Source organism: Pogona vitticeps, chromosome 5 (genome assembly GCF_051106095.1).
Source record: "Pogona vitticeps strain Pit_001003342236 chromosome 5, PviZW2.1, whole genome shotgun sequence".
In the NCBI taxonomy this organism is placed as follows: domain Eukaryota; kingdom Metazoa; phylum Chordata; class Lepidosauria; order Squamata; family Agamidae; genus Pogona; species Pogona vitticeps.
The window spans coordinates 30,652,161-30,774,056 of NC_135787.1; the positions used below are offsets into that span (position 1 = coordinate 30,652,161).

Below are 121,896 nucleotides of genomic sequence, written 5' to 3' on the forward strand. Positions count from 1 at the left end.
AAGCAGACAGTGGGAAGATAAAGGGAATGGAGAAAGGGAGTCAGTTAATGACTTAAGTTCATCAGCAAATTTAACACATTGCTTTTAAAGATCCCCTTAGCATGACACAGTACAGCCTGGCATTTATTCCTGTGTTACCAAACCCCATGGACTGGAAACTCCTTTAAAGTTAATGTCCTGCATATGCAAAGCGCAGGGAGTGTATTAAATGCATCATTAAAAAAGGCGGTGGTGGCGGGGGGATCATGTTTTTTTTTAATTGAACTTTTAAGTGGCTGTTAAATTGTCTCCATAGCCTAAAGCTGGAGACAGCCCATGCCGCCTCCTCCTACACATTTGCTGGGGCGATATGTACTGTATTTAATTTCTGGATCTTATTAAAGTACTTGCTTGGAGTGGACCACAAATGAGGGGTGTACATAGATAATTGTTGATAATAGCTTAAAAATAAAAGTTCTCTTGCCCTCTCCTGCCTTCCTCCCCACTGTCTCGCTCAGACCTATGCTGCCTGCCCCAACAGGAGAGCATGCTTAGTGATGGGTCGGAATACCTCCTTAATAACAGCTATACACTAAGTGTTTCTATTGTTGCAGCAAGCTGTATCAATGCCACTGCTGTCTGATAAGAAAATGGTGGGGAAGGGAGCCAGCAGCAAAGACGACAAATAAAAGCAATAATGATACAGGAAGATACAAAAAAGACATTGAACAACTATCCTGTTGCATTACATGACTGTGAAAAGTCAATTGCATAAGTATTTTCCCTTTGTCAACAAGCTACCCTTTGCATGCCTAGTCCCATATTGTTTGTGAGACTAGTTGTGTAATCAGTCATGTAACTGTTTGCACAACAGAGGGGCCCATTAGAATGACAAAACAATTATGTGATCATTATGTCCACTTCAGATAGGATGCAGGTCATTGTATATACAGGACAAACATATTTTGATAGTGTGGTAAGGCCTCCTTGGATGAAGATTTAGTTCATCCTTTTATACCTTTCCCAGAAATCTTCACCAAGTTCATCACTACACACACTGGGGGGTGCGGGGTGGGGGGTGGGGTGGCATTTGCCCTTTTTGATGCTTCCTGACTGTCTTTGTTTCTGGAGTCACCACTGTAGGAACATGGAATCTCTTCTTTAGGGAGGTATAACCACTGACATGTGGAAAGTAAGTCATGGCAACTGGACCTCTTTCTTACTAGGCTGAAACATTTCACTACTCATCACGAGGAGAATTGGTAGCAGACCCCTGATATATCCCCCACGTTGGTTTCACTTCCCCCTGGTCTGAACAGGCTCATTAGATGGGCAAAGGAGGGGGGTGAGTGAAAATCCCACTTCTGCAGTCCATCTCCACCCATTGTCATGGGTTGTTAACAGTTGTTAACAGTTGTCTTTCTGGTGGATATGGTCCTGATCTTTCCAGTGATTGATAAAATGGCAGCATGATAAATAGGAGACAGAAACATCCCCACCTTCAAAGAAGCCAAGAAGAAGGAAGACGGACATCTGAAGATAGCCCTGAAGGCCTGTGGATATCCAAAATGTGCCTTTAACAAGGCAATGCCCTGACCCAGCAGGGCAATGGAATAGCCTGAGACCCAGAGCCAAGAGAAGATCCTGGCCATTCCTTACATTGCTGATGTATCTGAAAAGCTCAAAAGGATTTTTGGTAAACACCATGTACCCGTGCACTTCAAACCCTAGAGTGGTCGAAATGACCAGATAGGCGGGGTATAAATAGAATAAATAAATTAAATAAATAAATAAACCCACAACCACACTAAGGCAGAGATTCATCCACCCAAAAGCCCGGACACCAAAAGACAATAGTATATAGTATATGCAGTCCAATGCAAAGAGAAGTGTTTGGAGCGCTACATTGGAGTAACCAAAAAGGCACTAAACAGGAGAATGGCCAGCACAGGAGGGGCAACAGCCCAGGATCACAACCAGCAATGTTCCTTCATTTGAAAGACAAAGGACACTCATTTGATGACCAAGACATACTCATTTTGGACCGAGAAGATAGGTGGTTTGAGAGAGGGATCAGGGAAGCCATACATGTGCATATAGAAAATCCCTCACTCAACAGGGGTGGAGGCCTCAGATACAATCTGTTTTCTATTTGTAATGCTGCTCTTTCATCCATCCCCAGAAAGGACCACACCCACTAGAAAGAACACTGTTAACGAATGTTAACGTCCCATCTAATGAACCTATTCAGACCAAGGGGAAGTGAAACCAAGGTGGAGGATATATCAGGGGTCTCCTACCAACTCTCCTCGGACTGAAGGAGCTACTTGGATGAGTAGTGAAACTTTTCAATCTAATAAGAAAGAAGTCCAGTTGCCCTGACTCAGCTTCCAGGTAACCTCACCTGGATGACTGAGAAGCTTCACAGATATAACTACTGGCATAGTTATCTAAACACTGCCACATAAATATGCATGATTTTAATTTATCTTACATCTGTTGTTTGTTTGTTTATGGTTAGGAAACAGGTGGTGGGGGAAAGTTTGGGCCACAAAAATAGCCTCCAGGAGCCCAAACTTCCTCTTCTTGTTGTTAGGTGGTGCCTTCAAGTCACCTCTGACTCATAGCAACCTTATGAATGAGTGATCTCAAAATTGTCCTGTCCTCAGCAGCCCTGCTCAACTCTTGCCAACTCAAACCCGTGGGCTCTTTTAGGGAGACAGCCTATCACATTTTTTTGTCTTACTATTTTTCCTGCTGCCTTCCACCTTTCTCAGCATTATTGTCTTTTCCAGGGAATCCTGCTTTCTCATGAAGTGTCCAAAGTAGGGCAGTCTTAGTTTCAAAATTTTTGCCTCCAGAGATTGTTCAGGCTTGATTTGATCTAGGGCCTAAGCTTGACCTCCCCTATTTCCCCCCATCCCTGATATAAACAAACCAAAAGGCTGAAATAAGTTTCATGTCCCCTCCAAATAGTGCTTTTCCAAGGCTAAAGATTAGTTTTCCTTGTCAAATCCATGTGTTTCCTTGAGGACAGCTGGCTGCAAAAGCCACAACAACTTTATAAACGGAAGCTTTTAAGCACTCAGGGGCTTCTAGAGCATGCAGCCAGCCAGCTTGATCTCCTAGGTTAGCTGGCTCAGCAAGGATCAGCTTTACGCATTTGAGTTATTAAGTACTTAGAAGGGCTGCAGAGCTTTCAGATGGATAGCTTACAGAGCAATATTACCACTAAGCAATTCATAAGCTGTAAGAAGCTTTAGTCTTCCAAACAAACACAATATTTCTGGATATCTGAAGCTCATTTTATGCAACAGTCTGCTTGCATGAAATTCTAAACAAGTAAGTGCTAAGCTACACAATACTTCAGATGGATAGAGGGTGCAGGTGAGCCTTAGGTGTTTTTTACTTGCAATTAAACATGCAAAGCCTTGATCTATATCAGGATAATTTTGCAGGGACGAATGAGGTAAAACCACCCTTCCGATCTGTTTCCTTTCCTAAATTCCTCCACCTTGCTGAAGTGATGTTACAAAAGAACAGGAGGCCAATACTGGAGCCATTGGATTCCTCCTTCCCCACTTTTTAGCCAACCCAAGGGCAGACAAATTGAGAGCTAACCTATATGTTACAGTTAGCCTGTGAATACAAGAAGGAATTCCTTAACTGCTGAGGACATCCAGTGTTGCAACAGAAATTTTTTACATCTGCCATAGTTTGCGGTTTTGCTTGTTTTGTTTTGTGATTGGCAGTGGTGTCATGGTAAATATAAAAGTGCAGCTGGTCAGTGTGATGGTCTTTGTGGCCATCCCACCCTATAAAAAGAGTTCAAACATGCAGGCTGTTGGAGCAGCATATACTGTATCATCAACTGAGGAACAGATCTTTGTAAAGTTAAGAGCTCCAAATTGCCCATTCAGAACCAAACCATTCTCAAATACTTTGCATTCTATCAGAGATGGCTTGCAAGTTGCAACAGTATGCTGTTTCTGAGTAAACCCATTTCTGTCCAAGCTACTGAGAGAATACAGCTGAACTGTATAGGAACAGCAAGCTTGGATGGGGAGGGATATTATTGCATAATTTCTGGTATGCAGACAGCCCTGGAACTCTAAACTTGTAAGCTATGGCTCTATTATATCACAAGTGATTGATTTTTCTGATGTAAACACAAGCAAGTATGACTGCTGCATCAAGAAGCAATGCCCAGCTCCTAGAACATTGATAGACTTCCAGTTTCTGATGATCTGTGCCATAATCTTTAATCCTAAAATAAGCAAGTAGTTGGGGAGTAAGTTATCCTCACCTGCTCCAGCACAGCTTTCTCAGTACAGAGTGGCCACATCCACCTGGGTGAAAGTAAAAGAGAGAGGGGAGGGAAACCCTCATTTCTTTCTGTGTAGTGAATATATTGTGTAGTTTAGCTGTCAGCCTCATCTATTTACATGAAGTCATAGAAGGGTTCAAAACTGTATAAAATACACATGATATAGTCCTCCTTTGTAGTATACTTTCTGTGTAGTGCACTACTCTATGGAACTGGTGTCCAGTATTTGTTTCAATCATTTAGACTGCCTAGTTGGATTTCAAATTGAGATAATATGCCCATACCTGGGATACATCAACAATCCCTATACTTAATGATTTAAGAAATAGGGGTAATAGAGAGGTGGTATATGGAAACACCATTCAAAATATGAGTGAAGCATGTATGAAATACGTATATTGTTGGACAAAAGTGGGTCTTTTGAGCTTGTCCACCTGCCAGGTTTCTCTTTGAATATGCTGTTGTAAAAGGCATATGAGAACTAAATAGAATTGCAGATATAGTATCTGGTTTTATCCTAATTCCATCTTCATCTTCTAAACAGGGCTTCCCAGAATATTTTTCTTTATACTTATGCAAGAATCAACTCAAGCACTCAAGCCATACATCTTTTGCCCCCTCCAGTACAGAACTCACTTCTGTACTCTCCAGGCCTACAAAGCACTGATATTATTTTTCTAAAAATAATTCAAAATGATCTGAGCAAATCCACCAGTGCTGCAGATCCGTTTACCCAGGCCAAAACCTCGTTTGCAGTGATCAGTAGCTTTATCTTTTCTGTGATGTGTGAGTTCCTTTCAACTTTAACATGTTCCGCCTTTACCCACTTGGGCCACTGGCATATTTGGAGCTTGCCAAAAACCCCAACATATAAGGCATCTGCTGAACCAGGATCCCTGGGATTTCCTGTCTATGCTGTGCCTTCTCCTCATTGATGTTGCTGCCTGTTTGCCTGCCCTCTTTGAACAATACTGACAGCTCTGAGTGACAATGGCTATCTTGAGTTTGGGGCAAAATTCCTTCCCAGCCCTATCTGGAGATCCTGGTATTACCTGATGGTCTCCCATCCAAGCACTACCCAAGCCCAAGATTGTATACTTCTGAGATCAGACAAGATTAATATGTTCAGAGTGGTACATTCATTCATTCATTCATTCATTCATTCATTCATTCATTCATTCATTCATTCATTCATTCATTCATTTATTTGTGGTGTAATATGATGCCATCACAGATTGCAAGCTGGAAATGAGGCTGAATTTGCTATGCAGTTTATAACATCAATTTTTGTCAAACGTAGTTGGAAGTAGGGTAAAATATAGTAGAGGGGGAAGATTCCAGGCAAAGGATCCTGAATGGGTCCCTTAAACTGGAAGGTGAGGCATCCAAATAAATGACCCTCCTATTTTAAGCTGCCTGATTTTCTGTGATGAGAAGTATAAAGAGTAAGTTGTGTATTGTTATAGTAGCTGCCTGACCTCACCATTCTCAAAAATGGTCCTAGCAAAGACCCATAATATGTGTTTGAGAGGCTGACTAATATATTCCCCCTATTGACCAGCTCAACCAAGGCACAGATAGAAGAATACACTCAGAAGAAAACCATTCCAAGAACATTTATATTTCTTGGGTTTTCACTAAGAGATTGAAGCAATTCTGAAATTTATATTAGATATTTTAAAGTAGCATGCTAACACTGAACACTGTGAAACAGATGCATCATATTTAGAATCCATAGCCTTGGCCACATGTACATATTGGCATTTTACAAAATAGAACTGTACACAGATCACGCACAGGGTGCTTATGAAAGTTTACTAGCTATCACAAAAAAGGACCCCATTAAACAGAAAACTCTTAAAAGTGTGTTCAGTACAGCTGTTGCCTTAACCATTTGCCTTGTGCTGCACATCTGGCGGAAACCAGTCAGGAACATACTATTGATAGTCTGGCTGTGCAGAACAATAAAACATTATTACATCAATATGGACTTCATAGACACATCAAACAAAAGAATAGCAGCATGGTAAATATAATTATGCTGTGAAGCTTTTCATTAGTCATACCAAAGTAATCTACCATCAAAATCCTCCCACTTATTTTGATCAAATAATTCTTCTGATTAAGTTTTTCAGCTGTTTTTCTTTTTATTGCCATGTCTTTTTGATGGTGGGCACTTTATAGAAAGGAGTTGTGTGAAACCTCCTAGATCCCATGAATCAAAACAATCTTTGTTCATGTTAACAAATGAGATTTTGGAGAGCCTCGTGAACCTTAGAGAGGAACAGGAGAAGAGAGGGTGAGATGGAATGCACCTGATCCTATCATAAACAGTTAGGTCTCTAACTACGGTCAATGTCAGCTGTTAAGAGGCTAAGAGAAACCTGGTATGCATCAACATGACAGATAAAGGTGTTCCAAGGCAAAAGTGTTTGCAGTCAGAATTCTTTTAAAACTCTAGTGACTTTACAGAGCAGAATTCTAATCTTGCACCCTGATGGCAGCACTTTGTCATTTGAACTTTTATATATATATAAGAGAAATGTAAAGGCGGGGGGGGGGGATCTACTGTACTTTGATAAAGCCATGCAAGGTTTCAATAAAAATGTGTTGGGACTTAGCTGAGTTTCAGAGCCTAATTTTAGAACTTGCTTGATTTTTGTATGGCAGCTTTTTGAAACCAAAAATAAACAGAAGAAAGTATGGTATAGTGTTTTCAAAGCAGCTGAAGTAGTATTCAAGATTGCAAACAGATACCCTTTTACATGGAAATAAGTCTTGCTGAAATGCACAGAACTTATTTTTCAATAGACTTGAACAGAATTAGGGACGTGGTGGCGCTGTGGGCTAAACCGCAGAAGCCTGTGCTGCAGGGTCAGAAGACCAGCAGTCGTAAGTTCGAATCCACGCGACGGAATGAGCACCCGTCGCCTGTCCCAGCTCCCGCCAACCTAGCGGTTCGAAAGCATGCAAATGCGAGTAGATAAATAGGTACCATCTTGGTGGGAAGGTAAACAGCGTTCCGTGTCTAAATCACACTGGCCATGTGACCACGGAAAGATTGTCTTCGGACAAACGCTGGCTCTGTGGCTTGAAGAGCGGGATGAGCGCCGCCCCCTAGAGTCGGACACGACTGGACAAAAATTGTCAAGGGGAACCTTTACCTTGAACAGAATTATCTTGAGAGTATTCTATATAATGCAATATAATGATTATACATTTAAGGAGTGGTTTTACCAGTTTGACACTACCAGTGAGTTTCCATGGCTGAACAGGGATTTGAATCCAGACCTCCTGAGCCCTAGTTTCTCACTCTATCCACTACACGTCACTGAGTATCCCTATATTGATATTGACTATCTTAAAATATTGGACATAGATATTATTGGCAGATGTCACTAATGTTCTGTGTATAGAAGAAAGTGATCCTTACTGTGGATCTTCTCCACTTATCCAAACCAGAGCCTAGAAAAATTACTTCTTTCAGCTACCACTCCCAGAATCTCCCAGTCAGCACAGCCAGGGAGTTGTACTCTAAAATTGCAATATTTTGAAGGCCTGGTGGGCATTATTTATTTATCTTTTAAAGTTCATATGTTGCTGTGGATCCTAGACAAGTGACTATAGTCTATGTCAGTGGTTCTTAACCTTGGGTTACTCAGGTGTTTTTGGACTGCAACTCCCAGAAGCCTTCACCACCAGCTGTGCTGGCTGGGGTTTCCGGGAGTTGCAGTTCAAAAACACCTGAGTAACCCAAGGTTAAGAACCACTGGTCTATGTCATGTGTAATGTTTTTCCTATGTAGAAGACACTTTCTTGGCTGGTACAGTAGGAATATTCTCGGTTGTAGGTCACATGGTTACATGCTTCTCTTCCCTCTTCTGAAACCCATATTCTCCCAGGTTGCTGTTAGAGACAATAACATCTGTGCAATTATCATTTAAACTATACCAGCACTTTGTTATTACATTTAATCCAAAAACACTAGGCATTTTAAACTGTGATTTGTTTGAATCAAGACCTATTTAGACAAACCATACTTTAAAGTAACCGAAGTTTCTAGTCCAAATGAAAAGACAAATTGATGCTTATTTAAAATGCAAGTAGATGCTTCCAGTATATTCCTAGTGGCCGTGCGAAGAAGAAAAGGGGGCAGGGGGAGGAAGAAGTTTGGTATATGTGATGCAAAAGATCTCAGTGTGAGAGCTATTGATTTATGGTGGGTTAGAAATCAATCCTGCCAACCTAGCAGTTTGAAAGCATGTAAAAATGTGAATAGATAAGTAGGTACCACCACAGTGGGAAGGTAACGGCATTCTGTGTCTAATTGCGCTGGCACGTGACCATGGAATCTGTCTATGGACAAACGCTGGCTCTATGGCTTGGAAATGGGGATGAGTACAACCCCCTAGTGTCAGACATGACTGGACAATATGTTTTTATTTATTTATTTATTTATTTATTTATTTATTTATTTATTTATTTGTTTGTTTGTTTATTTATTTGTTTGTTTGTTTGTTTTTGTTTGTTTGTTTGTTTGTTTTTTATTTATTTATTTATTTATTTATTTATTTATTTATTTAATATCCTTCCTATCTGGTCGGGTCAGGACCACTCTAGGCGGCTTGACACTCTATGTCAAGGGGAACCTTTACCTTTGCCATTACCTAGAAATCAATCAATTAATCTTAATCATACTTTAGCATTACAAAGCAGATTACAATTTATTCTGTCGCTTACCTAGCATAAAACAGTTGGAAATTTCTCATGGAACACATGCTTCCTTTCCAGCCCCTCGCTTTCACCATTAAGTCCCCCCTTTTGTGACTTCCTGTGTTATATTTAGTAACAGCCCTGTGCCATTTGATGTATGGTGGCTCCTTTCAGAGTTTCCTAGGCAGAGAGTACTCGGATGTGGTTCACCATTCCCTTCTTCTGGAGACATCCTGGGACCTTGCCCAAGACCACACAGGTTGGCTCTTCTCGGATGCACAGTGAGGAGTTGAATTCCAGCCTCTGGCTCCACAGCCAGATATCTTAACTCACTGAGCTATCCAGCCAGTGTGTTACATTTAACATTACAGAGTGCAGCAGCTCATTTATAGAATTTTGGAGACCTTACTTCAGAGGAATTGAGGGAGAGGACTTGCTAGGCTTTACAGTTGATCTCAGCAGCCATAGCCTGATGTAGGCCACAGACATAGCAGTCAAACTGCTATGAGTATCTGCCTACTTGTACCATAGGCAGCAGGGGCAGCAGCCGGACTACTTGGCAGACCACAGGAGAGAAAGTGTAAATTGCTCATATGTGCAGCAAACTACAGTTTAGCATTGCATTTCAATTCCTCCTACATTTGCCTCAGCCTCCCATGTGAGGGAAAAACATGAAACTTGTGTGATGTGGGAATGGTACAGGGCACTGCACATTCTGCAGTCATGCTTGGCCAAGAATTTTCTTTCCCTTGGATAAAAGCTGTTTAAAACCCAGCGCACCCTGCAGTTATTTGCACTTCGGCAAACAGACTTCAAAGCCAGCCCACAAATTAGGACTATCGCATGAAGGACATCTAAAATAGCCCTGTGTGGTTCTGACTTATGTGAAGTGGCTCACCACATGGAACACTAATTTGCTCAACGCTAGGAGGAACATTCTTTTTCGATATGCACAAAACAGTCCAGTGGCTTGCAATATAATGTAACAACTTCCTCATGGAGTCCTTTAAAGCAGACTTCACATGGTGCCATGGTACAGATGAAGATGCTTTCCATAGAGTCAAACTAGTGGTCCATCTACCTCAATATCACCTGTACTGACTACTCCTGGTTTTCAGACAGAGGTCTCACTGGATCCTGCCTATAGATGCCAGGAATTGTCCATATGGAAAGCATGCACTTGAACCTTGGGCAATGGCTAGCCCCCATCACTACAAGGCAGAATTTTCCTACTCATGACCTCTATCTGCTGCTCTCTTTCTCCCCGTGTTTAAGAAAGACTGTGAGTGGCTGAAAGAAAGCTACAGAAGGAAAAAAAAAAGAAGTCATAGCTGAAAGTCATACCTTTAGCTGTATGGGTATAACGTTGAGGTTTTTACTAAGGATTCCTTTCTCTTGGGTTAAGTTTGCACTGTTCTAGTCAAATAGCCATGATGTGCATGGCGAACCACTGAATTCCAGGAATTTATTGCCAGATAAATGCTCATTTATTTCAATTGGGAAGTTAAGTTTATTTTCTTCCAGTAAAGAGAATAGGAATAAATGGGCAGGATTGTGCTCCTGGTACTTCTAGAGAGTCCCGGGTTGTAGCATCTTTATTTTAGGAGGATACCAGGTAACTGGCTAGTTCCAAGGTCTAATTAAACCAGAAGAGGCTAGGCTAAACCTATGGAAAACAAAAGCAACACACCTTGATGGATGCATGAAGAGTGACTCTCACCAGGACACGACTCTAGCTGTATCATCTGGAAGTCATTTAATAGATGTATTCTTGAAGACTTTCACAGCCGGGATCTGATGGTTGTTGTGGGTTTTTCGGGTTCTTTGGCCATGTTCTGAAGGTTGTTCTTCCTGATGTTTCGCCAGTCTCTGTGGCCGGCATCTTCAGAGGACTGGAGTAGGAACTTTGTCCAAGCTCTGTTGCTGTTTGTTGGATAGTTGAGTATTTATAGCTGTGGGAACAGCTTTTGTCTTTTTTCAGGAGATAGGGTGATCAGTGTGTTTTTTGTTGTGATAAGGAGGGAGAGATTATCTGTTACTGTGATTGATGGGTGTCGTTAGCTGGTCTTTTTTGTGCAATGATCCCTGGTCCTTGTGGCTGGGTAGAGTTCGGTGACCTTTTACAGGCTGTATTTTTCAATATTGGGAGCCAGGCCATGTTTAGTTTTAGGCCTTCTTCCTTTTTGTTGAAATTCTGTTGATATTTATGGATTTCAATGGCTTCCCTGTGCAGTCTAACATAGTGGTTGCTGGTGTTATCCAGTATTTCAGTATTTTGAAATAGAATTTCATGTCAAGCTTGTTTTTAATTTTAACCTATATTTTACCTATGTTTTTAATTTTTACCTATAATTTTTACCTATACATCCATAATTTTAAATTGTGCAACACAATGAGGGGGGGGGGAGAATGAACTGGCTAACATTGGGGAAACATTTGCTAGAGAGTCTCTTCCAGTTAAAATCATGATGGCTGAGAAATTCTGGGCCATGTAGTCTAAAAAAAAACTAATTCTTCCAGCCCTAGTGTTCCCTAACCTGATGTGTTTTACATGTGCTGGATTTCAGCCATCATCACACAAGCTGGCATGGCTAGGTAGGGTCAGATGGGGATAGACAGTGCTGGATTAGAAAGACAGACCTTTGGTCTAGATGGGCAGGGTAGAAATCTAATAAAATAAATTGTCTGACTCAGTTCCCACGCACAGTTCAAATGTTATCTTTTCATTTCTGCACAGATCAGGAGAAGGAGAGATGCAAAAATGATTTAATATACAAATTAGTCAAAACTTGAAAATGTTCTGTATGGGGAGTGCAAATATTAGCATGGGGAACTTATAGTCCAAAACTGTGATGTAAAATTTTTCAAGCTCTATTAGCACTTGTTAATACCAAACATTGGCCATAAATCACTGCACATGAGATGTAACCACATACCCAGAATTCTTAAAGCCATTGAATGTTTTGAATGTTTTACTTGTGATTTCTGTATTCCATACTGCATTTCATTTTTCCCTTATGTCTGAAGAAGTGGACATGATCCACGAAAAGTCGAATTAAAATATAATAGTCTTTAAGGTGCCCCATGTTTTTGTCTTATCTTGTTTTGTTTCTTTGGAATTTGCCTAATATGCTTGCACAGACTAACATGGCTACCTCTTTTAAAACTCCTAATAAACGGAAATGCCATATTCAGCTAGAAACTCCTGAGTGTTCAGACAGCCAAAGAGTAATGTGCAAGCATCAAACTGCAAGATAGCAACATCATTTTCATAACTATAATCTTGAAAGTTTTCCAAAAAATAAACAGACATGATTCACAGTCAGACTAAACAAACGTTTTCTCGAATGGTTGAAAAGTAAACATTCAATGTAAGATAAAACAAAAACAAAAAAGAAAAGAAAACCATAGAATCTAAATATAACGAAGTAATTGTACTGTATTCCATAAGCTAAGCCTACGCTTTCACTCTTTCTAACACCTTTCATGTCTGATGACAAATTGTTTGGAGAGTTGCAAAGACATAAATGTTGGAAGAGTCATGCTTGTATAAGAAAACAACCATAAAGAACTTGGGAATTGAGACTGAAACAACCAATCAATAGAGAACTCCACCCTTGCTTTGCTCTCAGAAAGGAAGGCAACATTTATAAACCCCCAGGATGTGCTGCACAGCTAGAAACCCAGCTGGTGAAAGCTGGAGTAGAGAGGCCAAAATTAATTGGACCTCAGCGTTAAACTGGAGTGAGAAAAATGGTTTTCAGGTTCACGGATGAGAAAGAAAAACATTTCAACAAAAGGTGCACTTTCCACCGTTTGTTGCTTGTTATAGTAAGCATAAATATGTTCGTTCTTCAGCAGGTCCCAAAGCCGACTGTGGTAACTTGTGCAGGAGAAAATCCTAGTGTGATGGGAAAAGAGCATCAGCCCCATCAAGTTCTTTTCCATAATGTTTAGGAATACTTGCCCTTTCACGTGTCATCATATTAGTGAGATTTCCCTGCCTTTATCAGTAGCAGCCAGTTATAGAGAAAGGAAGCAGGGAAACTTGAAATTGAGTAAACTAGATGAATACAGTGGTGCCTCGCTTAGCGATTGCCTCATTTAACGATGTATTCGCTTAGCGATGCAATTTTTGGAGCGATCTTGCACTCCGTTTAGCGATGTTTCCAATGGGGAAATTTCGTATAGCAATGTTCGGGACCTTGCTTCGCTTAGCGATGACAGTTTAGGTCCCCCTGTTTTGCTTAGCGATGTCTGTTTTCGCTATTTTAAGTGTGTCTTAAAATGTTCAAAAACTGTTTTAAATGCTTGGAATTGTTAGTGCACCTTGTAAAACCTTTGCAAACTTAATTTGGCTTTGTTCTGAGTCTTCGTTAATTTTTGGTGAATAGCGAAAACGGACCTGTCAAAACCATTGAAATGCATTGAAACCTATTCAATGCATTCCAATGGGGGAACCGCGTTTCGCTTAGCGATGTTTCCTATGGCGATTTTCGCTTAAGGACAGTAATCCGTTCCCATTATTATCTGGTTTTCAATGCATTCCTATGGGAAATGGTGTTTCACTTAGCGATGTTTTCCCATAGCGATTTTTTTTGGGAACAAATTAACATCGTTAAGCAAGGCACCACTGTACTCCTAGAGGATATAGAGGAGAAGGCAATATGAAGGTGCCTGCCAGCGTTCAGGCATATGCAAATTGTGTTTAATCAACATGTAAGCAAAGGAAGCATATTCATACTACCCCTTCCCCCTTTTGTCATTGTTTCCATTGCCCTTTCTCCATGGCTACCAGCAGGGAATGATGACGGCTGCAGTTCAACCCTTCTGGAGGGGACTGCATTGGGAGATATTGAAATGTAATCTATATAAAAAATACTGCTCAAACCTTAAAATGGCCAACATTATAAGCTATTTGTGTATTCATTTATTTTAAATTTAACTGAAGCATTATAGATGGGAAGCTTTAGAAGATCAAATGTTTTGAAAATAATTTTCATCAAAGTGGAAGCAGGTTTATTTTATTTGTTTCTTCTGAAGACTAGAGACTATCACACGCCTGGATATGCATATGGATAAAAATGTTCATTAAACAAAAATCTGATGAAGTCAATTTGTATTTTTTAAAAAATTTTGCAGGTGGATAAAATTAAGCATTAAAATTAGAGATGAGGGTATTTGTATTTGTATATAAATATGAATATCCCTGCACAGCTGGACGTAGTGAAGGTCCGACCCCCTGGCGGTGGCCTCACTCATCTGCTGGTGGTGGCCTCACTCATCCTTCTAATCACTCCTGGAGCCCCACTTGGCTAGCCACTCCTGGCAATGGGAGTGATAAATAGTCTCTCTGCAAGGCTTCTGAGTTGCTAGCCAAGGAGGAAGACAGCAACGCTCCAAGAGTGATTGGAAGGAAGAGCGAGGCCACCACCACTGGCGGACATGTGACTTTTTAAAGTCCAGCTGTGCAGGGATATTTGTATTCTAATACAAATATGAATACCCCTATCTCTAATTAAAATACATTAAGATTACTATCTTCCACATACTTCCCTTGATATCAATGGGGCTTTTCTTCAGGCATAAGATTGTAGTATATACCGTATTTTTCGCTCCATAAGACGCACCTCTCCATAAGACGCACCAAATTTTTAGGCGAAGAAAACAGGAAAAAATAATCTGGGAATTTCGCTCCATAAGACGCATACACTTTTTCCCCAATGTTTTTTTTAGGAAAAAAGTGCGTCTTATGGTGCGAAAAATACAGTATATATTTTTTCTTCAAGAGAAAGACAGTGTCTGAATTACTGTGCAGGAAATTTTTCAAGGTAAAGGGAATATATCTTCCCTAGTTACATACATAATTGGTTTCTAAAAGATAACATGAGAAAACAGAAGTAGCAAGACAAGAGAGAAGTCATTAGGTGATACCTGAAGAGAAAGAAGGAGTTGGAAAAAAAATACCGGAAAAGTTGCTTAGATTTCACAATTCTATTTGTTTGTTATATTTAGATCCATCCTTTCCTGCAATGAGCTCAGGGTTATCTGCATGGCTCTCCTTTTCCCGACTTGATCTTCACAGCAATCCTGTGAAGCAATCCTGAAAAAGAGTTGACTAAGTCAACTAATGACTTTTCAATAAGTCATTTTGTGATTCAGTGAGGACTTCATCCTTAATGTTCCAAGTGTCAGTTCAACACATTAACCATTAAATCACACCAGCTTTTACATTATTTCTCAATTTTCCCCTCACTGTACATTTGCAGAATCTGGTCGCAATGTTCCTGGTTGCAAAATGTTGACTGAAGAGTGCTTTTTCTGAACTGAAAGCAAGCAGGAGTTCCCTGTTGTTCTCTGTTGAAGCCATGTGAAGCAAATGTTTTTTGAGGTTGAGGAGGGAGATGAAGCGATCCACAGTTACTACAACTCAGAAAAGGAGGAACAAACAGCTGATGTGAGAAGCCATGCTTTTCTGTAAGTGCTTGGAGATCTTGGGCCTGAAAGTAAAAATGAAGCAAAACAAAGTTAAAAATTAGAAACAAACCCTTCTCAATGAAGTAGCAACTTTGTGTGTGTGAGTGGACGCGGGCATGTGCGTGTCCCCCACATGTCCTATATTAAGTTCAGTATGGTGTGCATAATAATAATAATAATAATAATAATAATAATAATAATAATAATAATAATAATAATAATAATAATAATAATAATAATAATAATAATAATAATAATACCTACGAACAATCTGACTTACGAACAGCTCTGGATGCAAAATTTTGCTTTGACTTGCGGCCAGAGCTTTGACAAATGAACAGAAACAGGCAGGGAAAGGGGGCGGGAAATTCAAAAAACTAACCATTGGTGGCGAAGAGGCTGCTTCTTTGTAGCTCTTTCACCCCAACGGTTAGGGAAAGGGAGGCTCAGCCTCCCAGGCTTCCGGCGCCACCACCATTGCTGCATTAGGAGGCCTCCCAGGGCTTTCCCGCTGCCATGGGAGACCTCCCGGGGGTCACCCGCCACCGCCATCACTGCCTTCGGAGATCTCCCAGGGCTTCCCTACCACCATGGGAGACCTCCTGGGGGTTCCCTGCTGCCACCGATCGCTGCCTTTGGAGGTATTCCAGGGCTTCCCAGCCACCATGGGAGACCTTCCAGAGGTTTACCAGGGGAGGGCTTCCCCTGGTAGGCCTGGTCTACTCCCCGGGAAAGCCTGAAGGCGGTGATCAGTGGCAGCGGAGGACCCCCAGGAGGTCTCCCATGGTGGCAGAGAAGCCCTGGCCTGGCAGCAGTGGCTAGAGTCCCAGAGGCCTCCTGGCAGTGGCAGTGGAGGTAAGGTGCTGCTTTTTGCTTTTTGAAAACTATTTTTAAATCTTTTGCAGTGTGGGATTGGGCTGGTGGGGTTATGTTTCTGTTTATTTTGGGATTTGTTTTGTTTTTTGCAGCCCCAGGGTCTTGGAGTTTTTCATTTTTTATTTTTTGGGGCGTATTTTTTCTTCTTCAGCCGGAACGGAATAATTGGTTTTCAATGCATTCCTATGGGAAATGGTGCTTTGACTTACGAACGTTTTGACTTACGGCCACCGTTCCAATACGGATTAAGTTTGTAAGTCAAGGCACCACTGTAACATGAAGCACTGGCAACACAGTGACCATTTTTCCTTCCACCACCCCCCTTTTAAAAATGAAACCTGTGATCAGTTTCTGAATTATACACACCATCTTAATTTCTATCCACAAGGCTACAGAGAGTGTAGTCTTAATCACCTGCGATCTGGACACACAGACAAGCAAACAGAAACTTGACCACCAACAGCCCATTGAACATCTTAGAACACCTTTGGGCTTTATATGTTTCTGCAGGCAATACACTTTTAAGCAGCTGTAAAATGGAAAACCTTCACGGTTTTGATTTTTGTTTAAACAGTTTCCTTAAACATTTTAAAATGAAAGTTAGTTTATTTGTGATGCTGAACTAAGTACCATTGTGCTTCTTTCTATGAAACTATTTTGGAGTGCTCATTGAGCCTGCACTATTGCTAGATGCAGAGGTATCCTCAGCGGCTCAGAGCACATTCTGTCAGCATTAGCTGATTAATCTACCTGGACAGGAAAAGTCCTCTTCACACACTAGAGAGTGAGTAGAATACTTTCCCTGCTTATTCTTTCAAACCATTCCTCCTTTAAAAAAAAACAACCTCCTGAATAGGGTGTATGGTCTCTGTCTCTCATAGGGCACATAGCTATGTACATCTTATAGTTTATATTGCATGTCAAAATCTTATTATATAAAGCAAACAGTGTAACTTTTGGAGGTGAGATGTCTCAAGTTAAGATAGCAATATAGACTTTATCTGCTGCATGCTAATTGATATAACTCACTGTGCAAGAAATAATGACTCCGCTGATTTTTGCACTCGAGGCTATTTGCCTCCATGTATTATGCTATATGTGTCATGCTTAAAGGCATCACAAACAGGATTTTGGCCTATGTGTGCTGATGTAGATGGCATACTGTGCTTACATATTTACACCACTCAGAGAGAACTTTGCTTATGGGGCAATACAGTGGTGCCCCGTATAGCGAGGTTAATCCGTTCCAGATTAACCCTCGCTATACGGAATCATTGCTAAACGGGTAGGGGAAAGGTATTGGAATGCATTAAACTTCGTTTAATGCGTTCCAATACCTTCGTTACTTACCCGTTCAGCGAGGATTCCAGGTGCCGGCAGCCATTTTTGCGCCTTCGCTAAAGCGAGGGCAGGGCGCGAAAACGGCTGCCGGCAGCCATTTCTGGGCTTCCGGCGGCCATTTTGGAACCGCCGATCAGCTGTTCGGCGGTTCCAAAATGGCCGCCGGAAGCTCCAAAATGGCCGCCGCAATACCCGATCTTCGCAATGCAGGTTTCCCCCATTGCGAAGATCGGGTATGTTTCCGTATAGCGATCCCGTAAAAGGGATCGCTATACGGAAACATCGCTATACGGTGCACTCGTTAAGCGAGGCACCACTGTATATCAATATTGCAAGCAAACAAACAAAAATGCTAGTAATTAAAAATCAAAATGAGATTAACTGGGCTGAAGTAATATCTGAGTTGGGATGCTTCAGGACAAGGCTCGTATCCTGCCTTGTTCGTAACATCACACTCAGTTTGCAGACCTCTTGGCCAGAATCTTACTTACTGCCTGACATGATCACATAAAAGCAATCATGCAAGGGAAGGGACCTGTTTCTGGGGGTGTCCATTACATGCCCAGTCATTTCTGGATTGTAAAATAAACAGTGTGGCCACTCAGGTGACTCCAGAAAGCAAAGAAACTCCTTGCGCAATTTCTTTAGATTAACTCCCCCCTCCTTCAGTCGGGTTTGGACCTCATGTTTTCCTACTGCTTCTGTCTTTCTCCTTCCTACACAAATTTCTCACTGAAGAAAAGAAAGCATAGATATATAAATACCCTTTGATTAGTGCTAAGTGATTTTCATTTGCATGTTTAGCCTTGATAAAAAGATATTGAGGGGAGATGTGATAGCATGTTTTAAATGCAGTCATACAAAGGAGAGGCAGGATGTGTTCTCAATCATCCGAGAGTGTAGGACAAGCTACAGGAAGCCAGATTTATGATGAATATCAGGAAAATATTCTTAACTGTTACTGCAATACAACAATGAAACTAATTCCCCTGGGATGTGGTGACCACTTCAACATTAGATGCATTCAAGAGAAAATTGGACAGCCATCTGTCAGGTCTGCTTAGATCTGGATTCCTGCACTGAGCAGGGGGTTGGATTGGATGGTCTTATAGGCTCCTTCCAACTCAATTATTCTATGATTCGGAAGTATCCTTGGTTTTGGCTTACTTGAGCAAGTACATTTAAATTACTGCACACAAACCTGTTGCTTTACTTGCTTCTCGAGTAGTTCTTTCTTTTCCTGGCAGTCTTTAATCTGTGAAGCAAAGTCAAATATGAGTATATACACATATATACACTGCAAGCATGATACCTATTAAGACCCAGATAGTACATATATAGAGGAATAATTCATATTATGCCTTCTAAAATGGTAGTGCTCAATTAACTTCTGTGTCTGTTCAAAAGATAGAATTATAACTGGGTTTTTAGAAAAAAATTTACAGGCCTGCTAATCACAGTTTAATCACCATGTGTGCATGTTAGAGAAAGAACATCAGCGTGCACAGACATTGACAACTAGGGATTTCTTTACATATACCAGAGTGCTGTGAGCTCATACCAACATACAAGGATGATAACATGCCACACAGAAAAAGTGCCTGTATATCCATAAGAGAGGTTTTAAAGACACAGAGAATTCCACAATTGCTGAAATCAGACTTTTTGCACCCTCTTGTGGTAGAATGGTTGAATTAGCCAACCGAATCCTTTCAGTGGAATTATTTGTGCTCCAAATTAATCATTTGTGAAAGAAATTGTTTTGAGTTAGTTTACACAATTTAAGTTGCTTGTTTAATCTAACGTAGGGCTCAAAAAGTTACCGTTCTAAAGAAATTAAATATATAGCCCGATGCAAAAGTCACCAATTCATTACCTCAGATGTATACATGGCATACTTTGCTTTCTGCTGTTAGTCGTGTTATAATTCCTTCTTTACATTTTTTTTAAAAAAATTAAGAAAAATGACCTAAAAGCTTTACATCCTCTAGAATGCTCATCAGTGATTAAACATTTACAAATAGGCACAAGATTGTAACCTGAAAACAAGTGATATCTTTATTAAGGCTGTGGACACATCAGCGAAATGGGCTTATGTCGTCCAACAAGACCACATGACATATGCAGTATTCCAAGATCTGCATCCCTAAACGCTTTCAAAGTACTAATACCTTTATTTGCTTTTGATGTGCAGCTACACCTTAGATTCTGGGCTAATTTTCTTCTAAGTTTCTGCAGGTCCTATTGGCCCCTGCATGGAGGGAAACTCTTGTCTTACAGGACAGCTGGACAACATGCTGACTGCCCATGCCTGGAGATGTGGCACACTTCCGACCATGACAGAGGGGGTACCTGCACAGCCATCCACAGCTGCGCTCATTGGGGGGGGGGAGAGAGAGCCCCTGGCCACCACCGTCACAGCCACCAGGTTGCAGGCCAGGCACCACAACTTCCACTCTACTGTCCATGTGTCCCTCCACCCGCAACATGCACGGTCAGTTGGGAAGTGCCTGGGTGGTGACAGCAGTGGCACCTGCTAATGAGGAGCCTTGGCTGGGCTTCGCTCTGCTCTGCCCCTGGTGTAGGGCAGTCAGACCTTCCCTACCATCTGGGAAAAGTAAAAAAAATAAAATAAGAGGGCAAGGCCAGTGCCCGTCACAGTCTCAAATTGCTGCCTTTTCAAAGAAAAAAAAATCCCGGTATATACATGTACACCAGATGCCCATGACAGAGCAGTCTAGTGTTATGCCGATAACAAAAAAAGAAGGGTCCTGGCAGAAGGGAAATGCTGCAGTGGTATCATGGGTATGGAGGGAAAATTCCAGTCATGGCCGTACGTCATCTGATTACAAAATTTAATTTCAAGATCAATGGGGAACAATCGGGCAACATTTTGTAAGTGTGACCACAGCCTAAAGGTAAAGGTTCCCCTTGACATTTTTAGTCCAGTCGTGTCCGACTATAGGGGGCAGTGCTCATCCCCTTTTCCAAGCCGTAGAGCCAGCGCTTGTCCGAAGACAGTTTCCGTTGTCACGTGGCCAGTGTGTCTAGGGAGCGCTGTTTTACCTTCCCACCGAGATGGTACCTATTTATCTACTCGCATTTACATGCTTTCGAACTGCTAGGTTGGTAAGGAGCTGGGACAAAGTGACGGGAGCTCACTCCATTGCATGGATTCGATCTTACGACTGCTGGTCTTGTGACCCTGCAGCACAGGCTTCTGCGGTTTAGCCTACAGCGCCACCACATCCTAAGCTTGGCTCAAATGATCTGGTTCAGCCAGGCAAGGAATGGTGCTTCAAAAGCAGAAAGGTCAGGTAGATCACAACAGTCTGGCAACAGGGTAACATCTGCATAGTACTATCTGTATAGTAATTATTGCAAGCTCAATGTAAAGCTACTTGAGTCCAATCTGGTAAAGGAGGACAACTCCTTAACTGAGATTAAGGGGATTTGGACTTGGCTTGGTAACTTGTATCTTTCTAGTGCCAAAATTCTATACATAGTTATGTGAAAGCAAGCCCTGTGAATATGACATTGTTGAAGATTGTGTTGTAAACCTACTTGTTTAACTACAGAATCTGTTTCATGTTTACTACATGTAAAAGTAACTTCCATTGTTTGTACGGGGGTCTTATTTCCATCTCTATGATAGTTGCTATCATTCCAAATGGATGAAAACTTAGCATTTATTTTTCTTTTTTGAATTTTACTTTCCCTTATTTCTTGGTAATAATCTGGAATCTGAAAAAAGGAAAAAGAAAAAGAAAAGAAAGGAGTGGAAAAAGTTTGTAGGCTCTTTACAAAAGATCTGAAGAGCCAGTGCATTAATCACAAGTCACTGCATTTATTGGAGGAGCAGGGCAGGGGGCATGTTACTCCTCATTCCATCAGCAGCATTATTTCCAAATGATTTCATCCCAGATGGTGATCTCATCTAAAACTCTGTGTCAATTAACAGAAGCCAGAATGTCATGGGTTGCACAGCAAGTGAAAAAGTAAGAAAAAGAATAAAATGCATATGTTTTGGCAACAGTAGCTCTTTTGACACATACCTGATAATTCAGTTTGTTCAACTGAGTCTGTGATTTCTCATTAATTCTCTGCAGTGCTTCTTTCTCTGCGTTAAGCCTTTCTCTATCAGACCTTTCCTTTTTAAAGTCTTCTTCATATATTTGAACCTAGAATTAGGATTCTTTAATATATAAAATGCAGATGCAACTAAAATTCCCAAATATTCACTAATCAGACAGACAATAGAAAAAACTGTTTATTTTAATGGTGTATTTACATACACACACATGCACACACACTTTATAGCATACATCTCACCATGAGGAGTGAGTATTTCTGCAATGTTTTGAGTGCTGTGCTTCCATCAGCGGCCATCAAATACTATAAGCAGAACTTTCAGAGTGGACCTGATTGTATTTAATTATAAGTGAACAAGATCTAGTAATCACTGAAGAATTAAGGAGATTTCTGGCTTTTGGATTATTACTCTCTTACAAAAATAGTTCATAGATTTCAGTACATCCTGTAAGTAAATGTCTGTAGGACTGCACTCCAAATCTGCATTATACAGTGTAAAGAATTAGCATTTTAACTATTAAATATTTACAAAATGTACACTATAAGAGCCAATGAATACTTGTGTGTCAGGTTCCTGGACTTTCTTATTATGGTTGCCTATATGATCTGAGGTGCCAACCTTTGAGATGGTACAGGGGAAGTGGGCAAGGAGATTTCGATAGGAATAGAGGATAAAGCCTCTTTCTCGTATAGGCATGCTCTTGGAGAAGGGGAGCAGCCTTCTTCTTGGGAAAGGGGAAGGTATTTTAACTATAATTGTGGTTATTGTATTTATTTATTTTTGTGAATCACCTTCAACACCACGTATTGTAGAAAATGCAGTGTGCAAACAAACTGACTATGACATAACTGTGAACAGTTGATCCATTCTTGAAGAATGTAAGCAGTTGGACAGATGGCTGACTGCTCGAAGGGATGAAACAAGGCCAGTCCTACTGTTTTAGGCTAAATGGGGAAAGCTGGAGAAAAGGGAGAGATAAGGTCCTACATTGCAGAGGCCACATATCCAATTCTTGCCCCCCAAACTTGCCTGGTGCAGTAAGGAGACATCTGGTTGTAGAGCCAGAGGTTGGGACTTCAATTCCCCACTGTGCATCCAAGAAGAGCCAGCCTATGTGGCCTTGGACAAGCTGCACAGTTCCAGAGGTGCCCTCAGAAGAAAGGAATGGTAAACTTCTGGAAGTGCTAGTTAGCAGTTTAAATGCAGGAACAGGTGATACCTTTATTGGACCATTAAGAAAACAAAGCAAAAAATGAAGTGAGCTTTCATCTTCCTCAGGCTGTGCCCGAAGTTTCTATGTATAGCTCCAAAATTATTTTGTTGTTTAGTCATTAAGTCGTGCCCGACTCTTCGTGACCCCATGGACCAGAGCACGCCAGGCCCTCCTGTCTTCCACTGCTTCCCAGAGTTGGGTCAAATTCACATTGGTAGCTTCGATGACTATGTCCAACCATCTCAACCTCTGTCGTCCCCTTCTCCTCTTGCCATCACACTTTCCCAACATCAGGGGCTTTTCCGGGGAGTCTTCTCTTCCCATGAGATGGCCAAAGTATTGGAGCCTCAGCTTCAGGATCTGTCCTTCCAGTGAGCACTCAGGGTTGATTTCCTTTAGAATTGATAGTTTTTTTCTCCTTGCAGTCCAGGGGACTCTCAAGAGCCTCCTCCAGCACTACAATTCAAAAGCATCAATTCTTTGGTGGTCAGCCTTCTTTATGGTCCAGCTCTCACTTCCATACATTGCTACTGGAAAAACCATGGCTTTGACTATGTGGACCTTTTTAAGCAGAGACAGCAGCCATGAGACTTTGGGACTTTAATATAAAGATATAATTATGAAGCTACCCATGAATACTTGGTGCACAGCCTGAGGAAGATGAATTATCATTGAAAGCTTGCTTTTTTTGTGTCATTGTTGTTTTATTTTCTTAATGGTCCAACAAATGTTCCTACATTTGTATTGTTTTGGAACCATACAACTTTGTCCTGATTTTTTCTGAACTCAGTGAATTAGGTATCCAGTTGGGAAGCCAGGAGTTGGGAGTTTGATTCCCCGCAACACTGCCTTGAATGGAGCTGGACTCAGTGATCCATAGGATCCCTTCCAGCTCCACAATTCTAAGATGATGATGATGATAAGAAATCCAGTCAGCTTCTTAACTGGGATGGAGGCCCTCGTCTTGTCCTTTATGCACCAAAATGTATAGCGGTAGTCCCTGAGAAGGAAGAACTGAGAACAATGATGGAGGCATCTCTGTGGTTTCTTGGCCTCCATATTCCCTCCATTATTATCTCTGAAGGTCAAAGCTGATGTTAAGGGGGATATGTATTCCCTGAGATTGTGTCAGTTTCCCTCCCACAGTGGAATTCTTCAGAGAGATGTGCCTTGGCAATCAGACCTACCTATTAAGCCTATGTTCACCTTACTATACAGAAAATACAGTACGCCAAATGCAAGATATGTAGGTAAGGAAATCATGTAATATGACATACAAATGTCTTTCATCAGTGAGGGAGCACTTCTGCTAGACACATTGTCAACTAGTTTCAGTCTGAGATAACTGACAATGAATGTGGAGGGGTGACTGAGAGATTGCAGGTAGGAAGAAGAGACCACTTGTTTACATATTCTGTTTCCTAATAAGTAGCATGAAGCCTGTGTCTCTGTCGATGCTCAAAAATGGAGCTACTTTTGGAGACAGAGACAGTCATGCCTTCAATTACATCCTATCAATAGAATATGGAAAAGGAGGAAAGGAAGGAAAGGTGCATTCTGCTTTTATTATATGTACAATCTATTGCTGCAGTATCAAATTAAAAGTTTTATTTTTCTGCATATGGTTTGAATTATGTCAGAATAAAATCTGGCTCAGCCCTTCAAACGTGACAGAAACAACTATTTTAGTCCATGGGATCTTCCTGTCACACACATTAGTATTTCAACAGCTCACTTTTAAAAGTGTCTGGAATGACAGGGTTTAAATTGAAGGTTAACTGGAAAGTAACATAATTTTAAATGCATGGATTCCTAAATAGAAGGGAACAAAAACAGAAAACCGCATCTTTTTGAGGTTTAAAAGTGCAACATAGATTTAATAAGTCTTCAGTTCTACCAGCACTAGGCCTTTAAAAAAAAACTAGGGATAAAGTAAGGAGTACAAAGAGGTGGATATGGGGGAAAAAGTTAGGGGAGGAGAACACAAAATGTACTGTCATCCAATCTGTTTGTTCATGTTGTGATATCAAGTCCACTTTTTGCCTTTCTACAATTTGATTGCCTTCCAGGTTTCAACTTACAATTACAATTTAGTTTAATTCTATGTTATTCAAGCACTATCTGATGACTCAGGCCATTTATATAATAAATCCCATCATTCAGTTGCCTTTTGTATTGGACAATCTTTCAACACTTCTGATAGAATATCCATTTCTGCCGCTTCCCATATTGTCTCAACGAGTTCCTCTTATATTGGTATCTCTGATTTCTTCCAGTTCTTAGCATAAAGAATTCTGGCTGCAGTGACTATATATATAACTAGGTAGTTCTTTGTCTTATCTATATTATCTGGTATAATGCTCAGTAAAAACAATTCTGGGGTTAGTGGAACATTACAACGCAGTATTTTTTGTAACAGAGTATGTACTGCTATCCAGTACTGTTTCGCTACTCTACAAGTCCGCCACATATGGTAAAAGCTTCCCTCTTGTGCTTCACACTTCCAACAAACATTTGACACCTCTGTATAAATCTTTGACAATTTTTCCGGAGTCATATGGCACCTATAAAACATCTTATATATGTTCTCCTTGAAATTTACCCATTTTTTGAGCTTTATGTTATTTTTCCATATTTGCAACCATTGATCAATATCAGTATTAAGTCCTATATTTTGTGCTCACTTAATCATGCATTCTTTTACCATCTCATCTTGCATTTTAGTTTCAAGCAAATAATCATACATTTTCTTAATTACTTTATCATTTGAGCCGAGCAGAAGTTTATTGAATATCACATGTTCTGTGTAAAAACCCTCTATTTTATCTTTTCTATACCTAGATTCTACTTGTGCTCTGGACCACCAGTCTAGATATATGTTTTGTGGTTCTAACTCTTCTTTGAACCTTAACTCACAACCCTTTTTTAATAGATCTTGATAACCTAAAAGTTTCGCTTCAGTCATCAGGTTATGGGTGATACCCAGGCTGGTGTTTTTGGGTGAATCTGCTGGATGATATTTTTCCAAGTCCCTAGTAGGGCTCTTCTTATCATATGTGAGTTGAAACTTTTCTGCTCTTTATCTTTTTTGTACCATAGAAAAGCATGCCAACCTAACTGTAAATCATGTCCTTCCAACTTAAGTAGTCTATCATTATCTAAAGTTATCCATTCCTAATACACAGGCTCTATAATACAGTACCCAATCTGGGAGACCAAAACTTGCTCTTTGTTTGGCATCTTGCATTGCTTTAATTTTAATTCTTGGGTTTTTTTACCTTGCCACACAAATCTCATGATTATCTTGTTAAGTTCTTGAAAAAAAATGACTGTTTTAATATTATGGGAATTGTCTGAAATAAAAATAAAATTTTAGGTAGAACATTCATTTTGATGGTTGCTATTCTTCCCATTAACGATAGCTGTAATTTGTCCCGTCTCTCCAAGCTATTCTATATCTGTTTAATCAACTTCCTATAATTGTCTTTGAATAATGTACCAGTTTTCTTTGTGATTTGGATCCCTAAGTATCTGACTCTCTTCTCTTCTTGATAGTCCTTTCTATTAATTTCTGTCATTCTTGATCTCTCATATTTTTTACAAGTATTTTTGTTGTCTTTTGGCTTATTTTCATTGCTGCACTAGGCCTTCTTTGAGCCAGCTGGGGATACTCAATATACTTTTAATTACTACCGGCCCTACAATTAAGGAGAGTGAGGCAACTGCCTGAGGCAAGTGATACTGAAGATGCAATTGGTAGCTTTTAATTTATCTCTATACTTAGAACACTGAACTATTGAAAAAATGACTTTTAGAAGACTATGATTGAATGGAAATTATAAAAATGGCAAACAACTTCTTGAAAACAAACTCAGTGGCATATCATGGGTGAGTTGAAACCTACTGCAAGTAAAATTGCAGCATGAAAACAGGAATAAATTAGAGCTAAGCTGAATATAAGAGCTGAAGTAATTCCCAGATCATTAAATCTAGAAACGAAACTTTCTACTAAAAATGTTAGACTTTATTCATAATGAATCTGTGCTCCTGATGGATTGCATATAACTAAGGGCATCTGCAACACCTATTAAAAATTTTGCGTGTGCACACATCGGAGTCCACCTGAAATGACATATTCCAAATTAAATGTTACTGCACTGTTTCTATTCATGCAATCATACCTGTTGTCTGAGAACGTCTATTTGTACCTTCATTTCCTCTTCACTGCAGTTCTTCTCTGTTGCATCCACACGAGGTTCATGTGACACAGCGTGCTGATTTCTCAAAGAATTCACAAGAACCTGCACCAAGAAAGAAAGAAAACAATAAGAAGAGAAGGGGAGGGGAAAAGGAATTGCTCTTCAAATTTTCTACATAAAAATCATTTTTTTTAAAGCAGCAAAATCATTTATAAAGTACCTGATACGCACATGTAGTAACTAAGCAATATTGGTAATATTCATGGATGTGAATCCAGAAAAATCTGGATTGTGAAGTGCTTGTTATCTACCAGCTTATTTATATCAGAGGAGGACAAAGTGTCTGAGGACTTGGAAGCCAAGTTCACATCCCCAGCTCTCACCAGCAGCTGTACCAGGCTTGGAAATGGCCACAAAAAGTCATCTGAAAAAAAAATCAGACATGAAGTGTCTGGACCAGCACTTCCAATTTGTTTGGGTATGGGGTTTGGGGGATTTGGGGGGAACCCTAAAATCTTCAGGAGCTAAAAAAAATCCTCACACTATTCTTAGAGTCCTCTGGGGTCAAATTTAGCTGTTTAGGTAGGATTTTTCCCCCCTGGTCTTTTGGACTTTGGGGTGGGCATGAGAGGGCTCAAAAATGCCCCAGGGGGATGCTGCAACCTATAAGCTGCATTTTGCTCACCCCTAGTTTATATTATTGTTGGTAAAAGAACACAGTGTATATCCTGATAATAAACCTAGCCAAAAATCATGTTAAGTTGTACAGTACATAGATATGGCCAGGATATCGTACCTCTTCAAGTTGATAAACAAAATATTAAGACAGTATTAAGATACTCTACAGCCAAGCTAGTACCTAATTTCTCAACATTAAGAGTATCTCAGAAGACCAACCCAAGATGTGTCACAAATTGCCCCACCCAGACCCATTGGGGTACATGGTCAAAATGCACATGGCACATATGACAGAAAATCCTACAATTGCCTCTTTCCTTCCCTGGCTGTAAAAATACCATTATAAGAAATTAAAAAGTTAATTATTTGCTGCCCTTTCACGGCTCTCAAAAACTTCTGCTTACAAGGTCGTCTCCTCTCTTTGCCTAATGGTAATGACATAATTATATGTCATATGATCTATAAGGAAATATGACATATAATTATTGTAATTAATATCAGCAGAAGGTAAGAAGGGAATTCAAAGTAAGAAACCTACATTCTAACCAAGATAAAAGTGTCCACTATATATAAATGTTCCTTTAATTAATTCCAAATAATAACCTGGCTTCAACATGTTTTCTTAAGCAAAGACATTTGCTATGAATTTGGATGAGATCTAGTTTGGCTTTCCCTCTTACCATGTGGCTCACACCTGGGAGAATGAGAATACATTTGTGTGGTGTGCACAAAACTCTTTCGTGTTGTTGCTGTTTTCCTGATGAGATTCTTTTCCCTAAGCTCCTTCCTTCTCATATTTCCCCTGACATTTTAAATAGGGGTCTATAGCCTTCTTAAAACACAATCCTGTATATGTAGATGTGTGTGCATATACACACTATAATGAAAGGAATTTATTCCCAAGTAAGTGCACATGCCATATACATGCTTTCCTGAAAGGATATTCCACGGGTACACTTCAGAGTGAAGATGTAAAAATCCTTCTGTCTTGACTTCATTTTGTTTTTCTAAATCTCATCTGCATTCTTGCCATTTCACACCAGAATGCGACACTTTATTTGTTCCTTCTTGCAATAAGATTTATGTAGGATTCAGTAGTCGCATTTATACAGATTTTAAACCACACGCTTGAGTGAGTAGTTTCCCCCTGGATCAAAGCATGTTTTTGTCTCTCTTTTTATTTACTTATTTTAGCCATTTGCCTGTTAAAATGCAAATTTTATTTCACCGACATATTGCAAATCTTGCAAAGTGCAAATTTTGGAAGCATGGCATGCTTTGTCTTGGAATTCATTTTAGAAGACACACAATGAGGTCTAAACTGAGCAAAATTCTCTTACAGCCCTACTTCTGAGTCGACCAGCATAGGACTGAAGTGTTAATAAAACAATTGTCTTATTTAGTCTCCCATCTGCAGGTTACTGAAGAGGCCCTAACTCTATATAGGCCTTTCTGATTCTGTCTAAGTGTCTCTATCACTTGTCTAGCCAGAACAGTTACAGTGGAAGTTCACTAAAATATGCTGTCTTTCCCAACAAAGTACACTTGCATGTGCTTATCAATGCTGAACTCATTGCTCAGTCAACTTCAGCAATCCTTTGTGCCTCACAGTGCTTCAATAATAAAGTTTGCCAGCAGGGGGAACTTGAGGCCGCTTTTCTCAGCCTGGTACCATCTAGGTGTTGTGGTCTCCAGTTTTCAGAAGACCCAGCCAGCACAACCAACGGTCAATAGTAATAGTTGTTGCAGCTCAAAATATCTGGACAGCACCACATTGATGAAGGCTGAACTAGAGGGAAACAAGCAGATACAAACTGTCAGGCTGATAGAACAGCCTGTTGGGGGAGAAAGAAAACTACCTTACCATCATTAACTTTTCATTGAAAAGACAGAGCCATACTATGCCTTCCTACTTAAGTGGCAGTAAGGCTCAAAGAACTCACTTCCACCTTCTGCCTTTTTGGAGGTCTAGTTTTACACACCACTGATGGTGGTGCCTCTTCCTTGTTTGGGTCAGAAGTGATCTAATGATGCCTCTGAAGTGGAAGGATCAGCTGATGGCGCTGTTGTTGCCCAGGGGATCCCAAAATGTGTTCACAGTCCTCACATTCTTCAGGGATGCTCTTTCTGTGTCCCTGTATCACAAGAGTTGTGCTTTATAACTGGGCAATTCCATTCCAAGGGAACCTCATCTAATAGCTAAGGATGCAATCCTCTACATGTTTATGCAACAGCAAGTCCCACTGAATTTAACTGAATTTATTTCAGACTGCACCTCATATTCTTCTCCTTTCAGAGGCAGGTGAAGATTTATAATTCTCTCAAGCTCTTCAAGTTCTATTGTTTAACAGTAGCACTTTCAGCTTTTAAAACTGCAAAGTGAATGCCTATTTTATTCTTCTTGTTTGCATTTCTGATGAAGGGGGAGAGGGAGGAGTTGTTAATGACCCAAAACTAATGCATATAATACTGAACATTAAGCCACAGTTCAATGTTACGTTCCACCAGGTCAGAATGATGGCTCTACAAGATAAACGGAGAAATTTATCTGTAACTTAGGATCTTATCTTAGTTTTGTATAATTTTATTATGAAATCTGAGTATTCAGATTAGAAAGCCACAAAAGTATGATCACAGATCAAGAAGCAGGGGAGAGACTGTAAAGTGTCAACTGAACAACATTGTCTATAGCGCACACAAAGATCACCAAAGGATTGTTATTTTCATCGGCAAAATTATTGTCAGCAAGTTTGCATCCTCGAATTCTAATCCTTTATGAGTCTTGATTCAAAAATCTTGAGACTATAAACAATATTTTAAAAAATACTTTCTCTCTTATTTGTATTCTAGCTTTTAACATTTCAATTTTTTTCTCCATCTGTAGTTAGTTACAGAAGCAGAGCTAAGATTTTAATTTTACTAGCACAGACTTTTCCTGCTTGAAATTTTGTATCTTGTCTCTTACCTTCTAACTAGATAGAAAAAATTTCAAAGAAATGTGTTTCCTCAGGAAATGTTTGTGGTTTATTGGGAGACATGATTTAAACACACACACACACACAAAGAGAGCAGATGCACACAGGCAAGACAGAGAAAGCATTATGCAGCCTTTCTTAATACAAGCATGTTTCTCTTTCTCCAGTGCTGGGTTTTTATCCTTTGTTTACACTGTTAAAGAAACATGCTACATATCTGTTGTATCCAGCTAGGGAGCATTGTGCCAATAATCTTTGCAAGGATCCACAAACACAAAGGCACCATCTTATTCTTTCTCTTGAATATGAGAGGGAATTTTAGAGAACTAACTTGCAAAACTTGTGAATATAAACTACATTATCTATTAATAACAGAACGTGACTCTGGACAGTTTGTGACATTAAAAATATATGGCAAGACCTCTTTGGGGCTTTTACACTAAAGTAAGTGAAACTGCATAAGTTGTAGCAGCAAATTGCAGTGAATTAGCAATTTGTCACTTGTTTGCCTGGCTGTGTGACCAGTCACATGACTCACACATGATCAGGCAGATGACTGGAACCTCACTAATTAGTTGCAATTTACTACTGCAGACCATGTGATTTCACTTACACTGGACCACTGAGGGGCCACTGAGGATGAGGACACCAAAACAATTTGCAGTCTGTGTGATCACCTAATCTGAACAAAAGTGTCAGATAGGTTGTGAATCAAGCCACAGTGTGATTGCAGTTATAGTAATGGTGAGTCTGGGATCATGCATTGTCAGGATATATGTCACTCTGTCCTCACATTTTAGGCAGCAAGCACAAACTTGATGAAGTCATCATGCTACCATGTTAAAGAAAAGTGTTTATCTGCAAAAATGCAGTGAATATAGACTGAGACACTGCGTGCGAGTCCAGCTTCTACTTTTGTTTCTATTCTCTGTTTACAGATACTCACTTCCTTGAGATATTTAAAGTGCTCATTATATCATTCAGAATTACAGCTGCCATTTAAAGCAGGAAACAGGTAGTTATTCAGGAAATGGTCTTTCTTAAAAGTCTTCATAGAAAAAAACATAAGTAATCATTATATAGCAACCACACATTATGTTAATCACATTACATTAAACTACATACTTAAGCTGGCTACTCTGAGTGTGAATGAGGAGTATATGTGTTATGTACAGCCAAGTCAAAATTGACTTACAGTGACCCCAATAGAGCCTTCAAGGTAAATGAGATATTTAAGGAGTGCTTTATCAGTTCCACTTCCCCATGAGTCTCCATGGCCAAACAGGGATTTGAACCTGGGTCTCCTCAGTCCTAGTCCATAACTATAACCACTATGGAAGTGGTTCCCGAATGTGGGTAACCCATGTGTTCTTGAACTGCAGCTCCCAGAAACCCTGGCCAGCACAGCTGGTGGTGAAGGTTTCTGGGAATTGTAGTCCATGAAAACCTGGCTTAGGTCTCCTGGTGATGGAGACAGAAACACATTTCCTATTGAAGGTGTTGTTTACTGCAAACAATACCACTGAGGGCAGTTTGACAGGGAAAAACTAGACCACACTCTGCCACCCAGACTGAAAGAATTATTAATATGGGCATCCTGTACTTCCAAATTAAAAGTGGCCAGATACAAAACAAACAAACGAACAAAAAAACGTATGTTTTAACATAGTGGCTGAGATCCCATTATTTAGTATATAGTAAGTCATAATTAATGTAGGCCCATTTAATCAGTAGGGATTTGTCCATAAGTTCTGTTGATTGGGTGAGCCTACTCTAGTTGCAAGTTATTACGCAAAGCAATATGAATTCAGCCACTGTGTAGTTTAGATAAACATTAAAATAGCAGGTGGCATAATAGATTGTTTTCTCGCTGCTTATTAGATTGTAACCCTAGAATTGTATTTTTCTAGATGTGCAAAAGTACTGATCAAGTGAGGTGTTCAAAGATATAGAATTTCTAAATAATATTAATCCAAACCTTATTGAGGCGGCTTATTTCATATTCATAATGTATCTTTTTTGTTTTTCCCAGGGCAATTTCTTCTTTTAGTAGTCTGTTCTCTTCTTGCAGCGTTTTCTTGTCTTGCTGGAATGTAAAAACACATACATAATATTGATAAGGTACAGATGATTGCATTCTTCCCCCAGTCAGGCAGATGTGCTGAATGGTGTTTGGCTGTTTGTTGTTTCAGGCTTTGTTTTACTGTTTCAAGTAATGGTATCGAACTTCTCGGGGGGGGGGGGACCACCATCAACCTTGGGTCCTTTCTTAAGGAGAAAGGTGAGTTAAAAATATTTTAAATAAATTTAAATAAAAATAAATAAAACTGGTGGACAGCTCATCCCAGAGTCACCCTAGAGTCTGATGAAATTCTATTGATGACCTTTTCCCTTCTCTTGTGGCACATACTGGTCATACAACCAGATAATGAAACTGAGGAAATATAGTGCTTACCCTCTCCATATCTATAAATAACCACCATGAAAGCTTTGTTTTTGAAAGATGTATGTCAGAGAGGTGACAATGATCATGGTTGACACCTCAAATGGCCCCTTGGTCCACAGCCAAAGCAGAGACAACTTGTAAGAAATCATCAGGCATTGTTTTGTTGTATATCATTTTAAAATTGTTCCATCCTTCCATTTTAAGGCAGATTTTTTTTTTAAAAAAAAGGATACTTCTATTCATGATTCTAAACATTCAGTTCCAATCCCTTCTCAATGTTCTTCACCATGTTAATTTGTTGCAATTCTGCACCTACTAAATGGCTCAGCAACCCATTTAGCTTAGTTGTTTTTGTGGAGTTCCCTCATCTTGAGGACCTTTTTCGTCCTGTGGCATTGTTGATCTTCTGCAAGTCTCAGTGTTTTCCTATGTCTACTAATGCAGTGGTCCCCAACCTTGGGCCTCCAGATGTTCTTGGACTGTAACTCCCAGAAGCCTTCGCCACCACCTCTGCCAGCCAGGATTTCTGGGAGTTGAAGTCCAAGAACATCTGGAGGCCCAAGGTTGAAGACCACTGTACTAATGTATTTGTCAAATGTATTTTTAATATGGATGGCAACATTTTTTCTACATGCAAAATAGAAGTCAAGAGAAATGGGATACAATGTAAAAAACATGCAGTGACTTGGTGTATTTTCATCCAACATATAAACAGAGTGACATTCCACGTGCAACAAACAAAAGAAAATACAGTAAAACCAAAACCACCTCCAGACTTTGATGGAAGACCATACCTTATTTACAAGCTCTTCCCCCTTAGTCCGGACAGAATAATAAGAACTCTGTTGAGGGGAAGGGGAACATGTGTTTTAATTACAGTACATTGTCGTTGAGTGCTGTTAAGTTGCCTACAACATATTATAATGTTATAATCATAACATTATTTTATTTATACATGACTCTGAGCTGTCTTGAGCATGACTTCAATGAAAGGACAAGACACAAATATAATGAATAAATACATGCATTACTTTTACCCACAGATTCTCCTTATCACTTGGTACCAAGCCTTACAAATACAGATACCAAGTGCTGAACCTGCAGACTTTTACTGATGAATTATGGCCTCTTCCAGACAACTGAGATATGCTCCTTGATCCCCAATAGTGCATATACCATCTTAGCCTTTTCAGCTGCAGACTTCTCCCTTTTAAAACCATATTGTTTTCTCTCCACCCCGGTCATAGCCTAGGTTTCTAGATCTACAGAAGCCTTTCTGTCTTTGGCCTTTCTGCTACTAGAAGAATATTATTAGGGGACAGAACTAAACAGTGAGACTGCAAAAGCCTTCAGAAGAATGACTGTTAATGCATGATAGTCAAACATAAATAAATTCATTTGTTTTCTTTATATTTTTCTTGGTGAATAGCATAATTAGGGAAAGCTTTACTATTACAAAGCTCAGTCTTTTGAACTAAGAAAGCAATTCCTTAGGATTATACAGAATGACTTTTAATTATACAAACCAATTAAAACTAGAAACACCAGAAGTCCCCTACCATTTCTTGTTCTACCCTGTTCATATTCAGAATTTCCAATCTTTCGCACTCTTGCTGTATTTGGTCTCTCTCTCTTTCAAGTGTGCTGACAGTTTTTTGCATTGCTTCCAGTTTTGCTTTCATTTCTGTAACCTGCAACATGACACAATACAGAAGATTAATGTGTTCTCGACGGCTTTTCACAGCCAAGTTCCGATGGTTGTTGTGGGTTTTTTGGGCAGTTTGGCCATGTTCTGGAGGCTTTTTCTTTCTATTTTTTCACCAGTCTCTGCGGCCAGCTCCTGTCCTCTGAAGATGCTAGCCACAGAAACTGGCAAAACATTAGGAAGAAAAACCTCCAGAGCACAGCCAAACAGCCTGAAAAACCCACAACAAACATTATTTCATTTCAAAAAAATATATCCCTAGATATACTGTATGTGGAAAATATAGAGAATAACATTAGTCATAAAATGTACTTTAGTTTACAGCTAGGGAATGAAGGTTGCGGCATCAAGATTTTAAAAAGAACAGATGCTCAAAAGCCTATGGTGAGCTGTCTCACTGAGAATGACAGATTTATGCATAGCTGGTAATGTGCCAATCTGTGGTGTGTGATAGGAATATCCCTAATTCAGATCTCTCCTCAAGTAAATCATAAAATGTCTGAGGCGGACATTGTGATCAGACAGCTGCAAAGGTAGTCACCTGACTGCACCGGAAAGGGTTGTATCCGAATCCCCAAAAGTAGAAGTCATCCTACAGCTAGACCTAAAAGGCCCATCTTAGGCATGGACTGGGGTTGGGCTGGAGTGCATTTCCCTGTGTGTCGTGCAATTGCCAAGAAAGAGATTGCACTAAGACAATTTCTCAAGTGATCCAAACTGTAATGTATCTCCCCATGTGATCACACCCTGAGTTAGCTAAACCATTACCTTTTGTCTTGACCATATGTGCCACCACTTTTAGGATAAGGTTAATGCTGGCCACTCTTGCGTGGTTGTCATGATAACTAATGAAGTACAGTATGTTAAATGCTCTGAAAACTTTGCAGGCATCCTGAGACCCACACTCCACAGGAGAAGCTAATACAGAAGATCTAGTATAGAAGGTCACCACAATGTTTTTTTATTACTCAAAAATTGGTTTAACTAAATAAAGAGAATTTAAAAAAAAAGATTTAAAAGCCCACTTGTGGTATTTAGTGCTAGGGCATTTAAAACATGGCAGAACTCTCTCCTATGCTGAAGAACAAAAGGAGAATTTCTGAATAAAGACTTTTTTAATGTTGAAATTTTTGGGAGATTTCAAGACCCCAGAGGTGCTCTGATGCCACAAAACATTCCTGAAGAGAGTACATGTATCCCTCTCCTGTTCTAACCCCATCCCACTAGCTGGCATCTAGATTTTCTAAGGAAAAGAACATACTACTAGAACCAACAGAAAAAAAGACTACTTTCCTTCCATGTGGCAGTCTTTCCTATTAGGCATCAGCCTCCAGTATGGGCTATAAATGGAATGAATGAATGAATGAATGAATGAATGAATGAATGAATGAATGAATGAAATGGACCTCTCCACTGAAAATAACCATGAATGGCAAGGTTTTACCTTTTTTTCATACTGTTGTTTCATCTTCCTGAACTGTAGATCCCACTGATTGTTGACTGCCAAAAGCTGAAATGATTATTCAATTATTTTAGGTTTGCTGGTTACTTTTAAAACCTTACAATTGTTTCAGTGCTTAATCTTTGAGCTGCCAGATTATATTGGACCTTAAATCTTCCCTACTTCCTAATCTGAAGAACAACCTTTATAAAAAGTCTATATTGTAAATTATAATTTATAGTAAGCTTAAGCTAAAATAAAACTAAAAATATAAATTGTTCAATGAAAGCTACCAAATTGTTCTCCAGGAAAGGGAGGCTTTATGTTATTTGCAGAAGATATTAAGGGCAGAGTTTGGATCAGAGCTTGGAAACACTGGGATTAAAATTTTCAGAGTTGCAGAGGATGCATGGCTGAGAAGTTCAGAAAACTGCAATCCAATAAAGTAACATTTCCAAGCACTGCTTTTTTCCATAGGGTGAACAATTAAGAGGACCAGGAGCCATGCATGGTCATTATTCCTGGACCTTGGTACTAAACTATGGAAACCACTTGCCTGTTAGGGCTTATGGGTCTGTTTTCAATCTCTTTGTTAGGTTGTTTGTTATGCTCCTTTGCATTACGGTCTAGAAGGCTGATAAACCCATTTCTCCTTCTCTGCAGTGCAGGAAAGAAGCCAGTTAGAGAGTGGCAGATGACTCAGTGTTATTATTGTACCAGTGCATATGTTCAACACAAAACTCCCGCACAGGATTTCTAAAATGTATATATTTCCCTTTTAGCTCTGCAGAGGTCTGATCTCCCTGCACAGAGCACCAAAATCCAAATTTCTGGTGCAAGACCTCTTTCTGGCAGTTACCACCTGCCCATGGCGATGCCTATTCCTGCCAACATCATGGGTCCATCACATTCCTTACCACTCATCTTTCCCCAAGCCTGACCAATACAGTAAAATAAAAAAAAAACAAAGTGTGCATAAGTTGCACCCAAGTGACACACACACACCACAAGCTTGACTAGCAACACACCCCTAGTACAGTTAGCCAAGCCTACCCTGGCAGCAGAGCCAGCAACTAAATCTGGCCATGCAGTGCCTGCCTACCAGCCAAGTACCCACCCAGACTATGGGGGGGGGAGGGTAAAGAATTAAAAAGAATTCCAATCCGAGAAGACAACAATGCAACAAATGTGCAGATAGGCTAGACCTGGCCTAGCCATTTTGGTCTCTCTCTATTCTAGGCCAAATCTCAAAGCAACAAGAGCAGCAACAACAACGGTCAGGACAAGGATTCTTAATTCTGATACCTGAACATGTCCCTAGCAATCCTACAGTATTTTATGGACCTCTAGGGAAAAATCAGAAGCTTGTGTTTGTCACAGCTGCCATTTATCTCCAAAATTCCAAAATGAAACCAAACTATTATTTCCAATCAGATCAAAATTCATCTGAGTATTAATGTATGTCTTTAAATTGTTGCAATAATTCTAGGGAACATCAGCTTGTCTAATTCTACCAGCTTTATTTGTCTACATTGCTTCTGTATTCCATATGGACAAAATCACTTCGTAAATATTGAAAATACTGTACCTAAAAGTATTACAGCTATGGAACAGTGTAAGTAGAATTGTTTAAAAAAATATGAAAACTGAATGTAAGTTGCAGGCTAATACTTAAGACAGAATTCAGTCCAAACATACAATAAAATATATTTTTAAGAGTAATAAAAGAGCAATATGGAAACAACCCTTCACCACAGAAACAATTTCAACCAGAAGAATCAATTAGTATGCCATTTAAGTAATTTAGCAGATAAAAAGAACCCTAAATTATAGAAAGAAGAAAAAAGGTACACAGCAAAGATAGACATGCAGTGAGATTCTAAGACGAATACAATACTGGGCAAAATCCTCTTGTGTAAATTTACACCACCGAAGTCAGACAATAGCATCATCTGGACCAATAAATTTAATTTAAATTATCTGAAAACTTCCCTTTTGAGTTCTTAAAGTTCCCCAGGGCTCCCATTTGCCCTGGGGAAGTCTTTGGGAATTTCAGGATGTAGGGGAAAGGAGCCTTCAATAGTCAAAAATCACCACCATGTCACCACTATTTGGATTGGGACCATCAATTTTTGATCTGTTAAAGACTCCCACCACCCCATCCAGATTCATTTGCCTTCCACAATAAAAGCTATGCCAGTAGGATTTTGGCTTATACTGTATATCCTAATAACATACAGAAAAGCTGTGTACCCACCACCCACGCAGAGGGGGACGAGGATCAAAAGAAAAAGAAAAAACACAGAATCCTCTCCAAATCAGAAATCAGAAGATCAGAAATGAAAATGCAAAACAGATCAGGAAATACAGTCAAATCACTTCCTCTCAACCCTAACCTCTAGAATACAGGATTTTACTATGCCCTGCTACTTTGATGTCTCCTTACTTCAGCAGCAAGATATCCAGAACAAGCCAACAGGCAACCTATGGCAGGGGAATGTGGGGTGGAGGTGGCGGAGTAATAGGATAAATTTCCCCACAAAAAATAAAACAGGCCAGAAATGAAAGAACCGAAAAGGACTAAATATGAAGGGATAAAATCCAATTCTAGACTGAAAGCAAGGCAGAACAGACCAAGCAGAGAAAGGAAAAAGAGGGGAAAGGATAAAAATTTAAATTAAAAAATGAATATTGTAAACCAAGATAGAGAAGAGAGACAGTTGTGACAGTTGATCCAAATCCAATTCAAAATGGAGGAAGTTGCATAGCCAAGAATCTCAGAGCACAGCTACGGTAAATCCACAGGAAACAACCAGCACCAAAGAACAAGCATTACTGATGCCAGGATCTTTTAAAGATTTGAAATTTCCCTTCCTCTCTTCCAAAACATTCTGTTTGGCAGCTGACAATATGTTGCTAGACTCATGACACTATTTGTTCAAATAGTAAATGAGGTGACTACATATGGTGGCTGAAATGAAGATAATACAGTAAACAAAAGAAACAAGGATGAAGGTGGGGAGCTGTGTCCCTCTAATTCATAAAAATGGATTATAAGTACCGGTATTTCTAAAACTCTAATTCAGAACATAATGTAAGAAACCAAAAATAAATACAAGACCCTCCTCATTGTTTGTTTTCATTTCATCCTAACCAACCCTAATGGCTGCATAGGAGCTAATAGTTGTTCCCAGGCAATGATTCTAGACTCATCCTGTTGGATTGCATGCTCCTTCCCCTGGCGTCCATAGAAATACTGCTGTCTTAATCAACAGCCTAGCTTGCTTGTATCATTACAATGTGTAGAAGTAGCATCCATAGAAGGTCTGCATGTGACACAAAGATATTCCTCATGCAAAAATCTCCCTTGGGATGATTCCTAATCCCTACAGAAAGGTGAGGGTAATCCATGGCCCTCTAGTTGTTCAACTGCAATTCTTGTCATCCCCCACCATTGTTATGGTGGCTAAGGCTAATGGGTATTGCAGTCTAACAATATCGTCCAAAATTTGTCCACTCCTTGCTCTATAAACAAGAACATCAACTCAGCTTGAAAGTTTTTTTAAAGGGTATTTAAAATTACCTCTTGCTTCTGCTTTTCCAGTGAGATAATCTGTTGTTCCAGCATATCTGTTGCTAACTTCTTTCCCAATTTATGCTACAAAACCAAAAATTATTTCATTTGAACATAAAATATTTATTTACTTATTTGACTGTGCACACATTCACACAAAAATGAGTGAATGATGTACTCAAGATAGTATAAGGTTACCAAGTGGTCACTTAAAATATAATGCATACATGGGGTATATAATAACTGTTCCATCAAATACGTTATTAAAATGGGAGGGGGAAATGAGGTAGCCATGTTGATCCTTCATGAAAATTTTTTTGAAAAGCCTCAACATCTTTATATATTTAACACCGAGGAACAGTCATTATTATGTTCCACTTCATTTGTTCCTTATTAAGGTTTTACTCTTCTTTGACGATGGTGATGATGATAAAGATGATATTTTATTAAAGTAAAATACTGGCTAAACCATAATCCACACAGTACTTGGAATTAAAACATTTTAATTTGACTTCATTCAAAGGAAGAACCCTGTAAATGAAACGTACTGAAATATCTAAATATACTCCTATATCACATGTATGAAATACAATGAAGGGATTTTTTTTCATTTGAGAAGCATAACGTGTAATACAAGACTATACTATCAACATGATTTTTAAGGCAGCACTTCTTTAATAATAATAATAATAGACCTTTTTAGTAGGTTCCTCTCTATAGCAATGAATTACAAATACATTAATAAGGAAGCAATGAATTACAAATACATTAATAAGGATTTAAATATGTAAAATTTAAAAATACAATAAAATGTTTGAAATAAAATTAATAAGTATATTAACACACTAATATATATATTAGTATATATATAGAAAGAAAAGACCAGTTGCCACTGCCACCACCCTGCCAGCATGCCCCTCTAGCAAGTAAGCTCGCTTACCTCCAATTGGCTGTCTGAAGCTTTCTTGAACTCAGTGCTGGACTCCATCTGCTCAGAACAGCCTAGAAGGCTGCATTTGCCAAAGGCCTTCAAACCAGACAAAGAGAAATAAATCACAGGTATTGTGAGAGAAAAATGTGTTGAATTAGCCCAGTAAGTCACAGGCACATGGAAGTTCACAGCAAAGGCTTCCAACTCTTTTTGTTTGTGGAATACAGGAGGCAATGGTACTTATATTTGAATCATTCATATAAGGGGCTTCCCGGAATGTCTCAAGCTTATAGCTGTGATTAATGTGGAAAGACAGCCACCTGTTTGATGTGGCATGTAAACTGCAGTTTCTCTATTGTCGCCCAGTTCTCCTCTGGGAAGGCAAGCTGCACAGATAAGAAAATGAGAGTAAGCTTATTCCCGAACATCACAGCCACTGAAAACCATTTCCTACTGGATTCTTCTCTCCTGCTCTTTATTTACGCACACAGGGAACTTTTCTAACGGGTTGTTTAGACATACTGTATATTTACTCATGACTGGGAAATAAGTGAGTCATGCTTCCTGCTCATTGAGAATGCTTGTGAAAATAATGGGGAAGGAAATATACAGCAGAAGGGACAATATGTACCATACAGAGTGTGAGTATCTTACAAAAACAAGTGAGGAATTTTTCTCCCAACGACAGCGAAATACTCCTGCCTAGATAGAGATTTTGCCTCTGTGATCATTATTTCCTGAATTGAACCACCTGATGTTTGCAAGAAAAGATAAGGAAGTGTGTGCTTGTGTATATGTTTGATCCTTGCAGAATAATTATTTGTTAATAACAGTAAGAAGAAAAACATGATAGGGATTGGTAATTTATGTATTTAGTTACATTGATAGCTGATGTTGTTCATCGATTTTGTGCCCCTCAGAACAGATATGTTTTCCAATTCTTATCCTTCAGTCACCCTTTCTAGGTGATTTACCACAATAACTGAGAATTTACCTTAACCTTTGATAACACTGAGGGCTGAACTGCATGCTCAGTTAAATATATCAGTGGTTCTTAACATGGGCGATAATGCCCCCCAGGGGGCGATTTCATTTTTCAGGGGGGTGGTACAACAAAAAGGGGCGGCATGGGGGTGCTGGAGCAGAAGGGGGGCGGTAGGGGGGCGCTGGAGAAGCCAAACCTGTGAAGATGGCTGCAGCCTTTTACAGTGTGCATGAATATATATTTACCTCCAATTTTAATTTAGTTTCAGACTTTTTGCTTGAAATTTTTAATTCCAGCATTTGTTTTTATGCTCTTTTTATATTTCTTTTTGCGTCTTAAAATTCACTTGCAACTAAATAATTAAATGTTACTTTTTGGGGGGCATTTCATTTTCTTGGAATTTAATTTTGTTTTTAGGGGTCATTGGATTTAAGTGTCTTAAATAAATAAATAAATAAATAAATAAATAAATAAATAAATAAATAAATAAATAAATAAATAAATAAATAAATAAGATATCATCACCGCGGGGAGGGGGGCGATGATAACTTCCTCAATGGCTCAAGGGGGCGTTTCTTTCAAAAAGGTTAAGAACCACTGAAATATATAATGGATGATCAAGCATTTTTGTTCTTTTTCTTTTCTTCTTCTTTTAATTCCAGGTAAACACACAGGGGCATCATCCAGGATGGGATCACTATGACCAAGAAAGAGAAGTTTAATCTTCTCCTATCCCTGCCATTTTTTACTTTAATAAACTGAATTCCAGCGCAGAAGCTTTAAAAAGGGAAATTAAGCCCTCTACTGGTGACAGTGACTTTTTCTCTTGATATAAACTGAACAGGCAAATGCAAGGAAGGAACACGGCAATGGACAGAAGGTTTAAAAACCATCCCTTTCTGTGTGCAGATGTGATGAACTGGACCAGATCCCCATGTACTTACAGTGATGCTCAGTTATATGCATCTTGTGCAATTAATCTAGCATGCAAATTAACCTTGAGAAACAAATCAAAATTGTTCCTCTGAAAACCTACAGGAATGATTGGGATTTGAATAACCACATGAGCGAATGCAGTCCAATTATTGTGCACTACACCTTAGATGAAATCTGACTGCACTATTAACTATTTAAAATGTGCTCTTAAAATAAAGAATATCCTGGAAGATAGAAACAACATTCAAAAAGATCTTGATAGGCTCAAACACTGGGCTGAAAACAACAGAAATGAAATTCAACAGGGAGAAATGCAAAATTCTTAACTTAGAGGATAAAACCAAATGCACAGTTACAAGATGGGGAATACTTGGTTCAGTGACACTATATGTGAGAAAAATCTTGGAATTGTTGTCGATTGCAAGCGGAATAAGAGCCAACAGTGTAATCTGCCTATTAAAAATACAAATACTACTTTAGGATGCATGAACAGAAGTATAGTTTCCAAATCCTGTGAAGTACTAGTTTCCCTCTATTCAACACTAGTTAGGCCTCATCTTGAGTATTCATCTAGTTCTGGAAACTTACTGCACTTTTTAAAGGATTCAGACAAACTGGAACAAAATCACAGGCACTGAAAATAGGACAATCAGGGCACTGAAAACCAAGCTTTATGAGGAAAGATTCGAAGAATTTAGCATATTTAGCCTTGAGAAAAGAAGACTGAGGGGAGACATGGCAGCACTTTTCAAATACTTGAAAGATTGTCATACAGAGGAGGGGCAGGATCTGTACTTGATCATCCCAGAGTACAGGCCATATAATAATGGGCTCAAGTTACAGGAAGCCATATTTCAGTTGAATATCAGGAAAAACGTCCTGTTAAACCAGTACAACAATGGACCCAATTACCTTGGAAGGTGGTGAGCACTCCAACATTGTAGGCATTCAAGAGAAAATTGGACAGCCATCTATCAGATGTATTGATTTGGATTCCTGCAATAAGCAGGAGGTTGGACTTGATGGCTTTATGTATAGGCATCTTCCAACTCCATTATTCTATGATTCTATGAAAATATATACAGTGGACCCTCGACTTACAGATGGCTCGACTTACAGACTTTCGAGTTACAGACTTCTCTGGCTGCAAAATTTGGATTCGACTTGCAGCCGGAGAATCGACTTACAGACCAGAAAAAAACCAAAATGGAACAAAAATAGAATAAAAACTGCCAGTTATGGGATTAATCGGTTTTCAATGCATTGTAGTTCAATGGAGATTCGACCTACAGACTTTTCAACTTGCAGCCACTGCTCCAATACGGATTAATTCCGTAAATAGAGGGTCCACTGTACAGTAGAAAGAAAAACAGCTCTTCTGTGAGCATGATCAGCGTTGAGGGGTAACTCCCAATGGAACTGTCCCAAGGGGACAGCCCACTCCCAATTTGCAACCTGATGAAGATACCTAATGAAGATACCACTCCTGACTTCATTTTTAAAAATGCAACACATTTTTTTCTTTTCGCCATTATTCTCTCATCTCTCATGGTGTGTTTTTTGTTTTTTGTTTTTTGTATGTGGCTGACTGTCTTCTCTCAGTTCCACCTGCGCTCCTAAATTTGGATTCGACTTGCAGCCGGAGAATCGACTTACAGACCAGAAAAAAACCAAAATGGAACAAAAATAGAATAAAAACTGCCAGTTATGGGATTAATCGGTTTTCAATGCAATAACTACTTCAGTGATCATAAGCATATATGGGCTGCAACCCAATATGTACAAATTGTACAAATCTATGCCATGTATTTTTTTCCAAGTGATAATCTCCAAGCAGTTAAAATTTTTGCCATGCTAATCTTAACTTGTTGCCAATTTCCAATTCATCCACCCCCAAAAGTTACCTGTTTTGTCTGATCTTACTGTTTACCTTTCCCATCATTTAGAACTAATTAGTACAAGCTGACCTAGGCCACCATTTTGTTCACAGAACCAGATGCCCAGGAGAACCCACAAGCACAACACAGTGTCAGTGCCTTTTTCTTTTTGTTACTACTCAAGTATGCTTAATGAACAGGAAATTGAAAAGACAGAATATAGATAAAGAAAGCTGTGGTGATGCTTGCCTTATATGTGAGACTAAGCATGGAAATCCCCTATGTGAATGTGGTGGAGTGCAAAGTATATATATAGTTATTCACACTTAACATTTTTCACATTGCTGAAAGTGGGTGGATTTACAGAAGCCACAAGTCAGTATCGGGTGCAAGAGGCTTAAAGCCACACTGAATTCATTGAAGAGTGATGCAGTGGATTATGCTTCTGGTCTCATCTTCTTTTGCAAAAGATGGCTATAAATGTATTTGAGGAATCCAGACCATATCTGCCTTTATCTTCTTCTGCAAGAATATGTAGAACTATGCAGCCAAATGAAATGGTGTTCTTGCATGTCAAAGAGCAATAACTATTTGAAAATGTCATTTCCAGCCTAGTAAAATCATATAATTAGACCTTTCACCTCTGCAAGTGGTGAAACCTACTAGAGGTTGAAATATTACTTTTAAAAAGGAACTTTTTGTTTCATTACTTATTGTTTTGCTCAGGCCAGTGAGGCATTATTATTATCATTGCTCAAGTCTAGGAAAGTAACTTTGTCACATGGATGCATAACAATTAGTATTACCGTTGCCCATTGAAAATGCAAGAAAGTGTTCTCTGGTTCCCCCAAGAAAATCCCCCAAGCACTCTCCAGATATTTACACATGGCATATTAATAAGATGAGCAAATTAATAATTTATTTACAGTCATGGCACTTAAAATCTGCTGATTTGAGGTGAGGAAGGAATGCCTACTTCTGTTCACTAGCAAATTTCAGCATCATATTTTACACAAATTTTACACAGAAAATTAATTAAGAATATAATGGGTGGTTTTAAAATTGGATTGGTGGAAAATGTATGAACCAACTAAATGTACTTCACAAAGCAACTTTATGTGCCTGTTCTCCATCCTCCCTAGTCCACCCAGAAGTAAATCCGATTGAATTCAGCAAGACTATGAATTACACTCCTGGCATGCATGGTAGAATTAATTATAACCTTAAATACTCTCTGCCCCTTCTATATGTATGTTTAGGAGTTAACAAGTTGGCATGCTATCTTTTTGTGATCTGCTCTGCAGTACATTGTGATATTTCCCTCCTTATTTCTAAATTTACAAAGTAATTTTTCAGTCAAGTCAAATTAATATTCAGGGTACTCAGGTACAGTATATGCTCAGCAATTTTTAACTGGGGAGTGACATGAAATAGAAGCCTCCATGTAGTGTAATATATGTGGGGAAAATGTCAGTGAATGACCCATTTGCAGAGTGAATGGACATCCCCACCCTCTCCGACTAAATTCACATGAAACACAAACAGCCACATCAAAGTGTTCAATGAATGTATGTTAGAATTTATGTTTCCTTTCAAGATTTCTTTCTGAAGCCTACATTATGTTCCAAACAGAACCCACAGTTTTCAGAGGCTTTTGGGATGTGAGCCCAAGTTTTTCCTTCTCTCCTTTCGTCTCTGCATTTCGACTCTGCCTTTCATTATCATTTTTGTGCCGCATCCATTCCTTCTATTTCTAGCATCTGCAACTCTTTTACTCTCTACTGTAATAACTCCATCCCCAATAATCTTTGCTCCCTTTTCTCAAGTAGAATCTGCATTTTTATGACTGACTCTGCCTTGCATTCTAAAGCGATGCTGAATTCAGGGAAACCAGAGCTGAACGCAACTAGCTACTGAAAATTCCCTATGCTATTTGGGAGCAGAGAAACTTCAAGGATTATACCAACAATTTTTTCAGAAGTAGAAGTGATCAGAATTATTTTTATGCTGCAATGGCTCCCGATCTTGGGCTCCAAGATGTTCTTGGACTTCAATGCCCAAAAGCCTTCACCACTGGGTATGCTGGCAAGGGCTTCTGGGAGTTGCAGTCCAAGAATATCTGGGGACCAAGGTTGGAAACCACCAAACTACAATATCCTGGAGGAGGTAGGATCCTGCTAGAAAGAAATGTTTGACATAACATCCTGAACAAACTTGATATTGTTCCATTTTGGAAGCTAAACAGAGTCAGGTCTGCTTAGTACTTGGATAGCAGACTACTAGTGAATGCCAAGGACCCCTGAGTAGGTTAAGAAAGGATCTAGCTTGAAATATTGGAGAACATTTGCCAGTGTAAGTTGACAGTAATGGTTAGATGCAACAATACTGCTTCCTAAACAGTAGGGACTAATTGAAATGAATTCTGCAAGAAGAGGAGAAAAAAGAAGGAAAACTCAAAAAATTTTGTCAGGAAAAAAAGTCTTCTAAGAAATTCAGAAGGCTTCTTAACCTAACTTAAAGCAGTGATGACCCAATTGTGGTTCACAAATCACATCTAATTTTCTGAAGGGAGAAGCAATCACTAAGGCTAAAACCAACATACTACTGAGCTGCTGTTTCACTTTTCATCTGCTCAGCTCCAAATTCAGCCAAACAACATCTAGGACTTTTCATTCCGACTCTATGATTGATTAGACCTTTATTTACATAGTACGGGCAAGATCCAGTCATGCATTTCAGAATCGAAATGTAGATGAAATTAAGACTCTCTTCTCCTCCTGCTCTAGCCATTCATGGTGCCAAAAAAACCTCTGCTCCATGGGGTTATCTAACCATTTTGTAGGCACACAAGACCCTCATATGATGGAGGCACTGAATTCAGCAGAAGCACAGCATTGGGTCCTCACATGTGGACACACAACAGCCAGAAGAAACCTTGACCTAGTATGTCAGGAGTCAAGCATCACATGGACATAAACATTCTCTTTTATTAGAGGCCACATGGTCATATATCCTTTGCTCGTGGACCAGTGGGCATATTTATTGAGAGATTCTCGGTGTTTTGATCCAAAGGGTAACATTTCCTATCTCTGCTTGTGGCCTTCTTAGGGAAGAAAATTTCAGCTGTCAAGTATCTTTTGCTAAGGATGAAAAATTATATTCAGTCCTTTTGCTGACATGGAGAGACTGAAATAAGGATAATGAAGATCACTGTATTTCAAGAAATGACTTTACTAGCCCAATACACTGTAATGAAAAAAATATTGCAGATGCAGTTGCTGGTGCATGAAGCAGATGTTCACAGTCCTGTTAGGCTCTCACAGAGAATCATAGTCATGTGGTATCTTTTAAGTCTAGTTTTATTTTTGCCTATAAAGATCTCCTGGTTTGTATAAAAGAGGTGGGGGGAAGGAAGAAAAGGGAATTTGTTTACACATACATCTGAAAAACAATATTTCAAGAGCCTTTAGGTTATAAGATGTTAGTTTACAAGACATCATTTGAATTCTCTGATTTAGAAACCATAAACATTCTCAAAAGGCATGCAGACCCACCATGCTCCCCAATGGGCTTTTGGAGAAGACACATGTTCTACACGGCCTGAGAAGAAACACTCAAAATATGCAGCAAATAATATTCACCTGTCTCCATATGTTTCTCCCAACTATTTTTGTCTTAGTTGTGCATTATAAGACATAAACTTAGTTCAGTGTAATTTTTTCCCATCAAAAACTTTAATTTACGTTTTCCTATAATATCTGAAGAGTGCAAGAAATGTTCATTTTTAACTAGTTCATTCTTTTATTGCATTTTACCTTCTTCCCAAACATAAACGTATATGTATTATGAAAAGAGGTTGGAAAAGTTACTTTTTTAGACTAGAAATTCCAAAGCTGGGTCTGGGTTCGGAAAGCTGTAGTCTCAAAGTAACTTTTCCAGTCTCTGATTATAAATAATCTCATTTCTCTTTAGCTTTGTGTTATGTTTCCTCTCTCTTATTCTATGCTTCTAACAGATTTCAATGGAAAATATCTGAAAGTCTCCACGTTCGGTTCCAGCTTTCTGCAGACTCCCCACGAGAGACTTATAGACTTGTGTTTTGCACAGAACTGGCAAGGAATATATTTGAAGTCTCAGAAAATTTTGCACACTTTTTTATATTAACTCAATTCTTTCTCCTGAAAATCCCCCTGATAACTTTAATGAATTCAATATTAAGAAATAAATATTTTCTGAAATTTTTTTAGCAAGCGAGCATGTACATTAAGAAGCTTAAAGTTTCAGGCATATACCTATTTGTTTAAAGTATATAAGAAATGGATGAGTATATATTTCAAAACCTACAGTGTTCTTATACAAAACTTCAGCTCATGTATATAGGCAGTATTCGGTCTAAAATGAATAACTGTGTATAGCTTAAAAACCTAAACTTCATATTCAAAGGACACAATGCCTAAAGATACATTCTTGATGTCTAAAAAAGAGAAATACACAAACTCTCATACAAGTCACTTTAAACTGTTACTTAAAATCTATTTTGTGAAAGTATTTTCAAATATAAAGCATCGCATAAGAGCATTAGGCATTTTAAATAAATCATAACTTATTGCGTAATTCTTACCCACTCCTGACAGAGATTTTCCCCCCACTCAGTGAAAACAAAACATGTGTCTTTCTTAGTGCCAAAACAGAGTGTAATCCTCCTGATTTTAGATACCACATCCTGGGCATAGTTAAAACAAAATCTTCAGCAAAGCCTGGACTTCTCAGCTTCTGAGAAAATCGGAAATTGAAGGTTGCAGAATCCAGTAACATCAGATTTTACTTAGTCCAGGCCCTTGCCTTCTAAAAATCTGGCAATCTCAAGGTCTGGGCTAAAATTCCCCCTCCCTTGAGGAGTACTGACCAGTATAATGCAATATACTGTAAATACATACTACAGAATATACAGTATACAATTTTATATCCTCTTATTTATTTATTTATTTATTTACTTATTTACTTATTTGTTTGTTTGTTTGTTTGATTGATTGTTTGATTGATTGATTGATTGATTTTACCCCGCCCCTCTAGACCATGTCTACTCTTCTTTTAATAAAATTGCTTCCATCTATAAAGCATGTTATTTTCACCCACCATACCTTTTATTAAAATCAGAATTTAATATTCCTTTTTAAAAAATCTCCATGGACAGAATGCATAGAGCTTCTACTAGGATTTAAAAGCAATATATTTCTGATTGCCAGTGTAACAAGCAAGCAACCAGCCAACAATAAACTATTGCCTAGTCAGAATAGCACAGTGAATACTCTTTAATCCAAAAAGAACTCTGAGCCATATTTGTATCTTCCCTTCTTGAAACTCTAACACAGAACGAAATGAAAGGCATAGCACAGATATTTCATATCTCAAGAACAAAGGTGCTGTAATTAACAGCCCTCCTCAAGCCCTAGTTTCCTTTATTGACTTAATCCATCTAATGTTTAGTTCTTCCTCTGTTTCTACTGCTTCCTACTTTTCCCATCATAATTGTCTTTTTCCATGAGTCTTGCCTTCTCATGATATTCCAAAAGTACAGTAGTCTCTTGTCCTAAGTACAAATTGTGCATTAGGGCAACCAAATGTTATGATATGCCATTTTCTCTTAGAATTATCCATAGCTTTTCATGATTCACATAGTCAAAGACTTGGCTGTAATCTACAAAGCACAAACTCAAATCCTTTGGTACACTCCAGTAGGCAACATATATTACAATATGATTTTTGGTGTCTCTTCCTTTTCCAAATTGAATTTGAACATCTGGTATTTCTCCTTCTATATTCTATTCTTATAAAATCTTGATAATTCTATAGTGAGCTCCAGTCTTTGGTGACTCCTGTCTTTCAAATTGAAACATATAATATATTGAATATCATATAACAGAGTGAATATATAATACTATATTGAATCTGTAGGCCATTGTTTTGTTTTCTGTGCTTGTTGGCATATTCTTGTTAGGATTTTGATAAATTCAATGCAGTTGCTTTCCTTCCCCCACCCCAAGAAAAACCGCCATTGTGACTGTCTCTTGAAGTGATGAAGAGGGGCAAGTCATTTCATGCAAGCATTTTTCCTAAAATCAGGGAGCTACTGCAAATCTGTTAGAACAAGAGGGCATTGGAGCATTTGTTCCATCAGTTAAGAAATAATGGAAGTTTGTATAAAACCACAGATGGCAAGTACAACTGATATTAAACAGCTTGTAAAGAATGACTAAGTGAAAATATGTTTGCTTACATTCAGGATACAAGAACTGCTCTCTGTCTTCTTACAGGATTTTGAGGCACTGTTCTTCCCAATCAGAATCCTGATTTCATCATCAAGCTCTCTGCTGTCACATCTAGTTGGGGAAAAGGGGGAAAAAGCCTTATATTCTAAACCATGTGTGTTGATTTTAGAAATACCACTCTTTGCTAATAACTGAAAGGTCAAGATCCAATAGTGTACTTTAGTATCCAAGGAACTTCCTTTCCCAGCTGTTGTAGTGCAGCATGATGACAATAAAAAATAAAAAAAGAAGAAAGAAAAAAATAAAATAAAATAAAAAGAAAACCAAACTGCAAGGATGTATAGAAGGGAAGGAGGTTGTCAGTCTTGGAGGAAACAAAGAATCTGTCCACACCGAGCATTTGTTCAACTTCCCCTGCACTCATAATACTGATAGTAAAGCTCAGGCCCCATACTATGCAGGGCTAGAACTAGCATCACCAAAGTTTTTTACATCACTGAGCTGTTGTGTATTTTTGTTCTTCTTTGCTTTAATTTGTTCCAGTGTGGGATCTGCTTGTGTAGACCTCAATATCAAGTTATTTGTCTGTCTGTCTGTCTGTTCATTCATTCATTCATTCATTCATTCATTCATTCATTCATTCATTCATTCATTCATTCATTCATTCGCCTATTGCCTTTCCTCCAAAAACGTTCCAAATTGATTTACAGCATTAAAAAGAAACCATATTAAAAGCTAAAAGAGTAAATCACTACACCACAGTATTTAAAAATATTGATGCATGCAGATTTGTGTATTTTGTGGGTATATGTCATTTGCTGATGTTTCTTGTGGCAATTTGTTTGTTTGCTTGTTTGCTGGTCTTTCTTTACCCCCAGTGAATGAGTTGAACATGGAAGAAAGAGGAGAGAGTGAAGTTGGCAGGGAGAAGGTGTACAAGACAGACAAAAATTGGGGGTCAGCAGAAGGACCCAAGGTGGCATACATCACTAAAACAGTATTTAAAAGCTAAAACAGTAAGTATAAAAATATTCAAAAAAAGAATTAAACAAGTATTATATTATATTATATATCTGTTTTGAGAGTGATCTGTCAGGGAGCTATTTGTGATGTAAGTGTACAGGAAGTACCACAATGAGAGTTCCTTATAAAATTAAAGATATGACCCTTAGCAGATATATGTAAAATTAAGTATGGACGTACTAGCATAAATGTACAAGTATGAATGCAAAAAAAAAAATTCACTGAATACACTGAATTTTTACTGAATACCTGTGGGATTTGTAAGCAAGTTGGATAAGAATGCAAAATTGTTTTAGTGCTGGAGAGAAGCACTTAACTCTTCCAATTCTGAATCTTTGGCCATTTGCAAATATGCACAGCAGCTTTCCAGGTGCATGGGAATCAGCTTCCCATTATGCAAAGTAATTTGCTATAAAGAGATTGTTAGGGAGACAACTAGGCTTGTATACCTGGTGCTGGGAAATTCATTCCCTCAGGGTAATATGATAAATCTTCACCCAGAAGCAACAGACCGGAAACATCGGCATTATGAATTAAAAGAGGGAATTTAGAAAACAAACAGGTTTTAACCTGTTCCCAATTTTTTTTTAAAAAGTGCTCAGAAAGTTCATAATTACCACACCAAATTTGAATCAAGCCAAAGCAAAGGTTTCTGTCATTACTAATTTCCTTCTTTTGAAATATAGGTCTAACCATTATGATCTAAAAGCAAGTGATGTAACCTTCAGAAAACTTTGAAATCATTAAATTTCCTTCTGTTTATCAGACATATTTAGAAAGTAATGTCCTGATCTATACACCTGAGGTGGGCAACCTGAGGCACAGTTGTAGCCCTTATATCAGCACATTGAATTGCTAGATACAGGTCCTTTGGCCTGTGATAGACAGCTAATAATAATCATCATGTGCCAAGAAGTCAGTTCTGACTTATGGCAACCCTTTTCAGGGCTTTCCCTGGTAGAGAGTATTCAGAAGTGGTTTACCTTTCCCTTCTTCTAGGGCTGCCCTGGTGACTACAAACAGCCTGGCTCTACTCACAGGTAGCACAAGTGGGGAATTCAACTCCCAAACTCTGGCTCTGCAGCTAGATACCTAAACCACAGAGCTACCTAGCCAGGGCCCTCCACAGTTTTTTTCACCTATAACCCACCATACCAAACCCGATGGTGAGGGATTATGGAAGCTGCAGTCCAAAACCATTTAGAGAGCCACAATTTCCCACCCTGTCATAGATCAAGCAAGCACTGCTCTGGCACTCTTTTACTAGAGATACAAATCCTCACTTGTTATTCTCATGCATAAAAATGGCATAGACCAAATTTTTCTCCTTATCTCTGAAGCATTTTTTTTTCTGGTGAGCATTCTAGTATTTGCAGGAAAGTATTTTGTAACATTGCAAAGCTGGACAGAACTGACTTTTAACAATGAGACACCGTTGAATGGCTCATTTGCATCCTTTGGTTTAATCAGCCCAATAGTCCTATTGTGCTTGCCATGTGGATTCACTCTGAAAATGTCTGCATTTTCAAAACCAGGAAAGACACTTTTCATAAACTGCAGAAACATCAGTGACTCCCAGCTACTTTTTTGCTGGATGTGAAAAATCTCATGGGGCCCAGTGATGTCTCAACAGCCTTTCGCAATTTGTTCAGAGAGTCTGTCTCAGCAGAATGAACATTTTCAAGCAAACTTGTCATATCACCTTCCTGCAGTCTGCTCATGAGGGTTAAAAGCATGATGATGGTGATGGAGGGAACCTCCACAGAAACAATATTTCATTGGTTTATAATTGAATGTATCATATATAAATAAGGTTTAAGTGAGAGAAATGCAGCTGGCCATTTCAAAGTCTTACTACTGGTTTGCTGTTATTTATTTATTTATTTATTTATTTATTTATTTATTTATTTATTTATGCATCCATCCATCCATCCATCCATCCATCCATCCATCCATCCATACATACATACATACATACATACATACCCCACCCATTTAGTGAACATACCACTACTCTGGGTGGCTTACAAAATATTATTAAAACCATATAAAATATATAAAACATATTAAAAGAAAACAAACAAACCCTACAGCCCCCATTAAATCACCCGTTATTGTTGCTATATTACAGAGCAAATGAATTACTCTGCAATGTGATCTGCCAGATATGACCATGTTAGTTTCTCCATGTGGGGCTTAAAGTTAATCTCCTTAAAAAAAACTGGTTACAGATACAGCCCCATCTTTCCTCCAGCTCCATTTACATTTCTGGGTTGGTTGGTTGGTTTAATTTGATAAACTTAAATACAGATTCTGCTCCAGGTTATGTTGTTAGCAAATAGTCATAGTTAATAAATGGCGGCCACAGATAGAGTTAATAAATGGCGGCCACAGATAGAGACACATTTATCAACATTCACACCCTAAAGGTGTATCTAATCAGTACAACTGAAGGGAATCCAGATGTGCAAGTGCCTCATCTGGATTCCTTTGCCTCAAAAGCATCTGCAGAAGACTGCTTGCATCTGAGATATGCAGTATGCAACCAATAGGGTGCAGGTAGCTCCCCGCAAAAGGACTGAAACACTATCCCTCAGCACCCCACACCCATTAGTTTTTAGCACATAAAGACCTCTTGTAACCTTTAGAGGAGAGGAGGGCAATTTTGCCATCCTTTGAGGGTCCCCCAGCAAACTCATACCAGGCCTGCATATGCTAAATTTTAAAAATTGTTATAAATTTGGCCCCTAGAAAGCACAGTGAGGGTGTTTTTTCAGATTTCACACACACACACACACACACACACACACACACACACACACACACACACACACACACAATGTGTAGAAGAAGAAAAAATCAAGGGCTGGGTGTCTTGGGAGCAGCCCTCCAAGGTTAAGGGATGACTGTGGGCAGCATCCAAGTTCTCAGGGAGAGACCGCCCCTGGTTTTCCTGAATAAATCTAATTTGGCGGACTGGAACACTAAGGTTACAGCATTACTGGCTATGTCTACTGGGGTATTCTTCTTGTAATCCAAAAATGTAACTTTTCCAAGTTCTGGTTTTAGGTATGGTCAAACCTTATGCCTCGAGTTGATAACCGTTAATAATTTCACTGGCCCAACTAGTAAAACCACATTCTGGCAATCAACCATTTACAGGGTCTGAAAAGCAGAGTGGGACCAAAGCAATTGTTCCATCAACAGTGATTGTTGTACACCTGAAAGTTTGAGTAAACTGACTCGCGCAGCGCCACACAGTAAAATTCAGAAAAGAGAGAAATTTTCAGCTTGGGCACCTTGCAGCCAATATTCCATTTATTGTCTTCCATATACGCTGGCAGTAGTGTTCCTGTCATCATGAATGCTATCTGTATGGTGAAAAATAAGTAACTCACTCTCAAAGATAGTATTATTCCCCTTTTTGAAAAAAAAATTATCATGACTAATTAAATTGTCTGCTTGGAACACTGTTAAAACCACCAGCAACAGCAACTTACAAGTTTGAACTTCAGAGACATGTGTTTTTAAGTTCCTAGAGGGTATTTCTTTTATAGCACCCTTTTAAATTCATTAATTAGGATTTTTGCGTGGCATTAAGCATGCATCAGGAGTACAATCATCACCCCTTCTGTCTCATCTCTGTCCTAGCAAGAGCATGTGGTTTGACTTCAGACAGTTTGTCAGCATGCCGTAATACACAGAATATATTCCTGCTGAACAATATAATTTACTGTACTGAATTAAGTGAGCTTGGTGACATTTGGAAGCACTTAAAGGCTAAGATATGGAAGCAGCCACTTAACTGAGCATGAACTTTAGCGCACATTACTTACAGAATGGGTGAGGATAATTGGTGGACGGCACCTTAATACTAAACACATGTTCTTGTAAGTGAGCCCTGCTGATTGGAAAGCTTGAAGAGGGGCATATGGAAGCTGGTGTGTGGTCATGCATCTAAGAGTAGTCACAGAAATGTGTCTGCTTTCACACTTTTGCCTCAGCCTTTGCAGTATAACAAACTAAGAGCCCAGAATCTTTGAGTTTAAATCCTCACTATTACGCTCATTGGATGCCCTTTAGCTGCTCCCTCTGTCTCAGGGTCAAATCAAATGAGAACTATTAAAAGATGGTAGAGATTTGTCAGAGATTTGTACCTGATTAATCAGAATTCCAATGAAACTCACATTTACCTCCTGGTGACCAATCACAAAACAAAACAAGGTCATTTTCAAGATAAAGAAGATGGGAAAAGCTTATACAATGACAATTGGGTGTCTTTTACTCCTTAAGACTTTTCATAATCTGCTGTTAGATATGTACACTGTCTCGTGATAAATGTGGGGAAATGGACTGTATTGCAACTGTTTGTGTAATTTGAAGGCAGATAAAGGTAAAGGTAAAGGTTCCCCTTGACAATTTGTCCAGTCGTGTCCAACTCTAGGTAGTGGTGCTCATCTCTGTTTCCAACACATAGAGCTAGTGTTTGTCCACAGACAATCCACGTGAAACAAAAAGTCATTTTTCAGTCCTGGAGTGGGACAAATGGATCCTTTGTATGCCAGGAGGGCAACATTTGGCCCTCCAGGTGTTTCAGACTACAAGTTCCACCATCCTATACCCTTGGACATACTGGATGTGACTTATTAGAACTGTAGGCCTAAGCATATGAAGGGCCAAAGACTGCCAGTCCTTGAATGATAGAAAGGTGCCAGTGAAGCAAAACCAGCAGCTTGAATGGTACAACAACTGTGCTGATATTTCATAAAAGTAACAAGAATAAACACAGGTAATCTTGGAGGTTTGAGGAAAGGCATATGTACTGCATGAATACAATAGAAGGGATTTTCATAAGAGTGACATGGAGGGGAAGAGGCTTTGAGATAAAACATAACATTTTGAGATTAGTGGGGTATCTGGAGAAAGGAACTGACAAATAATTTTCCTGAAGGGAAAACCCAGACCATTGTTAATAAAATATCCTGGAGACTAACTCATAGGTGACATTTCCTTAACATCTGATGATGTTATTTAATGTGTAAATCAGGAAAACCATATATTGCTCCATAAAAGAGCTGATTAGGTAACATCTCCTTAACCAGGAAATGTACCTTTCTTCAGGTAATATTTCAAGGATTTTTTTTTTTACTCAGCAAATATAAATGTCATGCAGTTCCTTTACCCTTATTTGGTGTCTCAACCTCAGATAGTCCCAAAGCTTTCAGGCAATGTTAGATTACTCTCACCTTTCAGAACCAGGATCTAAACAAATGGAAGGTTTTGTGGGTGAGTGGGTAGCACTGGAATCTTCTGAATAATTACAAAGCTGGACATAGACCCCACCATCACCATACTGATGTAATTTGATGGAGGAACAGCAACACTTGTTTTGAAAGCAAATTGAATGGGTCGCTCACTAAACCTGTTCTAAAAGATACGAATAGGGGGAGCTTCAATACAGATCCCCATCCTAGACTAAAAATAAGAAAAGTCCTACCAACCTTGGCAGTACATAAAATAGATTTACAGAAGGATGGGCTAAGAGACCACAATTTCGAAAAAAGGAGTAAGGCAGTCTTTTATGATACTGTATTGCATTCAGCCTAATTCCTTTTAAATGATAAGTGACTAGGAAAATATAAATTTCTACTGCTTTATTTTTTTATTTGAAGACAATAAGGTCATCAGATGTAATACATGTTTGGGAACTATGATGTGTTTCCATACATTTAAGCAAAATTAAACTCTTAACATGGTTTAAAGCTTCTGTTTTGCTGTTTGCTGTCAGATAAAATAGTAGGTTGCATTCATTACTAAAATGCAATCAAACAAACGAGTCAGCAAGAAACATTTGCCCTAGAAAACAGTTTCAGGCTTCATGTGGGGTTTTCTCACATGACCTACTCACTGGCATCCTCCCCCGCATCACACTCTTTTTTTTCTATTGCTTGCTCAACTGGTGAACCAGTAGCAACCACAACAACTGTCGCTATAGAACCAGGAGGTTCTAGAAATGAGAAATCTGCCCTCTACCAGGACATGGGCCTTGGAGGATGCCCAGCTTTGTTGACCTTTGATTTTAGCCCTCACCAAGAGTGCAACTACATGGTCAAATACCACAGAATTTGCTCAACTTATAAAACAAGAGAATTCAAAGAAATGTTTTACTGACCACATAATGCAATTGAATTGTTTCAGCCCTTTTTGCTGTTAAAGTAACTTTTTTTCCTCTTCCATGGGTGGGTGTGTGTCTACTTTTTCAAACTGGAATGAGTCGAACAGAGTTTTCGCTGTGTGGTAGTTATGACATGTTATTGTAAAGATGAGGGGCATACCTGAAGGTGGTGTTTTGGTGAGGTAGGCATCTGGAGCATGGTGTTCATGATGGAGATGAGGGGAGACATGCAAAAGCAAAGCACCATGATTATGGTTTCTGTGAAGCCACTTTCTCATATAAGGCTCCAGATTATTACATTTCTAGAAGACTTTTCTATAGAAAAATAACATAGAAAGGTACTTCACAGTCTCAGAATACAGAACACCAAAAGTCTGAACAGTAATTTTGCAAAATACATCATGATTCACTACTCAGAATGATTTCATATGGGTTCACTACCTTTCATCACCCATCAGTTACTCCTTTCCCTTACTTTCAAGTAACACATGAAGGAATTACTCATCTCCTGTAACATGGTTTTAACTATATGGGAACAAATGATATGATAAGTTACTGCCTTCTCTTCCAGCTAATATGGCACCAATTAACAAACTGTACAGTATAGATGTGTAGATATGGGTGAGTGAATGCAAAAAGTCCTAAGTGATTTAAAACCAGTAGATCTTTTGAGAGTTTAGAGAAATCTTTTAGGGGAGCCACTGGATATAAAAAAATTGAAGCTACTTTTCTTTTTCATACAGTCCTCCCTCTCTCCCTCTACTCTTTTTTCCCTTTGTCCTTTGTCCCACTCGGACAATGACCCCTGGCTTTTCTGACGACCTGCGGAAAATAGATGATGTGCGCAAGACAGCTGTCATCAACAGGGAACTGAGTAGGCTGCAGATGGACATTGTTGCCCTGCAAGAGACAAGATCCCAGACTTGGGATCTGTGAAAGAAAATGATTTCTTGTTCTTCTGGCAGGGAAAACCATTGACTGAGACCAGGGAATATGATGTTGCCTTTGCGGTTAGAAATATTCTGCTGAGTTCCATTTTTTCATCTATTGCGGGGACTGAAAGAATCCTGTCGCTGCAGCTCCACTCATCAGCAGGACTGGTCACCCTCATTAGTGCGTATGCACCAGCACTGTCATCTACAACAGAAGTCAAAGGCAAATTCTATGACGATCTGGCAGCTACTATCAAAAAAGTCCTGAGAGAGAGCCGCTGTTCATTCTCAGAGACTTTAACGCTAGAGTTGGTGCTGATCACAATTCTTGGCCCACTTGTCTAGGTTGTTTTGGCATTGGGAAGATGAACGAAAATGGCCAACGCTTGCTGGAGTTTTGCTGTTATTATTGTCTTTGTGTCAGCAACACGTTCTTTAATACGAAGCTACAACACAGAGTCTCTTGGACACATCCAAGACTGAAGCATTCCTTCAACTCGATTTGATTCTCACTAGATGCTGTAGCCTTCCTAGTATTATGATCACACACAGTTATCAGGGTGCTCATTGCAATACTGATCACTCCCTGGTGCGTAGCAGAGTAAAACTGTGGAAAAAGAGATTGTATCACACAAAAAAGGAAGGAAGACCATATATTGACATCAGCAAGACTCACAATCTGAAAAAAGTGGAGGAATTTGCCCAAGTGGAGCAAATTCCAGGCTCGGCTGATGCAAATGCACCTGAATGGTGGGAACATTTCAAGAATGCTGTTTATGACTCCGCCTTGTCCACATTTCACAAGAAGATAAAAAATATGGTAGACTGGTTTGAAGCCCATACAGAGGAGTTGATGGCAGCCATTGAGGAAAAGAGGAGAGCTCTAGCAGCATACAAAGCCTTCCTAGTGAGTACAAATTGCAGGCTCTTCGAGTTGCTCGTAGCAAAGTCCAACAGACTGCCAGGAGATATTCCAATAATTATTGGCTTCAGTTATGCTCTCAGATACAGATAGCAGCAGACACAGGTAACATCAAGGGAATGTATGACGGTATCAAGCAGGCGTTAGGTCCTTTACAGAAGAAATCTACTCCTTTGAAGTCTGCAACAGGTGTGATCATCCAGAACCGAGCACAGCAGATGGACTGCTGGGTGCAGCACAACTCTGAGCTATATTCCAGAGAAAATGTAGTAACTGAAGAGGAATTAAATAACATTGAGTGCCTGCCTGTCTTGGAATAGTTAGCAAAAATAAAAGCGGCCTTGGATTCCCTCGCCTCCAGCAAGACACCTGGGGAGGATAACATCCCTGTTAAGGTGCCGAAGTGCTGCTGTAAAGATATCATCACCACTGAGCTGTATGGAATCTTTTGTCTTTGCTGGAGGGAAGGTGGAGTACCACAGAACATGAAGGATGCAAACATTGTCATATTATATAAGAACAAAACAAAAACTACTATGGCATCTCTCTTCTCAGAGTTGTAGGGAAGTGACTTGCCCGTGTTGTGCTGAAGAGACTCCAGGTGCTTGCAAACAGAGTCTATCCAGAATCACAGTGTGGATTTTGAGCTAATAGATCCATCACTGACATTATATTCTCCCTCAGACAGTTGCAGGAGAAATGTAGGGAACAACGACAGCCACTCTTTGTGGCCTTCATAGATCTTACAAAGGCCTTTGATTTGGTTAGCAGAGATTCAGACTCAGTTATCAGATTTCAGTGCCAGGTCTTAACCCTAGAATACTTCATGTAAGAGCAGAAAAGTAAGCTATGAACAGACTTAATATTTTCTTTTTATATTCCCCCCTCTCCCTCAGGATCAAACTATAAGTTATGGATAGCCTGTCATTAAAGGCAGAAATTTGTTAGTGCTTGTTGCGAGCGCGCTGAAGCCTCTATTATCTCAGGCCTTCAGGAGGTGCTCACACTTCTTCTTTAGTTGCTGCCACCAATACCAATTCAGTACCAATTATTTACTGAGACATGTGTTGCTTTGAAACTTAAACTTGTTTATTTGATCAGTAATATATAATGTAAATCAAAAGTTGCTAATCAATTTCTCTCACTCACTGAACTCACTGACACACAGAACCCTACTCTCACTGACTTTGTGGCTCACTCTCTCACAGACTCACAGATCTCTCTAAAACTCCATCTCATACTCAATACCCTTTATATCCCAGCATCTCCCCCTTTAGCACCACCTTCCGTTCCCTCATTGGCTCCTTTTCCACTGCTCAGCTGTGATGGACAGGTGAGGGCAGGGCTGAACGCTCCAGTGCTCCAGTGACATGATTCAATTATACTTGCAATCAAAGCCTGTGCTTACCTCGCAATGACCAATCACAGAACAATGCAAGTTAATTTGCAAACTAAAGGAGTAGAAAATTCCTGCTGTGACAATCACATATTTTCATCATTTAAGGAATTTCCTCTCATAATGATGGGCTATCTATAACACACACTAGACCCTGAGTAACTTAAAAGAATTACTATTGACAGCTATGACAGAAGCTCACTCTACTGTTTGGAGGTGAGACACTCATGCTTAGGCGATAGCTACCCCTTACTTTATATAAGGATGTAAATCACCACTTGCTTCATCCATGCAGGCAAGAAGAAGAAACTACAAAATTATTTTCATTCTGTGAGAAAACTAGATATTTTACCACAGTCTTTACAAGGAAGAGGATGAAAGGAATTTTTATTTTTAATATTATATGTGTTTAATTCTTTTTAAATTTTGTAATAATTTAGAGTTTTTAGCTTTTGACATTGCTTCTTATTTTAAGACTGTAAAATGCCATAGGTCTTCTCTCTTTTTTTAGGGTAAAGGGAGGATTAGAGAGGGGCATGAATAGCCACTTTGGTGGTTCGTGCTGGTTCGTTTTTCAGCTGAACAAGTGTTTGGCGTTTCCCAACCCCGCCTCCTCCAGCAGCCACCCTCTCAGAGCAACTAGGGGAGGCAGGGGAGGGAAGCCAAGTGCTGCCTCTGAGTGGGTACCCACTGGAAGAGGTGGGGCTAGGTAACACCAGACATCTGTTTGGTCAAAAAAACAAACAAACCACCACGAACCACTTAACTGGTTCATGCCCATCTCTAGGCAGGATATAAATATTGTAGTATTTTAAATAAAATAAATAAATGTCTGTATTAAAACCCATTGTTTTGTGTTCGCTACATATGCAGATGTGTATGCGTGGACTTTGCTTCTCAGATGGAAAAGGCACTAATTTTCCAGAATGTTTACACAAGTTATAGGAACATTAAAAAGAAAAAATAACACTCCTTGTTTTGGCTGTTGCCTGGAAACTAGAAAACTCACTGAACATGAATATCTCTAACTCAAGATACCTGTAGTTTAAATGGACAAAAACAAAGAATTCAGCAATTGTTCTTTCATCTCTACCCTTAATAATATTGATTTAATAATTAGGAGATGTCAAGTTGATTCTGACTGAGAGTTTCTCAGAGGTTTCTAGGTATAAAGTATTCAGAAATAGTTTACCATTCCCTTTTTCTGGAGGTGCTGTGGGCCTGTGTATTTTGCCCAAGGCCACACAGGCTGGCTGTCCTCCCAAAGGACACAGTGGGGAATCATATTCATGACCCCTAGTCATGCAGCAAGGTATTCCAACTGACTGAGCTTTCCAGCCACCTCTCCCTAGTCTCACACATCTGAAATTGTAAGGAAGAGTTTCTAGATGAGTATGAGATGTTTCTTGGGGCAGATATGTTCCCTTCTAATTACAAATATGTCCACTAACTAAAGCTTGCATGGATACCACTCAGTACAAGTTTACAAAATAAAAAAAGGTTATTGATGTGCATTATCCCATGCTGGTGATGAATGAAGCGTGTGAATTATGATGGCAATTAATTAATTAATTAATTAATTAATTAATTAATTAATTAATTAATTAATTAATTAATTAATTAACGTATATGCCGCCCACTCTACCCAAAGGTCTCTGGGCAGCTTACAACAATTAAAATTCAATTCAAATACAATAAAAGATTAAATGATTAAAATGCAATTAAAATTGCCATCAGGATCCACAGTTGATGTTATTTCAATTAAAAGCCTTCTGGAACAGGAAGATTTTGAAATGGCGCCAAAATGTCATCAATGTCGGTGCCAGATGAATTTCAGTCGGGAGGGCATTCCATAGTCTGGGGGCAGCTGCTGAAAAGGCCCTTTGTCTACAAGCCATCCCTCTTACCTCCTTGAGGGACGGCTTTATCAAAAAGGCCCCCTGGCTAGATCTTAACTGCCAGGTAGGCTCATATGGAAGGCGGCGGTCCTTCAGGTATCCAGGGCCCAAGCCGTTTAGGGCTTTATATGCCAAAACAAGCACTTTGAATTGGGCCCGAGCAGCAACTGGTAACCAATGTAACTTAAACAGAATTTAATTGTGAATAAGGGGTTTTAGGGGGATATAATGCCCCACCCATTGTAGCTGTGTCTTACTTTGAGAGGAAATTAATGCCAGAAACAAGGAGTTAAACATATGCTTGCTTCATCTTCATGAATATGTATTTGAGGCAAAAGATTCCTGAAGCTGTTGCAGACTCAGGATTGTGGGCATACAGAACAGAATTAAATCCAGAGGGAGTAACAGTCATTCCAGATCAGAGGTTCTGCACTTTATTGTGCCAAACACATCTGATGCATATATTACAATGTTTTCTGCAGCAAACATCTGAAATAGGGTCATGTCTGATACTGTGTGCAGGGTTTGGGAGTGAGGTTTCATTGGTACTTGCCCCAGTCAAGTTGGCCATGAGCCTCATGGCGCAGTGGTTAAAACGCTGTATTGCAGCTAAAACTGTGCTCACGACCTGGGGTTCAAATCCCAGGTAGCCGGCTCAAGGTTGACTCAGCCTTCCATCCTTCCGAGGTCGGTAAAATGAGCACCCAGCTTGCTGGGGGGGCAATGTGTAGCCTGTATAATTAAAATTGTAAAACCGCCCGGAGAGTGCTTGTAGCGCTATGGGGCGGTATATAAGTGCAAAAAAAAAAAAAAAACCTACAGCTGAGAAATGGTTTTGCTACTAATGCATTAACATTATATTGTTGAAGAAAACAGATTCGTTAAAAATAGATCATGAAATTGCTTTGTTATGAGAATTGTAATTAACATGTTATAATGTTGGACTAAAATACCAGTGCATATACCAAGCTATTTGCACCAGTGTGGGGTGAGAAAAATAAAGACATAATCTGATCAGGTGTTTTCCTTGCTTGTCTATTCTACATCTTCATTCAGATTGGTACTCTTGGTGTCTTTCCTTTCTCTTGGCCTAGCATCATCCAAGCATTGCCTCTTACCCATTAGGCTCCCCCAGAATTCCCCAAGGGGATTTAGAACAGCCAGGGAGGCTAATCTGCCCTTATGAATCATGATTCTTGGGCCTCTACTTCCTCCTGATCTTTGTCAGACTGATACCCTTCAGGTTGGTCTATCAGTCTAACTTCCTTTCCTCTTTTTCTAAGGAACAGACATACTGTTTCACTTCTCCTATGTGCCTTCTAGGGTGCATGTCTGTCTAGTTAGGATTAGGGTTTAGGTTTTTCTATCTGGAATGTAACTTTCTTAAATAAAGGTTAGATGTTTGTTTTTAACTGCTTCCAGCTAGCAGAAGCTGCCTTAACAAGCTGCAGAAAAGGACTGATTATCAGTTTTCTCATCTCTCCCGCCCCCCCCCCCTTGGTTTCCTAGCTGCTCTATCATAACTCTGATCAGCTAAAGCAGGGGTCTCCAAACTTTTCAGTGTGGGGGCCACATCATATATTTTACACATTTTTGAGGGCTGAAGGAGGGAAGGGGAACCCAAGTGATCCCTCACCCCCACTATCTTTGTAAAAACAGCAGGGGTGGGGGATCACTTGGGTCCCCTTTCCCTCTTCTTCCTATGCCTGGGCCAGATAAAAAGGCAAGGCGGGGGAATCAGGACTTGTCACAAAGCAGGGAAGGTAGTGTCTTTCAGATCTCTGAGAAGGTATCCCTTTCCATCAACCAGATAACAGGAGCTGAAATGCTCCATTGTGGGTGTCATCAGGAGAGGTAACACCCCAGAAGAGATTGGGACCAAGTGGGAGCAAATAGGTGGAGGAATCTGCTTGTCTGCTCTGAAAGTCTCAACAAGCTGTTATCTGGACTGAGCGTCAGTTGCCATGTTGCAGACTCAACATAATTTGTGAGTACCGAGAACTGTTGTCCCAGAGTGATTAAGGAAGAAGAAATATTTGGGCTGGAGTAAAGAGGCTCAATAAAGATAAGAAATCGGACTTTTAAACAAGAAAATTGCTGGACATTGCTTTGGGGGTATATATATCTACAGTTTTTCATTGTTAAAGGCAAACTGAATTTGGACGTTACATGCATACAAGATAACTATATTTTAAAAAAGAGACTTGAAATATTTGGAAATGCCAAAATTAGGGAGGCTCTTCGCTGCATCAGACAACAAAGAAAAAAAGAGAGGGGTGGAAACATTTATAAAAGAGGACCTGAAACTTAAACCAATTTCTGCATCACAAGATGGAAGAATATTGATGGTAGAAATTCAAAGAGGGAAGGAAAATAATTGATAGTAAATATTTATGCTCCAAATAAAAATCAAGATAAATTTTTCAAAGAACTACAAAAAGATAAAGAATACAAAGATAGTTGCTGTGTATGGGGATTCAATGCAGTTCTAGATAGAAAACTGGACACAAACATTCAAACATTAAGAAAAAGGAAAAAAGAAAGAAGGACCATATTATCAAAAACCTTCTGGTCTATAGCAGAAGAGTTTCATTTGATAGATGCATGGAGAGCAACACATATAAAAGAGAAAGATTGTATGCTGGATCCCAATAAGCTGGATAAAAGTGATGAAGACTATAGACATACTACTAAGAACTTTTGCTGATGATAGTCCAGTTATTATATAACTGAATATACAAAATAAAACATCTTTCTGGAGAATGAACAATAGTCTTTGGCAAAATGAAAATTTTAAGAAAGAAGTGATGCAAGAAATGTCTTGGTTCTTTAAGGAAAATAAAACTCCAGCTGTACCAATGAGAGTAGTCTGGGATGCAGGAAAAGCAAGCTAAGAGAGAGAGTTATAAAGCATGCAGCAACACAAAAAGGGAAAAAATACAAAATTAGAAAGAATTAGAGAAAAAACTCTTCAAGTTAGAACAACAGTCAGAACAAAATAGCTTATTTGAAAAACTAGTAGATAATATGAAATTAGTACAACATCAAATAAATCTATGGTGGATATCAGAAATGGCAATAAAGATAAAACAAGTGAAACAAAATTTCTTTGAAAAAGCAAACAAACCAGGCAGATGGCTTGCCTATACACTGGGAAAAGAACAACAAGAAACCAAATCATAAACCTTAAAGACCAGGAAGAAGAGACTAAATGGGAGCAGAAGGAAATTAAAAAAATTGTCAAGGATTTCTATCAAGCGCTATACAAAGAACCAGGGAAATCAATAATATAGCAAAGAGAATATCTACAGAAGTTTCAGTTAAATAAATTATCTAAAGAAAAAAAGAGAGATCTTGAATTCCTCAATAGCAATGTGAAGTGGTGGAAGCTACAGTGGTACCTCGACTTGCGAACTTAATCCATTTTGGAACGACGTTTGTACGTTGTAAAGTTCATAAGTCAAAATACCATTTCCCATTGAAATGCATGGGAACAGAATTAATCTGTTCCAGCATTTCAAAAGGCAAAAAGGCAGGGGGAAGGGGCTGGAAATTACAATTTCCTGCCCTTTCTTCCTGCCTTTTTGGCTTCGGAGGTCTCAAACGGCTTCCTCCGATGTTGGGGGCAAAGCCCTTTGAGACCTCCGAAGGTGCTGGTGGTTGCAGCGGGGACCCCCAGGGAGGTCTCCCAGGGCTTGCCCGCCACCATGAGAGACCTCCCTGCCACCACGATCAACGCCTTCAGAGCTCTCAAAGAGCTTCCTCCGATGTCGGGGGGGGAAGCCCTTTGAGAGCTCTGAAGGCAAAAAGGCAGGGAGAAAAGGCAGGAAATTCAAATTTCCAGTTCATACTTTACAGAAACTCTAAACTAAAGAACGGCGGCAATTTAGTACTGCCAATTTTCTCCCTTTTTTCCATGCAGTTCTCTGCCTTTGCAGAAGCACAGAATAAAGTGAAACGTTTTACTGCTTCACCTCCATTCCAAGACTCACAAGTCTACCAGCCCTAGAAAAGATGTATTTCAAAACATTCAGGCAATGTTATATGAAATGCTTTCATGTTCAAGAAGAAAAATTTAGAACATTTAGCTAAACGACTTCCTGTCTGAAGTCTAATAGATCTGCTGTAGGCTGTGTAACACTGTTGTAAGATTGTCTGCTGTTATGCCACAGAGCTCCTGTGTCTTGAAGGAACTTTGCAGTTGCAATGAGCAGAGTGGGAAAATTTATCCAGTGATTTGCTGCTTGGCACAAAAAAAAAATCCCCTGGAAAGGCTGGCAATTGTACCCTATCAACCTTTGTCTTTCCCAAGCCACAACAGAGTTCCCTGTAACATATGCTGGAAAAAAAAAATGCACACACACACATGCATATACACAATCCAGAGTTTAAAATAGCATATACTAGCTGAGGAAATTCATACAAGATGTGCACATCTGCATCGTATAATTTAGTGAAGGATCAAGGGCTGAGTCTAATTTGCTTGAAATAAAATTAGGAAAAATTAGGGCTTGGGAAAAAGAATGACATAAAATATGAACATCCCTATGTATAGTTATAGGAATACACATGAACACATAACTGTTACAACTTATATCAGTGGATGTGTGAGCAAACTTTGAAAATGAAGCCAAACTGCACCATGCAGAAACCTTCTATGTTATATGGAACCTTATATGTAATACACCTTTTCCAGTCAAATATGCTCCGGAACATATGACACATTTAGGCATTTTAGCCCTCAAAAGAAGATGGTTACGTGTTGCATGTCAGCCTTGAAGTACTCAATGGGAAACACATGCTTAGCTAGATGGACCTTTGGTCTGATAGTTTCATCAGGTTTATACACACAAACTAGTCTAGGTTTTTTTTTATTTATTATATATATTCTTAATGGCCAATTAAAAGTACCACCTGCTCCTGCATTTGGACAGTCTAAATATAAGCATGATTTCCTCTTGAGGAGAGGATATAATATAATAGATAAACCATATCTTTGGCATAATGTAGATTAAAAATAAGTTTAAAATACATAAACATGTAATCTGGAAAACAAAGAGAAAATCAACACTATTTCACTCAATCCCAGTTCAACCAAAACATCTGCCTATCACCCTATAAATGTCCCTGTGCTTCTGCTGCCGTTATGAAAAAGGAACAAAGCTTTTAAAGAACAGCTAATAGTTAACAGCTGTTTGGCTGAAAAATGACACATCTGGAAAAACACAGTGCTGTTAATATGGACTGAACTGATAGTTTCCTAATAGCTTGGGGTTACATTTTTAAAGAACTATAGAATTAACAACAAACAAACCAAAAAAAACAACACTACACAAATGAACACATGCTCCTCATGGAAAGGCAAACAGTACCAGAATGATCAAATAATTAATTAAAACTACAATCTATTTCATTATAATACAAGGAAACTAACTAAACTTAATGTCAAGGTAATGTTTTGGTGTCTCCAATGAGGTGTTTGAATTCTGCGCACATTATAACCAGTAATCAGGAACCATTCATAATGGTTTTACCAACAGATTCTGCCACCATAAGCCCCACTGTTGGAAGGCAGGTGGCATAGAAATGCAATAAACAAATAAACAAATTCAAATGAGACTCCTTTAACCCAAGTGCCCACACAAGATACAAATAATGTCATTAACAGTTGGAATAAATTGAAAAGATGTGAATTTTTTTTCCCAGCTCATCTTTTGCTCAGTTTCATGTTATGGGTACTTTTCAGCTTGATGACTCTTCTGCTCTCTTTCAATAATGATAGTATTTATTTATTTATTCATTTATTGGATTTATATACCGCCCCATAGCGCTACAAGCACTCTCCGGGCGGTTTACAATTTTAATTATAAAGGCTACACATTGCCCCCCCCAGCAAGCTGGGTACTCATTTTACCGACCTCGGAAGGATGGAAGGCTGAGTCAACCTTGAGCCGGCTACCTGGGATTTGAACCCCAGGTCGTGAGCACAGTTTTAGCTGCAGTACAGCGTTTTAACCACTGCGCCACGAGTACTGAGAGCATTTGTACTGCTATTTTATTAGGTTTCTAAAATGTATTCTTATCAATGTCTTCTTGTTGCTGTTGCTGTTATTTTTGATCTGGTGATAGCAGGGGTTAAGTATGTATGTATGTATGTATGTATGTATGTATGTATGTATGTATGTATGTATGTATGTATGTATGTATGTATGTATGTATGTATGTATGTATGTATGTATGTATGTATGTATGTATGTATCCACCTCTAACCTTAAAAAAGAACCAAGATGACTTACATCATTAAAAGAAGGCATTTAAAATTAACAACAGCAAGTACACAAATACTAAAAGAAACCAAGCATCTTACAGTATCTAAAAAGAGTAAACAAAAGCAAGACCAAAACAGCTTCAAAACAGTAAGGTATAACAATCCATTTAAAAATCCCAGACAGACAGACAGACAGACAGACAGACAGACAGACAGACAGACAGACAGACAGACAGACAGACAGATAGATAGATAGATAGATAGATAGATAGATAGATAGATAGATAGATAGATAGATAGATAGATAGATAGATAGATAGATAGATAGATAGATAGATAGATAGATAGATAGATAGATAGATAGATAGATAGATAGATAGATAGGGTGGGGAAAGCTGATATGCTTTTATCTTTTTTGACTGATGCATCACATATTGATTTTTTCCCAAAAAGAAAAAAGAAAGAAAGAAAAAAGCAAAACGAGCTGCTTATATACCGCCCCATAGTGTTTCAAGCACTCTCTGGGCAGTTTACAAGTTAATAATGCAGGCTACACATTACCCCCCGCCCAGCAAGCTGGGTACTCATTTTACCAACCTCAGAAGGATAGAAGGCTGAGTCAACCTTGAGCTGGCTACCAAAGATTAAACCCTGGATCATGAGCACAGTTTTACTTTACTTTACTTTACTTTTACTTTATTTAGATTTATACCCCGCCCCTCTAGACAAAGTCTACTTGGGGCAGCATATAAAAAATGATAAAAAATGATAAAATAATACATTACTAAAACCTAATAATATAACCAACTAATTTATGAATATATATATTATCAAGATGGGCGAATAGAGAAACGAAACAATTAATTGACTGGAGGGAAGGCCTGTTTAAAGAGCCAAGTTTTTAAATGGCTTTTAAAAATGGCTACAATATAGCAGTTTAGCCACTGCACCATGAGGCTCTTTATTTGTAATTTTCACAACTGCTTTGAAAATGATCAGCTATAGTTCATTCAAGTATCACAAGCCTTTATTAAAAAGTAAATTGAAATAGTTTGAGCCCTGGTCTGTTAATACCTTTCAGAATCAGATGGCTGCATGATCTGTGTATCTAGGAAATCTTCGCAGATGGTTTTAGTCCGCCAACGGTCACTCTAATTTAAAAAAGAAGTAGAAAGACTATTATTGTTAAAATATCATATTTCCCCGATACTGTAAACATTTTTAAATTATTTTTGCACATAAGTGGTTTGAAATCAAATCAAACTATTTTTAATTTATGGACATGCAGATAAATCATTTGAGCATGCCTAAAATGGAAAAAAGTATTATTGCTATTGCTATTATTATTATTTTAACATTGTTGCTATTCAAATAATTTCCCCAGAATCCAAAATTCTATTCATATAGTTTAAAAAACACTCAAAATACATACTTGAGAAAGAATGCCTCTATCTAGGCCTAAATAAGTTTCATAATATTGTTCCTATAATGAGTGAACTTAAAATCATGGTTAGAAAAATTACATGTAGCACATTTGCTTGAAGGAGCTTATAAGAGAGTTTAATCAGTTGTCAAGAAAGGTAGGAAAAGATCATAAGTGCTAGAGTTCTTTAAAATAATCATTCTTGTACACAACAGACTTTATATTCTTCTTTGCAAGTATATCTTAAGAGAACAAATATGCAGGAAACTCTAAGTGATTTATTTAACTGATAAAGAAAAAAATCTGCTAATTTATGTATTTTATTTCAGTGAGGATCCTGAGCACTCAGACATATCTGAAAAGTCCAGTTATGTAGGCACTTAAATTTGAATTTTCTCATTAGATACAACAATGTCCTGCGAAGTAACTATCAGTCTGCAGGAGCAAAAACCACACTGTAAAAATAAGCACAGTAATTGTAGCACAAGCGTCCGTATTAAGATGGACTCTAATCCATGAAGACCTACAACATAATAACTGTGTTAGTCTTCAAGCTCACCGTCCCACTCGCACATGGATCGCCTATGCTTTGAAGTGCTGCAGTATTTGTTGCTGTTTATTCCTCACTGGAACTGTACATGGGTGCAACCAAACAAAAATATGTACAAATGATCAAGATTACAAGTACAGTTTTTCTGGAAGTGAGATAATGTTAATGATCCAATCCCAGTTTTATACCAGGAGGTGTAGAAAACTAATGTAGACATAATTCTTTGCTGGTTTTTTATGCATATAAACCATTTGTGTACAATACAATAAAATAAAGCCAGCAAAGGACAGGACAGTTTTTTGTTACTGTGTGCCCCATTAGATTGTCATTTGTCAAATCACATTTGAAATCACCTTATGCTTATATCTTGCAAAACCCTGCTTTATATGTCTTGTATGCCTTATATTTCTGCATAGCATCTTGGCTATGTTGGCTGGGGGATTCTGAGATTTTTGGTCCCAAAACGTAAATTTCCAAAGCTCTAGGAACACAATAGAACTCTTGCTATTCATCAGAAAACAAATAAGACTCCCAAAGGAAAGAATGCTCCCAAAACTCAGCTGTAAGTTGTAGGTTTTTCAGTCCAAACAGCCCAAAAAACCTACAACAACCATTGGATCCTGGCTGGGAAAGCCTTTGAGAATACTCAGTTGTAAGGTTAAGGCTTGGCTTAGGACTAGTACAGAAGTACTTCCATTCCACATGTATATGTATATACATAACACACACATGCCTACACGCACACCACCATCTGGTGTATGTGTGTGTGTTTTTACACTAATCAAAAACGCTATGCCCCAAGGAGATAACAACTCATTTTAAGAAAAAAATTCAAGAAACATCTTGACATTATTCACTGTCGGAAACAGATATTTTTAAATGCTTTTGAATTACACCAACAATCATTCTTGGAGCAAGCTGCTTGCTTCCAGGTTGCTCTTTATTAAAAGCAGGTGAACAATACTGAGGGGGATAATAGGCCTTTGCACCTATAATTTGACTGCCTATCATGCAGCTGTCTGATTGCACCTTTGGTGACAGGCCTGCAAGAAGGACCTCTGTTTCTGATTGCAAAGGATAAGTAACTTTATATAGACAAAGGTGGTCCTAAAGATAATCTGATCCCAAATCATCAAGGAATGTGTAACTTAATACACTAGATCTTTAAATTGATGAGGCTGGATCTAGGATGACCTGTTCCTGGAGCATCCCAACTGTTGCATACTGTCTTTCAAAGCAGCCTGTTCTCAATTGAGTGACGCTTCAAAAATACTGTAGCTGCAGAAAATGGCTAGGATTCTGTCAGATTAAGACTAGGGGAGGGTAAGAGTTTGTCTACCCTCCCCCCATTACGCAGAAACCATTAAATGGCTATTGTAATTCTCATGTTTTGTGAACACTTCATAGGGACTATTTCAACCGTTTGTAATCATTGACATTGCCACTATTCCTGTTTAAGGCTGTGTAAATCATTACTTGATATGTTCTCACAGCTCAGTTGACAAAGTGGAAAGGTGAGAATGTGCACACGTGGAAGACCAATTCTTGCTCATTTCTGTAAATTCACAAAATTTAACTGCTGCCTTGTTGCATGGGCTATTAAAAAGTATATACCTTGTTTGCATCATTGTGAGCAATCAGCCTGTCTTTTTGTTCTTGCTCTTTGTGCTTAGCTTCAGAAAAGGGAAAATATACTAGAGGAAGTTTGCACAAATTTGCACAAAGCACAACAGGGGGAAAACCCACATGATATCTTGGAAAGCTAGAATTTTCATGGGGACTGAAGGTTGTCTTGCTCTCTTGGGATAGCCTACCTTAACTATAAAACAAGACATTGGCAGGATTTTTCTACACCAATATTTCTGTTGTTTCATCCAGCATCAGCATTCACACTTTACATGGAGAAACTGCCTCGGAATGTGGAATGCAAAGGGTTTACTGTTACTGTATTTCACTATAGCCTTAATTTCATAATCAAAGATATGAGAAGACGAAGTGATTTTAAGTAGAGAATGAATTAATCCTGACTCTTAGGCCATTATTTTGCCTTGTAGTCCACATGAGAGAGTTCTTCAGCCCTGAAGGGTTGTTAAAATTTCACATCATTTTTAATAAAGTTTGGTCAACTCACAGTCTTTACAACTTTAAAATACATTCCCCACCACAATGAGAGATAAGAAGAAAACCCTGTGTGCAAATTTTACCTCATCCTCAACTATTAGAGAAGTAATTCTCAGCCTCCGCTCACCAGCATATTAATTACATGGAGACAATAATAGTTATTTATTTATTTAGTTATTTGTTTGTTTGTTTGTTTGTTTATCTATCTATCTATCTATCTATCTATCTATCTATCTATCTATCTATCTATCTATCTATCTATCTATCTATCTATCTATCTATCTATTTATTTATTTATTTATTTATTTATTCCTTTTAAAAGTCCGAAGGCAACTTATATTATTAAAAGACATCATTTAAAGCTAAAAACAGTAAGTATAAAAATACAAGAAAGGTTAAAATACTACACTACAGCATGGTAAACAATAACAATACTAAAAACATATTCAACGCAGTAAGGCACCACAACCCATTTAACAACTCCACTCAAGCAGCCTGAGGGAAAGCTTGCCAGACAAGAAATGCCAGAATGCCTTAAGATAATACCGGCAGCTCCAAAGCTTTTAGAAAGGTCTAAATTACTAGTATGCATTGATACCACTACTTCACTCAACTATTAAATGAAACCTATCATGAAAAATAATTTTCATGATAAATTATTTTATCATGAATAAAATAATTTATCATTGATAAATTAAATTTACATCTATTACGGAGCAGATTTTAGCATGTAAAAATATGGATAAGGGTAAAAAACAGCCCCTTTGTCCAGTTTCTTATGCTGAAGTAAGGGAAACATGTTAAAAATTAAGTAAATACAAGTACATAACAAATAAGTTCCTCACAACAAAACTAAGGAGTCAGAAATCACACCACTTCCTCTCCAAACCATTTCTCAAAACAAATTTATTTAAAGCTGAATATCTAGTAGGTTCTAAACCAAGAACTAATGACAAAAGCAATACTAACAAACATAACTGGAAGATATTGCCATGAAAAAAACTCAGCAGTCCAGTTGTCAGTCAATACACAAGCAGAAGTATTTGGATTGCAGCTAATTATGGGGCTCAGCTCATTTGAAGGACAGTGTTATGATTTATAGATTGTTCTGTAAACACTGGTTATCTTCCTAAAACATAGTAAATTTAACTCCCGTAGGTCTTATTTTGCAACTGTAACCATGCTTTTTTGGAAATTAGTTCTGTTGGTGCTAGAGAAAAGTAACTTCTGAGCATAACAGGAAAAGTTACTACTGTATTACAAAGAATGAATATAGTGATGCACTGTACCCATCAATTACTGAGTGGTGGTAGGGTGATGTTTTGAGTCTCATAGATTCATCCTACCATTGTTCAATTAAGGATGGCATCAGAATGTCTTACACTCATTCTTCTCAAAATTAAACACTATCCTCGAAATGTAATAACCACAGCTCAATACAATGCTAGGAAGACAATGTGAACTGCTCAAGAGTAAAAAATCCTTTAGGATGGTTTTTTTCTTGTATAAAACTCATCAATTTCAGTGGGCTTAAGTGTATCTGCATATGCGTTTGAGTTTTCCAAATGTTTAGGATAATGTTGACCTTAAATCTTTTTTCACCCTTAAAAACTATATGCCACTCTTTACAGCATTGCATCTGCTGATGCATCCTGGCCATATGCATTCCTAGATCTGAAAAAGATGAGTAAAGCAACAGATCCAGTCAAAGAGAAAGATATAAGCACCAATACAATAACAATGATATTGGAATGAACCAATGATAGAGAGCTTTGATGTTTCCAGATTTCCTTCTGAGAGTGGATTTTTCAAACTAAAATATGCAGATAATAAAAAACAGAGCTTCAATACAATAATTTTTATTTTGTATTTAAAACACTATTAAAGACTTAGGTTGGAAATTGACTGTGTGTCAAAACATCTCTTAAGCCTAGAAAGGAAAAAAAGTTCATATACTCACCATTGTCTAAAGGCTAGTCGGTGCTGCTGCATAGAATAACCACAGCCTTAATAACAAGTCAAAGAGGTTTGAAGAGATACATATATCTTTGAAAAGGTCATGTTCAGGGAAATCCACTTCTAAAATATCCACAGATAAAAGGCAGCTTAATCATATTGAACAGAAGCACAGCCTACGGAGTTTAAACGAACTACACAAAAATTGAAAGAGCACAGAGAGGATTCCCTCATATTGTTGAATGTACTGTGGAACAGAAACAAAATATTACTCTCAGTCAGTTCAAGGGATCTCTATGGGGGAGGTGAGCATCCTCAGCAGTGGAAAAAGGTTGCCACAATACATTACAGCCCCCTCAAAAATGGTATGAAAGCCAGATACTAGTGTTGAAGTGGCACCATTTACAGTAAGGTTTTAAAAGTCACACAGTCATTTCATGCTATGCTCCAAATGCAGTGTTTCATCCAATTAGTGATTTCTCTAAATGCTGAATACTACCAATTCATCACCCATTCACATAACCTTTTTTTTTAATACCCATGATATTTATTGACACAATAAATAGCTCAGGAGGTTGTACCATTACATGAGACCCGTTATTTTCCATCTTTACAAGAAATGGTAATTCAGTTCGTGGCAAATGTACTGAAGAGCTTGAAGGGATGAGTGAGAAATAGAAAAGCCCCCAAATCTTGAAATGATGTTGCAACGTTAGGACTTATATTAAAGAAATGTCCCAAGACGGGGGTCTGCAAACTGGTTGAATCAGACAATGGTGGATCAACTGTCTTTCCCCATTTTTGTAGGCAAAAGATAGCCCACCACCAACTTCATTCTCCATTGCCCTGTGTCAAAGGATATCATTTCTCTTTGGTTGCAAGTAGAGGCACACAGTGAAACTTGACAATTCCCATATGAGATGAGCTGGAGATTAAATATAGTCAACACTATAGAGTAAGCGTTTTATCCTAGAAATATTTTCAAAGACTTTTGGAAATTGTTAGCATGGTCCTAAATCAGATAGTTATTTTCACAAATAGTATGGCAGGTAGTAATAGCTCAGTGGTTTAGTTATATGGCTGAGGAGCCAGAGGTTGGGAGTTCAATTCCCCACTGTGACTCCAGGGAGAAAAGCCAGCCTGTGTGGGCAAGCTACCTAGTCCCAGGATGCCCCCAGAAGAAAGAAACGGTAAACAACCTCTGAGTATTATCTACCTGGAAAGAGTCACCGCCATAAGTCAGAGCTGACTTGATGGCACAGCAGCAGCAGTGGCCAACAGAACTAATGAAATTTTTGTCAGTGTTGATTTCTCAAATTTCGGTTTATTCAATTGTCCTAATGTCAAGGTCAGATGTATAAAACTTGAACAAACTCCTCAGAGCAGGATATGATTTATAACACCCTTTGGTTATTTGTGAAGGTCCGTCAGAGGTGACATTTTCGCCTGATAGGGTATACGATCAAATAATCCTATCAATTGTCACAATGTTCATCTGGGTATCAATATACCCAGAGAGTGATCAGACAGGTGTTTAACCCACTGTTTGGGCTCCTGCAGGGACAGGCTGGTGTGCTCTTAAAGGTGGTGATCTTGACAGTAGCTTTGCTGGAGCAAACCAGCCTGTCCTTAAAGCATTTCTACCTGCACCTTCCTGGCCCATCAAGGCACTTCTGTTTTTTTTTTTTTTTAAAGTCCAGGAAGGATTGCTCTATTTTGGTTCATCTCCAGTGCATGTGATTGATGGGAATGGGCCAAGGGAAACCCTTCTCTTTCAGTTTGCCAGTATCATGAAGTGGACTAATAAAAGAGCTGCTTCGTGATGCAGGCAAATGAAACACTTCCTTAGCTCTGTAGAAATGTTTATTTTTGAAAGGCAGCATGGGGAGACTGCCTTTGAAAACTCAAACCCTCTTCTGTCTGTGTGTGTCTGTTTGTCTTCACTTTGATCGGCTTGTCTTTTGAACGGGGCAAACCGAAGCAGTGGCAGGAGGAGACAGGAGGTGGGTTTCCAAAGGCAGTGCAGAGGGGACTTTCTTTGGAAAGCCAAACCTTCTGACAGCCAAATGTCTGTCTGTCTGCATGCCTGTGTCTCAGTGTGGCTTGGCTTGGCTTGGCTTTTTAAAGAGGGAAGCAGAGTAGTGGTGGGGGCAGGAGGAGACAAGAGGGTGATTTCTGTTTGCTTTACTCTTAAAGAGCCAGTCAAGAAAAGTAAACAAAAATCACCCTCGTTGCCCCCCTCCTGTTTCTGTCAGCAGGCTGATTGGGACCAATACGGTCTCTTCAGGTCTGTATGCCATTTGGATGTGAGGATCACACGAAATGGCATACTGGACCTCCTCATGACCCTGTTTAGCTCACTTGAGTCAACTTCAAAAGAGATGTGTAGACAAGCCCTCAAGAATCTGCTATCTGAGGCAACAGTCTCATTCTCTCTGATGGCAGAGCTGGTCTTGAATCTGCTGTGTTTCAGTTACAGAAAGACTAAAACAGCAATAAAAGGTTTTGAAAATGTACGACAATTTTATAACAATAAATAAAGAAAATGTGCCCTGTAAGTTATGTTGACCACAGGAATGGAGCTAAGTATGCAAGTGTCATCTGCTAAAATATCTTCTTGCATATAAAGCAAAGTGTATTTGTGAAGGCTTTCATGGCCAGGGTCTAATGACTGTTGTGGGTTTTTAAGGCTCTTTGGCTGTGTTCTGAAGGTTGTTCCTCCTGACATTTTGCCAGTCTCTGTGGCCAGCATCTTCACAGGACTGGAGTAGGAACAGAGACTGGAGAAACGTCAGGAAGAACAACCTTCAGAACACGGCCAAAGAGCCCGAAAAACCCACAACAACCAAAAGCAAAGTGTGTTGCTTATATACTGTGTAGAGACGGGTATGAACCACCAAGGCTGTTCATGCTGCTTCATCCTTCAGATGAACAGGTGTTTGGTGGTTCCCAACCCTGCCTCCTCCAGCAGGCGCCCACTCAAGGGCAGCACCCTGGCTTCCCTGCCCCACCTTCTCCAGCGCCTGCCCCTGAGTGGGCGCCCACTGGAGGAGGCAGGAACGCCTGTTCATCTGAAGGACAAACCAGCACAAACTGCCAAACTGTTCATGCCCATCTCAAATACTGCCCCATAGTGCTTAAAGTACTCTTCAAGGTTTATAATTTAAGTATACAGGTGACCAAATGAGCCGAGTACTCAATTTAACACCTTTGGGGGAATGGAAGGCTGAGTCAACCTTAAGCCAGCTACCGAAATCTGTTGGAATTGAACTGATGTCATGAGCAGTCTTTGATGCATTTTAACCACTGTGCCATGAGGCTCTTATTAGCATAAATGTTAATGGCACAGGAGTGAATGTGGTCATCTGACTGCTGTAGGGCCTGAATTAGAGAGGGAAAACTAGTTGGTGAAATTCAAAATATCTCTGTTTTGCCAAACATTTGTTTCAAATTATGCCCTCCCTTACCCAGAGCAGTTGCCAATGGGTCCAGGCATCCTCTGTCTTCTCCCTCTCAACTATCATTTGAGCACAGTTGTGATGTGTGTGTTTTTCTGATACAGAATTCCAAATGCCATTAGTAATAATGTTAATGTATGAAAGAATTATATTTCCTTCATACAGTTCATAAGTCAGAAGCTACCACAGTCATCTGAATCTTGTGAGAAGCCCCTAAGGCATATGAAAGCCCCACTGTTTGCATATGATAAGGATGCAAATCAGGAAATATGATATAACAATAGCACATAATCCAAATACTGGCACACTGGTTACTAAAGAGTAACTACAGTACATCCTCTGCAAACATATTCATATAGAGTAATGACTTCAGGGTTGCCATTTCGGTAAAAGGGGCAGCAAAAGATTCTTCAGGGAAGTTGAAAGGTTCTTTCTTGGTTATATTGAAGATTATTTTTTCAAGTCCTCCCATCCACTCACTGTATACTGAAAGAGAATTCATTCTTGCTTTTTAATGATAAACTCTGTCTGGCTCAATAGCTAAGTGAATTCATTTCCCCACTATGCATCCCAAGAGCCAGCCTATATAACCTTGGGCAAGCTGCACAGTCCCAGGGCGCCCCCAGAAGAAGGGTGTAGTAAGCCTCTAACTAGAAAATCCTGAAAAGTGTTTCCGTAAGTTGAAATTGGCTCAATGGCACATGATTATTATTTGTGTAACATTTTAAAGATTACACTCTTCCTCCATTTTGTTAAGCAAAGGGATATCTGTCTTGGCTGTTAAATGGATTTTTGCCCAAGGAACTATTTACAAGAAGAAATATTCATCATATACCAGTGAGTTGGCCAAAATTCATTGCTCTTACAGAATAATTCTAGGAAATCTTAATTTTGCTAAGCTGAAACATATGGCCAACCTTTGAAAACACCATTTTAAAGAAGGAGGCCAACCATGTGGTCTGTTTACTTCTCTCAGCGGGTGCCACACTTCTTTAATTAATAATTGTTTGTCATCAAGTCAATTCTGACTTATGATTACTCTTTCCAGGTTTTTTAGGTATAGGATACTATTACCATAACACCCCCTTCTTCTGGGTGTGCTCTTGGACTATGCAACTAGCCCAAAACTACACAAGCTAGCTCTTTTCCCTGAAGGTACACTGGGGAATTGAATTCCACACCTCTGGCTCTGCAACCAGGTACACAACTCACTGAGCTATCCAGTTTATTTTAAAAGAGGTGATATTCCCAGTGTAATGCCTCTCCATGTTACGGCAAGCAATTTGCCAAGACTTGAGGAAGAATAATAATTATACAGTAATTTGTAATGTGCTTTTAAATCAATGTATTTGAATTTAACCCATTTAATGTGTGTGTTTTTTTAAATCAGTGAAGAATAAGCTTCACAGACATTTACTGCAGGCCTAGCCTTGCCACATTGTGATGTAGTCTGTGGGGTTCCAACACCCACCTGTAACATTTATAAAGGAATAAATACACAAAGAGAATGTCAACATGTTGCATTCTGGCAACCTAATTTTATTTTATATTAGTCAATGAGTTTTGAGAGTCAAGTCGTACTGTTCCATTGTACCTGTAAATGCTTATTCATTGTGAAACTAATGATATTTCCCTCGCAGCAAAACAAATAGACCACCCTACCATACAAACAAGTCAAGGAGGAAGTGGAACAGTCTTGTAGAGAAAATTTGAAAGGGGGAATCCTCTCACCCCAAGCTGTGGGGGAAAAAGGCCAGGGACTCTTTGGCATCATGGCTACCACTGCTTTCTCATTATGCTTTGTAAAGATTTTTGTTACAGAGAAAACTAATTGGAACAATAAACTGTTATATTGCTGTTGATACATAACAATGCCACATAATGAGGCCAGTAAAAAACTGGATTCCAGCCATCCAAATTGTTTTATTGTTTTATTGCCCACCGTGGATCTATTTGTTTAGGGATTTCCATTGGAGAATTATAAGGAAATGAGCTAGAGAAAATTTAATACAATTTGAAGAAGTCACAAGATTCCCCTGTGACCTGTAAAAAGCTTGTAAAAGGCTTGGGCTCCAATCCTGTTAGCCTCTTACCGGGGAGTAAGCCCTATCACATTCAGTGGATCATACCTGTAAGAAGGCATGTGTAGGACTGCAGTCTTAATTACCAATATATGTATTACAAAGAGGAAATGAGGTAAACTGTGAGATGACACTTTTAAAGGAAGAACGTGGGCTAAAACTGTCTGAGAACTTGTCCTCCAATAATACATCTGGAGAGAATGTTTTGTGTTTTTTTATCTTTGTTGGTTTTCTCTGAAAGTTTTTTTTAAGTGTTTAAAATCCTTTGGCTCCACACTTACAGACAGACAAGCAGACAAGAGATGGGGGATCTATCTGATTCTTTAGGAGAAAAGATATGAACTGTTCTCAGTTTCTAGGCAGAAGTGATCAACATTCTCTAGATAAATGAAAAGTGCTTCCACACTCCTTAATCATGATTATCATTCTGTTCCATCAAGTCAATTCTGACTTACAGTGATTGTTCTCAGGGTTTTCTAGGTAGAGATTACTCAGAAGTAGTTACCATTCCCTTCTTCTGGGGGCGCCCTGGGACTGGGCAGCTTGCCCAAGGCTACACAGGCTGGCTCTTCTCCTGGGAGACCAAGTGGGGGGTTGAGCTGTAGGTCCACAGCCAGATACCTAAGCTACAGAGCTATCCAGCCAGCTTTCCTAGCTCCTTACAATTTGTAAAGAAACATGTTAATTAAACCCTTTAAAAAAGTTTCCGTAGGTATGTTTTGCATCCCACATTGACTTCAGAGGCCCTAGATTTTATTTACTTGTTTATTTTGTTTGATACATTTCGACTTCCATTACCCATGGTAACATGGTGACTTCCAATATAAAGACAACAAAATCAGGCAATAAATGTAATGCAGGAAATGCTGTAAAAGTCATATTCACAGGATCGGTATACTGTATGTGATTTCACTTATCCATTTTTGCCATAGCCTTATATGCAACATACAAGAGTAACCTCATGTGTCCTTTGTCCCACCTCCCTGCAGCCTTTGTCCTGATCTCTTGTACGTTGCACGTAGTGTTCCCTGATATTAACAGTTCTAGGCATCCACAATAGATTGTAAAACTGATCCCCTTATGATTATGGGGGTCCTAACGTAACTATCTATGACAGCCTAGATGTACCTTTTGAATCCTCCAGCTTATCCCATGTTCCCTAAACAAATCTGCTCCCTTTAGTGAAGTGGAGGACCACACCCTGTTCACAGTGCTAAAGTCAGATTCACCTGCCATCCTATTAGTTTCTGAAGACAGAATTGAGAGGAAGAAGTACCACCTTATCCTTATTCCCTTGAGCAAACAAATGTCTTTAGTCAGCCCCGCCCTGAAATAAAAATATCTTCAACTGGTGAAGAAAGTCAGTCCTGTCCAGCATTAGCTAATTCAGCATAAAGCTGAGAAAATGCACATCCCATCACACTGTATATAACTGTAGTTATTGGCAACCATTTTTCTTTAATGGTGCCAGATAGTAATTAGGACATAAGGGCATCATGTTACAAGACCTCAACATTCTGAAAGTTGTAATTCAACAGAATATTTTCTGAATGTTGTTCACGAACTTGCAGTTCTAGTTTTATCTCTAGTAATTTTTATACATGAGGAACATGGCTGTTTTTTTTAAAATAGGGGAAAAAACATACTCATGCTCTTCAGAAACAAAAAAATACCCTTCTTTTTGTGGGTTAGCTCTTCAGCAATGCTTTGTGGGAAAAGAGAATGTAGGGATACCAGAACCGGAAAGTAAATTCAGTCTGACCTTCCTCTCTTCATAAGCAGAAAGAAACAGGTAAATTAAAGCCTTATCATCTGATTTGTGCTGGCAGTCTAACTACTAATAAATACAAGGCAAAAAAAAAGTTAGCTAAAATGCCGCAGTTCATCTATTTTATCACTTAATAAAACTACAGCAGTGAGAAGTTCTGTCCCCTATAGCCCTCAGCCTTTAAGCTGCTGTGATCAAAGAGGAACTGTTATCCACCAAATCAGGCTTCAGTGCTGGTTTATTGCAAGAGTAACAGATAGGCATGGAGAAAGCCCTAAGGATAACCCGGTCCCCTTTTACTTCTCCCCTACACATTTTTTCTCCGACAGAACTTCTGTGTTTGTAAATGCAGTTGTAACTGTAAAATTTCTCTGTTTTGTAGAAAAAGCAGCATTTTTTTTCTTCCAAATTTGCATGCCTTTTAGGGGAAGAAGGTGCCCCTGTTACTTTTTTCCACTGGTCCTCTGCAAGGAAAAACCATGGCAACCTCACATCCTCTTCTATATTTTAGCATTAGCCAAACAGCAACAAAATCCTAGCTTTTATTTCAGTTTATTCTCCTTCACTGAGATCAGTATCAATGGTCTAGAGATTGTTCCACCTCTTATTTCAGCTGCTGCTTAAATCAAACCAATCTGTAGACTTCAAAGAGTCCCTCCAAAATTCTATTCTTTGTAGCCCTAGCTCCCTCCAAAACAGAGATCATGCATGCTAGCCAAACCCCAGTGCCCCTATGGCCACTGGTTGATCTGAAGCAGGAATGGGCATAAGCTTTCTTCATGTGACTGGGACGGCTACTTGGGTTGGTGCCTACATTTGTTCATACAAAAAGACATAGGTGCTACTTTTAGACCTTTCATCAAATGCAGCATGGACTGGAGACAAAGCCAAAAGGGAGGGGTAGACTAGAGGTGGGTGAGTATGCATGGCACTGCTTCCCCTCCCCTCCCCTTCTTGAAACACATAAAGTTCCTGAAGAAGGACAGATACATATTATGCAGGGTTCCCAAACACAACAGTGCCTTATGCAACATAGGATGCATCAAAGAAATCCAATACTGTAGCATTCCAACTTTCCTCTTTTAGGGAATGACTACACAGACAAATAACATGGGAAATGCTTTGGGATTGCATTATTTTCCACGGACTACATGACGTACAAGTAAATGGAAATCAGCCCAGAGTTCCCGCTCATCTTTTTTTTTTCCTTCACCAATGTGACATCTGCTTTTAAAAAATCAAATGCCTTTGCATTGTTTCAAGCAGTGTGATCGCTTGAGCTGATGCCATGGGTGACCAGAAGCTGTCTTTCTGAGCTTCATGGTTCAAGGTGGGGGAAGGGAGAGGAAGCAAAGGAACACTCATAAGGGTGTCAGTTCTGCTTATCTCCAAATTGGGCTTGCTTGCTTGCTTGCTTGCTTGCTTGCTTGCTTGCTTGCTTGCTTGCTTGCTTGCTTGCTTGCTTGAAGGCTTGAAGGCTTGAAGGCTTGAAGGCTTGAAGGCTTGAAGGCTTGGTGTCAGCACTGGTGCACAAGAATACTTAGAAGGAGTGTGTGTGAGAGAGGGGGAGAGACAGCGCAAGGAGAAAGTCAATAGAGAAGAGGATATTGGCAAGTGGCCCTTAATTGCAGGTTTTTAAAGTGTGGTGGACAGAGTGATGGACTAGGACTCTGGAGAACAGAGTTTGAATCCCTGCTTCGCTGTGGTAAAACCATTTCTTATATATTCCAATTCTTGAAACCCTATTAGGTTGACTATAAGTCAGTTCTAACGTGATGGCACAAAACACACAAAATAGCTCTACTACAGTCATGTCTCCTGCAAATCTAGATGACTGCAGCGGAGGTGCTAACAAGTGCTGGTTGGCAATGTTTTCCTCTCTGTGTGTTGACTTCTGTGCGGTCAGCTGAAGTGAATTAACCTGGGAAACCTGTTTTACAGGGTGCAGTTTCACTGCAGACCCACTCACATTTTTCCCACTGTGTAGTCACACCCTATATTCCACCACCATTCCTTAGCACTTTTGGGAAGTTGTGTGACACACTTACTTCTTGTTGGACTCTTCTATTTCTAAGTTAAATCCAAAATTAGGTACATATGGGGAACAACACTACAGAGAGATGTTTTCTGGTAACCATTATTTATTAAATCTCTTGGAATACACAGCAACATCTGAATATAATAACTTATTTAAATAGACCCAGGATTTTCCTGGCCTCTGACAAGGTAATACAGACCCTCCCAATGCTTCTAATGGGTTCTTCTAAAAACAGAAAGCATCACTTTAAAACTGAAAGTTTGCATGATCTGCTAGGATACTGAGGTCCTCTTGACAGTACACAATACATATAACTGTACTATTGGAAATGTAAATCCTTACTTCCTCCTCACCAAAGCTGCCCTGACAGTGACTTGAAAATGTATACTACAAAGAGACTTCGGAGACCCTGCTGAGTGGAATAGGGTGCAAGGAGGGCCTTAGAGAGGGGTGCAGAAAACAGGCAGATACACCTGGAAAAATATTCCATGGCGCCAAATCTGTGTCGACTCCATCATTTCTCAGACTCCCATTTTTCACTATGCTACCTCTATAAATTGTGTCTCACCTTTTAATGCTATTTATTTATTTTGACTTGTAAAGTTTAGAATGTAAGGAACAGTTATTTTCATCATTTGGAAATTCTGTAATGATTCCATGACATCAGATCAACTCAGCCAACAAACTGAAAGGCTTCATTATAATGACAGTCAATGGCTCCTCCAAATCTTCACTATTAAATGTGTAGCATGTAACTAAAAATTATTTTCCTTTTGATCTACAAATAAACATATAGAGCCCAGTCCACTTTGGGTCTGCTATACTTGGGCAGAGGAGATTAACAACCCCCTGAGGGCTAAAAATTCAACATTCATATCCTAACCCCTGAGCATAGAGGCTAAATCCAGAAACACTACCTAGCTATAGTGGACTTTCTCTTACATTTTTATAGGTTGTATAGCCCGCAGAATGTCCTGGAGGTTGAACATTGGCAGATGGAACCCCCAAGCTTGCCTGCTCTAGTGTAGAAGGATAGTGCTTCTTCCTACTTGAAGAAAGTATCAAATATTATTATTATGAAGGTGGGGTGGGATGTGACTTTTGAAACTGTAAGTATGACAATGCATCAGATATATGTATAAGTAAATGAAACATATAGTATAGTGAACAAAGCATAACTTTTAAAATACAGTAGTCTAAACATAAGAAAAATCTTGATAGAGGTAGAAATAAATTTTAAAATGTTTCCTACATTCCATCCATTCATACACAAACACACAAACATCCTTTTGTAGACTGTACTGTGTAGACTGAGACAGATGAATAGAATATTTGAATTGTATAAGGAGAGAGAAGGTATAAATTCTAATGATTTGCCCTCATTTAGACAATAATTAACTCTGATTTATACACATTCAATAAAAATGAAATCCCACCATGCCCACTGGGTGAGGATAGGATTGTTAATTAATCTTCGTGTAGCAATAAACATAGGAATATATACAAGAATACTGGATGTATGTATTTTATTCTCCTGGGCTTTCTGGATGTTACACATACACACACCTCTGTCTATTACATCTCTCTCTCTCACACACACACACACACACACACAGAGAGAGAGAGAGAGAGAGAGAGAGAGAGATGGCTGCTTTCCAGTTTTTACTTAAGAACACTATAAAAATGGAATAATTCTTGATCTCAGGCTGTGATTCTTCTCACATGATCCCCATCTAATGGGAACACAACTCATGTGACTCTTGGATAAGTACTTATAATGTATATAGCTGTTAAGCACTTGGGAACAGGCAGGAAAACAAAAAGACAATTGAAGAAGGGTGGAGGAAGCACATTAAAATGAGTTGTTTTACCATTATTTGTTTTTTAAAAATGAGTCATCATAGCTTAGATGGTGTGAGAGTCACATATTTACAAGTGCTTAGAGTATTAAAAGGATGCAGCAAAGCTGTATATTATTATTCTTCCATCACTTATAAATCTATAGAATCATTGAGATGAATAACATTATATACTGCATATACGGTATTCTCCATTTGTCAGGATAGATTTTTATTCCATCCCAGCCACATGTGTCTGCACATCTCATGGTAAGGGAAGTAAACAACTGGAACAGGAAACAGAAAATTGAGTTATCTTCCAAGGACTATTAGGGATGCTTGTTAATTAAAGAAATTCTAGTTGAGTGTTTGTTTAGAAAATATATATATTTCCCTCCTTTTCAATACATTTTCATTATTTACAGTATGGGTTTAAAAAACTATGAGCAGAACAACCTCATAGAAATAAAACAACAGCATAAAAACAGAAACAGACACAGAATATTAAAAACAGACTCTAAAATGATGGTCTACCAAATAAAAATTATCTTCCTGACAAGATGAATGCCCATGAGAACTGGAGCATTTTAACCATTTGGCAGAAATTAGTAAGAGAGGGACAATATATAGGTTTCATGTGGTCGGATATTCCAAAAACTGAGTGAAGCCACCAGGATCTATTAAATAGAAAGGTTATTCCCATTCTCTCTTCTCCATTTCTTTCTTTCTTTCTTTCTTTCTTTCTTTCTTTCTTTCTTTCTTTCTTTCTTTCTTTCTTTCTTTCTTTCTTTCTTTCTTTCTTTCTTTCTATGGTATGGAGGTAGCAACAGATTTTACTTTCTTGGGCTCCATGATTACTGCAGATGGTGCCAGCAACCATGAAATTAAAAACCGCATGCTTCTTGGGAGGAAAGTGATGACCAACCTAGACAGCATTTTAAAAAGCAGAGACCTCACCTTGCCGACAAAGGTTCACATAGTCAAAGCTATGGTTTTTCCAGTAGTGATGTATGGAAGTGAGAGCTGGACCATAAAGAAGGTTGACCGCCAAAGAATTGATGCTTTTGAATTGTAGTGATGGAGGAGACTTTTAAGAGTTCCCTGGACTGCAAGGAGATCAAACTTATCCATTTTAAAGGAAATCAACCCCGAGTGCTCACTGGAAGGACAGATCCTGATGCTGAGGCTTCAATACTTTGGCCATCTCATGAGAAGAGAAGACTCCCTGGAAAAGACCTTGATGTTGGGAAAGTGTGAAGGAAAGAGGAGAAGGGGACAACAGAGGACAAGATGGTTGGACAGTGTCACCGAAGATACCATCATGAATTTGACCAAACTCCGGGAGGCAGTGAAAGACAGGAGGGCTTGGCGTGCTCTGGTCCATGGAGTCACGAAGAGTCGGTCATGACTTAACGACTAAACAACAACAACAACAACAACAACAACTTTGTTTCCACGTCAGTTTTTTTTTAAAAAAAATATTACGATGATTAGAGGCCTGAAAAACTGGGTGGCCAGGATTTCTCCAGACCTTTGAGAAGGCCTGATGCTTTCCCTTCAATCATGCTTATGCAGGAATACTTCCCAATACACATTCGTATTGTAATCATAACTCATTCAGAGCATATACACTACTAGCAAAGTGTGCCACTGAGCCTTTCCAAAAATTAAAAAAAAAAACATGGTGAGAAGAGACAGGAAGGAACACCATGTGTCTGAAATGTTAACTCTTTCAGGAACAATCAGCAAAGTGTCATCTATATTTTCACAAAGGAAAGTCCCACTGTATCCAGTGGATCTTATTTCAAGGTAAGCATGCAGAGGGCTGCATCCTGAAGTGATTACATTCAGTTTACTGTTCTTGAACTGCTTCAAAATTGTTACTGGATAACAAATACAAGCCACAGCATTAACTGGCTATACAGATCTTTCAAAGGAGACTGCTCTTATTATGTGGATTGCACTGCTCTGAACATTTTGTATGATATATATGAATGCATTTTCAGAATGCTACACAAGAATTGTGTCAGCTTGTTTGCTAAGTTTGCCTTAAATATGCCCCTAATGCCCTGATATTTCAGTGTTCTATGGGGAGGGGGGATATTTGTCATTGCTAAAAACCCCTCTTCCATTTGCTTTATATGAAGTATAACCTCAGCTTGCGTCAAGGGTGCAGCAGCACAAATTATTTACCAAGGAAATCCCCATATCTTCCAGCACAGCAAATGTTATCATTTGTTCAGAGGGTAAGGGAAGCTGTACATTACTGCGGTTTTCAGTCACTTGCTTCCTTTTTAGCTAACAAGACAATGCCGAAGAATCAGTCGTTAGATTGAGTATTAGCATTTCATGACATTTAAAGCTAGAATGCTTTATTCTCAGACTCAGAATGCCTCAGCACAGCATACTCTAGGAAAATATTTTTTCCTTGTAAAATGAAGCAAGAATCGTAACCAGAAAGATATACTGCAGTTAATGTATTCTTGTAAATTCTGCATTGTGCAGTGTGTTTCTTGCCCTGTGTCCTAGAGAGGTACCTGCATATTTAACTGCAAAATTAATATATTTCTATCAAAACATCTGGCAGTGGTCATGCTAGCTGGGATATTTTTGAAGTAGCAGTTCAGAAAGTCAACATTTCCAAAACCCTGCTCCTATCCTTACTGCATTATCACTTGTGTAAGCATTGAAACAAACTCCTTCACTTCAAACAATTCCTCACTTAACTTTCTTTTGCTTCTTTACTGGAATTTTCCTCCGTAAGATCCAAACTGATAAATGGTTGGGGAACAGTTACATAACTTGGTGTTTTTCATGGAGGTAATATGTTAAAAGGCTATGTAATATGTTTTACTTCCACAAATTTTTATTTTCAAGAAGACTGATATTTTAAGAGGTAGACATTTCGTTTTTCATTGTGCCTTCCAAGACTATAAGCTCCTGTACTATTGGACTGAAATGTGATATAGTATTTTGTCTGTAACTTTTATAGCTACAAACTCTTACTGAAATAGATTTTTCTGATTTAAGTATATGCCTGCAATGTAAATTTTCACATATGGATGCATATAGAAAGCATTTGTATCTGCTTTTTTCATATCTGTAAGACTGATTTCTGTGTAATTGAAATGTGCCTGCAACTTCCAAGCTACATGTATTCAGTTTTGGTTTTTTGATATTCTAATGCATTTGGAACATACTGTAGAAGCAATCAGATGCATAAAAAAAACCAGAGGAGCTGATGTTGTAGATTTGGATGTTTGGAGAACTTACCTCACCAAAATAGAAACAATGGTTTTTCTCATCCTTTGAAAAGGATTGTGTATTTAAACAATGATATATCTTATGCCTTGGCATCAAAATGAACTTTGTTATGATTGACATGGCTATCTGATCTCACACTGAAACTGACCTTGTAAGGGGAAAATGTCCTCTATGATGGCCCTCCATTAGGATTAGGCGATGGTGATAATGGTAAAGAAAAGAGAAGGAAAAGGAGGGCTGTGTGATTTGTGGACACTTGAATTGCACTGTCTTGGGATAATTAAACATTTCTGTGTGCACTAGAGATGGGGATGAATATAAAAATGGATCGGCTTTTTCAACAAAAAATAGCCAATTTGTTAAAAATTCATCCCTTCACATTCATAGGTTCCAGAGACCCCACACACACACAAATGTGAAGGGACGAATATTTACTGGTTTTTATTATCATTCATATTACAAAAAAAAAAATCCATTCTGCCTACCGGCTGCCAATCAACTGATCAGCGGACGATAGGCAGCCACCCGCCCCACAGTCACCCACCCCCACAGTCTACCCTCACCCCTTCCTCTCCCTACCTTAGCCCTACCCCCACGGATACCCCCTTACCTTAATCACCGCTGGCGAAGTCTTCATCTGGCCTCCCAGCCGCAGCATGTAAAAAAGAGAGACTGGCTGCCCTTTGCAAAGATGGTGGCTGCAGCTTCATTTAGTGTGGGGGCGGTGGGGGATGACAGCGGGTGGCGGGGGCAGGGGTGGTTTTTTTAATAACCCCCCACGAATTAACAAATAACTTCGTTATTCATCGCTTCATGGCGGCAACTTTGTGCTTCGTGAGTCATCAACTTTTGATGACTCACAAAGTGGGGCAACTTGCCAAAATTGTGAGTCGTCTCCATCTCTAGTGTGCACCATTACAGTGATTTAAAAGCCATGGTGCGGTATTGAGAAGTTGGATCAACCTGTGATGAACTTCTGTGTGGTCATGCTTCTTGCTTGCTTGCTTGCTTGCTTGCTTGCTTGCTTGCTTGCTTGCTTGCTTTCAAATATTTTATCCCACCTTTCTCTTTAAAAATGACCTAATGACTCTACTGTGTTAAGCTCCACTGAACACACAGAGGCCTACTTCTGTACTGACAGGCGCAGAACTGCGCTCTATTACAAAATACTATCCTAATAGCAAGTGGAGGGAGGGGGGATGCCTGCACTTACAACAAATGTAGTCTCACACCAGTGATGATTTGTTGAGAGGGTTTTTTCAAATGCAAACAATACTTATTGATTAATCCAGTCAGCATAGCCTTAATGCGCCTGTGTACTTGTTCTTTGTTTAAGTGATGGTGTTGCAAACAGTATCAGAGCTTCTAGCTCCACAGCTAAGATACCTAACCACTGAGTTATCAGTCCGTCTTAGGAGTACTAAATGGTGGAATGATCTATTTCCAGTTTATTTCCATATCACTTCTGCTGTGTTTCATTCATAAAACCATTCTATCCCACTTCTACATCGATCTGCAATTAAAAGAAAGTCAGGGCAAAAGTGTGTATTTAAGTAGTTACCTTTGAATGCATTTCCTTTAAAAAATGCATATTGCTAAATGTATTTCAGGCCAAAATATTTCTTTTACATAAATAACTAAATAAATTCCTTTTTATAGGTTTTTTTTTAAAGCTAAGAACTACATGGCAAAATTCAACAAAGTATGAAATCAAAAGCACAACTATGTCTTCATCTGCACGTTAGTCTAAGAAGGGCGGATGGGATTAGTTTATACTGGAATTGTTCAGAAATCACAAAAACTGAATTCCTCAAATGTTGCTAATTAGGTGAAATACAGCTTAAATAAAGTAGATTTTGCAAAATGTTTATTCTGAATTTCGTAAGTGTGGTTTTTTTAATGTTCTTGAACTAGCACTGTAATTACACACACACACACACACACACACACACTTTAGTTTTATCCCATGAATCACAGTGGGGGTATATTAGATTTTCAGTAAACAGAGAGGTCATCTCTGGTAAGCACTGTTTCTAGTAAAAAGAAAACGCCTACATACCAAGAAGGTAGGTGGTAGGAACAGAAATAACATGCGTAGGCTATTAGATTCAGTAAGGACTCCCCCTGGTTAAAAAATAATCCCCTGTTAAGTCATATTTTAGTAATAATAGAAACGATCTAATCTTTGCTTAGTGACATTTTGTAGCAGTCCAGATTCAGTCAATAATTTTGCTTCCCTGGAGTTAATCTTGATAGCTAGCGCTCTCTAGTGGATCATATAATATTTCCAGAATTTCAGTTTGATATCTTGGCAGGGAATCAGTTTAGTAATCCTTGTATTATCTTTGTACTACTTGCAAAATACTGTCTGCATTATTTTACATTTGTTTTCAGTGTTGAATTTATGAACAAAGAACTTGCACTAAATCAGTGTGTATATAGTATTTTCAAGTAGTGATTATGCAGGGGGAAATTTTATCAGTGATCCAACTATCTGCAAGCATTCCTTTACCTACCAGATACTCAGATTAATACTAAATGCTAGGATATGTCAGCGAGGTGATTACCATAATCAGCAATGCAACCCTAGTCTGTTTAACTATGCAGTTTGTTATGTTCTATTGCCATACACTTAACAGAAGACTGAATGCTACCTTATTATGTTTAGAATGTTACATTTCATTGCCGGTGATGAGAGACAAAAGCAAATACTGTACTAAAATCTTGGCTCAGAATTAAGCAAAAAGCAAGTAAATGTGGCTTAATTCACATTGACTTGAAGAACTGAATGGGTATATCCAGAAGTCTGGGAATATTTGGATTGGGTGTCTTGTATGCCAGTGCTGCATTACTGTTTTTCTAGACTAATTTCTCAGCATAGAAATGTGTGTTTTTTCTTATTAGAAGCTCTTGTTTTATCGCATAACTTTTCCTTAGTATTTCACTTAAATACAGGATGCTTATATGTTAAAGTATTGCTTGTTCTATATTTTAAATTGTTTATTTTATATGTTGTTAGCCGCCCAGAGTTGTCAGTTGACTAAATGGGCGGGGTACAAAATAAGTAAATAAATAAATAATAAAATAAATATCTCTGGAGGCCCCTTTGTAAGATCCCATCACTATTAGATATGGTAATCATAGCTGGTGGGGTGGTCACTGTGGTTACTTACATTGTCTGTGAGTATTCATTGATTTTATAATAAACTATTATATATTGTAGTGCAGGCTGGTACCATTTTGTAATGAAGGCTGCAGTGTAAGTTTCATAAATAGAGAAAATAAAATTAATTGTGATGTATATTATTTATACCTAATATAGAACTGGTTTCTTTGATGTGAAAGGATAGACTATACTTTGGCCAAATAGAGCACCTCCATGTATAGAGGGATTCCAGAGAGTTCTTTGCATAGCCAGTCAAAATGATCAGCTAAGAAGGTGATGTGACAAACTCTGCATAATCCCTGCCAGCCAGTTTAGACAGTACTTAGTTAAATGGACAAAGGGACTGAACAGATAGCAGCTTTCTATAGATCTTCCTATAGCTTCCTATCTGAAACTCTGACAGGACTGCTTGTAATTTAATCCCGTGTCTGCTTCAGCTTCCTACATCTCTGAACTAAAAGTGTGCAGACATGCCACGCTGCATCAGATACAGAAATAGCCATTTCTTTATGATTCCTGGCATACCCATACTAAAGGTGTTCTCTCACACCTTACCAAGGTTCATGTCTAGTAAACTTCAACATTTATTAAGAACCACAGAAGCTTGGTTTGTTACTGAATGGAAATGGAAAATGGAAATTTCTACATGGCTGTTGTTCGTAGTGTTATCACCAAGACAGCAATTTGACATGTGTTTTGCAAGAGTTTTAGCTCCTTAGCATTAGTAGCAATTGTGTTGCATACTGTTGGGCAAATTTTAAACTTGTGAGGTCTGTATTTACTTTTATTTCTCCCTAAAGCCCTGAGACTCACAATTTGGAGCCAAATAAATAAGAAGAGGGGAGATGTATATACATTTAGAATTAGGTAGAATCTCTGATTCCATTTAGACTGTAGAAAATTGCTTTCAGTATCAGAACAAAGCACATAAAAATGCTTTTACACAACAATTCCATTGCTTCTCCCCCCAATTCATTCTAATAATCTCTTATTTTTAAATTATATCCCAACTTTGGATCCTATGGTTTTGACATCTGGCCAGGATAAATATTTAACTTTTTCATTTCTCCAGCCTGCTTATGTACAGTAATGGCCAACCTAATGAAGAGGTCTGAAAAACTCAGAAGCTCAAGTCTTTTAGTGATGTTTTAATGGACCAGTAAATGTACTAATAATGGTGAGGTGCTGTCAAGTGAATTACAGCTCATGTCAACTCTTTTCCAGGGTTTTGTAGCCACAAAATATTCAGAAGCGATTTACCATTTTCTTCCTCTGGAGGCACTCTAGGACCATGTGGCCCCAAGACTACACAGGCTGGCTGTTCTTCCAAAAGGCACACAAGACATTTCAGGTGCTCCAGCTCTCAGTGAGTTATCCAGTCAGCATACAAGCAGGGAACCCAATAAACAATGCATGTCCAGAACATAGTACATAGTATTACTAAACATAGACAGCCTCTCATCTACTGCCTGATGCTTCAAATGTTTGCCTTGATGATGCCCTTTTCATTTTGGAATGGGACTTAAGTGCTTATGATGTAGGTAGGCTGAATATACTCTAGCCATGCAGTCAAGCTGTGAAAAATTGCTTCAGCATATATATGTTCAAAGAGCCAGATGTGTCAGTATGCTTGGGCATGTCATTCGGGGGTCAAATCATATCTCAGAACTACTCAGCAGCAATCAAAATTCCTCATTAATGCAATCACTTACCAAGAAGTAAATTAGAGGATCAATCTATCAAATCCTTCTATATGGATCTATCTTTCATTAATGTGTCCTTTTAAAGAAAAAAATGTTGTGTTAGATTTTATAGATGCAGTGTCATGAGCTTATCCTTTTTGGGAATATGGCTCAATAAAACCCAGGTGAGATAATGTGACTTCATATAATTGATTGAGGTTTTAACACCACCAGAATCAAGAGGTTCCAAAACAACAGAAGATAACAAATGAGTAGAGAAGTGTTATTGCCATTAAAAGGAACTGAAGTATTTTTCATATTTAGACCAGAGTGGGATCTTAAGTATAGGCAGAAAGTCTGAGGGTTTTAATTTACTAAGTCTTAAAATTGCTATAATGCTGGGTAGTCTTCTAAACAGCACAGTAAATAAATCCAGGACTTCCTAGGTTGACATTACAATTTTACAGGAGCAATTGCAGCTTGGGCTATTAATAGTATACTTTATTTTTCTGTGTATAAGATGATACTTTTGTCTAAAAGCTTTAGATTCAAAATTGAGGGTTGTCTTATACACGGAAGTAAGGAGGGGGAAGGGATCAAAGCATTTTGATCCCTGCTTTCCCCCTCCACTTCCTTTGCAAGAAAGTGGTGGGGGAAAACAGGAATCAAAGCACTTTGATTATTCCTTCTTTTCTTCTTGGGAAGAAAGTGGATTGAGAAGAAATTGGAAAGAAAGTGGCGCGGGAAAGCACTTTCTTCGCAATAAAGTGGAAGGGGAAAGCAGGAATTAAAATGTTTTGATCCCTGCCTTCCCCCTCCACTTTCCTGCGAAGAAAGAAATTTTGGGGTTAGAAAAATGGGGGGAGGTCTTATACATGGTGGCGTTTTATACATGGAAAAATACGGTATGTAAAATTGGCTCAAGTATCCCTAAGGAAAAAAATAAGAAGTGCTAGTTCTGGGGATTTAGTAATCTACTGAATTGATTTTTTAAGAAAAATATTTGATGAAACACCTCTTCTCAAAACTGATCTACTTTTTTGTAAAACCACCAAAGGTGTAATAAAGAGTCACAGCCACCTCGACGCAGAGCTGACATCAGAGGAATTTATTTTCCCTCTCCCCCTTCCCTTATTTTGGGGATGATAGCAAACTACTTTATGCACTACCTAGCAGTGGAAAAGTAAGGAAAAAATTTAATAAATAAGGTATTTAAAAATACAAAATAAACAAACAAATATGTACCTTAAACATAACAACTCTTTGTTTCCATTTCAATACAAGTGAAGTGATGACACAAACAACATTTTGTACCCTTGTTACATTTTGGTGACACTCTTAATGTCATTACAACATTAATCCACATCCTGTGTCAAGACTGCCACTGCCTAGCATTTCCCTCCTGTTGTAACCAGTCTTTAGAGAAAAATGAGGAAATAAGCTGTGAATCATGAAGCTTACTGAGAAGACCCTACATGTGCTTGTCCTGAATTGTACTGAAGCCAAGTTGTGGATCTCTGAATAATAGTCAACCCAGCATTAGTAGTGGGAAGGTGGGTTAGCATAGTTGTGTTTTTTTTAAATCAAGCTCATTTTGATTTTGCTTTGTATTTAAGTATTGAATTTACCCTTGAAATATCAAATTTATGCTGTTTGTTAAACTATTGATTTTTCTCTTAGTTGAATTTGTTGCTATGCTTTATGAGATTTTTTTTCAAATGTGAGTCACTAAAAGAAAGTGGCATGCTAATAAACTTTAAAAAAATCTAGTATACAGTAGAATAATTCTGGATACAACTTCAAGTTATTCAAGCAGACACAGAATCTTTGTGAGGTTAGGCTGACATTAGAAGTTGCACAAATCTCTTTGTCATGATGTGTAATAAGGTTAAAAGTGATCCCAATATTAACTATTTCCACTTTTGATCAAAGTACTTTGTATGTTTAAGTACGGTATACCTCAAGTGTCAGTCATACAAACCATACCTACACAGTGACACTACCATAATGATCTTTTATGATGATCTATCTCTCCAGGGGTTATTGGATTTACTGATGAGACCTTAGTGCCATGCTACATTAAAACTGTAGAACCTTGGTACTGAAATATGCCATGATTAGGTCAGGAACAGTACAACTTCCCTCACATGCAATCAAATGCCTGCATGAGTGAGAAGTTATACTGTTCTACACAACCCATACAACAAATTTCACATTAAAAGTAAGCTCTGTTAATCTCCTCTTATACAATGGGATGACTTCTATGCTGTTTCCTATATTACAGTTCCTAAGGTTGAAACGAATCCCTCCAAGTAGTACACATACATTCTCATCTAAAAAGACAGCACTGGCATTTTGTGAACCTTGACATTCTCGAGACAGAACATTCTCAACACAAAGAAGGAGGAGGAGACAACAATTTTGTTAAAAAGTGCATACATATTTGCACTAGATTTATCATCACAGCTTTGCTGAAAATGTTGCCACTGTACACTGAGTAAGAGCACTATAATACACAGGTTACTCTGCTATAATGTTTGTACTTCTATTGAACCAGTTGTTTCAAGACAATAGTGCATATTACATAAATTTAAATAGATTTCTCTTAACAAAATAGCATGCATCTTTTAAAAGCATCAACTGTAAGTCAGGTTTTTGAGAGACAAACTAAGGAAGAACACAGGTATGAATCCAAGAATGACAGATAGGAAGTTCTAAAAATGCCGTAAAATGGCAGAACTTGACTTTAGGTAAAATATGAATTGATGCAACTTAATTTTCAATGTCCCGTTCTTAATGCATACAGGAAGTCCTCTAACACTGTAATGGGGAATGCCTTTCAGTTATGAAGCCAACTTTCTAATCATTAATTAAGCCCAAAGCAAATTGCCTAGCAAAGCAGATTCTTCTTAAGACTGGAAAAGAGCCCAACAAAAAGAACTGGAAGATGTTCTATGTGGGTTAACACTCATGTTTTCTTGACCAGGAGAGGGGCACGAGTAGGCCAAGTTGGTTCTTAGCTCAGTCAAGATCACCAAATGCTACGGATGACTAAAACCAAACACAAGCACTGATGATTACTCCTCAAGTTCATGGTCCCTGAAATCATCAGCCTTAGTGGAGTAGGCCAGCTTGGTTTCACCTCAGTCAGGACCAACCAAATGCTATGGCTAGCCACAACCAAAGAAAACACTTGATGGTGGACTGTCCTGTTTTCACGTGGCCTAGCTTTAGCAATGGGGTCAGCTGATACAAAATCAACCAAGGAAAGTCACAGCCAGTAAAGTCAGGGGAAGAGTATTCAATCAAGTCCAATAAACAAAGCTAGGGTCAAGACAGAAAAAAATTCTGTCTAATGCGTCACTATGTTGAGTGTGAGGAGCTGAAGTCAAAGTCCTGTATCAGCCCAGACAAAGCTAAGAAAAGAGGGGTTTCAGGAATCCAGGGAACTAAGGATTACATAGAAAGAAAAGATATTGTCTTCAGCCCCTACCAGCTTTTTAATATACAAGTCACCAGCCCTGTCTAAGGCACACCTGCAGCAGTTCAGAGGTTTCCAAGAATTCTCCTCACATGGACTTCTCAACCCTTGAGGATTCCTCTGCTCCAATGGAGCACTTCCAGCCAACACAATCCTGCTGTTAAGGTTCTGTCACACCAGGGATATGGAGATGGATGTAATTCTCCTGCAGAACTCTCTCATCATCTTAGAACTGCAGAGCTGGAAGGGTCCTATGGATATTTGAGTCCAGTCACTGTCAAGGAGGCACAGTGGGGAATCGAACTCCCAGCCTTGGGCTCCTCAGCCAGAGTCCTAAACTACGGACCTACCCAGCAGTTCATCCCTCAGGATGCCTCAGTTTCCACCAGTTCCAGAGGGTGGATGCTTCCTGAAAGAATTGGGTCATTATCTGAGGAAGACCACTCCATCCAGGATTTGACACAGACTCTCCATGTGTATGGTCCCTGAAATTAGCAGCCTGGGGGAGGTCTGCAACATTGTGAACATAGTGCATTCTTGTGTTGTCTGAGTAGAGACAGAAGGTCTACTATTTATATAAAGCTTTTGCAACAGCCAAGTATAGTTCAAGGCACAACCATTCCAAGTTGAGCACAAGGGTCCAATGAATTAGTCATTACGTTAGCTTCCCAGTGAAGCGTGCCCAGAAAGTTGAGATGTGAACAAAGCAAGGTGCCTCTTGGAGTTCTTTGAAGCAAAGGTATGATCACAGAATTTTACTTCAATGTTCCCTTCACTGAAGGCTTCTCTTCTGCTCCCCTCTGAGACTGGCTCCTTTGTACAGAGACCTTCCTTCTTCTGTGTCATTGCAATTCCCATATTTCCGCATCTGGATGAGGGTATGTTTTCTTTAATAATGCAAAAACAAATCGCAGATAGGAAGTTTTTCTTGAAGTTTTCATTCATGAAAGCATACACAAAAGGGTTGCAAATGGAATTGGAAAATCCAATCACCTGAACTATGCCAAAGATCATCTTAATGGTGACATCATCATATTCTCTTTCAAAACTACCTAGAGAGAAAGAAATATACATTAAACTTGGCAAAGGTAGATTTTGTTATGCTTTATTTATCTCTATTTCAACCTTTGGCTATCCTGTACAGAAGCCAATGACCTATTTATACCAATTATCCATTTCAGACCAGAAAAAAAATACTAATTTTATCAACAACCAGACTGAATTTTGCAAAGGAGTATCTATCTATTCATCTAATACAAGAACTATAACATTAACATTATATTCCTAGGGGGGAAATCATATGGATGACATGAGGGATCACAATGATCATGTTTGTAAAGATACACACAAATTCCTGCCAAAGAAAACAACCCTGCACTTAAAGCAGTGATGGGAACTGGGAACATCTGAGAACTGGACAATTATATGGATGATTCTCTAAGATCACCTTCATGCCATCACTCTGTTTCCATTTCTTTAAAAGCCCAGCTCAAAACTTCATAAACATTTTCATTTATGTTTTTCTAAGCTGTTTACTAAATGAGCAGTTCCCTCTGATGTATGCATTTTGCTATAATTTTCCCAATGTACAGATTTTTGTACATAGTTTCTTATGCAGAACCCCCCCCCCTTTTTTTCAAGGTCTACATCTCATAATGCAGGATATTAACTGTCTTTGGTTATATGTTAGTTCAGGAAATATGAATTATGTGAGATCACATTAAAATACCAAACAAATCACTTTATCCTTTATCCCAATGCACAGCAATCTGGTTCAGACCTAAATTTATTTATTTCATTGCCTCTGAAGTTCTTAAATATGTCAGCCGTTTTATAAAATGTAGTGTTGTAGTACCATGTGAGAATTTGCTTCTCTCTCTAGTTTTACCGTATTTTCCAGTGTATACGACCCCCAATGTATAAGATGACCCCTAATGTATAAGACGACCCCCTAATTTTGCCCCTTGCCAGGGGTGGTGGAGCAGTCAATGGGCAACTGTGAGGGGCGGCCCAGTGCGGCTGCTCCTCTGCCTCCATCTCCTGCTGCTGCTGCCTCCACCGCCCGATCGCCTCCTCCAGTGTGACTGCTGGTATCCCCTCCTGCTCCCGTTGCCACCTTGTCCCCTGCCCAAAGGGAGCCCGCGAGTGGTGATGGAGGAAGTGATCTGTCAGCGGAGGCAGGAGGAGGAGGCGGCAGAGGCGGAGCCAAAGGATCAGCTGTGCTTAGCTGCCTCTTGCTGCTGCCCATTGACTGCTGTCGCCACCTCCTCCAGCGCCATCCGCAGGCTCTCTTCGGGCAGGGGACAAAGTGGTGACGTGAGCTGGAGGTGAGCCCTGGCAGTTGCACTGGAGGAGGCAATCGGTCAGCAGTGGCAGCAGTCAATGGGCAGCCATGAGAGGCGGCCGAGCGTGGCTGATCCTTTGCCTCCGCCTCCTTCCGTGCATAAAACAACCCTCAATTTTTCCTCTAATGATTTTAGGGGAAAGTGTCATTTTATACACGGAAAAACGGGGCAATTCTTTGACAATAACAGATCACCAGTACATTTGCAAAAGAACAAACTACTCACTGTATTCTATCATCATGTGCATTACATGAAAAGGAGCCCAGCAGATAGCAAATAAAACCACAACTGTCACCATCATAATGATTGCTCGCTTCTTTTTTCTGAAACAAAGGGCAGAACCTATGTTGAGAATTTCTCTACAAATAAACAGACAAACAGAAATATCTGGAGGGAATGCAGATTATGTGGATGAGGAAGGCTATTACTCTATTTTTAAATATATGCTTTGTGTGTAGAATGGTCCATCTTGGCATTTCCAGCTAAATACTCTTCAATAAAAGAGAGCTTGTCCAGACTTGTCATTTTGGGTGCAGGGTGGATCAGGCTAAAAAGGTTCGGGGGGGGGGGAGTGATGTGCCATTTGGCATGCTCCTCCCATTCCAAAAACCAATGAGCCTTTGTGGCCTGATCAGCTACTAATTAAGCACTTTCCCTGACCCTCTGTGGGTACTTCTTACATTGTTCCTCTCTGTGTCTGTCTCTGCCCCCTCCTTGCTCCCCTTCTCTTCTTTTCACCCCCACTCTCACTCAGAATCTGCAGCCCTGATAATGAAGTTGCTGTATGGTGCTGTCTTCCAGCTAAACACAGCATGCCAAAAAGAATGCATGTCCTACCACTGGGGCCAGAATGGTGCATGACAGCTCTTAAAAGGCAAGAACGGCTCGATCTAAATATAAACACAAGTGGACAGACTTATTTTTCCAATCTAAACTGTGCCCTCAATGATCCATAGATCATATTTATATGCTAGTGTCGACAGACTCTCTCACTGGAAAACAACTGCCCCTTACAAAGCTGCTGCCAGCATGAATATTCAATGGCTGAAATCCTGTTGCTTAATGTAGTACGTTGTACCTACTTGAATCAACAGAACTTATAAAGGAATTGATTCACCAAATCCCCATTGATTCAGTGGGTCTGCTGCAGTATGACTTACTAAATTAAACAATAGAATTTCAGCCAGTTAACTGTGACAATAAAAACAAATTGTACACACCGTGATATTTTAGACATCTCATTCCCGTGAATGGTTTGCAAAACAGAAGCATCTCCAACTCTTTTCTTAACCCAGAGCTCATAGCCAATCTTACTGTACAGCAAGAGCATCAGCATCAGTGGGAGAAGGAAGAGGATGACCAAAATGAAAGTAGTATATATCTTCTGGTGAATAGGACTGGCCCATTCTTCCAGGCAGCAAACATACTCTTTTTCAAAAAGGAAATCATATTTAATCTGGAACAAATTAAGCAGAAGTCACATTTAGTACAGATGAAGCTTTCTCTGTGAACAGAGTCATTAAGAAAAAGTAGACATCATTTCATCAAAGATATGCAAATGTTTAATTTTAGGCAATACTTAAGTAAATTCTCTAGGTCATCAGGCAAAAGGAACTTTTGCTAGCCATGCATTGCTGCCCAAGATCCTTTACCTTTTCGCACTGTGTGTGCATACAGGGCTCTTTGTTTATTATGAGTACAAAGCAGTGCACCTCTGATATTACATGAACAGTTAAAACAACATTCTGTAAGCCAATACAAAAGTGTGGGGGGGGTTAGCCTCCTGGTAACTTTTAAACCAGGTTTCAGATCAATAGAGAACTTGTTGGACACACAGACTGCCCTTCACTCTGTTAAAGCTCAGCAACTTTTTTCCTCCTAGCAACACAGGCAAGATAGTGCAAGCCAATGTTTCCTGGCATTTTGAATTGACAACAATGTGTTGTCAGGTCAATTCTGACTTATGTCAACCTTTTCCAGGTAGTGAATGCATATAATTGGTTTACCATTCCCTTCTTCTTGGGGGCATCCTGGATTGTGCAGCTTGCTCAGGACCACACAGGCTGGCTCGACTTTCAAAGGAGGCACAGTGGGAAATTGAACTCACAACTTCTGGCGCTGCAGCCAGGTAACTAAACCACTGAGCTATCTAGCCAGCTCTTTTGAATTGTGGGTACAAATGCAATATCGCACATTCATAAACTGAAGCTTTTTTTGTAGGAGTAAGTTAAACCATTGTGTGAGCAAGATGTGGGATGGTGCATGGAACCCATTCATTCCTGCATCCCTCCTCTGACAGACAGGCTGACCAATACAGCACAGATAACAAGATATCTGTGAAGATTCTCAGTCATTCAGGTGAGGTTATATGGAAGTTAAGTCATGGCAACTGGACTTCTTCCTTGTTAGGTTAAAACGTTTTGCTACTCATCCAAGTAGCTTCTTTAGTCTGAGGAGAGTTGATAGGAGATTCCTGATATATCTTCCACATTGGTTTCACCTCCTTCTGGCCTGAGTAGGCTCATTAGAAGGACAAAGGACTGGAGGTAATCTCACTTCTGCAGTCCTTCCCCACCCATTGTCATGGGTTGTTAATAGTTGTCTTTCTGGTGTGTGTTCAGATCTCATTTGTTTACTTGATCATAGGCCAAGCAATGTGGGAGGCAAGAGGCTGTGTTGCCAACCTGCAGCTGTCTCACATGTGATTTTAGAAGCCAGGATTCTTGGCTTGTGTTGTCGCCATTATGTACTATAAAGTCACCTCCACTTTATGGTGGAGTGACTTCTAAAAGGTCCTGTTTTTAACTGCTCTTCTCTTGCAAACTCAAGAATGTGGGGACACTGGATCAAATTTGGGACGGTGGTGGTTCAGAGATGCTAGGGAGCAAATTGGATCCTGGATGGGCGCATGTCGCCCATCTTTGATACTGGTAGGCTAGTGGGGAATTATTTTCAAATGTCTCCCAATGAAATCAGTGAGATGTCTTGGAAAAACATATCTTTTCCAAAAATGAGGGATAACTATAACAAAAATGTGCAGTATATAACTCCCCAAAAGCTATACTATACACCTCCACTGCACAGCTACAATACCAATTTTTCTGAAGTCGCTGTCTAAGTAATACTTGAACTCATTTAACCTTGTACCTTTCCATGGTTTACTGTATTCCCCTCCTAAGCAGTAGGCATCATAACTAGCTTACATTATCAACTTCATCATTACCATCTGTACCTCTAGCCGTTGTACATGCCACATAGGTGCCCCAACAATAGCTGCCAGCAACCAGACTATGCCTGGAAATGGACAAAGGAGTGCTGTTGGTTTTTAAGAATAGCAACATAGGAAATTAAAACAATTACATTTTTTGTTTTAATGAACAATGTGTTCATTTATTATAATGTGGTTTTAATGTGAACTACCCAGACAATGAGTGCCTTATGGCCATATAGGATACTTGGGTTAGATGACAGACATTGCAACAAATATTTTAATATATGAAAGATAAGCAACAAGATCAGGATTAATTGTGAAATACGGATCTTACCCATCGGGCAAATTCAGAAAAAATAGCTATACTAATTTTAAAGAAAAATAAATAGGAAGTCTCAAGTCTAAATCATAAGAACAAGTAATACTAAGGAATAAAGAAAATTTATCTGGTGTTCTTATCCTATGTCATTAATTGCAAAATAAACAAAAATCATCTTCACCTAAGTTCTGAATTTTTAAAAGGCAGTATTTAAGATCCCACATCACCTACATAAATATATAACAAATGTTAGGCAAGATCTGGCTTCCTTTGGAAGCAACAGAGAATGTCAAGGTATAGTGCTGGTGGACCCATGCATGGCAAAAACATCTTTGTTTGTTTTTTAAGTGTCACTCAATTCCTATGTCCAGCAACAGATGAAGTCCAAAAGTGTAAAGCGTGGGTTATATTGAGTACCCTATTATTTATATTCATTCAAAGTGTGTTAATTCTTAAAGCAATTTTCTTAAGCTCAACTTTTAGATACCAGCAGTCTTCCTGTTAAGCAGCTTTCTCTGACATGGTACTTTCATCACTACAGCCCCATAGCTTTCCAGCTGGTTCTGGACTGGATGTTATGAAAGTCATAGTCCAATAAACGTGGAAGACTTATAATGCAGAACGGTGGATGATCTATTTTCTTAATTGATCTATTTTAGGTTGTGTTTTAGAAGCTTAATACTTTTTTTCATTTTATATTTTAGTTCTGATTGTTCTTTTTAATTGAAAGCCGCCTTGAGTTCCATTCATGAGGGAAACAATAATAATAATCGTATGTCATCAAGTCAGTTCTGACTTATAGTGACCATTTCCAGGGTTTTCTTGGTAGAGAATACTCAGTAGTGGTTTACCATTCCCTTCTTCTGGGGGCACCCTGGGATTGTGCAGCTTGCCCAAAAGCAAGATATAAATCAAATAAATGACGAATAATAAGAAACGTTTTGCATCCAAAACGACAAAACAATGGTATATGACAAAACCTCGAAGATGCCTAGCATCTTACCAAGCATTGTGTATGCTCTCCTGTTGGTGTACTGCCATTTCATTTTGAGGGGGTGGACAATCCCATTATGCCTTTCAACAGCAATGCAGGTCATTGTAAGAATCTCAGTAACTATCGCAGTGGACTGGACAAATGGTACCATCTTGCATGCAAAGGCACCTGTGAAGGATTGAAACAAAAAAGAAAAACACGAAGTGTCAGTACAGTCTTAGTACCCATAGTGGTACGTTCAATCAATTACATGCTGTCAAATGGATTCCAACGTACAGACACCCTTTTCAGAGTTTTCTTGGTATAAAGTTCTCAGAAGTGGTTTACCATTCCCTTCTCTAGGGGTGTTTTGGGGCAGCATAGCTTGCCCAAGGCTACATAGGCCAGCTCTTCTCCCGAAATTACCCACTGTGCAAGAAGCACAGTGGAAAATCACGCGCATGACCTCTGGCATACCCACCCAAGTTGATATCACAGGGGGTAAAAATTACAGAGTAACGCAAACCCTATCTTTTTCATTCAGTGCCTTGTCTTTGCAGCATTTTTAAAAATAAAGGTGAAATACAAGATGAAATGCCACTTTCATCTTGACTTTCTTATTATTGAAACTGAAGTGGCAGCTCAGCAGTGCAGCATTACTTCTGAGTGGAAAGAATTTACAGTCTTGGAAAAAAATTGTGATTCAAGCCTTGTAGTCTCTGAGACTGAATTCAACAGAACTGTTGAAAAAATTAACAATCTTGCATGCAGTCTGACATGGGGTTTCAGTGGGAAGAATGAAGGCCTCAGAGATGGAGTATTTCATCTCTGTTGGAAGGAAAATCTAGCTGAATTACTGTATTCCAGTTCAGCCTCATTAGGGCATTCTTTCCTGTGGCAGTCATGGACGTGCACTCCAATCAGGTCCTTCCATTATTCTCATAGTGCCAGGGAAGGTGTGAAAAGAAGCTGTAACTGTGTTTGGCTGTGGTTACAGGAAGTCATATGATCATGTGGAGTTCTACCATCATGAACCCTAAATAATTCAGATGAACCCTTGAATAGGTCTTTACTGGTGGTGGGCATGCATGCAAGCCCCACCCCTACATACTTCCACCCAGATGTCATTCATAGTTTTAAGTGATGATCAAGAAGGTATGCAGACAAGCCTGGAACCATGTTGACTAAAAGCACTTATTGATAAAGCTGCAGATAAGGAAGGTGTTCCAATCACAGTGTTATTTATGTAAAAGTCTAAGTGATTCCATCTGCACGATGGAGATGTTGGTGCATATTGTCACTCCAGCCACAAATTTAATCTTATCCACACAGAGGACAATGTTAAGCCAAACATAGTTAAAGCCCCTTTTCTCTGACAACATGGGGAGATCTGGAGTGGAGAGGCCAGTGTGCACGTCCTTGGCTCCCTCTACTAAAGGTCCTAGAAAGAATATTGGAATATTCTGTATATGTTTCCTTCATAAAGATTGTTGCTATCACTGTGTCTATTTAACATGTTGAACTGAAAATAGACTTGTTATATAGAAAAGTAGATGCTAAATATCCCCTGTTAAAGCATACCTTTCAGAATATCGCTTTAGCTCTTTTGAAAGCCCTTTTTTATTCCTGTGAATCTTTGCCATCTTATATTACAAAGAAAATGCTAGTAATACTAAAAGACTTGGCTGTAGCCAGAAGATGTTGAATTTATTTTATTTTATGTGGTACAAAATGCTTTCCTTTATCCAGCCTACTCTTTCTCGCTTGATCAACAGCATCTTGATTGTTTCCACTAAGAGCGAGTCTCGGCTTTATTTACAACAACTAAAAGACAACCATATTTTTTGCGGTCTCAACCACTTCAATTCAAGGAAAATGACAGCAAATAACATTACGGTGTGCAATTGCAATCTTTTCAAGGCATACATTTAACAAGGAAGTTTCCAGGCTCAAGATCTCCACACAATAGTAATCCTTAATAATAATAACAATAATGTGCTGGCAAGTCAATTCTGACTTAGCTTGACCTTTTCCAGTATTTTCTAGGTAGAGAATACACAGAAGTGATCTACCATTCTCTTTTTCTGGGGCCATCCAGCCATGAGTTCCACCCATCTCCCCAATTTTTGCCCTAACATTTGCTTCTCACCCCAGTACCGCCATCACAAACTTCCCCAGCCACCACTGCCCGTCTCACGAGTAAACAGGTAGGCTTACTTGTGAGTAAATCATGTACACACACACACAAGAAAATAGACAATCCAAAGACTTAGGCGGACCCTTCTCACAGAGAATAAATTTCTCCATTGTGAACAGAAGGATTGTTCAAATGAGAGATAACATAGATCACACTGAAGAAAGGAACCTTTTAAGTGTGAACCAGACCACTCCAAAATCCCTTGTCTGGACAGGTCCTTCATTAATTTTAACCGTTGTTTTAATTATTTTGTCAAGACTAGAGTTACAGCTTGTGTATAGGTCAGAGGCTGTTTCACACACATACTTCAGATGATATCCTGGACACTTACAAACATAACATCTACAGAGGAGTTTTCTACTGTCTTGTGTGCCATCTTACCAATGACCTGCCCAGTTAACTAGAACTAAGAGGTGAAAGAAAAATCAACATCAATGCTTCTACATCTTCTGCATGTCACATTTTGTACATTGAAAGCTTGCATGAATTCTTTGATTGTTAATGGTCTAATAAAAGTGTCACATTCTTCTACAATTTTATATTGTGTAATGATCACACAGCTTCTCTTTGGACTTTTTTCCAAAATAGTAGTACTAAGTAAAGATGGCAACTGGTCTGAAACCTACAAGGAACAATTGAAAATGGACAGATGTTTAAATTGGAGAAAAGAAGACTGAGGGAAGATAGCTGTCTTCAAGCGTTCCGTTGCTCCAGAGGGCAGAACTAAAGGAGAACTGGCCTTACCACCAGGCAGATACAGAGCTTTGAAAAATTACTTTTTAGATTACAACTCTCCTAGCGAGTATGACCAGATGCAATCCAGAAAAATTACTTTTCCAAGTTCTGATATTATATACAATAAACCATATATCTTCTTAGATGTTACTTACAACATCTTATCTAATTACCTGTAAAGATACAGCATTATAAAGCAGTTTTTCAGAATACAGTGATTCTTCTGATGAAAAAAAAAATCATTTTACAGTATTAAGATAAGTTTTCTGATGCTTGCAAGTGTTTTTACAAGGTACTAAAGCTAATGGGTGTAAGCTACTAAATGGTAAACACCCTTGTGATCGGAGCTGTAGTCCAAAACACTCAAAAGCCATTGGATGGCCCACAATTTTTTAGTAATAAAAAAGCCCAGCTTTTTTAAATGTGTTAAACACATTTGCTTCTAAGGGAAAAACCAAAAACCACTATAGTCTTACATAATAGCACAAAGGCCAAAGGGATCTTAGACTAGCTACATTCCTGGTGACTTTCTCTGTGTCCCATTGCAAGTTGCTAGTTATTTAAATAGTGCCAGTGACATTTTTGTATTACAGTATCTGATTTAGAAGGGTTAATTTCATTAAATATTTGATGCTAAACCTTGTTTCCTTGGTACCAAACAGCTATGTTTCAAAACCTTGTTTTGCTTTCTGTGTGAACTGATGTTTTAAGAGGATGGGAAGGGGAAAAAAGGAAGATTAAAACTGCTCTCATTTAAGTTCAATTCATTAAGCTCTGGTTATTAATTCTGGAAGGTCATGCATTCACTATGGCTGGTTTGAAATGGATGCCATTTGTATCCATTAAATGTAAGGGTAAGAATGTTTATAAAATGGTCTAATTTGAGGGCAAGAAACAAGCCAATTATCGAGGTGTAGATGGAATAGTTAGAAATCTTGCCATGGTTGCTAAGACGATGCTGATCTCTCATTCGGTAGAAAGGTCTAGGACTGCAAAGATTTTGCTGCAGTAAGATTTTGCTATTTCTTTTTCACCATGGAAAAGTAAATAGAGGGCCAACTCCCATTCCTAGATGTCATGGTCATATGCAAAACTGACCTCCTATTGGGACACGTCTACAGAAAACCCACCCACACAGACCATTACCTACACAAAAACTCCAAACACCACCCATGACAAAAAAGAGGCATAATCAAAACACTGGTAGACCGGGCAAATCAGAACTGTGAAGCTCAATTTCTCAGCACCAAACTCAACCACCTGAATTGGGCCCTACAGGCAAATGGCCATTCCAAGAATGAAATCACAAGAGCCATCAAACCAAGAAAACAACACCAAACTGAAGAAGAAAAACAGCCACCCACAAATAAAGTATTTCTGCCATACATCAAAGGAGTCACGGACCGCATGGGGAAATGTTTCAAAAAACACAACCTACAAACAGTATTCAGGCCCACCACAAAAATACAACAAATATTACGGTCAGCAAAGGACAAAAGGGACCCCCTCACCACTGCAGGAGTATACCAGATACCTTGCAGTTTTGGCCAGGTACTGTATATACTGGAACCACAAAATGCAGCATTCACACCAGAATCAAAGAACATGAGCGACACTGCAGACTAAAACAACCGGAAAAATTAGCAGAAGCTGAACATGCCCTAAAACAAGCTGGACATGAAATTTTATTTCAAAATACTGAAATACTGGACAATACCAGCAAGCATTATCTTACACTGCACAGGGAAGCCATTGAAATCCACAAACACCAGCAGAGCTTCAACAAAGAAGAGGAAAGTTTAAAACTCAAAGCCTGACTCCCAGCACTGAAAAATACAACCTGCAAAAGATCAACAAGCTCTACCCAGCCAGAAGGACCAGTGATCGCTGCACACAAGAGACAAGCTAATGACACTCATCAATCACAGTAACACATCATCTCCCCCCCCATCACAATAATACACTCACAACAAAAACACGCTGATCGCCATAATCATCCAATCTCCTGAAAAGGACAAAAGCTGATCCCACAGCTATAAATACTCAGCTATCCAACAAACTGCAACAGAGCACAGAGTTCTGACTCTTGTCCTCTGAAGATGCTGGCCACAGAGACTGGTGAAACATCAAGAAGAAAAACCTTAAGAACAAGGCCAAACAGTCTGGAAAACCCACAACAACTATTGGATCCTGGCCGTAAATGCCTTTGAGAATACATTTTGCTATAGCCATCAGCTCAAATGAGTTGTTTGAATCTAACCTAAAGCAACGATATTAAAAAATATGAAGTAACAACAAAAGCCTCACAAATAAGACCTAAAATAGACACTAAAATTTAAGAGAAAATGAAATTATATTTCAATAAAAGTTATGAACCCTATTAGCATATAGTAAATTCAATTAATATTTATGTTGAAAATAGGGGCCACAGATCAAAACTTGATTCTATTTAGTACTTTACGGTTCATCCGGACAAAATATTTGCTTCTGCAAAAGTATCAGTTTCTATGTTGATGGTTCGGTATTTTTCCCAGTGTCCATGTAACACAAGGATTGCATCCATGACTTTAGTCCTTTTCTTGGTGACTTTCTGGGTGTGTTTGTTTTGTTTTGTTTTGTTTCTGCACTAAAAAGATTGTTGGCTTCACAGAATTCTGAGTTGTTCTCTGGCTTCATTTCTGACCACCAAGTCAAATTCTCCAACAATATTTGATTCTACTTTCTTTCTTACTTTTATGTTCAAGGCACCATGATTATCAGCATGTCTTATTTTTGCGTGTGATCGATTTTCTCATTGACATTTGCATAAAAGCTTTCAATTTCTTCTCCTTCAGCCTCAGTAGTGGAACACATACTTGAATGATTATTATGTTGATAGGTTTTTTCCAGAAGTCTGATTAATATTATTGAGACAGATCTTGCATTACAGCCCCTAACTGCTAATGCAATGTCTTGTCCCATTGCAGTTCTCTTTATTTTAACATTCAAATATTCCCTTCCTTGCTTTACAGTTTACCTTGATTCATACTTCTCATGTTCCATGTTTCAACTGTATGTGCTATGCACTGGACTTTCCTTTCATCTCTGTGCACATTGGCTTCTAGGTATCCTTTTGGCTTTAATATGACTGCGTTGTTAGCAACAGCATTATTCATACTTGTTCGCTGCTCTTCACCAGGAACTGACTGAGTGCCTTCTGATTTGGTAGTCTCATCTTCCAGAAGTATTTCTTGTCTCATTTTGTATTGTCTCATAATAGGGTGTTCAGGTAAGAAATGTTCAGCAGTTTTTCCACTGCCTTCTTCTGCACAGAAATAACAAAAATTACTGTAGAAGTTCCTGCCATTGTCTATGAATAATTCTCTCAGTTCTGTCAGTGTTGCCTTCGGCTACCGTTGCTACCCAGCAGCTGCCCTCCAGGAATTTCTCTGCCCTCATCGCTATTTGATTCTCTCCTACTTATGTGACTATTACTCCTGACAAGGGTGGATGCATTTTAGTCTGGGGACTCAGCTGTAACCACTTTATTTTATGTGACCCTCTTATGAGTCCAGACTCAGAACACTATCTAGCCTACTGACAGCATTGTCCTAGCTTCTTTGACAAACCTCTTCACTGTATTCCATAAGGAGTTCTATTATTTTTTGAAATAATAGTAACCACTAGCATTTTAGAGCTACTGTTAATACGGACAACATATTAAGTTCTGAATTTCAAATGAATGAAGAAATAACCAAGGAACACAAGCTGTGAAAATAACATTTTCTTTAGTACGACCAAGATAAACACATGCTGTGACTAAGCAAGCAGAAACAAACAAGATCTCTCTCTCTCTCTCTCTCTCTCTCTCTCTCTCTCTCTCTCTCTCTCTCTGTGTGTGTGTGTGTGTCTGTCTGTCTGTCTGTCTGTCTGTCTCTGTTATATAGCAAGTAGGATGGCACTGTGTTAAGGCATTATAGTTGAAGTTAAACATTCCTTTAATGTTAGTTCTGACAACAGCAAACTAAAGTTTGGCATTAAATGAATAAGTGCTTTACACAGTCCTCAACCTTTCTCAGGGTAGATTTGATTTAAATCAAATTAATTTTAAAAAATAATTAATTTTATCCACCCTGAGTTTCATGCATTCACAGTTATGACAAATCATAGTTTGCCCATTGAGGAGTAATGGCAAACTCTAGCCAGAATCCTGTTGTGCAACTTTATGCCATGTAACTGTGATGTCATCAGCTGTGGCCATTTAGCACAAATTAAAATATTCCCATTTTCCCTCCCCACATACCAGGGATCCCTAGAGATCTATTTCCTTCTGGGAAGCTTTTGGGAGTCACAGAATGGGGACTATTTAATGCCTGAAAATTGCCACCAAGTTCCTACAGTCTGGGCATTAAAGAGTTCTGTCTCCATTCCATTGCTCCCAAAGGCTTCTTCAAGATAAAAGGGATTAACAGGAATACCTGGAACCACAGGGAAAATAAGAAGCTTTTAATAAGATCACCACAGATACATCAGTGCGAAGTTGTACAACATGATTCTGGTCTATGTTTCACTCCAAAATCAGAAACAGATGGAAATCTGAACATACAAATGAAGATGATAGATATAAACCATATCTTGGAAAATATATCTTTTTTGGATTTACAGTCCCAAGAATCTGTTGCAGAGTTTTGAATTTCTGGTAAATTTCCTTTTTATTACACAGTAGAAGTACAGAGACTCATATAATAGCCAGAAGTTTCCCAGAGTCCACCCCTTTCTCACCCTCACCGCATTTCCTCAAACAGATGCTGAAGACAGCAGTAGCATATTCCCAGATGTTGTTCTTTAAAAGTGTTTTGTATACCAAGCAATCTGTTCTGGACTCTCAAAAATAGCTAGAGTGACGTCTTCTCACCCCCTCATATAGCAAATATACCTTTCTGTGCCATTATAAAACTACAGTTTTGGAATAATTTTGATTTAGCTCATTATGAAGCCGGTTCCTCTGCAGAGAAATTAGAAGAATATTATGGCAGAATAACAAGATTTATAAGAGAGACTTCATTTTTATTCGATATACCAATTTTTGTGCTCCCTATCAAGAGCAAAAAAATGATATTTGTATATATTTTATTCACAATAATGAAAACATATAAGCAATCAGAAGGAAGCCCTGAAGACACACACACACACACCCAAACACACACACACACACAGAGAGAGAACTGACCAACAGTAACACAAAGATTTGCAGACAGCAAAATATAACATGTTTGTCCCAATTTTCCTGTTCCCACTGGCATTTTCTGCCTCCCGGGTGATCAACCATAACCACATTTTTTGCAGACGAAAATAATAATAAGTCTCCATGGATTCTTCTGGTTGACAGTCCCTGGTTCCTAGTTCTTGTTTTGTGTTTCCCTTTGATTTTTGCCCTTCATACTGTTATGAATTTTTCAAGATTTCCAAGTTGGACGTGGAAATACTTTTCTAGGGCCAACAAGCATCTTTGCTTTCCAGCCCTATCTGCTGGCTGTTCTTCTCCTATACTTTCATTGTTATATGATGTATATATAAATGACACTGCTGTCAATCAGTTCTTCCAGTCTTGTATTTAACATCTGCCTACAGGGAGCTAGGAGAAAGTAACTGCTGTACACTAATTGACCACACTGCTATTTCCAGTTGTCAGTTTGCTTTAATGGGCATCAATTCCTCTACCCCTCTAACTTTAGTCTGCCCACTTATTACAGTAACATGGGCTACTTTTTTCCAGGGAGGAAAAGTATTAACTTTTTGAATTTGCAATCACTGGGATTTCCAATTATGGCATCCACCCAGATCATGAATATTCATATGCTACCTCCTTAGACCATTGGGAGTGCTAGAGGGGTGGAGTCACAAGACAGAAGAGACTCAGCAGAAGGAGGAGGAGTTAGAGAAATAAGAGAGTTGGAGATTAGTTGGGAAGTTTAGGAGTTTGGTGTGGTTTTGGAGTTTGGGTGGGAGAGTGATGGTTGAGAGTGGAAGAAGAAGGATGTTTGTTAACAACATTGCTTGAACTATCATCATCTGTAACAATAAACAATTTGTATTTGGTTCTTTTAAAAATGACATATGGCCTGAATCTCGTTCATTAATAATAAATAATGTTAATGTAATCAAGTGGTGGCTCACGTAGTGTGAGCTCTTAGTTTGGTGAAAGAAGCAGACAACATGGGGATCGTGATACTCTTACTACTGTATTTCATTTTGAACTCCAAGGCCAAACTTCCCTGTTGTGATACTCTTACTCTTACTAGACATATATGAGAGAATATAACATATAAATGAAAACACACACATATACAGTGGTGCCTCGTTCCGGATTAACCCTCGCCCAGCGAAACATCGCTAAGTGAACTTAAAAAGCCCATAGGAACGTATTAAAACTGATTTAATATGTTCCTATGGGCTTAAAACTCACCGTTCTGCGAGGTTCCTCCATTGCGGCGGCCATTTTGGATGCCTCGTTAGAGAGGCAAAACAGCGGTTGCCATTTTGTTTTAGCGGCGGCCATTTTGGAACCACCGATCAGCTGTTCGCTATGCTTTGATCGCGTCCGCGCGATCATCGCATAGCGAAAAAAGCCCATAGGGGCCATCGCTGACCGAATGCTCCGGCGATGGCCCGCAACCCCTCGCTATGCGGTTTCATCGCATAGCGAGGCGCTCGCTATGCGAGGCACCACTGTATACAGTGGACCCTTGACTTACAGACGGCTTGACTTACAGACTTTTTGAGTTACAGACATCTCTGGCCGCAAAATATAGGTTTGACTTGCAGCCTGAGAATTGATTTACAGACAAGAAAAAAAACCAAAATGGAACAAAAACGGCCTGTTACGGGATTAATCAGTTTTCAATGCACTGTAGATCAATGGAGACTTGATCTACAGACTTTTTGACCTGCAGCCACCGTTCCAATACGGATTAATTCCTTAAGTCAAGGGTCCACTGTACGTGGGGATTGTGATACTCTTACTACACACACACACACACACACACACACACACACACACACACACACACACACACACACAGAGAGAGAGAGAGAGAGCAGAGAACATAACATATGTTACCAATGTTAGTATTGTAACACAGTTATAGAGTCAAGATTATACTAGATATTGTACAATTGTAAACACTTTCCTGTGTGTATGTTTTGTAATGGTGTATTTTTCCTTCCCACCCACCCACCCCCCGTATTTGTATTCCTTTGATTGTTGTCTGTTTCTTAGTTATATAATAAAATTACATATATAAATAATCCTTTGACATCACCATTTCAAAGAAAGTATTATTATTATTCACTATTATTTTTCCTCCATTTAAGTCATGGCCGGTCTTATAGGACACATGAGGTAAAGTCCACCTTGGGCTTCTTATCCTGCAGCTGCTCCAGGTTGGCCCATCTTCTCAGAACTGCAAAAATGCAGAGTAAGCTACTATGTTTACCGATGGTATCAGCATTATAAAATACAGTGGTGCCCCGCATAGCAAGGTTAATCCGTTCCGGATTAACCTTCGCTATGGGGAAACATCGTTAAGTGGGACGGGGAAACCCATTGGGCCCAAAACTCACCGGTCTCCAATGTTTCCCCATGTTGCGGTGGCCATTTTGGGTGTCCCGGCGGCCATTTTTAGTGTTCTGGCGGCCATTTTGGGTGTCCTGGTGGCCATTTTGGGTATCCCGGCGGCCATTTTTAGTGTTCCAGCGGCCATTTTGGGTGTCCGGCGGCCATTTTGGAACCGCCAAACAGCTGTTCCCCCATCGCAATGCGAGGATGCCCTCGCATTAGCGATGGGGAAATCCGCATCGGTATGCGGTTATTCATTAAACGGTGCACTCGTTATGCAAGGCACCACTGTACTTCTGTCACAGAGACAGGCTATCCTACCTACTGCTGAACTGTGCATGCGCAGGTTCACTCAATGTGCATGCACAAAGGACCACTGGACATGTACAATTCGTTCTTATCTCAGTATGAATGGCATTTAGGATTCTTAACGTGCTTTGTTGTCCGACATGACCATGTTTCCTTTTGGCAATTTAGAAGGCAGATTTTAATTATGAGAAGAGATGAGCAACAGACAGTAACCCACATGCACACAACTAGTTAATTTTTAGGCATGCAGGAGACCAGGAGAGAGTTGTTGCATTCCTCAAAGCCCTTGGATCAGACCATCTCACTCTCAGGGTTCCACTACTGCACTCCTTCCTGATGCTATTCCAGTCATTTTGGCCGACTGACTTCCAACGGTGGCCAGTGGCACCAAAGAACAAAAACAAGCCTGTTTCAAGGTGTGTTGTCTGCAATCTCCAGTGCTGCCCATTCCTGATTTAAATCCACCTCAGCAGTGTGAGTTCTGAAATGCAGGTGTTCATAATGATGATCCACACCACCCAAGGAGGCCCCCCAAAATACAGACATCCGTTTGATCTGTTTCAAGAAAACAATTCTGTTTTTATCTCCACCAAGCAGAGGTGGTTCATGAAACTAAGACAGGGGTTGCACTCTCACCCAAATCACAGGTTGCCCTCACCACCAAGACCTTAACTGCTCATTTAAGACAAGCTACCTCCAAATGGGACATGGTGGCGCTGCAGGTTAAACCGCAGAAGCCTCTGTCCTGCAAGGTCAGAAGACCAGCAGTCATAAGATTGAATCCATGTGACGGAGTGAGCTCCCGTCGCTTGGCCCAGCTCCTGCCAACCTAGCAGTTCGAAAGCATGTAAATGCGAGTAGATAAATAGGTACCACCTTGGTAGGAAGGTAACAGCATTCCGTGTCTAGTCACGCTGGCCATGTGACCACAGAAACTGTCTATGGACAAATGCTGGCTCTACGGCTTGGAGATGGGGATGAGCACCGCACCCTAGAGTCGGACATGACTAGACTAAATGTCAAGGGGAACCTTTACCTTTACCTCCAAATACTTTGTGGTACAATAGGGATCTCATAACAATACACTGGTGCTACAAAAACTCATTATTTCCCTGCTATGATGAGGGCTCTAGCTAAGCTCAAAGGGGCCAGCGAAATGGGGAGAGTATCTATTAAGCCACTGACCAGCCTCCACTTTAAATCTAACTAAACGTCTTGTTTCAATAGCATCATGGGTTGGCTTTACTCAATTACACTGAGTTACAACCAGAAAAATCAGCAGTAGCTGAACATGCCCTAAAACATGCTGGAGATGAAATTCTACTTCAAAATACTGAAGTACTGGACAATACCAGCAAGCATTATGTTAGACTACACAGGGAAGCCATTGAAATCCATAAACACCAGCAGAGCTTCAACAAAAAAGAGGAAAGTCTAAAACTTAACAAGGCCTGGCTTCCAGCACTGAAAAATACAGGGTGCAAAAGGTCAACAAACTCTACCCAGACACAAGGACCAGGGATCATTGAACAAAAAACACCAGCTAAAGACACCCATCAACCACAGTGACAGATAATCTCTCCCACTTATCACAAGAATACATCCACAAAAAACACGCTGATCACCCAATCTCCTGAAAAGGACAAAAGCTGTTTCCACAGCTATAAATACTCAACTATCCAACAAACAGCAACAGAGCATGGACAGAGTTCCTACTCCAGTCCTCTGAAGATGCCGGCCACAGAGACTGGCGAAACATCAGGAAGAACAACCTTCAGAACATGGCCAAAGAGCCCGAAAAACCTACAACAACCAACACTGAGTTCTCTCTACAGTTTAGCTCTCATGAGGAACTAAAGTTGCCAGAGGGAAGGAAAGAGGTCATGTGGCTTCAAATGCGAAGCTCTCTCCATTGCACATCACCTGCTCAATATATGACGCTTGCTTAGAAAGCACCAGACCGTTAGCTCAATCTTCTGCAGGAACTAACACAAAAATCCTTCTTTGTATCCTAACAAATAAATTCTCTCTAGTCGTTAAAATTAGCTTGGGCATCTGGTGTGAAAGAATGAGAAAATTAATTTGAAAAAATATAATCTGTGAAAAAAGAAATACAGTACCTTTTGTTTTCAAAGCTGGCATGGCAACTTCCCCCCCCCCCCGGTGAATTTACACACAAACAAGGAAAGTTTAACTGCAGCCTCCCCACTTCAAACACAGGTCATTAAGATTTCCACAGCACTAACACTGACGGAGTTTACTTTCTTGTGCTCCATGATCACTGCAGATGGTGACAGCAGCCCCGAAATTAAAAGACGCCTACTTCTTGGGAGGAAAGCCATGACAAACCCTGACAGCATCTTAAAAAGCAGAGACATGACCTTGCCAACAAAAGTCCGCATAGTCAAAGCTATGGTTTTTCCTGTAGTGATGTATGGAAGTGAGAGCTGGACCATAAGAAAGCTGTCTGCCAAAGAATTGATGCTTTTGAATTGTGGTGCTGGAGAAGACTCTTGAGAGTCCCCTGGACTGGAAGGAGGACAAACCTATCCATTCGGAAGGAAATCAAGCCTGAGTGCTCACTGGAAGGACAGATCCTGAAGCTGAGGCTCCAATACTTTGGCCATCTCATGAGAAGAGAAGACTCCCTGGAAAAGACCCTGATGTTGGGAAAGTGTGACGGCAAGAGGAGAAGGGGACGACAGAGGACAAGATGGTTGGACAGTGTCACCGAAGCTACCAACATGAATTTGACCCAACTCTGGGAGGCAGTGGAAGACAGGAGGGCCTGGCGTGATCTTGTCCATGGGGTCACAAAGAGTTTGACAGGACTAAATGACTAAACAACAACAACAATATTTTACAGGAGCACCAAAGAAATGCTACAGACGTTTCAAGATGGACGCTGGAAAAGAACCAACATACAGGGAAGTCAACTTTCAGCACTGGCAGAGGTTTACCAAATAAGTTACACCAGCACAAAATGTGAAAACTGCTCCTACTCCCTTGAGCTAACAGGGCTCATAACCAGGGAGCATTAGGCTAAAACATTAGGATGTCATCTTTAATGCAGAAATACCGATACAAAAACAGGTTGAATAAAACCTATTCCCAGTTCAGGCAATTATACAAATGACAAAAAACACTGCAAAGTGGGATTAGAAGTGACCCCCCCACACACACTCAAACATGTAAAGTGACTTTTATTTCTGAATAGACAGTGGTGACAGATGCTTCCTCCTCCAAAGCTTGTGCAAAAAAGTATTTCTAAACTTTTGAAATAGGAATCTCAAGACATTCATTTCTTCCAACATACTTATGGCTCAACTAAAGGTTGCAGATGATCCATCCCTAGCAGAGGGCATGACTTAAAGGTTGATTATAGGTGATTGTCATAGCAAGTGTTGTCCTTCCTTCCTATAATCTCAAATTAGCTTGTCTTGTTTTGTGAGTGATCTGTGTGATTGTCACAGCAATTGCTATTCTCACTCTGCATAACCTCAAATTAGCTTCCTTTGTTTTGCAAATGATGATCAGGATTTAAGTGTAGCCTTCTTATCCAAATCTGGTTTCTCAAAACAGAAAAGCCTGCTCAATCCCATTGACAAAGCAGCCTTTCGAAAGCTAACATGAATGCTGCTGTAATAAAGCATGATCTCTGCCATATATTGTTCGGGGCCCCGAAAGTGTAATGAAGGACTGAATGAAGTGAGGGGGGATGGCATTTAGCACAGCTTCATTTTGGACTACAACTCTCACAGTGATCATGCTAGGTGGAGGATTAGGGGAGTTGTAGTCCCAAAATGTTTTTTTTTCCTAAACTCTACAGAGGCGGTGGTACTTGGTTTACAATTTGCTGGAGAGCAAAACAATTAGCTAGCCCGGTGGACAGGGGCGAGGGGGGCAGGAGACATCCTAAACTCCCCTTCTCCCTCCTTTTCACTCACCCCCCAACCAGTTTCTGGAGATGTTCTGGAGCATAGTGAAGGGGACGCAAAAGAAGGCGATGAGCAGGTCGCTGAGGGCCAGCGAGCAGATGAAGATGTTGGTGACGGTGCGCATGGCTTTGCGGCGGGCGACCACGGAGAGCACCAGGCAGTTGCCGAAGAGAGCCAGGGCGAAGATGAGCACACAGATCAGGACGAAGGCCAGCTTGGCGCGCCCGGGCAGCTCCGGGATGTAGACCAGCGGCTTCAGCCCATAGAGCGCGATGAATTGCTCCCGGGTCACGTTGTTCTCCCGCAGGAGCTGCGCGAACTGCTCCGGGGTGATGTTCAGGGACCGCATAGCCAAAGTAGGATCTGGAGGAGGTCAGCGCCCGATCCTCTGAACCTTGGGCATGGCGGGCAGGAGCCGACCTCTCCGGCGAGGGCGCGATCGTTTCAGGATCGCAACAAATAAATCAATAAATCCCAGGACGTGCGCCAGAAGCTTCTCTACCCGGAGACGACGCGTTCAGACCACCTCTGAACAGGAGCGGTCGAAAAGGAGGTGTAGCGAGATCTTCAAGGATGGCTAGTCCGAAGGCTTTCCCGCGCAAGTCTCCCCCCCCCCGCGCCCGCGCAGTCCCGGCAGAAGCCACTGAAGAGAAGAGCAAAAAGATGCGCGTGTCGACGAGACTTCGGGCAGCGAAAGCCGCACCGGTTGCAACAGCCTGAAACTTTTGACACGGGCGGAGACCGACATTCCAAAGTGGGCGCGGCTCCTCCAATCAGAGCTCAGCCTTGACGAGAGGACTGCCCCGCGCGGCCCCCTACTGGCGGCTTCATTCGAGCCATTTGCCACAGAAACGGCCGGATCTTCCCCTCCGCCCCCCCCCCATCGGCCGCTGGCTTTGGGGGGAGCGGGAGGGAGGGCGCCGCCGAGGCTTCAGGGGAGGAAAGGGGGTTGCATACCGAAACTCGAGGACATGAGAAAGAAAATGGTATAACCAGCTGTTCCCCTTCCTGGCAGTAAAAATCAGAGCTTGGAACAGTAAAATTTTCTGACTTTAGTTCCAAGAATCTTCTAAGGCAACAGGTCCAAGTGAAAATACAATACTAATAACCTTTTATGATGCCCCAAATATCCTAACTGAAGTCACTCTGACACACCTCTAATATTCAGTCTGTCCTTGCAGATAGATAGGCAGCAGAAAGCAAAAGAGTAGCATTTTTAGGCCCTTTAAACTTAACACTCTTTCTCTGAATTATTGGAAGAGACAGGGTATAAGAATTATATATGAAAATTTTGTTATGTGCTATGAGTCAGAACGGACTTGTAGGGACCCTTATAGGGATTCCAAGGTAACAGATTTCAGGAGGAGTTTTAGCATGACTTTCCATGGCCAGCCAGTTCTCCAGAGTCCATGACTATCCATCACTCTGTATTATAAACAAGATTTTAAAACAACTAGTTGAATTCTTAGCCAGCAAGCATGGCATAATATCAGAAATATTTTGTGACACCTATTCCCGATGTCAAAGCAACATAACCAGAATCAACAGAAGGAAAGGAGACCAAAAAAATTGGGGCTTGGATTATAATTATTTGTTTTATTTCTGTTAGATTTATAGGCTGCCTTGCTTTCCATAAAGGACTGATAGAGAAATAATCAAGCCAGAGATGGGAAAAGTTACTTTGAACTACAGTGGTGCCTCACTTAGCGATGTAAATTCGTGCCAAAAAAATCGCTGCTAAGCGATAACATCGCTAAGCGAAAATAAAAAGCCCATAACTCATTAAAACACAATTAA

The 121,896-nt window shown here is 39.3% G+C and overlaps 2 protein-coding genes across 6 annotated transcripts; both read right to left on the minus strand.

The window, feature by feature from the left end:
• Nucleotides 1-14,998: 14,998 nt before the first annotated feature.
• Nucleotides 14,999-75,950, minus strand: TNIP3 (TNFAIP3 interacting protein 3). 5 transcript variants are annotated; one of them, XM_020781456.3, is made up of 13 exons: nucleotides 75,704-75,839; nucleotides 70,724-70,800; nucleotides 51,044-51,146; nucleotides 40,978-41,064; nucleotides 40,047-40,121; nucleotides 36,467-36,532; nucleotides 34,877-35,008; nucleotides 34,112-34,159; nucleotides 32,850-32,957; nucleotides 27,201-27,320; nucleotides 21,769-21,894; nucleotides 18,915-18,968; nucleotides 14,999-15,519 (listed from the first exon to the last, which is right to left on the minus strand). In XM_020781456.3, the coding sequence occupies exons 1-13, from the start codon at nucleotides 75,704-75,706 to the stop codon at nucleotides 15,253-15,255; spliced, it is 1,266 nt and encodes a 421-aa protein (XP_020637115.3). In that variant the 5' UTR covers nucleotides 75,707-75,839; the 3' UTR covers nucleotides 14,999-15,252. The 5 variants fall into 5 exon arrangements, with proteins under 5 accessions (XP_020637115.3, XP_072857806.2, XP_072857807.2 ...); XM_073001705.2 differs by lacking the exon at nucleotides 34,112-34,159 and having other exon boundaries at nucleotides 75,704-75,950; XM_073001706.2 differs by lacking the exon at nucleotides 40,047-40,121.
• A 21,463-nt stretch (nucleotides 75,951-97,413) lies between these two features.
• QRFPR (pyroglutamylated RFamide peptide receptor) lies at nucleotides 97,414-120,843 on the minus strand. Its single transcript, XM_073001704.2, has 6 exons — nucleotides 120,109-120,843; nucleotides 105,354-105,512; nucleotides 104,053-104,114; nucleotides 102,041-102,276; nucleotides 101,046-101,143; nucleotides 97,414-99,527 (listed from the first exon to the last, which is right to left on the minus strand). The coding sequence occupies exons 1-6, from the start codon at nucleotides 120,446-120,448 to the stop codon at nucleotides 99,136-99,138; spliced, it is 1,287 nt and encodes a 428-aa protein (XP_072857805.1). The 5' UTR covers nucleotides 120,449-120,843; the 3' UTR covers nucleotides 97,414-99,135.
• Between the last annotated feature and the right edge of the window lie 1,053 nt (nucleotides 120,844-121,896).

What these genes read in the sequence shown, in the direction of transcription:
- TNIP3 (XM_020781456.3), bottom strand. An exon ending in CTTCAGACAGCCAATTGGAG is followed by an intron (nt 40,122 to 40,977) that starts GTAAGCGAGCTT and finishes TTGGTTTTGTAG; the next exon opens with CATAAATTGGGAAAGAAGTT. An exon ending in GGGAAGAGCTTGTAAATAAG is followed by an intron (nt 32,958 to 34,111) that starts GTATGGTCTTCC and finishes TTTACATTCCAG; the next exon opens with CAAGACAAGAAAACGCTGCA.
- QRFPR (XM_073001704.2), bottom strand. Translation starts at nt 120,448, where the DNA reads ATGCGGTCCCTGAACATCACCCCGGAGCAGTTCGCGCAGCTCCTGCGG. An exon ending in CTCCAGAAACTGGTTGGGGG is followed by an intron (nt 105,513 to 120,108) that starts GTGAGTGAAAAG and finishes AATCCTTCACAG; the next exon opens with GTGCCTTTGCATGCAAGATG. An exon ending in GAGAGCATACACAATGCTTG is followed by an intron (nt 104,115 to 105,353) that starts GTAAGATGCTAG and finishes GTCCATTTCCAG; the next exon opens with GCATAGTCTGGTTGCTGGCA.